The 144,179-nt window shown below is 47.2% G+C and overlaps 1 protein-coding gene across 3 annotated transcripts; it reads left to right on the top strand.

The window, feature by feature from the left end:
* Positions 1-24,343: 24,343 nt before the first annotated feature.
* On the top strand, positions 24,344-100,965 carry RNF152 (ring finger protein 152). 3 transcript variants are annotated; one of them, XM_055417471.2, is made up of 2 exons: positions 24,344-24,397; positions 92,962-100,965. In XM_055417471.2, exon 2 carries the CDS (start codon positions 93,103-93,105, stop codon positions 93,715-93,717), a length of 615 nt encoding a protein of 204 aa, XP_055273446.1. In that variant the 5' UTR covers positions 24,344-24,397; positions 92,962-93,102; the 3' UTR covers positions 93,718-100,965. The 3 variants fall into 3 exon arrangements, with proteins under 3 accessions (XP_055273446.1, XP_055273445.1, XP_055273447.1); XM_055417470.2 differs by lacking the exon at positions 24,344-24,397 and adding an exon at positions 24,451-24,802; XM_055417472.2 differs by lacking the exon at positions 24,344-24,397 and adding an exon at positions 24,451-24,806.
* Positions 100,966-144,179: the final 43,214 nt, after the last annotated feature.

The raw sequence follows: 144,179 nt of genomic DNA, 5'->3' as shown, positions 1-144,179 counted from the left end.
CTTGTGCCTAAGTTTGCATCCATAAAGTGCCCATCTCGTTTTCTGTTACTTCAAGGGGTCTGCAGATACTTGGCACCTACCAGCATCTGAGGCACTTTTAGAAAAACTGAAGGACAGTTGAGTCACAGCGGTGTGTTCATCTCGGTGCACACCACACGGACTCAATACTGTTTGCAAATTACACTCCGTTAGTTACTACACGATAATGGGCCAAGTATTTTTGATTCTGAGACATGAATTCTCTTGCTTCTATAAGGTGAATGGCTACCATATTCTTGGCTTCAGTTCAGTTCAGTTCAGTCGCTCAGTCGTGTCTGACTCTCCGTGACCCCATGAATCACAGCCCGCCAGGCCTCCCTGTCCATCACCAACTCCCGGAGTTCACTCAAACTCATGTCCACAGAGTCGGTGATGCCATCCAGCCATCTCATCATCTGTCGTCCCCTTCTCCTCCCGCCCCCAACCTTTCCCAGCATCAGAGTCTTTTCCAGTGAGTCAGCTCGTCGCATGAGGTGGCCAAAGTATTGGAGCTTCAGCCTCAGCATCAGTCCTTCCAATGAACACCCAGGATTGATCTCCTCCAGAATGGACTGGTTGGATCTCCTTGCAGTCCAAGGGACTTGGCTTACCTGATTAAGAATGTTTTTAGAGTAGAATAATGGGATTGTGGCCCTTTAACTGAAAAGTTCAGAGAAAATTCCCAGTCATGCTTTTAACAGAATCTTAAAATACAAAGCCAAGGCTGACCAGACCATCTCTCTGTGGATTTGTCCCCATAGGGGGCCGTGAGTGTGGATGCCTACCCACACTTGCCACAAAGACTCTCATGAGCTAAAGGAACTCTGTAAGTGTCTTGTTAAAAATGAAAGTAAAATGGTAAAAACTGTTCTTTTGAATGCTCTTTTTTAAGATGAATTATTTTCTGGCTGCACGGAGTTCACTGCTGTGCAGACTCTGTCTCGTTGCAGTGAGTGGGGGCTGCTTTTCCTTGTGGTCTGAGGGCTTCTCACCGCAGCGGCTTCTCCTTGCAGAGCAGGGCTCTAGGGTGCGCGGGCTTCAGAAGCTGTGGCCCGTGGGCTCCGTGGTTGTGGCTCACTGGCTCAGCTGCTTTGCGGCATGTGGGATCTTCCTGGACCAGGGTTTGAATCCACGTCCCCTGTATTGGCAGGTGGATTCTGAACCGCTGGACCGAGAAGGAACCCCTTTTCTGAGTGCTTTCTAATCTACACAGTACTAATCCAAGAGCGAAGGAAGTGATGATTGCATAAATACATATAACGATATTAATCCAGAAGGTCAGCACAGAGAAAATGTAACAGTAAGACAATTAAAACTGACCGGTTACAAAAATGGGTTAAGTGTTTCTTGATTGTAAAGAAAATTTTGTCAGTCTAGAGCAGGAGTTAGCAATCTATGGCCCAAGGACCAAATCTGCTTCTGACTTTTCTAAATAAAATTTTATCAAAACACAACCACGCTCACTTATTTGCATATTGTCTACGGCTGTTTTCTCAACCTTTGAGCTGGTATGATGGAGACCGTAGGGCCTGTAAAGCTTAAAGTGTTTGCTCTCTGATAGAAACTGTCTACCAGCCTCTGGTCTAGAGGTAACCACTGAAGAGCACACAGTTACTCTCTGTGGACATTAATAACATGAATATGTTTAGGGGAAAATTCTTTTCCTATTAAAAATTCACAATAAAAGTGATCTTAGTTTTGTAATAGAAGAACTTTAAAAGTTGAAACACACACATGTATGTATTTGGCAATGAAAGTCGTGAAGCGTCTCTGTGTGAATGAGGACTGCAGAGGGGCGGAAAGATCAGGTTTAAAGCTAAGGCTGTAATGACAATTGGCATCAGATACTAGCGTAACTGGAAAAGCCTCTACTGGCCTCTTTCTTTAAACCACAGTTAAGATAGAAAGCTCACCCTCACGCCCCCAGGGCGGGGGCTGTCTGAAACGCAGGACTAATCTATATCTGAGGGCTCCTTCCCCACCAGCCTTCCAAGCAGCCCCTCCCCAAACAGCGTGCTGTGCGAGCCTTTTCAGTGAACACCTGAGCTCAGTTGCTCCCACTGCCATTCCTGTGCCATCAGCCAACACCGCCTGATGACCCCACGTGTGTGCACATCCGGATGTGGGGGAACACCCACGTGTACCTACACATGCACGCGTGCACACACACACGCACACACACACACTGCTGTGGCTGCGTTAACCTCAGGGCTCTCACACACTCCATGAACTTTCATGCCTCCTATGTCTGCTTCTGTGATTTCCATGCCTTTGTACCTGTTGAAACCACTCATTTGCCCCCTAAAACGCAACTGTGAAGAACATGGAACCAGACTCACTTTGTCCTCTGTGGAGCATGCTTCAGAGATATCCTCTTCTGTTTCTGCCTCCCATTTCTGAGCTTTCATTTCCAAGCCTTCGGGTAAATGAGAAAAAATTCACAAGGTTCAGTTAGTGGTCACTGTCCTGGGTCTTCTGACCTACGATTCTAATACTTTAGAGGAAGAATCCTAAATTCATGCAGAGCTAGCGGAAATGGCAGCCCACTCCAGTGTTCTTGCCTGGAGAATCCCAGAGATGGTGGAGCCTGGTGGGCTACCGTCTATGGGGTCGCACAGAGTCGGACACGATTGAAGTGATTAAGCAGCAGCATCTACAAACCACAAGGAAGTTTCTTGACTCTTTTTCAGGCAAGAACTAAAGTCTTTTCAACTTCAACCACCACTTCCCTATAAACTCTATTAGAGCAAAGTCACTGTTTTATTGTTCATGTGGCCACTGAGGTTTATGAAGGCACGCAGTGTGTTTATTGTGAGAAAGAACAAGTGAACCAGGCTGTGTAGACATGGAGGAATGCCCGGTGGAGGGCGAACTAGTGTAGTCAGATTGTTATCTGGTGTTCTGGCGGCATGCGAGCCTCCACTGTGTCTGGCAGTTCCTCTTAGACAATTGTTTGCTGTGGCTGCATTCCCACGGTCCAGGGCATGACCGCCGTGCTGCCCACCTCTGGGGCATTCAGGGTATGGGCTGACCTGCCACATGCAGTTGGCCCCAGGTGGTCTTATGAACGGGGATTTAGAGGTACACGTTTCCAGGTCCAGATCTGATCCCCACCTTTCAGCATTTACCAGTTTATTGACCATGTTCAAATTCCTGAAAGTTCTCCAAACCTCCGTTTCTTCATCTTTGTTGGTTCTTGTTTAGTCTCTAAGTCATGTCTGACTCTCTTGCAACCCCATGGACCACAGCCCGCCAGGCTCCTCTGTCCCTGGGATTCTCCTGGCAAAAACATAGGAGCGGGTTGCCATTCCTCCTCCAGGGGATCTTCTGACCCAGGGATCGAATGTGCGCCTCTTGTGTCTCCTGCGTTAGCAGACGGGTTCTTTACCACTGGCCCCGCCTGGAAAGCCAGTCTGTCATTGACACCGTCTGTGAGCTGACGAGATTGGATAATGGACTTGCTCAGACCCCACCGCCTTTACATGTGACAGTGTCATGTAGCATCTCCAATTCCAGATTTGCTGACCCTGACTCAGGAGATGCTTCTGTAATCAGGGCCTGTGATAACTGAAGGGGCGTTGGCCAGGGCGAGCTCACTCGCTGAGCTCACCTCCTCAGTGCCTTGGGGGCAGCCTTCCCAGGGGAAATTTGCTATTGTCCCCTTCTTTCACTGCTAACCACTGATATTAATTTTTATTTCTATTTTTATAAAACCCAACTTCATTTTAGTAGGGTCTGCTATAGGGTCCAACTTTATATCAGTTTCTGTTGAAATTTCTGAACACTATTGAGAGCAAGCATAGGACTCACAGATTTGGAGGGGGAGGTGGTGGGATGGATAGAGAAGCCACTCAGGGGACTACCAATGTATTTGTATTTATCTCAAGTCTTTAGACACCCAGCTCTTCCGGAGGGACAACTGATGTCCATGTGGTTCCCTGGCTAAAAATAGAGATTCACATCTCACATGAAACTGTAGTAAGGAAAAAGGAATCCTTTAATCTAGCAAATATTCCATAAAGAAGACTATTTGCTTTGTTCTTATAAAGCAACTGAACACTTTATAGCCTGAAATAACACTTGGGGTGTCCCTAGAAATTTATTGTTAAATAACGTTTAAATCCCAATACTACTGGAGTCTCAAAAGTTGTGATTTTTAATATGAAAGATAGTATTACCTAGGAAATAACCACCCTAACCACATTCTTTGTAAGGATTATATTGACTACACCATGAAAGAATAGATTTTTCTGTATGCATGCATTAAACAACAGAAACTTGCTAAATAGATTGTGCAAATTTTGGAAAAAAGCAAATGTTTACTGCATAAATATTTCTAATTTCTACACTCTATATTATGTATGCTTGGAACTATATTTTGCTTTTTATTAAGTTTTGCAAGTAGGACTTAATAAAAATAGTCAAAATAGCAATGCAGAATTTTAATTGAGAATAATAAAGTACTCCAGAGCCCAATAATGAATATAAATCTCATACAACTATTTAATCTCTTGATTTATTAGGAAAGTGTCTGCAAAAGTAAAATTCAGCTCAGTTCCTATTAAGGTAACACTGATTATGAATTAGTGGCATCTGAATTAATGAAGTTTTATTTTGACTGAAACTTTTCTTTTAAAAAAATTTTTGAAAAGCAAGAAGAAGTGTAAGAAGTATAAGGACACAATATTAAATTATAATGGAAAGGTAAAAACATTTTTTTTGGCCTTCCCTGGTGGCCCAGGGGTTAAGACTCTGTGCTTCCAAAGTAGGGGGTGCAGGTTCAGTCCCTGGTTGAGGAGGATCCAATATCTGCATGGCATGGCCAGAAATTTAAAAAAAAATTTTTTTAATTGTGTTTTCATTATATGAAATTTTTCTGTAGGTGCTTCCATAATGTTACGAATAACTGAAAACGCCTAGTCAGAGGGTCCAAAATGCTCACTGCGAGGGTCTCACTATCGGGGCCATCGTTACATTATATTGGGTCATATTGTGTTCTCTTACATTGTTTGGGATTGCTGCTGGCTATGTTAATCCCAAGCCTGTGGTCCCTTCCACAGCAGTCTTCTTTCTTTTGATGATTGGGAGACAGAGCAGTGCAAAGTGAAGAACGTGAATGCTGGAGTCAGACAGAGCTGAGTGCAAATCACATCTCCACAGCACTCTAGCGTGCGGCCTTGGCCTTCCTTAACTTATCCAAGCCTCGATTTCCTCATCTGTAGAATGGGCCCTGCTTTGTAGGAGAGTTAACAGGGTTGAATGGGGTAGAGCAGGGCCAGTGCCCTTTGGTGTACCATACAAATGTCAGCCCGTGGCATGGACTAGCTTGAGGTCCTGTCCACTACCCCTACGGGGACCAACATTCACAGCTAGCTTATGGGAAATGTTTATGGAACAAAGTTGAAATGACCACTAAATGTGCTGCAGGGTTCCTGGAGGTAAGAAGGGAATGAGCCTCCCTGTATTTTACTGTGGGAGAGTTGGTTTGGATTAGAGGGTCTCGCAGAGCCTTCTAAGCTTAATGCTATAGTGCCTGGGTGGTATAAAAAGAAATAAATATCTGTTTTTTTGTCCAAGATTCCTGGACAGAGCTCCTAAAACTCTTGGAATTTCCTGAGTGTAGGAGTGATGGGATCACCTTTTTTGTTTTGGTTTGGCTGCACCGGTCTTGGTTGCAGCATGCAGAATCTTTGGTTTCACAGGTGGGATCTAGTTCCCTGACCAGGGATCCAGCCTGGGCCCCCTGCACTGGGAACGTGGAGTCTTAGCCACTGGACCACCAGGGAAGTCCTAGGAGCATCTTTGTTCATCCATGAGAAGCTTCTTTCAACCATTCGGTCTGAATTTTTGCAGATGAGATGACTTTTGGTGAGTTCCTAGGGGCGATGAGCTTCAGGATGAGGGGTGGTGGTGAGAAAGATCAAGTCCTTGTTTGAAGGCTGGCACTTTTGGGCCCACTCCTAAACCTCTGAGAAGGTTAGAGGGGCTTGGGTTCATCACCAATGGCCAGTGATTTAATCAATCATGTCTGTGTAACGAGACCTCCATAACAACCTCCGGATGAGGGACACACCTGTGGGCCAGGAGGGTAGTGTACTGCAATTGTGTGTCAGGAGTCTTCCGGATCTCGCCCCGTGTCCCTCACCGCGAGCAGGCTGTTCACTCGCGCCCTCTATAATGAGCTGTAGTGGTAAGTGCGGCATTTTCCCTGAGCTCTGTGAGCTGTTCTCACAAACGGCCAAAACTGAGAGCAGAGTGTGGGAACCCAGTATTTGCAGCCAAATCAGAAGTGCAAACAGCCTGGCGTCCCGCCCGCTTCAGAAGGGAAAGTGGCCTTGTGGGACTGACCCCTTCCACCTGTGGGGTCTCAACTGACTCTGGGCAGTTGCTGTCAGAATGGAATTGAATTGTTGGATGCCCAGTTGGTGCTGGAAAACCAGAGAATCGGACAGTCTATAAGGACCATTTCTCATAAGTTTTGCAGCCACATCCCCCTGTCCCCAGCACCACTGCATCTCTTGTTTCTAAACCACCCACTGGAAGCGGGGACAGAGTTTCTCAGGCTTCCAGGCAGTGACCTGGAGAGGTGTCCACGCAGCGACACTGATAAGGGGGCGTCTCTCTGCTCTGGATGCAGTTTTCACTCGGACAGTTCAGGGTGAGAGGTCAACGGTCAACAGCTGTGGCCCAAGAGTCAAGAAAACAAGCAAGTTAGTTACACGGCCAAGGACATCCTTGAACAAGTAAAGGGGAAACTGCCTGTAACATCTCTTGTGGGCACCATACTAAGTATGACAGTCTTGCAGCTATGCATATGTTCAAAATATTGACTGATCCAGACTGAAAAGATGCCCTCTCCTCCCCAGAATTTTCACATTCACTACAAATCCCGCTTCTGGAAGTGGTTGGGGTACAGCAAACACATAACTAAGTACATCCCACCTTCATGATTTTGTAGTACCACCAGGACGAATCTCATTCCACGGAGCTTCTGTGCCCTCAGGAATCCTGTGTCTGCCCTGTGGTTCATATTTTCAATTCTGACATGCTTCCCCACAGACCATTTTCTTCCAGGCTCTGGGCCTGCGAAGAGAAATTAATTCACTCGCCCCTTTGCTGTGCTGTCAGCTCAGCCCTGTTAGGTTGGATGCTAGAGGACATGTGTTATAACGCTTCACGAGAACTAAAAAATGTTTTCCAGCTTGTAAATTGCTTTTTGTTTATTTAATTTTGTCTTTCACGGACTATATGTTCAGCATATGCCTCTGACATTAACAATTCAAAAACCACTGACCTGTTATCACATTAGAACTCTCATTTTATCTCTAGTTTACCCATAATAGAATCCTCTTACATGAGTTGGGCAGAAGCCTTGTGAATAGATAATCTCATCTCTAAAATGCTAGGGCTTTAAGGAGTAAGTAGGGATTGTAAATTCAAATCGTGAGCCATTTTATTATTGTACACTCTGTCATTATCATACGATTACAAAGCATTTCAGATTTTATTAGTCTGATCAGTTTAGGGTTTTGTTTTTTCCTTTTGGTCAGATCGCTGACTCTTCCAAGAGGTGAAAATGAAAGCAGTTCACAGTGAGAGAAACTCCTTCCCAGTTCCTCACAGGTGTTGAGTGAGACCTGAGCATTTTATGTCTGAGATTCAAAATCAAGTCCATTTCCACCATCACTTAGGGGTTTGGAATATGTCACTCAAGCATCCCGTCCTTGCAAAAAAGTAGTTTAAGCTCAGGACATTTGAAGGCTTGGCTGAAATTTGCTTCTCCTGCTAAGCTTTGTCCTTATTAAGCATGGAGGTTAGTCCCTTGGCCTGTTTCTGAGTGGAAAACCGAAAGTGTTTTAGAACAACAGTTACACTGAGCATGTGCCAGGTTTTGATTATCCAGATAAGTCGTAATGTCAAGTTAATGACAGCTTGATCTAAATTTCAATATTCAGTGTTATTGAGAGCTACATTATGAGAAGAAAGGGGAAACAGGCCTAAAGCTGCAGCCGCCTATGCTCAGTCAGTCACCCTTGTGTGTGTCGTTGTCAGAATACCGGGTGGTTAAGCCAACTGCTCATCACAGCAGGGGACAGGATCGGCCACATCAGGACACGTGCGGTGATGCTTTAAGGCAACGTAGCCAGTTTGCTGACGGGGGTGATCTCAGTGGATTAACCAGGACATGGCATTATCCACAACTCCCTTCACGGCTCTCACAGCTCCATTCCCTGACATGATGGCACCACGGGCAAGTCTGGTGGCTATCAGTTACACGAGTCATCTCACTTGGGAAGCAGTGACTCATTTTCCAAAAGTTAAAATGTCTCCTTTCGTCTGACTCAAAACTTCAGTCTCCTGTTCAACCTGAAGCTTCTTCCTGCCCCACCTCTGGCCTCACCCTCTGCTCAGGGACAGTCACGAAGGGCTGGCTCTTTCCCTTCTTTGCCCTTTCCTGGCCCTCCCACCATCTTCTTCTTCTTGTTATTCTTTCTTAGTTAGTTGATTTTTGTTTGGCCGCCCAGGTGTCAGCTGGGGCTCAGGAGAGTTTTGGTCTTTGTGTGGCGTGTGGCTCTAGCTCCCTGACTAGGGATCGAGTCTGGGCCCCCCGCACTGGGAGCTCGGGACTCAGTCACTGGACCACCAGGGAAGTCCCCCCATCTTCTTCAAGACCCCCAGCCTCCATGCGGGGGTCTCTCAGTGGCCCCCACTTCCGGCCTGGAGTGGGAGGAAGACCTCCCTCCGCCAGTTGGTAAACTTTCTCTGATTTACCCTTTCCTTTTCCCGGTCTTCCTCACCTAAACTGCAGATGGATGAAGGGATTGCTCTGCAGTTGTTCTCAGCCTGATATGTCAACTAGGAAAGTCCCATTAAACATCTGTTCACGGGCGCATAGACAGCAGCAGCGGTACAGTCCAGGGCAGAAATTTCACTGCATGGGATCAGAGAGTTCTTCAAAGACCCGCATCATTCTTGGAAGTTCTTCAGTTTACTGGGAAAGAAAGAAATGACTGTAGAAGTAAGAGCTAAGAAGAACAGCCCACGCCGAGCTCTGAGGCTGTCCCTTTGCACTTACGGCCTAGGGGAGCTGAGGTCTTCTTGGACCATCTCCTTGGGCACAGAAGGTGAGACGGGTGTCCGCGTGGGCACGAGTGCTCCCACTTCTCTGAGAGAACCAGGGCCGTCTGTCACTCTCTGGCACTGCCTCTTTGGAAGCGGGTGGTCTGAGTAAGGCAGAGGGGAGTCCTGAGCTCTGTGCTCTCTTCAATTTGTTTCTGTTTTCATTTGACTGCTCTGTTGGGAACAGTAAATCAATGTGCGTGAATTTTGAAGAATGTAATCTAGAAAATTCAATTATTCAGTGCCTGGAAGGGTTTCAAAGATTAAAATGCTGTGTTAAAAAAAATGTGTAAGCGTTTATTATTGAAATTAAATGTTTGCTCCATACAATTAGATTGCAGTGTTGAAATGGTTTGTATAACTCCTCAGAACACATTTTTGTGTTATTTTTGTTTGGACTTTTCCTAACTCCCCCAGGCGGGGTTAGAAGCTGCTTTCCTCTGCTGCTCCCTTTCCTTTTTCTCCACTCTGCTGTTTTATCTACACTCACTTCAATTTGATTTGATTTAGTTTGAAATAACATTTGCTAAGTGTAAACTATATGCTAGTTACTGTGCGAGGCCCTGAGGAACAAAAAGCTGAGCTGCACCTTCCAGCAACCATCTAGAGTATATGTAAGTATACACAAGTGTGCGTGCGTGTGTGTGCATGTGCGTGTGTGTGTGCACACGTGCGTGTGCATGCGTGTGCATGCGCGTGCGCTCGTGAGTGTGTGTGGGCGTGCGTGTGCGTGCGTGTGTGTGCACCCATGTGCGTGAGCGTGTGTCCATGTGTACGTGCGTGTGTGCGTGTGCGTGTGTGCGTGTGCGTGCACGTGCGCGCACACGTGTGAGTGTGTGTGTGCGTGTGTGCATGTGCACGTGTGCGTGTGCATGCGTGGGCGTGCGCTTGTGTGTGTGGGCGTGTGTGTGCACACGTGCGTGTGCATGCGTGTGCATGCGCTCGTGAGTGTGTGTGGGCATGTATGTGCACCCATGTGCGTGAGCGTGTGTCCATGTGTACGTGCATGTGTGCGTGTGCGTGCACGTGCGCGCACACGTGTGAGTGTGTGTGTGCATGTGTGCATGTGCACGTGTGCGTGTGCATGCGTGGGCGTGCGCTTGTGTGTGTGGGCGTGTGTGTGCACACGTACGTGTGCATGCGTGTGCATGCGCTCGTGAGTGTGTGTGGGCATGTGTGTGCACCCATGTGCGTGCGTGTGTGTCCATGTGCGTGTGCATGTGTGCGTGTGCGTGCGCGCGCACGTGTGAGTGTGTGTGTGCGAGAGTGTTAATGTGAATGCAGTCAGGTCCATGAGAGAGAACAAGATTCGAAGGAGGCAGACAGAAGGGAATGCCCATCTGTGGTCCAGGTGCTGTGAGGTTCGAAGACGAATGACTTCAGATGCACTCCCGTCAGCCACGAGAGCCTTCAGTAAGTCTGTGCCCCTCTCCTTTTGGGGAGACTCAGGTCTTCGGGGCTGGGCGGAGACGACGCTCCTGTTGCAGCCCCCACAGAAGAGGCAGAGGACGGGAGCACACGTCTCCTCCCACGAGATTTGCCCTTGAACTCGGTGAATGCAGCTCTGCAATCAGAGACATTTCCAAGGTTTTCCAGGCTGTTTAGTTTTCCAACAAGTGTGCCAAGCGTGATGGCAATCTTCTTGGAGTCAAAAGTTTTCTTCCCTTGCTCATAACTCTGACTTGTTTATTGAGAGCTGATCTAGACTATTAAACAGTTGGTATTCAGGAAAATACCGGTAAGACACAACATTCATGGGAAAAAGTCAGTGCAAGTAGAAGAATTGGAAAGTGGAGATTTTGGCATAGCCCTTTGATTATCTGCGGAGATTTTAAAAAGGAAAGACATTAACTAAACTAAACAAGCCCAAACAAGTCACACAGTAAAGTTAAAATACAAAATGACAGGATTATATTCACAAAAAGCAGGGTAGGTGCCACGCACATTATAGATATTTATTATTGAAAGTTTGGATTCTGGAAAGGATGAAAAAAAATCTTCCTGTTTACTTCTTATCTAGAAGCATGTTTCATGGCCTATTAAAAGCTTCTCAGAAGCAAAACGATTTTTTAAACAATTTTTGTGAGGCAGCTAGTTTGATAGAATATAAGGTTAACTGAGTGTAAAAGACCAATAAAATAAATAAATGCTGAAAGATGGGGTAAAAGAAAGCGAAGGGAAGGATTACAAAACAAATGGAGTAATTTCTATTTTTCACATGCTCTGAAGCAAATCCCAGAGGACATAAATTTCCATTCCTTGCGAAAGAATCTATTAGTAAGATGATCTGGTCCTGGAACTTTCGGGCGGAAGTAGTTAATAGTTTTTTTCAGTTTATTTTATTTTTATTACTCTAGTCCATTATATTATCTCTGGTATCAGTTTTGGAAATATACATTTTTTCAGCAAATTGCCAGATTTTTAAATTTATTAGCATAGAGTTGAACATGGTAGGAGAATTGCGTATGCATGTATATGCTAATCTATTTAAATTTCCTTCCACATTAATTGTTGCTTACTTTATCATTTCTAAACTTGTGCTATTTCTATTTTTGCTTCATTTAATTTGTAAGGAACCCATTTTGCTTGTTTTTCTTCAGATATAAAGCTTTTGAATTTGTTGACCAATCGCTAATCTTTTTGAGATTTCTGCCTCTCTTATTTTCTTCCTTTTCTTCATTATAGATATTATATGATCTTTTTCTGCTTCCAAATTCAAATGGTTATATTTTCTCTTTCAACCTTTCTTGAATAACAGTAAGAGCTTTTAAAACTTTGGAGTTTGTTTTTGGGTAAAATTGTAGTGAAGTATTTTAAGTTTTAATTTGTGTGGTTCAAATTTCTGTCTCTTCTCAACAGCTGTGTTTTTATAGTAACAGAACAAGAGGTATATTTGTTGTCAGACAGTGGAGTGGTTTTCATTTAAACTTTTTTTCTTATTTGCATTAATGGTTGTAAGAGAAGATAACCTGTACAGTTTGTGCCAGCTGGCATTGATTGGCATTATCTTTCTCTTACTGCATGTGTAGCTGTCTGTGTGCAGGTGTACACACATCCGTGTGCAGGTGCACACACATCCATGCGCAGGCTCACGTATATGCACACATGTATGCGTGTGCCCTACAAATGCTCATGACTCACAGTGTGAAACAAATTCAGTGTTTAAGTCAACCTTAAGCAGATACATCAGTCAAATAAGTAATTCTGAGACTTCTTCGTTAGCTCTACAGTAGCTTCTTCCTTCTCTGTGGACAAACACACTGAAGTTCATACCAGCCTTGGCAACGTCTCTCAAAAATGCCACTCCTTCCAGGTGGTCCTAGCTGATAAATGTCTGGAAGTGTAGCTACGCCTCCTATCTCCAGCATCTCACTGCTGAGCCCCGCTTCACTTTCTTAAAATTCAGACCTTTATAAACTACACACGTTTACTGTATAGCACAGGGAACTATATTGGATATGTTGTAATGGAAGGACTGATGCTAAAGCTGAAACTCCAATACTTTGGCCACCTCATGCGACGAGTTGACTCACTGGAAAAGAGTCTGATGCTGGGAAAGGTTGGGGGCGGGAGGAGAAGGGGATGACAGAGAGTGAGATGGCTGGATGGCATCACTGACTCTGTGGACATGAGTTTGAGTGAACTCCGGGAGTTGGTGATGGACAGGGAGGCCTGGCGTGCTGTGGTTCATGGGGTCATGGAGAGTCGGACACGACTGAGCGACTGAACTGAACTGAACTGAATAAACTATAATGCAAAAGAATGAAAAAACAAAAAGTATAGATATATACATACATATGCATGAGCAAATCATTAGGATATACACTTGAAACTAGCACAATATTGTAAATCAACTATACTGTAATTAAAAAAAGAAAGTGCTTCCCTGGTCCAGTGGTTAAGACATCGAGCTTCCAAAGCAAGGGTCATGGCTTTGATCTCTGGTCAAAGAACTAAGATCCCACATTCCACCTGGTGTGACCAAAATATAGATATATATTTAAAAAGAAAGACAAAGAAAACAAGCCAGACCTTTAAACATTCACGGAGGACCCACTCTGAGGTGGGTGTAGCGGTGAGACCTGTGAGACCCGCGTCCTCTATGAGCTCGCAGTGAGTTTGAGTCCCATCGAGGTCACATCAAGGTCCTTTGACTTGGTTTGGTAGAAGCCAGCTTCATACCAAGGCTAGTTAGGAAGGCTGTACAACAAAGACAGAGGAACGGCTTCTCTGAGTAGAGGCGTGACTGTACCCTTCCCTTCTTTCAACTTTGCCAGGAGGGTCGGGGTGGGGAAGCCTGACAGCTTTGAGCAACTCTGGCCTCGAGGGCAGAAGCATGTGGGGCAGGACTCATCTCCACGAAGCTGGAAGGGGGACCATCCATGAAGCTGCCAAAAACGTTTGTGTCTGCAGCGGGGTGCAGTTGGTACCTAGGGAAGGAGAGATGGAAGTCTGGCTGATAATCTGATGGGTCTTCCACCCAGTGTGAAGGATGCCGTCCTTTTTGATATACTCTGGACCCCCAGCCTCGTGTGTGTCAGAGATAATATTGGGGCCCCCCAGCCTCTTGCGTGTCAGAGATAACCCCTCTCAGCCCCCACGGATACCTTGCAACCACATGAGAGGTCCTGGACCAGAACTGCCTGACTTAACCACTCTTGGACTCCTGACTCCCAGGAAGTATTGGGGATAATATATTTTTTTAAGCTGCTAAATCTGGGACTAATTTGTTACAGCAATTGACAACTATTGCAGTGCAATAGGCTTTTGCAAAGAGGCACAATGAGGGTTAAAGAAAGGAGCGATCATGTCCCCATGGGAGGGTGGTCAAAGCCTCCAATGAAGGGGCGGGTCATCGAGATGTGCCTTGCAGAGAACTGGGCATGGAGGAGAAGAGAAATAATGTTTCGGAGACAGAACAAGGAGCTGGAAGACTCAAGGTTGTATTCAGGAAATAGGAACGGGGTCAGTGATCTGCATCTTTGATGAGAGCCGGAACCTGGCGGGAGACGAGTCGGGAAGGGTGCTGGCCACAAAGAAAGCACCTGTGTGGTTCCTCTCTCTCACCCAAACCCCGAAGGACAGTCATTCTGCACGGCTTGGTCCTTGAACCTCTTCTCTTTCTTTATGGAGTTCCTTGGTGATCTCATTCACACTAGTTTCTAACTAGGTTGCTTTAAAATCTAACCAGACCAACCCTTAGTGAATCAATCGCACATCTTCAATTGCTTGCTGATTTTTTCCACCCAAATGAAATGTTTCCAGCATCTCAAATATCTTTGACCCTTAAATCTATCTTCCTCTCTCGCCATCCTCCTTAACTGACTCTGCGACTGCAGACATCCTCAGATCAAACCCCAAAGTGCTTTCCTAACCTTCTCTTCTGCTTCCTGTATACAGCCTATATGCCTCCAACTGCCAGCGAGCAAACGTTGGAGTTCCTGTAGCACGGTGGTATCAGCCTGTGGGGACATGCGAAGATGAACCAGAGATAGGTGAACCAAGAAGCTGGCTGAGAGTAATTTCACAGGATAATTAGTTTTAGTTAAATGTAATCTCTAAGGACACCTTTAATTTTCTCAACTCTCTGCTTCTGCCTTCTCCGATGCACCTGTGTACACAATGCAAATTGGGCCTTAAATAGTTCTTGAACAAACTTTGAGAGGTAAGTGAACATAAATGTCATTACTAAATGGTAAAATAAAAGGTGTCTATTTCCCAGCTGGCTTCAGGGACACGTGACCCGTGCCCCACACTCTGCAGAGTGCAGTTCTTGGTGTAATGCTCTGTTGTCACCAGTTCAAAATTCTTAATAATTCTGGGGCAGGGGCCCATGTTTCCGTTTACTGTTGAGCCCCACCGATGGCATAGGGGGTACTGATAGCGGGTGATGGTGTTTGATTTTTCATTTCTGTTATTTTCGTTCTACTGTTGAAAAAGGAATTTAAGGCGGCATAAAGGATGACTCAAATGGAGAAAGGTGAGTTAGGGAGTTAAGATGGAAACCGAGATAAACACTCGCCTGCTACAAGCTGCTCACGAACATAGTTTTAAGACTTTCTAGCAGCCACTGTGGGCAGGGAGGAGTGACAGGTTGGGAGAAGCATGGTGTTCAGGGTCAGCGGCTCAGGAAGAAGCACCGATACCCCGAGAGGAGACCAGAAGGCACCCCCTGGGGCTCAGCTGGTAAAGAATCCGCCTGCGATGCGGGAGACCTGGGTTCCATCCCTGGGTTGGGAAGATCCCCTGGAGAAGGGATAGGCTACCCCCTCCAGTATTCTTGGGCTTCCCTTGTGGATCAGCTGGTAAAGAATCCGCCTGCAATGCGGGATACCTGGGTTCCATCCCTGGGTTGGGAAGACCCCGTGGAGAAGGGAATGGCAACCCGCTCCAGTGTTCTTGCCTGGAGAATCCCATGGACAGAGGGGCCTGGTGGGCTGCAGTCTGTGGGGTCACAAAGAGTCGGACACACCTGAGCAACTCTCACACACAGGAGACCGTAGAGGACCTGGCCAGGGAACTTGATCCCACGTGCCGCCACTGAGAGGTCACAGGCCACAGCGAAAGGTCCTGCTGCTGCAGCTGAAGGTCCTGAATGCTGCCACGAAGATCAAAGTCCCGCAGCTAAGACCCCGTGCAACCAAACATGTCTTTTTTTTTTAAAATAGATTTGGAAATGACCCTAAATCCCACTCTGACTGAACTGGAATAACTGGATTGTAACAGATTTGTAAAGAAACAACATAGAGAAAATCCCCTGACAGGGGCTGTAGGGAGCATGAGACTCTGCAAGGAACAAAAGAAACTCCCGTTGGGTCATTGTTGAACATTTATTAAGCGCTGACTGTGTGCACAGCTTGGGCTCTCCGCTCCTCACAGTGCTGTGGGATATATGTATGATGGGGCGGACGAGGTGAACAAACAGCAGTTCCAGGATTGAGGGACCTATTGCTGTTGTGCGTGTTAAGTAGCCTCACTTGTGTCAGTGACCCTACGGACTGTAGCCGGCCAGGCTCCTCTGTACTGGAGTGGGTTGCGTGCCCTCCTCCAGGGGATCTTCCCAACCCAGGGATCAAACCTGCCTTTCTTATGTCTCCTGCACTGGCAGGCAAGTTCTTGACCTCTAGCGCCACCTGGGAAGCCTGGGTCTTAAGAGTTGTTGCTGTTCAGCCGCAGAGTCGTATCCAACTCTTGGTGATCCCACGGACTGCAGCGCGCCAGGCCTCCCTGTCCCTCCACTGGAGGAGGCAATGGAAACCATCCCAGGTATAATTGCTGTGAAAATCTCATGAACTATCGTCAGAGTGCATGCTGTCAAATCCAAGTTCACGTGCCTGACCCAGAGGCCAAACAAGCCAAAACCTCGGAGTTTGGAGCAGAAAAGGTTTACTGCAGAGTCAAGCAAGGAGAACGGATGGTTCATGCTCAAAACCCCAACTCCCTGATGGGCTGGGGGCGAGAAGTTCTTATAGGCAAAACTTGGGGTGAGGGCTGCAGGGTGTCTGACTTTCTTCTGATGGGTTGGTGGTGAGGTTACCGGCCGGCACTCCAGGCACTTGGTGCTCGGCATGAGGTAACCAGCCTCCTCTGGGTGGGCCCTGAGTTCCTGCAGGCGGCTCAAGGCTGTTGTTCTGTATGCACCTTCTGGAGGAACTGGGACCTGCCTCACTGCTGCTCTATTGTTTCTTGATCGTTCCCCCTTTGTTTCTGCATTCCCTCACTTCCTGAATCAGCCTTTTGGAACTCTGGAAGGTGTAGGAGTGTGAAGGAAGCAAGCCTATTTTCTATAAACAGGAAACGGGAATGTGGAAAAGATTAGTACCTGGAGGGCTTCACAGGGTTTCGTGCACAGAAGGTAAAAATGAGTCTAGTTGGAGAAATCTGAATGAGCTTTAAAGGGACAAGGGGTCACGGTGAGAAGCAGCAACGTAAACACCCTTCAGTTCAGTTCAGTTCAGTTCAGTAGCTCAGTCGTGTCCGACTCTTTGCGACCCCATGGACTGCAGCATGCCAGGTCTCCCTGTCCATCACCAACTCCCGGAGCTTGCTCAAACTTATGTCCATCTAGTCAGTGATGCCATCCAACCATCTCATCTTCCGTCATCCCCTTCTCCTCCTGCCTTCAATCTTTCCCAGCATCAGGGTCTTTTCCAATGAGTCAGTTCTTTCCATCACGGGGGCCAAAGTATTGGAGTTTCAACTTCAGCATTAGTCCTTCCAATCAACACCCAGGAGTGATTTACTTTAGGATGGACTGGTTGGATCTCCTTGCAGTCCAAGGGACTCTCAAGAGTCTTCTCCAACACCACAGTTCAAAAGCATCAATTCTTCAGCGCTCAGCATTCTTTATAGTCCAACTTTCACATCCATACATGACCACTGGAAAAACCATAGCTTTGACTAGATGGACCTTTGTTGGCAAAGTAATGTCTCTGCTTTTTAATATGCTGTGTAGGTTGGTCATAACTTTTCTTCCAAGGAGCAAGCGTCTTTTAATTTCATGGCTGTAGTCACCACCTGCAGTGATTTTGGAGCCCCCCAAAATAAAGTCTGTCACCGTTTCCTTTGTTTCCCCATCTATTTGCCATGAAAGTATGGGACCGGATGCCATGATCTTAGTTTTCTGAATGTTGAGTTTTAAGCCAGCTTTTTCAGTCTCACTTTCATCAAGAGGCTCTTTAGTGCTTCATTTTCTGCCATAAGGATGGTGTCGTCTGCATATCTGGGGTTATTGATATTTCTCCCAGCAATCTTGATTCCAGCTTGTGCTTCACCCAGCCTGGGCATCTCGCATGATGTACTCTGCATATAAGTTAAATAATCAGGGTGACAATATACAGCCTTGACGTACTTTAAAACAGGTGATTATGTGACCTTGTCAAACTGCTGTGGACACTGTGAGGCGGGGGTGTGGTGTGGTGGGGGTGGTGTCAGAATGTTGCCCAAATCTTGGCTCTCTGTGCACCAATGCCAAGCAGGAATATAGAGAAAGAGTGGCTTTATTACTTTGCCAGGCAAGGGGGAAACACAGTTAGCTAGCACCTCAAGAACTTTGCCCCCTCCCTGGTGAGTAGAAAGAGGTTATATACTCAGGCAGGGGTATGTGATGAAGATCAAGACAGCACCAGTCTCCATTTCTTCTTCTGTAAAGTTTCAAAAGGGTGGGGCTGCTGACAAGCTTCCCAGGTGGCGCTAGTGGTAAAGAACCTGCCTGGCAATGGAGGCGACATAAGAGACGTGGATTTGACCCCTGGGTCGGAAAGATCGCATTGGTGGAGGGCAGGGCAACCCACTCCAGATTTCTTGCCTGGAGAATCCTATGGACAGAGGAGCCTGGAGGCCTAGTCCATAGCGTCGCGGAGAGTCAGACACGACTTGGCGACTGAACAGCAAAGGGCTGCTTTGCCGCAGCCACCCTTCCAGCACACTCCACCCATGGGGAGAGAGGGAGGTAACGGCGGAGGAAGTGCACGAACGCACTGAAGAACGTCCTGTTTGACATCACCCCGCGCTGACCTCTAAAGGTCTGACCTTGGGAGACGTCAGAGGGGCCATCGCGCCTCCTGGCCACCAGAGGGTGCTCCGACTTGGTCCTCCGGCTCCAGCAGCAGAGGAGCACGTGCGGGACCTGTGAGCTGGAACGGCCGGGGCAGGAGGGGCCGAGGCCGGCTCGGTGGGAAGCGGAGGGTGCGCCGGGCCGGCCCGGGGGACGCGGCGAGGACAGAGGAGCGGGCCTGGGCGTCGGGGCCGGCTCGGGGCCCACAGGGCCAGGCCCTGGATCCGGACCTGGGCCCGGGGAATCGGCGGTGGGCCTGCGCTGCTCCCTTCTGTGTCACGGCTGCACCTTCGCAGTAACTGCAGCTGCAGCGGCAGGGTTCGCGGCCACACGAGAGGGGAGCCAGACGCCAGGAACCTCACAGCGAAGGCGGGAAAGACCGGGAAGGAGATGGGACCGGCCCGGGCGGCGGAGCGGAGGGCGTGCGTGGAGGGGGCGAGCGCAGGCCGGTGACGGGGTTGGGCTGGGGTGGGGCGAGAGAGGCTGCGGCGCCCTGCCCGCGCCCTGCCCGCGCCCTGCCCGCGCCCTGCCCGCGCCCTGCCCGCGCCCTGCCCGCGCCCTGCCCGCGCCCTGCCCGCGCCCTGCCTTCGCTGGCGGATCCACCGTGGCCGCTCCCACCCGCCAGGCAGCAAGGGGTGTCTCACGTCGATGGCACGAGGAACGGGGTCCAGTTTAGAATGACTTCCCTCCGCCATGCTCACAGCAGAGACATTGCTCACTTCCTGGAGGGAGTGAGGATCCTACTCGGCCCCAGCCTGTAAATAGGACTCTCCCGTAGCTCAAACGGTAAAGAATCTGCCTGCAATGCGGTAGACCCGGGTTCAGTCCCTGCGTCAGGAAGATCCCCTGGAGAAGGGAATGGCAGCCCACTCCAGTATTCTTGCCTGGAGAATCCCATGGACAGAGGAGCCTGGTGGGCTACAGTCCATGGGGTTGCAAAGGGTCGGATACGACTGAACAACTAACACACGTGTAAATATGACAAGAAAGCAGCAGATGCTGCAGGTGAGGAGGGGTCCAGAGGCCCGTGTTGTTATTGACAGCTGCCACTCAGCCACGACACACTGAAATGGCCATATTGTCTACAATCACCATCCAGATACATTGGCGGCTGCCTGTAGCTGTTGAATAATACCCCTGCTAATGGCCACGTAATTCTAGCCAGCAGTTTTGGAATGTGTATTGTACATATTACAGATGAGGTTAAGCAAAAAGATGGCATTGTTCAACCCATTGCCATTTTTAGAAAAGCAGTCTGGGTATGGTTCCTATGAAATCCTTTGGAGTTTTAAGAACACTTCAGTTATTTCGTTCCAGATGAGGCCTTGTAGTCCACAGATTATACCTGATTCTACATAAGTAAGAGATTAGGCACTGTTTCAGATACACAAGCTTTCTCAGAGAGCACCTTCCTGGTGTAATTAGTCTGTTGAGATTGCTTTATGTAGAGCCCCTAAATAAAAATCAATCCTGAAATGTGCACTATCTTTAACAATCATTAACGGTAAAGTATCTTAGACTATATGTACTTGAATACTGTTTTCTACACTTTTAAAAAGACTATGTATACTCTAGGTGGCAAGAACCACACAAGGGAAAAGTGAATTTGCAAATTTAGAAGGAGACGCTTCTGGGTATTTCTCCTTCCCTCTCAGTAGAACGCCTCACTCTGACACTTCTGGTTCCCAAACGTGTGGGCTTTTTCCTCCAAGACAAGTCATTCTCTGTGACATCAGCTGAGCATCCTATAGTTCAGCTCAGTTCTGACATACCTACCTGGAGATGATGTCAGATCCCCGAAGTGAGGGGATTCAGTCCTGGGGACTGCACCCCCTTCCAACTTCAGACACCAATTGCACGTCCAGATTGTTGCCTGTGCTTCCCACCCCGACCCCACGGCTACAAATCAGAGGGTCCTCCTCAGGTTTGATTCGTTTGCTAGAGCAACTCACAGAATTCAGGGACACCGTTCACTCACTGTTTACCAGTTTATCATAAAAGAACACAGAAAAGGAGACAGTTGGACATTCAAATGGAAGCCCTGTGGGAAGGGGGCGGAGCGTCCACCTCCCTTCCAGGCCTGCCCCCTCCACTGCTCACCAGCTTTGGAGATTGCAGGGAGGATTCACCACACAGGCATGATCCATCAGTAACGGCATTTCCAGCCTCTCTCCCAAAGTTCTTTGGGGACAAGGAGGAGGGCTGAAAATTCCAAGCTTCTGACTGTGTCTTGGTCTTTCTGGTGATCAGTCCGCACCCAGGAGCCCACCCAGGGTCACTTCATCAGAACAAAAGACACTTCTATCACCAGGATGTCAGGAACCAGCGCCGAAGACCAAATGTTAGACCACAAGATGCTCCCAGTGTTCGTATCACTTGGGAGCTCTGTGCCAGGAACTAAGGGCAGAGACCAATATATAATTTTCCATGGTATTTCATCCAAGTCAACTTGGTTTAAACAGTGATTAGGAAGGAAGATGATGTGTTTGGTTCGACATGCTTCTTGGGGTTATTTACAGCACATGAAAGCTGTCTGAACGTGGCTCCTACTCCAGCGTTTTAAAACAACGTTAGGTATAATTTATGCACCATAAAATCCACTTGTTTTAAGTGAACAGCTATCACCATAGTTCAGTTTCAAGATGTGATTTTAATATGTAAAACTCAGACACGTTAAACAAAAACCTCACCCTCACTATCGGGCTGGATTGGGATCTTTAGGGGCCATCAGCACCTGGGAGGGTCTGCTCGTTTCCCTGTGCTATTTCATCTCTGCTTCCCTCTTAGAGTGTCAGGCACTCAGGGAACAAGCTGAAATATAATCTCTGTCCTCGAAGATCAGGAAGACAGTCATGAAAAGGGATAAAAAAAGATTATCGCATTGTTTGTGGAAGTATCTTCCTGATAGAAAGGCTGTCTGGGAATCACGGGGCCACATTTATCTCAGCCCCACCCCATGTTCTAGGAGATTTAAGGGTTCAGCTCAATAAACATTTATTGGATATCTGTGCTTGATGCTGTGGGTACAAAGATGAATAACTCACCCCTGCCTGGATTTTAGCAGCGGTAATTCAGCCTCAGGTGACTAAGCATCAGTGTTATTGGTCTGACTGACCTTGTAACCCAGGCACTGTATTTCAACCTCCGCCCAGGGCAGTGCGGTGGCAGGCTGGGGGGCAGGTTACAGCCCCCTTCCTGCACCCTGTCTGATAACAGGAAATCTTTGCTCAGATCCCTCCTCAAAAGCATCTTTTCAGGGGGCCCTCGCAGCCACCGAACTAAAATTTCAGCTTTCACCCAAAGCAAAATCTCCATGCCCCTCTTCTGGCTTGATTTGCCCCTTTCTGCTTTTCACTCCCCAATACATAATTTCTTGTACTCCTTTATTATCTTGTGTGTTCTCGGCTTCCTCCATCAGAATGTAAGTTCTGTGAGGGTGGGGGTTTGGGTCTGTCCTTCTCTGTCCTGACGCGAGGGCTGGGCTCTGGGGACAAAGGCCAGCCACCAGGAACATCTGTTGAGTGAACTCGGGAACATCTGATCCTTACCTGACTCCCCAGAGCCAGGGCCTCATCCTGATAACCGTGGATCTTCAGGGCCTGGGATCTTGAAGACCCTGATGGCATCTCACTCCCACATGTGGACAATGCCTCTGTCTGGGGTGTGATGCCTTCCTGAAGCTTCGACCACACTGCCTGCCAGCTCTGGCTCTGAACCCCGCCTGCTCCGAGCTGCAAGCGTCTCGCAAGCAAGAGCTGCTCCTGCAAGTGTCTCACTGAAGAATCCTCTCCGACATGTAGTTGCCTGTATCACCCCTGCCCTGGCTCTGGCCCCCAACTAAGCTTAAGAACAGCCTATCCCAGTCTGCCCATGGTTAATTAAGCCTCCCTGTGTGACAGCTCTACAAGGTTGGACAGAAGGCAGAACACCCACGATGGGGCGTGAATCCAAAGACCAGTTGGCGGGAATGAGTGAGGGCGGCAGAGTTTTCTGTTCAATGGGCTGAGTGCTTGAATCCTCCCAAAGGACCGTTTGCAAAGCAGCTGAAAAGAAAGATTTTAAACATTTTGGAAGAATTACCCACCCCTGAAAGTAGCTTCTTTTAATGTCGCTTTTGTATAACGATAATATTTCTAGGCTAAATTTTTCTAGTAAAGTCTTGCTGTATTGTCACTCACCATCCTATTTGAAGCTGCTGGTTAACATCAGAGCTTTCAATATACTCATTAGCTTCTCATTAAAGCGACAAAAATGAGGACAAAAGATTTGTTTTCAGGCTCCTAAAGTTGAGCCTGGAAATAAAGACTCCTGAAGCTTTCTATGGCGAGGATATACGTCTGCTCTTAAAACAGACACACCGCTTTCACTCCTGCCAGGTGTGCAACAGAGGATATAACTTCAGGGAACAGAAAGACGTGGGTCAGCCAGGAGAACGTTTTAATTGGGGGTGTGCATTGGAAGGACTGATGCTAAAGCTGAAACTCCAATACTTTGGCCACCTCATGCGACGAGTTGACTCCTGGCAAAGACTCTGATGCTGGGAAGGATTGGGGGCGGGAGGAGAAGGGGACGACAGAGAATGAGATGGCTGGATGGTATCACCGACTCGATGGACATGAGTTTGAGTGAACTCCGGGAGTTGGTGATGGACAGGGAGGCCCGGCGTGCTGTGATTCATGGGGTTGCAAAGAGTCGGACACGACTGAGCGACTGAACTGAACTGAACTGATAGCGGCCTGACACCCATGAAGCTTTATGCTTCTCAGTGACCGATTTTTGCATGTGCTGAGTGACCCCACATTTGGAAACACTATTAACAGGTTTTATTTAAGGGGCAAGACAAGAAGGGTCTCTTGAGGGCATTGTGAATTTTAGTAGGTCACACAGGGTGCTTCACAGGCTGTCCATTTCATCATCTTGGCAGAAGCACTTCAATGAGATGTGGGAGAGGTCCTTGCCCCCTGGACAAGACAGTAGGACATAAAGACATCTCCATTCCAGCAGCCGGCAAATCCCAGGAAGCCTGCTTCGCTGGACGACTAGGGAGCACTCAGCTGAAGCCTGGTGAGGGAGATCTAGGAAAGCTGGCAGGCTTCACTTTACCAGGGTCATGGAATAGACTTAGGAATTTCCAGTCTGTGTAGACGTCTCTCCCAGCGACCTTCCTCCGTTCTCCTATTCTGAAATCAACATCAGAGGCACGCCTCGGTTTTCTTAGTGGAACAAGACATGCAAAGCTTGTCCCTAAGGTAGGAGTTAGGTTTCGAGGTGGAGAAATAAGGTGGACCCCCAGGTCCCAGGTCCCGCTGGTTCCCACGGCCCTAGGACGCGCCCCTCCCTCCTACCCCCGCCCCGTCCCCCCACCCCGCTCCGAATCCTGGGGACCCAGGTGGCGGGTGTCATTCCGGCTTCTGTGGCTGCATCCTCTCCTCCACCAAAGCAAGAGCCCGCCCTGCCTGGGCTACAGGAGCCCGCGGGGGCGTCCAGAAAGGACTAGCACCGACGCGGATCCGGACGCGCAGTTTCTGGAAACGTGAAGGTCTCCCGCCCCGCGCGGTCCGGGCCCGCGCCGCGGACCGGCCCCCGCCGCCTCGCCCCGCCCCGGCCCGCCCCCGCCGGCGGAGCCCGCCTCCTTCACACCTGACTCGGGCCAGCCCGGGTCCCGCGCGCGCAGAGAGGGGACCACGACGCGTCCCCGCCGAGGTTGGGCCCCTGGGGTGCGGCCGGGGAGGGCGCGCAGCTCTTCAGCCCGGGGGTGGTCGGCGATTCCGGACAGACGGACGGACGGTGCGGACCGCGGGGGGTGGGGCCGCCAGGGAGGGGTGGCGCCGCGGGGAGCGAGCCGGCCTCCCGGTGCCGGAGCCCGGGCGGGGACGCCACCCGCTCCGGCTCGGAGCCGAGCGCTGGCGGCGGCGTCCGGCCCGGAGCGCGGAGGGCGGCCGGGCAGGTGGGGCGCCTCCCGAGGGGCCGCGCCGGGAGCCGGGGCTGCGGGCACCGCCGCACCCGGGGCGCGCGTCCGGCAGAGCGGGGGGCGGGCACGCGGGGACCCCGGCGATGCTGCCGCCGCCGCCGCCTCTGAGGGAGCGCCCGAGCCCGCCGCGGAGAGAGGTCGGTGAGTTTCGGTTTGTTCCTCCGCTCGGTCCCTCCGGGGTCGCGGGCGGCGAGGGGAGCGCCAGGGGATGTCTGCGCCCTCGCAGCGGCCGCCCCCGAGCTGGGCCAGCAGGAGCGGGGAGGCGCCGCCGGGGACGCGGCCGGGGGCGCCTTCTGGACCCTGGAGCGGGGGGCAGAGTCGCGGGGCGCGGGGGAGGTGGCCCCCGGAGTGCGCTTCTCCGAGCGCGGGCGGAGTCGGGCCGGCGGCCGGGGCGGGGAGCGGCGAGCCCGGCGGCTCCGGCGAGTCCTCGGATGCCCTCTGGAGCCCTGGTCCCGGGAGCTGCTCTCGGGCCCGCGCCGCGCGCCCCTGGGGTGCACGTGCGTGCGCGCGCGCCCCGGCTGCGCCCCGACCCCGCGCCCCCCGGGGATGCGCCCCTGGGGCGCCTTTGTCGAGCGCCTTGCCCGCCGCCTGAAGTTGTCCCTGCGAATCCGGCCCCTCCCGGGAGGAGAGGCGGCGGGGGAAGGCCAGACGTTAGGGGTCTTTTGTGCCGACCCCGCGCCCGGAGCGCTCGCTCCGGGAAGGGCAGCGGCAGGACAAAGGCGGCCGGACCGGCTGGGCGCTGCTCGGGAGGCGGCCCTCCCGCCGAGGGTGGGCGTGGGGCGGGGAGCGCCGCCCGGGGTGGAGAGGGGAGAGACCCAGAGCGGTGGGACAGTGCCCCGGGAGGCGGCGGACCCGGCGCGGGGAGGGATGCTCGCGGCCGCGGCGCCGGAGAGCCGGCCTGGGCGGGGGGCGGCGCGCCCCGCGCCCCCGCGTAACCGGGTTACCTAGGGCTTTCGCTCGTGCTCCACGGTGCTGTTCTGCGCCTTCTCTGTTTTTCTTTCCTAGGGGTTACCGTTGTTAGTTGAGGCTATGCCCCCGGAGGATGACTTAGGGGCGGGGGAGACTGCGGAGGGCCGGGGGTCGGTGGTCACTGATACCGTAAAGACAACGAGAGGCGCTTCGCCCCTCGGCGGCCCAGCCCGCCGCACCCCCGCCTCGCGCACCGGCCCGGCGCCCGCTCCGCCGCGCTGCCCGGGAGGACGCTTGCGTTTCTTGGCTGCGCGCGTCTAACCCTTGCTGCGTGTGTTTCACTGCAGGCCGAACAAAGCTCGGGCTCAGTTGTGCTTCCTGCTTGTCAGCCTCTTGCCTCCCAAACGCGTGCCATTTCCACTTGATGTCGTCACGCAGAAGGGGGTGAAAGGGCCTCGGGGACAGATGCAGGTAAACCCCGATAATCCGGGTAGGCGCCTGGGTATCCCCAGGTCGTTTGGGTCAGCGGTGTCTGCAAGGGGCGGCTCGGATGGTTTCCGCGTCACACCATCCATTCCTGTCTGTGTGGAGGAGAGGGCACCGCTGAAACTCCTGGTCCAGAGAAAGAAATTGCAAATGACTTTAAACCTTCCTTTTGAAGAAGTCGTTGTGGGCAAGCTGCCTTTGGAGCTGCATAAATCCCACCGGTTCCCTTTAGGGCAGTTTTGATGTAATCTGCAGTTGCATGGGAATGTGGGGTTTGAATATGTCTGCTTTCCTATCGGTAGAAATACATTTTGGCCTCAGTCTGTAAGCGGAATATCAGGTGTTGAAAAGGCAGCATTGTACGGCCGATTGTAAATTTGACCAGTGCCCTGTTGGGGCTTTGGTCACGTGTAGCAGCCTTCTTAGGGAAGCTCTCTCTCCCCGTTTGTTCGTTGTGATAATACTTGCAACAGCAGGAGGGATGTGCCAGCAGTGAAGTTGCTGGGAGGTGGGTGGGAGGGCTGTTGGGAGAGCAGAAAGAGAAGGAAACACGGAGCTTCAGCAAAGTTTCCATTTATGTAGCCATGAACCATTAGGCCCTCAGTCTGCTTTTATCTTTAGGTTCTCAGTTCTTTTCCAAAAACTGTGGCCTGTTCTTTTCTTTCCAAGGATAGTTCTATTTTGATGGCAACCTAACCAGACCTGGGGTTATCTTGATAAGGCTCTGTGAAAGCCTCACCTTCAGATGGCTCGGGACACCTTGATGTGGGTATTGTGTCCTGGAGGCCAGAGTCCGGGCGTCCTCCGGGAGAAGCAGGGAAGAACAGATAGGAGTGGATCAAGATTTCTTCTGTAGGCGAAAGGGCTGGTGAGGCCTGGAGGCCTATGTGCACTCTCACACTGCCCCGCGTGACACCTGTGGCACATTCTCCCTTTACCTTTCCCCCCCAAAATCCCTTAAAAACATAGAATTTAAAAACGTCAAAGATCTGTCGTTGCCCTCTAGGGTAATTTTGTTTGGAAAGGTGACTTCATTTTTTTCTTCTACTCGGAGCATTCGGGTGTCTCTGGGAAAAGCAGAAGAGTTTCCACCCTGTCCCAGCTGAAACAGAGACCTGCGCTTTGGAAAGATCAGCGGTGTAGTGGGGCTAGGGTAGACGTATTTTGACCAGTGATTTTGATGTCAGATATAATGCAGGGTGTGTGCCCAAGAGGGAAAGCCACGTGATGGGATAATAAGGAGTGTAATAATTCAGTAGAAACAAAGGGTGTGGCTTTTTTTAATAGAAAAAATAAATACCTCACAACATAAAATTCCACATGGGAAAAACAGCTGCCTGCACATGTAAACGCGCGTCCAAGAACAGAGAGCCATGGCTCAGGGTTAGCTTTCACGGTGGTTTTCAACTGAGTCTGGTAATAATTCCTAACCAAGCGTTACACTGACGTTTAACTTGTCCTTTTAAGTGCAGGCTCCCCACTCCCAGATGTGGGCAGTGGTGCATTTTAGTTCTTAGGTTGGAGGAGCCCTAGAGGTTACGAGACTGACTTTGGCCTGCAGAGCTGAGTTCTTCCTACAGTGTTCATTTACTTCATTTGGGAGATGTTTATTGAGTACCTGATGGGTACTGGGCTCGGTGACAGCTGTCAAGGGCCGGCCTGGGGTGGGGTGTGGAGACACAAAAGCGAACCACCTCCAGGGAGCTTCCGGGGTGACGGAGAGCTGTAGACCTGACTCTCAGGTCAGGGGATGCTAGCGAGGGGGGAGCAGAGTGGGGTCCTGGGCTTCTGAGGAGGCGACTCGTGTGGTCATCCAGCCTCTACCTGAGTGTTTCTTCATGAGGGTGCTCACTGCTTCACCCGTGACTGGGCCTGTGGTCGGAAGGGGGACCTTTTCTTTGTAGTGGTCCAGCTCCTCAGCTGAATTTTGTGCGAATGGTTGAGTTTCCCCCTTGGTGATGGCCATTCTGTTTTCAATCCTTGCTCTCTCAGAGACTGCTAGTTGCCAGTCTGCGCTGTTGGCATCCTTTACATTTCAAGGTGTTATTTGGGCCCTGCTGCAGTTGAATTTTGAAGTAAGTTCTGCTTTTCTGTCTTAGAAAATGGGGGGAGGGAGACCTTGGCAGGTCTCGGTGTTTTTAAGCAGTGAGGTATCCGCAAGATCGGTTGGGTCATTTGGCCGTGACAAGCGCCTTCCGGACCTCAGCGGCGAAGGCAGCTTCTTCCCGCCCCACGCTGCGTGTCCAGCTCGGGCAGCGGCTGGGCCTGCTTTTGGTAGTCCCTTGAGGGCCCAGCTTCGTGGGGCGTGGTCCTGACGGGGGCCTGGATGAAAGTCCCTGCGACAGGCCGGGGAGCCCTGGAGATCTCTCTCTGACCCGGAGGAGACTTGACGCTGCTCCAGCGGACTCGTCCTGTGACTCTGTTTAACCGCAACCTGCTGCTCCTTGCGCTGAACGGGGGAAACTGGGTCTAGGTGAGCAGCACCAACGCCCTTCCAGGAGTGGCCTCGTGTGTTCCTGCAGGCTCTAGGCTAGTGCATTGAGAGTTACATGAGTGTGGATTAAATGAACAAATGGCATGGCTCTCAAAGAATCTGGTCCTACCCAAACCTGTTTTTGCTAATACGTTGATGTTCTGTTTGCTAGTAGGATTGCACATTGGCCATCAAATACCAAAGTGACAATTGTTTCCTCTTTTTGCCCGTTGTGAGTCGTGGTTTATTCTGGAGTGATGGGCCAGGAGGTGTTCCCAAGGCCGGTTCCGGGAGGGTTCTGTGCTGAGCGTTACGTAACAGGGAGGTGTAGCTCCCAGACTCCCTCGCCCTCGCCATCTGCCTCTTGTCTAAGCCTTCCTGAGCTTGTTTGGAGCAGCTGAGGGTTGAAAAAGAGCACGAGTGGGCCTGAATGAGTTCATCGGTTAGAATGTTTAGGGTTTGATATGTCCCTTTAGCATAAGTATGGAACTGAGTAAGATAGTGCTGCTCTGGTCACTAATCACGTGGCTGAGGTTGTCTTCACAGATGGCTCTGTAGATGTGCTGCTGTCTGTGAGTTGCAAAGAGTCGGACGTGATTGAACAAAAGTGACTCTGCAGACAAGTGATATGGTAACCTGGCCGCTGGCCCCCGAGTCACAGTGACCGGAGGACCTCGGTGTTGACTAAAAGTCCAGAGGCTGCTCTCCAGTCCAGCTCCCTTGAGGGACAAAGAAGCGCACCCACTGGGGCTCAGAAGTGGAGATGAGCAGGTGAGAAACCCGTGCGAGATCCAAGTGCAGATTCACCCGAGACCCCCCAGGACCCAGCAAAGGGCGAGGCGCAGAATGAGCCAGGGGGCAGTGAAGCCCTGGGGACCAGTCTGGAAAGGTCTCTGGAAAGCTTTGAAATACACGTCTCGATCATGTTTGGCTTCTGAGTTCCTTACTGTTTTATTTTCACCATGAAGTCGGCCATCCAGGCCGAAGACGCTGGTGGAGGGCACGTGACTGCTGGCATGGTCGGTCTCTGTGTCGTGGAAGCTGGAAGGGAGGAGGTGCTGCTCTTCCGGACTCTTCTTCAGGGCTTTGGGAGCCGCACCGTGTATTCCAGGATGAAATAAGTACTTGTTATGTGGTTTAAGGTTTTCTTTTTCCGGTTGACTTACTGCCATTTTTAAGGACAGAGTCCTTCTCTGTCGATGGGACTTGCATTTCCTTTGGGTAGTTATTGAGGCCTGGGATTTCCTGGTGGAGCCTTGATGTGTCTGCTGCGGCCTTGGAGCACATTCTTTGTGGAGTTGTGTGTGTGTGTGTGTGTGTGTGTTGGGGGGGCAGTGCTGGGGGATGTCTGTGGTCTGCTGGGAGTGCAGGGGTTAGTGGAAAGGATGCCTTATTTTCCACTTAATTTATAAATCCCTGCATGGCTGAAGCTCATTGCAACATCCTGTGAGGTAAAGGTTATTCTAACATCACATGGGCTTCCTGGGGGAGCAGGCTTCAGGCAAGGAAGGGGATGATCAGATAGATGCAAATGGGCTACTGGTGGGAGCGAAGTCGTGATGAAATGGAATCTATGGACACTGTTCTGTGCTTGCCTTGTCTCTTGCTACGCCCCCGTCCCCATCTTATTCCTGCCTACCAAAGGAAATGTAACTTTCCCCCCTCACTTTCCATTAGTAAATCCAGATAACCACACATCATGTACTCCTCCTGAGGTTCTATAAGAACTGATGAGAGTTTGGTAAAAGCTTTGAGAGATACTGTGGAAATATATGCTGTGCAAATAGGGACCGTGGTTATTGACATTGGTGTTTTGCTTTTTAACAGATGAACTGGGCATCTTTAGTGACAATTCCCACATCTTCCTTGATTTCTCCCTCCTAGCTGAGAACTCTTACGCCTGGCTTTCCCACCCCCAACGTCCTGTCCAACTTCGACTTTCAAGCTCTGCCTGGCTTGAAAACACCACATTAGCTGGAATGGTTAGCCTACCAGGCCCCCAAAATGCTTTCCATAGCCTATTTCTTAATTCTGGAATATTCTATGGCCTGCAACGTCCTCTCCCGCACGATACCCCATCATTAAAGGTGACTCAGCTCTTAACTCTCCTAAAAAGCTTAACTTGGTCATTTTAGTTCATAGCGACCCTTGACTCCCGCAGTGTTCTTTGCCAAAATTGCCGCTCATTTCACTCAATATTCACTCATTCATTCTACAGAGGGCCCTTGTCACAGTTGCCCTGTATTATCACCTAAGATCGAAGTGTCTTTTTCTTTCCGTTTAATTGCAGAGAACAGAGACCCGCTCGAGCTAGTTTATATAACGGGAGATGTGTTGTAAAGATGTCCCAGGATGCCTTTTGTCACCAGACCACGTATCACAAGTCATTGCTCAGCTGGGGGAGAGGGCTAGAGGTACAGTTCTTTCCAAGGGGTCTGTGGGCTGGCAGGTGTGGAGACTGACGCAGTAGGGTCTCAGCTCTTTTATCATTTCTGTGAAGATGACAACTAGATGAAGTTTGACCCTAGTTTGTATTGCCCACCACGTTTGCAGAAAGTAAGGGCTCAATAAATACTAAATCATTGATAACAGAGAAATGATTTTGACTTATTGGGATAAAGGGATTATAGATGCTTTTGGCCTGTAGAATTAAAGGAAGTTAAGAGAGAAACTGATTTTTAAGAGCTTCCCAGCTTGCATTAATAATGAGTAAGTGTTGAATTGGACTCAGCTGCCAGCCTGCAGTGTGTGCATCCCAGTGGTCGGGAGGTGAAGATTCTCAGAGAGTCATCATTCGAACAAAATGAATCGTCATTGGTGGCCTGTTTTTCAACTTGGGTTGGCCTGTTTCTTCCAAAACAACAATAAAACAAACCAAAAAAACCTCTTCTTGGTGAAGCATTAGAACTTGACACCCTCCCAGACCAGTCCACAATCTCAAGGAGCAGACTGGGTTTGGGTTTGACGTGAGTGGGTGACCCTTGCCCACAGCTGGCTACTCACCTGTCTCCTAGCTCACTTGTGGCCGTAAGTGCCTTTGGGAGAGGCATCTGGCTTCCCTCACCTCTTTAGATTTTGGAATACTCATTCACATGATAGGAATGCTTGATCATTATGGATTATGTTATTGTGAAAGAGGAAATGTGTTCAGCTGCTTGGAGAAAATGGCCAGGAATACATTAGCATTAACATAGTGTTCTCCATTTGACGGATAATGAACGGAATGGAGATGAATGTCTCAAAACCCGAAGTGCTCAGTGTGATATTCTTATGCGGCGGCTGTGTTGCTCTGTGGGTTTGCAGATTGCTTCCTTTGAGGTGAAATGATATTAAAAGTAGTTGGCGATCACGAGGACAGATCTCTGTACTTTGTTTAGAGAATTTGCCCCTCTGTTGCATGAGCCATGAGGATAGCCATCATTTTAAGTGAGCAATAGCTGATTCAACCATGCAGTAGGGAGCCCTCGGTGACTGGGATGAGTGCCTGTCCATCTCCTCCTGCTCCATCACATTCCCCCTTTAGAAGCTTCAGGTCGGAGTCCATCTAGTCACCTATCAGTTCAGTTCAGTTCAGTCGCTCAGTAGTGACCGACTCTCCGCGACCCCATGAACCACAGCACGCCAGGCCTCCCTGTCCATCACCAACTCCCAGAGTTCACTCAAACTCATGTCCATCGAGTCGGTGATGCCATCCAGCCATCTCATTCTCTGTCGTTCCCTTCTCCTCCCGCCCCCAATCCCTCCTAGCATCAGACTCTTTTCCAGTGAGTCAACTCGTCGCATGAGATGGCCAAAGTATTGGAGTTTCAGCTTTAGCATCAGTCCTTCCAATGAACACCCAGGATTGATCTCCTTTAGAATGGACTGGTTGGATCTCCTTGCAGTCCAAGGGACTCTCAAGAGTCTTCTCCAGCACCACAGTTCAAAAGCATCAATTCTTCGGCGATCAACTTTCTTCACAGTCCAACTCTCACATCCATACGTGACCACTGGAAAAACCATAGCCTTGACTAGACGGACCTTGGTTGGCAAAGTAATGTCTCTGCTTTTTAATATACTATCTAGGTTGGTCATAACTTTCCTTCCAAGGAGCAAGTGTCTTTTAATTTCATGGCTGCAATCAGCATCCACAGTGATTTTGGAGCCCCCAAAAATAAAGTCTGACACTGTTTCCACTGTTTTCTTATCTATTTCCCATGAAGTGATGGGACCAGATGCTATTGTTTTCTGAATGTTGAGCTTCAAGCCAAACTTTTCACTCTCCTCTTTCACTTTCATCAAGAGGACTTTGAGTTCCTCTTCACTTTCTGCCATAAGGGTGGTGTCATCTGTGCATCTGAGGTTATTGATATTTCTCCCAGCAATCTTGATTCCAGCTTGTGCTTCTTCCAGCCCAGTGTTCCTCATGATGTACTCTTCATATAAGTTAAATAAGCAGGGTGACAATATACAGCCTTGACGTACTCCTTACTTGAACTTAATTCAGTTGAAGTGTTGAAAACATGGAGCTTTTGAAGCAAGATAGTTTGGGTTCAAATATGAACTCTATCATGATGACCTTGAGCCTTGGTTTTTTCACCTGGAAAACAGAGGTCAGTCAACCTCATTGAGTTACTGTGAGTATACGCGAGGTCATTCCTGTAAAGTGCTCAGCGTGTCGTCCTGCGCGTCAGAGCACTGCACAGCGGGCAGCTATTGTTAAGGTCTGTTCCATTCAGTATTTACCATCCCCCAGTCTTGGTGCTGGATTCCAGAAATCCTGGGATGAATAGTTACGGTATAAACTCAAGGAACTCTGAAGCTAGCCAGGGAAATACCCACATCCCTATAGCTACAGCATTTATGTGAGGATTTCTTGTGTGCGTCGTGTTATTGGAGTCCTGTTATTGGAAAGTCTTTGTAAAGCTTTGCTTAAATGGTGTGGTGTTTAAAATGACAGACCTTCTCAGGAGGATGCTGAGGAAACCACGAGGATCTGAGATAGCCCACAGGCTTTCCTTACAGGGCACCAGCTAAACGCCTTTCCCTGCTGGCCTCACTCAGACAGGCCTCCTGTAACATCCGAACCTGCCTGTGCTGGGGTGTGCTTTCTTGGGGTTAGGGAGACCCACCGACTCGGTTGTCCAGGATGAAGAGGGTACTGGGTGGAAGGACTTACATTTTAAAAACCAGAATAGGCCCAGGGAACCTGGGATCAGTTGGTCAGCCTACTTTGGGGTCCTGTGCTTGTTCCGTGGTTTTTGTTTGCATCCTGAAGCAGGCTTTGTAGGTCTTCCACGTCATCAGAGACACGGCCGTCGGAAGGGAATGGGCAGGAGAGAGCCGAGCAGGGGAATTTGGAGAAAGCCGCGTGGCTGCTCCTCCTTTATACAGGCAACTGCTCTTTGGATGGAATCTCTATTAGCATCTGTATTACTTTAAAGAAGACAGCGCTTTAACAAAGCCACGAAGGCGGACAGTGAAAACTGTAAAGTTAATGGAATCTTTAAAAAGTTCCCCTTGGACAGTGGTGATTGCTGTGCCTGGTAGGGCTGTTGCCCAGATCTTGGTACATAGTCGACATTCAATAAATACTTGTTGAAAGAATGCTGCAATCAATGTAATCTTCAGAAACAGCTTTGAGAGCTGGGTTCCAGTTCAGGCTGGATTTGAGGCTGGGCCCTAACTTGAGAATGTGCAAGCCGAGATCCGCTCTGGCTTCCTTATCGCGCTGATATCCCGAGTGCATTTGTTCTATCTAGGGGCTTAGGTGCGTCTCAATTTGTCTCCTTTTCTTCTTGGTGGAAATGCCGGACACTGGCAAATGAGTTGCCTTGTCTTTTGTTGCAGCAGGGATGCTTCTGGAATGTACCCGTCGTGTAAGCTGATGGTGGAGTGGGCTGTGATGGGGCGTTTGTGTCCACAGTGCTTTCCTCCCAGGGGCTGGGAGGGATTTCCTGCTGAGTCTGTTAATTCCAGGCGGGGGTTGGGAAGGGGACCAGACCTGGCTCCGTGATACTGGGTGGCCAGACACAAGTCCAGAGCTGGGCTTCCATTGGCCGGTGTTCCCTCTTTCAGAATCTTCATTACTAATTTGGAGGGTTGGTTGGTGGCCACCTGATCAGGCTCTTAGGTAAGCCGTAGATTTTTCTAGTCTTTAGCTGGGGCTTCAAGTGGTAATCCTTGTTTTCTGTTTCTTCTTGAGAAGTGTTAACTGTTTATCTGGGGGTGTTAGGACCTGCAACAAACTGCCAGAGACAGTAATTACTTTGCTGGTTGCCAGTTCTGTAAATCTCAAGCACAGAGCACCCAAGGGCAATTGTCAGACGTTTACATCACCTTCCCATCAGACTCCCGTTTCATCATTGTGTACACTGAGAACTCATATTCCCTCATGTTCCTGATAAGACAGATTTCTTCATGGTTTCTTACTTCACCTAAGAAGAAGGTAAGCAGTTTATCTATGGAAGGGGAATCTTTTGGGAAACAGGACTCATTTACTAAAATTGTGTTTATTTCTACACACAAAATGCTAAACATTAGTTCAGACAGTTAGTGTTTCTTTGCAAAATCTATAGTTTATTTTTTTTTCCCCAACAGTGGAGTCAGAACTCTCAAAAATTAATTGTTCATACACCTTAAGTTTATATCAGAATAATAAATAAGGTCTTTGAGAATTGCATCTCAGGCCAATCATACTTCCCTACAAGAAGTTCACTGATGTACAAGGAAAAATGTCTTTACTAAGAAGTTAAAAAGAACACTTCGGATTTGACTCCAGACTGATTATACCTTGTTTGTGAAATCTGTCCGTGCAGATGCCAAGCGCTGTCTTTAGTGTACTCCTTAGAATAGCCTCCTCTTGGGGTCAAGTCCAGTCTGCAGTGGAAATTGAAGAAGATGCTGTCCAGACAATTTAGAATTCCTTGAAAATTAGGAGGGTGGTGATAATCAATTTTGAAGTCTAAGCATGATTCAGGCTCGGTCTTCTGGTTGGCTCAGCTTCTGTTTTATTCCTTGTTCTTGACTGACTGCAAAAGGCGTCGCCACGTGCTTCTGTTTCCACTTTTCGTGAAGGTGGTCGGCATTGACTTCACCAGGACCCTGGATGCCTTCCCTCACTGTAGGAGGAAGCGGTTCTGAACGGGCTGACTTTCCTCTGGGTTCTGCAGTCTGCTTCCTTCTCTTTAGAGAGTCTGACTTGAAAAGAGCAAATATCTTCCTTTTATGAGGCTTTTTAGTGCTAGGTGACTAGTGTCATTCAGTATAATCTATGGTACAATTAGAAATCTGATAAACTTTGTTTTCCCAAAGCTGGTTGCAGAGAAAAATAAGAGTTAGAGAAACAGTTTGGGGAGAAGAATGTGAGTGAGAACAGTGCGGGTGAGTGAGTGTGCTGGACTGTGGCCTTCTTGGAATTTTAATTTTAGTTTTAAAAATAAGAGCCCCCGTTGTTTACATGGTGGTATTAGTTTGTAATTAATAGCATCTTGCCCAAACAAATTGAAGTTGCTATTAATAATCTACAAAACAACGTGAGAGTTCATCAGGTGCTTCTCTTCCCGAGCTCGGTTGGATTCTACAGTGGATTTTATGACAATTGAAAGACAGTTTCGGGGGGTGGAAGAAGAGATGGCTACGGTAGATATGTTTGTTATCTGTTTCAGGTGAAGTGCTAAGAGTTTTAAGCATATTATTTGGGAGGGAAGTTTCCTAAGATTCTGGAAACTTACATAACTTCTTCAAGGTCACACAGTAAATTTACGCCAGAGCCAGGATGTGACCCTGGGGAGACTGCTGGGGAGCTGGGAGCCACTTTCGCAACTGGGATTAAAGATGGGAAGAACCAATGCTTTTCTGTTTCAACACAGCAGGCTCAGTGCAGTGTGATTTAGGAGGAGGTCTGCCTTCTGCCCTGTCCTGTCCTTGGGAACAAGGATGGATGCATTTGGTCAGCCATCTGCCTGAGTCAGTTGCATGTTGGCTTGGAGGCAGCGTGGTTTGGAGGACTCCTCAACAGGTCCTGTTGGGAAATTTGCAGTGAGGTTTCCAGCTATTACCTGACTTTGCCCTGTGCTAACAAGCCCACTCCAGTATTCTTGCCTGGAGAATCTCCTGGACGGAGGAGCCTGGTGGGCTGCTGTCCATGGGGTCACACAGAGTCGGACACGACTGAAGTGACTTAGCAGCAGCAGCAACAAGTTCCTATGGAGTCTGACGGTGGGAAGTGTTTCTGTAAAGACCACTTGACTGACAGCCAATGTGTGTGGCTGGGAACTTGAGACTTTCATGAACACATTGCTAAGGCACATTGAACAAACAGGCATTTTTTACTCACCTTCCTCTCCTAGTTCTTATTTTCCCCCCAAACAAAAAGGGAATAAATCGTACCCTTTCATATTGGCATTCCTTTGTTTTCGCAGTTCCCTTTTTCCTGAAACCATTTTTTCCCCCACCCCTACCTGCCAAAAAAAACACAGCTTTCTGATGGAGAACCATGAGTACACGCTTTCTTCAAGACATCTTTCCTGTTCCATTTGCCCTATGGATTCTCCTCCAACTCTCTCAAGCAAAATTAAATTTTCCTTCCATTTTTCCCCTTCAATGTAGTTCAGTTCATCCCCATATCTGATAATTCTATGTATGCTTGCCTCCCCTGCTCCACTGTGAATTCTTTGACTGTAGGACTTTGTCTTGATTAGGAGCTTGGGTGAGGGAAGGGAGGAACCAAGAAGCAGTGGGTGAACAGACTATCGATACGTGGATTCGCTGGGTTTGGTGAGAGCGTGTGGTAGTGGGAAATGGTGGAGGATCCAAGCACTGATGTGTGTGGTTCTGGCGACTGGCTCAGTGCTTCCCAAAACCTCAGCGTCATTGCCGTTTGGGCCTGGTTAATTCTCTGTTGTGGGGAGACCGTCCTGTGCCCCGGGGGACGCATCCCTGGACTCTGCCCACTAGGTGCCTGTTGCCCAGTTGTGGCAACCAAGGACATCTCCAGACGGTGCCGTGTGCCCCTTGAGAGTCAGAATCGCCCCAGTTGACACCTGCTGTCCTGGGTTACTTTCTGCATCGAGGTGGGGCCACGTGACTGGTTCTCACCATGAGGACGTGTGTGGGAATGAGAGGCGTCAAGAGGCGGGGTGTTCCTGCCCATCGGCTCTCTTCCTGGCCTGCTGGCCAGCTGCAGGGGTGCCGGGGAGAACCGGGAAGCCCTGGGGTACAGGGGAGACACAGGGGGAAGGAGCCGGGGTCTTGAATGACCGTGTGGAGCAGAGCCTCGCGTGCCAGGCTGCATTGGGCTGCAGTGTGAAGACACTAAACCACACGGCGTTAGCCAGGGAGGCCTGGGGGCACGTGTTTTAGCAGTCAGTCTGCCTTCCCTGGGGAATTTCCCTGGTGGCTCAAGGATAGAACAGTCGGCCTCCAATGCAGGATCCGTGCTAGGAGCCGTGGGTTCAGTCCCTGGGTCAGGAAGATCTTCCAGAGAAGGAAATGGCAAACCACTCCAGTATCCTTACCTGGGAAAGCCCATGGCCAGAGGAGCCTGGTGGGCTGCAGTGTGTGGGGTGGAAAGAGTCGGACAGGCTTAGCGAGTAAACAGCCGTACCCACTGCCTCCCCAACCTTCCCTGACGCTCGGGATTATGCTGAGGCAGCCGTGCTAGTGTTCCAGGTAGTGAGTAAAAGCAGACATTCTAACCGTGGACAATGAGAGTTTGTTTGTTTGTTCTTGTGTAGGTAACATCAGTCTTACTGCTAAAATTCTTTTGCTTTCTAAAATTTATCAGAAGATAAGAGGGTGATAAGCGTGGATTTATTATTCCACCAGTCTAATAATTCTGACCTGTGAATAACAAGCAGCCCTGAGCTATAAATATTTTCAGTAAAAAGTAATAAAACATCAGCTGTCCCAGCAGTTCTCATTTCCCCAGGTAGCATTATGTGTCTGTAACACAAGTTCAAGTATTTGTGGCAATTTATGTTTACTGCATCTTCATATTTGGGGGGGCGTAAACGACAGATGTTGATACCCTACAGTCACAGCTGTTCCCCACACCGTTAGTAAGTAAATCGCTATATGGTGTGACGGACTTTGAAAATGGACTCATGCATGCTCCTGTGCCGCTGAATGCGGTGGAGCAGTGTTCTTTAAAAAGCTGGACCCAAAGGCTAGCTTAACAGACCAGAGTCAGCGCCTCGTGCTAGATTTCCTTTGAAGTCACTGAGTGTATTTGTGGTTGTGTCTGCGTCGAGCCGCTGTCCGGAATGTGTAAGGCAGACGGTTTCCTTTGGCACCCGTCTGGATGACAATGGCGGGGTTGTTCGCGGGAGACAACGGCTGCTTGTGGGCGAGCCCTTCGTTGGCTGAAACCTTTGTGTTGGAGTCAGTGGTCCCCCTGCCTGCCCTGTTTGCATAGTGTTCAGTCCACTGTACAAAGAGCCACCCCCAGTGAATGTCACCTTTCCTGTCAATCAAACACTCCCACTCAGCAGATAGAGCACATTTGGCTTGATGACTTTAAGATGATAAAGTCTCTCATTCTTCTAGAAGAAATCCTGCTAGGCACCTTAAGTACCAAATATTTTTGATTCTTCTGTTTTTCATCCCATGTAAACCATTTTCACAATAATAAGAATAAGAGTAGCTAATACAGTATTTCGGTCATCTGATGCCAATAGACGACTCATTGGAAAAGTTGCTGGTGCTGGGAAAGATTGAAGGCAGGAGAAGAGAGTCAAGATGATGAGATGGCTGGACGGCATCGCCGATGCAGTGGACAGGGACTTGGGCACTCCGGGAGATGGTGAGGGAGAGGGAGGCCTGGCGTGCTGCAGTCCATGGGGTTGCAAAGAGCTGGACATGACTGGGCGACTGGACAACAACGAACTGATACAGATGGCACTAATTCTGTGCTGGGCTCTCAAGTGTTTTGCATATAGTATGTGCATCATTATTACAGTAGTCTTAAGGGGAAGCTACTATTAATATCTCTAATTTAATTTCCAGCAGTTGGGGCACAGAAGGGCTGAGTGATTTACCCAAGGTCACGAGAGGAGGAAGTGCCAGAGCCGGGATTAGAACCCAGCCGCCAGTGGCTCCAGAGTTTATGCTAAAAGCCACTGCGGTATGCTGCTGCAGATTTTCATTCTGTTCAGATGACTCACTTTCTGAGATGTCCTGTATTTTTATGACTTCAACTAACATCTGTATATGATAATTAAAAAGAGTTATTGATGTTATTGCATTATTTTTTGCATGGGTTGAGCATCATTTCCTTGCTAAGCTGTCAGCTGATGGTCTCGTGTCTTCCATAACTCTTGGCACAAATGCTTCCTTGTAAGAAAGTGCTAATTTACTGCATTATTTTGATTATTTTCATATAGGAGGGGGGGCTTCCCTGATGGCTCCGACAGTAAAGAACCCACCTGCCAATGCAGGAGACATAAGAGACACAGGTTCAATCCCTGGGTGGGGAAGATCCCTGGAGAAGGAAGTGGCAGCCCACCCCAGTCTTCCTGCCTGGAGAACCCCATGGACAGAGGAGCCTGGCGGGCTGCAGTCCACGGGGCCGTGAGGAATCGGACACGGCTGAGGACACACATTCTGTTCCTCTATTCTGCTCCATCCTGTTACTCAAACTATACCTCTTCCTTTAGTTCCCTGCTCAGGTCCCTTCACTGAATCCCTGATTATTATTTAAATGTGTGTGCTCAGTCGTGTCTGACTCTTTGCAACCCCGTGGACAGTAGCTCTCCAGGCTCCTCGGTCCATGGGATTCTCCAGGCAAGAGCACTGGAGTGAGTTGCTGTTTCCTTCTCCAGGGGATCTTCCCGATCCAGAGATCGAACTCGTGTCTCTTGCCTCTCTTGTAGGCGGGTGGGTTCTTTACTGATTGCACCCCCTGGAAGCCTTGATAATGGCCTCTAAAAAAGACCTTTACTGCCTTCTGTGTCTGTCAGACCTTAGTGCAGGTCTTGGGCATGGCCAGTTGCGGTCCAAAGGTGGGTGTGGGCTCTCTGAGGGCTGGGCCCACCTTATTCTTCTTTGCATTCTGATGACCTAACTTATTATTTTTTTGACCAGTAAATATGAGTGTGAACTGTTATGCCTTTAACTAGTTCTCAGTCTCCTTAGGGATTGCAGAGCTCTAACTCTTTTTTGTATTTCCCATGCCCTTTTGGGTATCTTCATGGATACTGGTCGATTAAGGGCAGTGTCCTCAGAAAGTTTCCTCTTTGGGGACACTGCATCTTGACAGCTGAATCTTGTGTCTGCACTCAGAAGCGTAATATGTTAGTTACTGCCTTTGACTTTGTTTATACTTGTCTACTATTGGAAAGATGCAGTGACTATCTTCGGAGAAGGCAATGGCAAGCCATTCCAGTACTCTTGCCTAGAAAATCCCATGGACGGAGGAGCCTGGTAGGCTGCAGTCCGTGGGGTCGCTAAGGGTCAGACACGACTGAGCGACTTCACTTTCACTTTTCACTTTCATGTATTGGAGAAGGAAATGGCAACCCACTCCAGTGTTCTTGCTTGGAGAATCCCAGGGACAGGGGAGCCTGGTGGGCTTCCGTCTATGGGGTCACACAGAGTCGGACATGACTGAAGTGACTTAGCAGCAGCAGCAGCAGTGACTTTCTTGATAGAGTCTTCTCTTGATGTGCTGTTAGGTTGTGACTGCAGGGCACATTGCCACGAAATTTTTGTTCATCCCAGGGGTTTTCCCTTTGGGTTTAAGGTAAGATGTTGAGTTAGGTTTTCGGGGAACAAAATATACTCAGAGCCCAAGTGCGTGCAAATAGTAATAGAAGCATGAAATTCATTTTTATATTTCTAAAATTAACTTAATCAGACAAAATTCATTTAGTATGGTATGAAAAATGGTTGTGAATAAACAGAATGAAACTATGCTTATTAAGACAGATTAGGAAAATACTTTGGGGAGTAAAGCAGCTTTAATTTTCCTTTCCTGAGGTTTGTTTACTAATACAATCTTGGCTCCGCCAGCCTCAAAAAACTCCTAGCAGTTAGTACTGATTAACTAGAATCTGCTGGTCTGGGCTCTGGCCTATTTCATTTTCTCAGAAAACAAGCCCACTTTCTCTGGGTTACAGAGAAAGAACGTTTACTTCTTCAGAGAATGTTAAGTGGGCTGATGCTCGTAACTCACTTGTGAATAGTGAGAGTTTAGTATATTGGAAGAGAAAGAAGCAAGTGGGAGTGTCGGCCCCAGTGCTGTAAGAGGTAAAGCCTGACAGTCTTTAAGTATGGAGATTGCAAAATTTTGGGTAAAGTATTAAATATCTTTGAATTGGATTTTTACTTTTATAAGTGAAAAAATTGCTACTGTGTACTTCAGTTAAATTCAGTTGCTAAGTGGTGTCCGACTCTTTGCGACCCCATGGACTGCAGTACGCCGGGCCTTCTGTCCATCACCAACTCCTGGAGTTAATTCAAACTCGAGTCCATTGAGTCGGTGATGCCATCCAACCATCTCATTCTCTGTCATCCCCTTCTCCTCCCGCCTTCAGTCTTTCCCCAGCATCAGGGTCTTTTCCAGTTAGTCAGTTCTTCACATCAGGTGGCCAAAGTATTGGAGTTTCAGCTTCAGCATCACTCCTTCCAATGAATATTCAGGACTGATTTCCTCTAGGATGGACTGATTGGATCTCCTTGCAGTCCAAGGGACTCTCAAGAGTCTTCTCCAACACCACAGTTCAAAAGCATCAATTCTTCTGTGCTTAGCTTTCTTTGTAGTCCAACTCTCACATCCATACATGACTACTCGAAAAACCATAGCCTTGACTAGATGGACCTTTGTTGGCCAAGTAATGTCTTTGCTTTTTAATATGCTGTCTAGGTTGGTCATAACTTTTCTTCCAAGGAGCAAGTGTCTTTTAATTTCATGGCTGCAATCACCATCTGCAGTGCTTTTGGAGCCCAGAAAAAATAAAGTCAGCCACTGTTTCCACTGTTTCCCTATCTATTTGCCATGAAGTGATGGGACCAGATGCCATGATCTTAGTTTTCTGAATGTTGAATTTTAAGTCAACTTTTTCACTCTCCTCTTTCATTTTCATCAAGAGACTCTTGATGTTCTTCTTCACTTTCTGCCATAAGGGTGGTGTCATCTGCATATTTGAGGTTATTGATATTTCTCCTGGCAATCTTGATTCCAGCTTGTGCTTCATCCAGCCTGGCATTTCTCATGATGTACTCTGCATATACGTTAAATAAGCAGGGTGACAATATACAGCCTTGATGTACGCCTTTTCCTATTTGGAACCAGTCTGTTGTTCCATGTCCGGTTCTAACTGTTGCTTCTTGACCTGCATACAGGTTTCTCAAGAGGCAGGTCAGGTGGTCTGACTAGGTACTTGCAGTCACTACTGCAAGGGGATCCAAGCAGTCCATTCTAAAGGAGATCAATCTTGGATGTTCATTGGAAGGACTGATGCTAAAGCTGAAACTCCAATACTTTGGCCACCTCATGTGACGAGTTGACTCACTGGAAAAGACTCTGATGCTGGGAAGAATTGGGGGCGGGAGGAGATGGGGACGACAGAGAATGAGATGGCTGGATGGCATCACCAACTCGATGGACATGAGTTTGAGTGAACTCCGGGAGTTGGTGATGGACAGGGAGGCCTGGCGTGCTGTGATTCATGGGGTCGCAAAGAGTCGGACACGACTGAGCGACTGAACTGAACTGAACTGAACTGAAATCTAGTGTCTTATGAAACTCAAGTCACTCAATGTAATTCTTACAGTAATTTAGGAGCAGGTTTTGTCCCCATTTTTTGGATGACCAAACTGAGGCACAGAGAGATTTACCATCTTGCTCAAAGCTGTGCTATCAAGTGGCAGAATGGAAACTCAGTCAGCAGCAGCGGTGTGTCAGTCCATTTTAACACAATGATCTTGCAAAACTTCGCAGTATTGAAAAGTACCAATAAAAAGCAACTGCTGTCTGGACTTCCTGGGGTCCCGTGTTAAAGTTTCCTAAATTAAGACTTTGCGTTCCAAGGCTCAATCCCTGGTCAGGGAGGTAAAATCCCACATGCGGAAAAAAAAACCAAAACATGAAACAGAAACAATATTGTAACAAATTCAATAGAAACCTTAAAAATGGTCCACATTTTTAAAAAAAAACCTAAAAAAAAAAATAACTGCTTTCAGAAGGAAAATATACTGACAACAGCATCTTCAATGAACATAATATTGAATATGCTAAAAATCTGGTTTTAATTTCAGTTACCCTGTGCTCTGTTCAGGATAGAATTGTAATTATTTATCTTATTATGGCTATTTTGTTTCTATACCAGAAATTCATCCCAAGATTATAGTGCAGTGAGTAACTGCTGAATTATGTGACAGTTGAGGATACTGAGGTTATTTTGAGGGAAGTCCCCTCTGGTGGAATAGTCAATGCTTTTCCGACGTTGGACAAGGTAGAGAGAAAGGAAGCCTGATTATGGATTTGTAACATATGATGGAAATGAGTAGGTTTTCAGCAATGTTTTGGTGATTAAAAGTCAGACCTTTCAGAGTTCATTCAGAAACTTTAACCATATGTATCAAGGTCATTAGCAATATTTTTTGGCTCTGGTATTAAGTTTTTTTAAAATAAATGTTGTTCATCTCTAGCCTGCTGTTCTATGAATCCCCCTTCTGAATGTCGGGAGTAATGTACACCAACTGGCCCTCCTGACCACAAGACCCTTTTCTGGAAGCTCCCGCATGAAAACCTTTGCCTTTTGCCGCGAACACTTCACGGTGAAAGGGGCTTACGCCCTCCTGAGTGAGCGGTTTCCTTTTTATACTCAGGAGAATGTGGGTCTGCGTGGGGTGAGTTGATAGCCTGAGGTCTGGATTCAGAGCCGGCGTGGGGAGCCCTGATGGGACACTCCACCTGTGCGGCCCCGCCGCGCTGCAGGGATCCCCTGAGCCCGCTCCTCGGCCAGCCCTTCCTTCTGACGGCCGGCCGTCGGTGCACCCACCGCTGTGGGCCTCGCTTCACCATTAGAGAGGCGTTCCCTGTGGCGAGGCGAGATGGCATGGACCGGCCGCTCGTGGACTCGGAGCTGAGTCCCTGCTCTGCGCCTTGTGACCAGCCTGTGATCCTAGCAGATCACGCCGCGTTCTCGTTCGCGGGGTCGCCGCTGTGGGGGGTCCTACTGATAGCCCAGTGCAGGGCGCAGTAAGGTTCTGGGTGCCCTTTTCAGTGTTATGAACCTGTTAGCTCATCCATTCTCAGAATAAGGCCTAGGGAGGACTCGGAAGCAGGCAGAGAAGTTTAACGATGTGTTTGAGACCGACAATCAGTGTAAATTAGTTCTTTGTTCCTTTGGGTTTTATGTCCATGAAAGTGAAGTTCGCTCAGTCTTGTCCGACTCTTTGTGACCCCATGGACTATATAGTCCATGAATTCTCCAGGCCAGAAAACTGGAGTGGGTAGCCTTTCCCTTCTCCAAGGGATCTTCCTAACCCAGGGATCAAACCCAGGTCTCCTGCGTGGCAGGCAGATTCTTTACCAGCTGAGCCACAAAATCCTTTGCTAAAACGTGAGTGCCCTTGGGTAGGGTTACACATTCACCTCCGTAAGGGTGTAGTAGCTAACCCTGTGATTCAGGCTTCTACCAACCCCTCTGAGAAGCGGGTGCAGGGCTTGGGGGAGGAGGGCGGAGGGACCAGGCGGAGGGAAGGTGAGAAAGAGGATGCAGGGAGTGGTGTGATCGGGCTGGTACCGGCTCTGCTGAGACTTGAGGGAGGCTGGTGGAGGAGTAAGGGGAGCTTCAAAGCAAGGCAGATCCAGAAAGGATCCGGAAAGACGGGGGGCGCTCAGTTCCAGCTGGGCCTCTCTGCCTGGGGTGGAGCTGGTCCCTTACTTTGGCCTGACTTGTTTCTCTCTTGGATCTGAGTAAGTGAGGCCTGCAAACTTTCTGATGGGAAGATAGGACTTTGATCCTTTCCGTTTCTCGGTTAAACTTAAAAGAAGCCTTCTTCTTTCCACATCCTTAAAAGAAAGGAGAGACAAGTGATGTCCAGGCAGTGGCTCTGAGGAGACACACGGGTGTGACTTTGGGGGCATGGCAGGGGCATGAAGGGGCCATGCCAGTAGTGAAGAAGCAGGGGTGAGGGACAGCTGGGTGGGGAGAGCATGTTTTCGTCCTTGGGTAGAGGAGACCAGAGCAGGTGAGAGCACTTGGTGGAGACAGGCTCTGTGGGAGGTGAGCAGACGCGGAAAGGAAGATTTTTTAAACTGCCATTGCTCGTGTGTGTTTGCAAGAATAAATCCCACCCTCAGAGACTGTGATTGGTAAAGCTTGTTTGGAGTGCACAGGCCACGTCACAGCTGCAGTGAAATCTGGCCACTGAAGGCTTCCTGCTGTGCTGTCTACACCCCACCCCACCCCAGCTGTATAATCCTGAAAGCAGGGGACTCGTGTCAGCTGTGGGTCCAGTATGGTGATATTTCCGTATTTTCAGTTATTTCTTTCCAGGAGATGCTTGAGAGGAGTGGAAGGATGTGATAGAAAGGACAGATGGCAATGCTGGACTCGAACTGGTGAACGTGCCCACCTTTTCCCTCCTGAGTTGAACTGAGAAGGAACAAGCTCAGCGTGTAAGTCTGTATCACGGAACACAAATGCTTGCCATGAAGCCCGATTACACGACTCCTGCCGTGGCTTCCTGTCCAAAGGTGCCTCTGCTTATACACTTTCTCATTTTGCCTTTGTTTCATTGTTCCTTGTATTGTTAGCAGTTGAAAATTTGAGAGAAATTTCACGTTTCTGTGGTTTTCCGTCATTAGAATTTTGTGGTGATGGAAATGGTTAAGACTGGAGTTCCTTGAACTAGTCCTTCCTACAAAGAAATGGAGAACTTAGGGTATTCCTAGAACATACAAGCTTAACCAAGATGCTAGAATGTTCTAAAACCCTTTTCTGAGAACCTGACATGCTTATGAAAGGTCGTTTTTATGAACAGTGGATGCTTTTCAGTTTCTCTGTTTAATCATTAAAGTGGGAACCCTAAGAAACTCAAGAATAGGCAATTCTTTGTCTGCTTCTAAGTCCCCTGGGAAGAGTGCTGTGTGTCCTTGCCGTTTCCATGGAGCCGCCTGGAGCGCCTGGTTCTGACCGTCCTGCCCCGCATCCTTCCTCTGTGTAACCGCAAGGCAGAATACACTGCACGCGTCCCATCCATTTAGCGGACAACTTGGAAGGTGCTTCTAAAGCCCGTGCTTATCCTGGTGGCCTGTGGTGGCCTCTCTGGATGCCCAGGGCAGTAGGTGCCCTGCAGGGTCAGCTCAGGGTGTCTGGACTGGACTTCCCTCTGTCCTGAGGTCTCCAAGCTGACACTGAGCAGGCGTGGCTGCTCTTGAGACATTGAATAAACAGGGAAGAAAAGAGACAAATTGGGAAATATCTGGCAGGTGTTTCTCCCTGGGAGCAACACCCCCGAACGTAGCCCAGCTAGTTGCTGTGAACCGACGGGAACACTTCATTGACGGCCAACCTCCAGGGTCAGGAGCTTGCTCTGAAGGCCTGTGCGGGCTGCAGGCAAGGTGGAGGGAAAGGGAACCCAGCATCACACATGACTGTGTTACCAGGAGTCTCCTTGGAAGCTTTTATGAAAGAGACCCCGGGGCATCCAGAATGCCCCCCAGGGGCTCATTAAGTTCTAAGAAGGTGAGGGAAGATGATTTAATGTTGTGTTTGTTTTAGCTAGGGTATGAGCTGAAGGTTAAATTTACATGACAATAGAGTATTTTTGTGTGTTTTCACAGTACCTTGGAGAAATCACGTGCACTGGACATTTGCAACTGTTCTAAGGGGTTGAGGAACATTTAGGAACGTTGTCTTACAATTTAAGCGATCGCCCTGAGTTGCAATTGTTATTTTTGCTCTCTGTTGTCAGTGGCATCTGGATTTATTTGATGCCAAGTTCGTGGTCAGGAATGGATGCCTGAACGGTTGGGACTGGTGCTGTGGGGAGTCCAGGCTGCTTTGCGTCAACTCACCCCTGCAGAAGGGTCGACAGAAGAGCTGTAGGGGGTGGGTACCCTCCCTCCTTAAAATTAAAAACGACAACTACAAAGCCCCTGCGTCCAAGTATCTCTTAGCCCTCCCTTCTGCTGCCAGGAAGCAACAATAAAAGCCAGTTGGAGCTGGGGATTGTTTGTCATCTCTTTGCTTTTGTAACACATGGGTGACTCTTGATTTCCCCCTCTAAAGATTATCCCTTGTCGATTTAAAATCGGAAACAGGCTTGCTTCATAAACCCATTAGCTAGTGAGCAGACAGCTAGGTGTTCTGTCCATTGCGTGGTTGCCATGTTTGAATGCTTGATGGAAAAAAGAAAAGCTTCCCGACAGGCAGAGCTTTGAAAAAAATGCACAAAATCCCTTGCCCGTCTCCTCCGCCCCACTCTGAAGGATCCTGAGTCTGTTGTCTGCTTTGGTTTTGAACACTTCTGTCATGGCACATTGGTCAGTTCCAAAGGTTTAGGGACTGTCTCTGCAGTTGCGTGGGCCGGTCATGGAAGAGCCAGAGCCGTTGCCCTGGAGAAGCAGTTCGTGGATTCGAGGGGGAGACTCACGTGTGCCCCCAGAGTCAGTGAAAGGGAAAGTCCCTCAGTCGTGTCCGACTCTTTGTTACCCCATTGACTGTACAGCCCATGGAACTCTCCAGGCCAGAATACTGCAGTGGGGAGCCTTTCCCTTCTCCAGGGGATCTTCCCAACCAGGGATCAAATCCAGGCCTCCCGCACTGCAGGCGGATGCTTTACCAGCTGAGCACCAGGGAAGTCCAGTGTCAACAGTAAGTTGTGAATGGTTGACAGAGGGGATGAATGTAGCACTCCTGAAGCAGAGAGGGGGTGAAGGGAGAGGTACCCACGGGGTTCTTGGGAGCCCTCCTGGGAGGAGAGGCAGAGAACAACAGGAGCATGGTCTGGAGAAACCAGAGTGTGGGCAAGATGGAGAAGCTGGAAGTGGAACCAAGCTGCCCAAGTGTCTGCAGACCTCGGCGGGCGTGTGGGCCCTACTGCCTGGCCTTAACGAGTAAGTCGGATGTTCAAAGCTGTGGGTGGCGTGATCAGAGAGTCCACAGCGTGGGAAACTGGGCAGAGTGTGGTGTGATCCTGGCTCTGCCGTGTTCTTGCCCTGTGACTCGGGCGAGTGCATTGAGTGTCTTTGCTGACTTGCCTTGCCCTGCAATATGGGGACCCTCAGGGCGCCTTCCCTGGATTGTCCCCAGGGGTAAGGCAGTATCATATTAAAACCCTGGCGTGGAGGAGCGCTCCCGAGGGCTTCCTGGGGTCTGACTTGCCACTGAGGACCAGTATGCAGGGTGGGAAGAGCGAGGGGGAGATTGGAGATGGGGGATCCAGTTTTCGGGCTTTCAGGGTGGTCTGGACTGCGGTTCCCAGGGAGAAGTGCTCCGTGGGCCCTTGGTCTCTGGGTTCCTTTGGGGCCACGTGGTCAGGAGCATCCCTGCTTCTCCACCCTGGTCAAGGTGTAAACCCTGGTGCTGGCTGCAGGAGCAGACCTAGGTGATGTTCTAGGAGGCAGCATAACCTGGGCTCCAGGCAGCTTTGGAAACTTCATATTATCTTGTCTTTTGGACCACAGGGTTTGTTCTAGTTCCCAGGTGTTCCAGCAGGGAGAATATATCATTGACTCTCAGCTGGCCAGCCTTCCTTGCAAACTAAAAGAAAGGCCTCGTTTTCAGAGTTTTATGCAGGTTTCTTTCAGGAGGACGTGAACAGATAGCACCTAGATGTTTGCCTTAAATTTGAAATGAGTTGCCTTGGAAATTCATCGGACTGCACGTCCAGATGTGAATGTGGAGAAAACTCTTTTTTCCGGGCCACCGAAGTATTAGTCTGTCCTGAACTTCTCTGAGGCAATAGAGATGCTAAGAACTAGATTCTGCAACGAAATGGAGGCTGCTGGCAGGGGATTATTTAGGACTTGGGTTTAGACGGTTTGCAAAACAATTCGGCAAAGTCTATGAGGCAGTGGGGGAAAAGAGTATTGCTTTTTTGTGCTGCCAGCCAGGTTGTCACATGGATTAGTAATTTAGATAGGAACAGCCGTGAATCACCACTCAGCGCTTCACATTTAATTTTATCCTGGAAGCAATTTCCCTTTCAAATTCTCGAGCTGTAGTTATCATTAATGAATTAAACATTATGAAACCCAGAGAACTACTAATTCATTTTGAAATAAGTAGACATTTAAATCTGAAAAAGAAACCTTAAATTTCCTTCAATGGTGTTTAATATTTTCAAGCTGACAAGATGGGGAGTGAGGGCACTTCGCAGAGGAAATTTCTCGGGGTGGTGAGTGGCGACTCCTGAGGTGTCTGTGCCCGACATCTTGGCCACGGGTTTGGGGGCGGGAAAGGCGCGTTTTCCCGGTGACCAGTGATGGCTATTTTCCAGAGGGGGAAGATTATGATATATGGAAGAGGGAGCTGATTGGAGTCAGCTCTCCACCCAACTCTTCTCCCCAGTGCTTTGTGGCTTAGCCCTTTCAGCCCTGTCGTTTCCTGGGGTCCCTGATGGCCCACTCCGTCCCTGCCTTCTCTGCCTGTGTTCACTGATGCTTGGGGAAGAGGGTCCGGTCCGCTCAGCCATCACAGGTTGCTGGATACGAGTCTGTGGTCCCCCAGCCTCTCACTCTCTGAGGTCCGGCTTGCGCAGAGAGATGGTTATGGAAAGGTCCTCTGCTTGCACAGACGCTTCTGAAGACAGGGAAGCCCCGAATGAGACAGAAGGCCAGGGTTCCTACGTGTTTGGGGTTTCTCCTCAAAGACACTTGACCAGTCTGGTCAGAGAATCAGCGGGTCATGTCCACAGCAACGTTATTTGAAGGACTGAAAACGATAAAGGTTGACTTTTCAAGGCCAACAGATCTGATTCCCTTTGGAGCTTTTGTTTGACCCCATCTTTTTTTTTTAAGACAAAATTTAGAGCTTCCCCCCCCCACCACTCCCATGCCTTTTGCTTTGTTAACTGACCTTTGCAGGATGGTCATTGCATCTGTGATCTTGTGTGAGCCTCAGTTTCCCTGTTGTATGAAGATTACACCAGATCATGGCCGTGAAAGCACCCGTTGGTGTCCTTCTGTAAGCCTGTGAGCGGGGAAGGGACTGAGAGGGTCAGGAGGCAGGAGGTAGGGTTTTGTGTTAAGCAGGGAGGAATAAAACCTTCCATTTCTGTTGCTCCCACCCCTGCCCTGTTCCTTCCCCTCCTTGGGGCCTGAATTAGATGGTCTCGTTTCTCAGGGGAAGGAAGGCTCCTTCCAGGGATGCTGGGCCTTGTCTGTCTTCCTCCAGTTCAGCCAGGTGAGCGACCACACTTTGAAAGGTGTTCCTGGTCACAAACACGTACAACCAGGTATATCCCAATCAACCCATCGTACGTCAGAAATATCACAGTAAAAAGTGGTTTGAATACACCCAACCTGCTCAACACCGTAGCTCAGCCTTGCCCACCTTAGACATGCTCAGAACACTTCCACGAGCCCACTGTTGGGCAAAACCGTTTAACACAGGGCCATTCCCTTCTCCAGAGCATCTCCCTGACCCAGGGATGGAACCCGGGTCTCCTGCATGGCCGGCAGACTCTTTACCATATGAGCCACCAGGGGAGCCCCACACAAAACCTATTTTGTAATAAAGTTTTGACTGTCTCATATAATTTATTGAATGTTTCACTCTGTGAAAAACAGAATGGCCATCTGGGTACAGCGTGGTTGCTTACCCTGATGATCGCGTGGCTGACATGGAGCCGTGCTCAGTGCCCCTGCCTGGCTTCACGAGAGAGGACTGGGAATTGCTCGCTTGGGGAAAGAGCAAATCCAAAATCCAAAGTTTGGTTTCTCCCAAATGCGCCTTGCTTTCATTCTGCTGTAAAGTCAGAAAATGCTAAATCGAGCCATCTTCCGTTGGAGACCATCCGTTTTTCCTCCTTCCTCCTTGGTGCTGCTTCTCAGCCAAGAGGTTTTTGTGATCCCCCAGTTGTTCATTTCCCCTTTGCTTTCATTTCCTAGGGCTGTTGGAACGAAGTCACACACACTGGGTGGCCTCACACAGGAGAATCTTATTGTCTCGCATTTCTGGGGGCTGGGAGTCCACGCTGAAGGTGTGGGCAGGGCCCCGCTTCATCTGAAGCCTGTAGCGAGGGATCCCTCCTTGCCTCTTCCAGCGCCTGCTGTCGCCAGCAACCTTGGCTCACAGATCTCTTCTTCTGTCGGGACATCGCCTTCCCTCCTGTGTGTTTCTTCTCTTAAACACATCGGTGCTATTGGGTTAGGGGTCCCCCTAATGCAGTGTGACCTCAGCTGAGCTGATGACACAGGCGGCAGCCCTGTTCCCCAGTCCAGCTGCATTCTGAGCTCCTGGGCATTGGACATCTTTTTTGGAGACACAGTTCAACTCATACCATTGACCTCTCCTCCAGCAGACAGCCTGATGCTCACTCAGGCCACAGCTTCAAGTGCGTTTCAGAGGGTGGCATATGCACCCCCCCATCCCCCGCTCTCAGACAGGGACGCAGCTCAGCTTTCCAGAGCTGGGAGCTGTGATGGAGCGTCTCTAATGACTGCTTCGTGGAGCCCCAGGGAACACAGTCTCTGAGAGGCATGCAGTGCTTCTGGAGCAGCTTAGGGTTTGAATCAGCACCCAAACAGCCCTCCTGCTCTGTTGCCGATTTCACTTAAGTCAACTAAGCCTGAAACCCAGAGCTTAGATGGTACCAGTGGGAAGTGCAAAAGCCCTTCCAGTTTTATTTGGAACAGTTGGTTTTATCAGAAGTACTCAGGTGGGAATTTGAGCAAATGCGTCCCCTGTCCTGCTCTACGAGGTGGAATGAGCTCGAGACACTTTCTGAGCGGACACGCAGGTGACGCGGACGCCAGGGAGCCCAGCCCCCTCCAGTAATGGGCTCGTGGCCGGGGGGCATCAGAGCAGCCCGCGTGGCTTAGAAAGTGCCTCCCTGTTCTCTCACACTCAGTACTGACCCAGCATGGGTTTCCCCAGATGGGATTCGCGCAGTAAGAAGGAAGCCAGGCCAGCCTGTAGCTGGTCCTGCTGTTGCGCCAGTCTTGCCGACGGAATCGAAGCACATTTCTTATTAAAGTGGGATCCCAGGTTTCTCGTCTCCGTGTGAAAATAGTGCGATCTGCTGCATCACGGTGCCTGCAGGCAGTTAATAGATGGCCGTGTGCAGGCCCCTGGCCGGTAAACAGTGAGGATGATGAGGAGGACAGCCCTCACGAGCTCTGTCTCCACGAATCAATAGATGTTAGGCTCAGACAGAGGCACTTAAGTAAGAACAAGGCCGGAAGTGCAGAGCGTTGGTGGAGAAGAAGCTGCTGATCTTTTCTTGGGGTCAGGCCCGGCCTGGAAGGACTGCCTGGTGAGGGCCATGGCCGGAAGTCCACTTCTAGATAAACTGGAGGGCTGCAGGAGGTCTGGGACCAGGGGTGCGGGTGGTGGGAGTCGGGGGGAGGGGGCTGCAATAGGAGGCTGAGGGAGGCAGCATTGGAGACTGTTTCCAGAGCCGCCAGCATCTCAGGACGGGCTCCCTGTCCTGCGGTCCACGGTTGATGTTCAGTCGCTCAGTCATGTCTGACTCCGCGACCCCATGGACTGCGGCACGCCAGGCCTCGCTGTCCTTCACTGTCTCCCGGAGCTCACTCAATACTCGCGTCCCTCGAGTCGGTGAGGCCATCCAGCCGTCTCACCCTCTGTCGGCCCATCTCCTCCTTCCTTCCATCTCTCCCAGCATCAGGGTCTTTTCCAGTGAGTCGGCTCTTTGCATCAGGAGGCCACAGTGGTGGAGCTTCGGTCTCAGCATCAGTCCTTCCAATGAGTGTTTGGAGTTGATTTCCTTTAGGAGTCACATGGTTGTAGGGACAGCAGGCCCTGGTGGCTGGAGGGACAGAGAGGCAGCCAGGAATCCAGTGAGCTTCAGAGCCGAGGGCTAAGGAACCCAGAGAGGGTTCAGGTATAGGCAGCAGAGCCGGGACAGGAGGCCACAGCGGAGCCAGCACTCAGAGGGGCTGGGAGGGGGTGGTCCCGGGGGGCTGTACCAGCACCACCCCGGTGTCTGCACAAAGGGTGGGTCTGGTCCTGGAAACCGGGGTGGCTGGGTTGGGGGGGGGGATCCCGGCTGTGAGAGAGGAGGGTTGGGACAGACCATGTCTGGGACAGAGCATTTGCCTCCCCGGCTCCACGCTGGGTTCTAGCCCTGCTTCATTTATTTCAGTAGATTTAGTAACAGTGAAGATCCCAGAAATAAAGCCAGGCTCAGACCCATCACCTCAGCACAGACTAGAGCAGTTTTTTAAAAAACAAAAACTATTTTTAACTGGAGGATAACTGCTTTACAATATTGTGTTGGCTTCTGCCAAACATCAGCATGAGTCAGCCACAGGGGTACCCATGTCCCCGCCCCCTTGATCCTCCCGCCTTCCTCCCCATCCCGCCCTTCTAGGCTGTTACAGGGCCCTGGCTTGAGTTCCCCCGTCACACAGCGAGCTCCCAGTGGCTCTGCCTGACATACGGTGGTTTGTGCATTTCCCTGCTGCGCTCTCGTCCACCCCACCCTCCGCCTCCTCCCCCAGTCCTGCCCCGTGTCCAGAAGCCTGTTCTCTATCAGACTGGAGCAGTTTTTGCTGCTGCTGTGTTGTTTTACTTATTTGATCATTTATAATCACGGGGCAAATGCATTACTTTGGCAAACACTATTGAATGTGGATGTTTATACACTTCCATGACAAATTTACTTTTAAACGACTATTGATTAACAGGGCTGAGGCTGAGAGGTGTTTTTCGATATGGTATCACCCCAAAATAGAATGAACAAAGGCCCATAGTCATATTTTTGATTGCTGGCCAGGGCCTGGACGTGGAGAGAGGGATTATTTGCTACTTCTGTGGCTCTGTGTGATTAGAACATGACCACGAACCGTAGGCGTGGTCATTTATAAGAAGGAACAGTGGGTTAGGAGGCGGACTGCAGGAACTGCGAGGGACCTGCAGCTGCTTGGAGAGAAATCCCATTTACGTGGCAGTTGGAAATACACTTCATTTTGACTTGAAGTCAAGTCGCTTAGTCGTGTCCGACTCTTTGAGACCCCATGAACTGTAGCCCACCAGGCCCCTCCATCCATGGGATTTTCCAGGCAAGAATACTGGAGTGGGTTGCCATTTCCTTCTCCAGGGGATCTTCCTAACCCAGGGATCAAACCCAGGTCTCCTGCATTGCAGGCAGACTCCTTATTGGCTGAGCCATGAGGGAAGTCTTTTGCCCTTTTATTTCATTTTTCCTGGATTCAAATCAGAGTATTCTGAGACCCTAAAGTTCAAAGGCAAGGCCCAGGCAAAATAAATGACAGCGTTTGATATAAAAATTATTTAGGTTTCACCATGCAAATGAAATCAACGAGACACACTGGATGGTGTCCCGGAGGAGTTTTTGAAATAAGGAATTCGGTGATCTGGGTTCACTGTGACTCAACTTTGGGCTCACCTTTTTTCAATATCCTTAAGTCTCCTTTTTCTCTTTAGCAAAATAGAAGAATTTCCATTCCTAATACACCGTCTTCCCCTTCCAGTGTTGAGGGTTATCCAATGAGTTGTGCACAAAACAGTCTTTGAAAACTGAATTGTACAGCTGATGAGTCAGAATTACCAGCATGAAGGTAAAAAAGTCAGATTCCTTCTCTTTGACACCTGTTTCCCTGAGTCAGTTTTAATTATATTCACGCCAGAGTTTTGATCGAAAAATCCTGGTTTTTCATCGTTTTACTACTTAATTAATTTAAAATGCTATCCTGAGTAATAGCGGTGTCTCTAGATGAGGGTGGTTCAAAGACGGGGATTGTGCAGAAGGATGTTTGTAAATAATGCTTAGGTGACACACTATTGTGATAATTACGGCTTTTTGAAGATGAGTTTTATAGCAAGTCCTCAATTTTCCTGTCATTTTTTTTTTCCCCCTGAGCTTTCCCACTTAAGCTGGTGTATTTGTTCCATGGAGCTAGCAGCTCAGGGAACTAAGTCCTGAGAGAGCTCAACAGCTCTTTGAATCAGCTTTCTTTTTTCTGTGGCTGCTTTTCCGGGCTCTCGAGAGGACAGAGGTCGCCTTCCCTTTCTGCGGAAAGTTTAGCAAAGCGAGGCCCAGTCTCCTGTGCCAGTGAATCCCTGGATCAGGGTGACCTTGAAAGTTATGTTCAGTGGCCAGAAGGGCCCTAGTGACGATGTCCGTGTGGGATCTGAGTCCTGAGAATAACACCCCCCCGACCCGTTCCTTCCTAGTTGGTACTTGGGAGTTTCTGAGTGTAAGAGGCAGCAGGAATGAAGAGCCTCCTGCGGATAAACTCTCAGGACCTCCAGGCTTCCTAGCTTTCCCAGCAGAGGGACCTGATGTGGATTTCGCCGTGCTTGCTCACCAGCTTGCATCTGTTCTCCAGCTTTGAGTTGTTAGTCAGCTTCACTGTCTTCTTTTTACCCACCAACTCAGTCAGAATCTAATTTCAGATAGAAGTCAGCCAGTGAATTTTCTTAATGGATCTTTGGAAGCTTTTAGAGTTGGAATTGGAGGAACCCTTGGAGGTCATCTTAACCTCTTCACCGTACAGATGAGAGCTCTGAGATTCAGAGAAACTGAGTGATGCTGGGTCCAGTTCTACAGTGAGTCAGTGGTCAGAGCCAGGTTGAGGCCCCAGGGCTCTTTACCGACCTGGAAACATCGTGTGGTCATGTAAGGTGTGGGGTGAGGAGTCCCTGGGAGGTGTGTGTGCCTGTGTGCTCAGTTGTGTCCAACTCTTTGCGACCCCGTAGACTGCAGCTCACCAGGCTCCTCTGTCCATGGAATTTCCCAGGCAAGAATACTGCGGAGGGCTGCCATTTCCTTCTCTAGGGGATCTTCCTGACCCAGGGATCGAACCCGAGGTTCTCGCGTCTCCTTCATTGGCAGGTGGATTCTTTACCTCTGAGGTTTGAATTCTTCCACCTGACCTTTACAAGTCCTGTTTTGCTGCTGTGTTATAGTTTCGGGGACAGAGACAATGAGTTCTCTTAGGAAAATCCTGTAGCTTGCTGATACTATACCAGTTGCATTCTGATGCAGTGCAACATCGATTTTTTTTTTTCCTTCACCACGTTTTCACATTAGATTGAACACAGACACAGGCAAGGTATAAGCTTGGCAGTGAGATTTGCTTGGCTTGTTTCTTTTCTCCCATTGTTAAAGTGCCTATGGTTCAGCATCAGGCTCTCTCGTCCATGATGCGTGAGAGAGAGGAGGGGATGGGAGGTCCCAGGCTTCACGGTGTTAGAATATCCTGATGACCCAGCCGCAGTCACACCGCGCACCAGGGGACCAGCCGTGGGGCTCCAAATACCACCCCCTCAGCCCTCTCTGATGGCTTCCTGCGAGCTCAGCTGGTAAAGAATCCACCTGCAGTGCAGGAGACCCCGGTTTGATTCCTGGGTCAGGAAGATCCCCTGGAGAAGGGATAGGCTACCCTCTCCAGTATTCTGGCCTGGAGAATCCCATGGACTGTACAGTCCTTGGGGGTCACGAAGAGTCGGACATGACGGAGCGACTTTCACTTTCTGCCCTCTCTAGTTCTCTCACTTGAGAGAGAGAGAAAGGAACCATGGATGACCGCCAAGGGGACAGTTTTCTGTATTTTCTAAATAGATTGTTTCAAACATGGAGGATAGAAATGGAAATCCTTCGTCATAGATTTTACTTGAGACTGTTACTGGTGTGTCTTCTTGCTGTTGTTCAATTGCTCAGTCATGTCCGACTCTTTGCAACTCCGTGAGCGGTAGCTCATCAGGCTTCCCTGTCCTTCGCTATCTCCCGGAGCTTGCTCAAACTCACGTCCATTGAGTCTGACACTATCCAACCATCTCATCCTCTGTCGTCCCCTTCTCCTCCCGCCTTCAATCTTCCCCAGCATCAGGGTCTTTTCCAACGAGTCGGCTCTTCGCGTCAGGTGGCCAAAGTATTGGAGCTTCAGCTTTAGCAAGTTCGGATTGTTTTCCTCCTTTAAAACTGAAAGCTGGCTCCCTTGCCCATATACCTTCTGTTCTTCCTTTAAGTTTTCCTGAATTTATTGTACTCTTGCTTCCGTTTTATGTTTTGGTGGTTTGGTCAGGAGGCGTGTGGGATCTTCGTTCCCTGACCAGGGATCGGACCCGTGCCGTCTGCGCTGGAGGGCGAGGTCTTAAGCATTGGACCACCAGGGAGTCCCCCTCCCCCACAGGCCCCTGTGAGACCCACCTCTGCGATAGTTGCTACGGTGGAGTCTGTGTAATGAGTCGCTGCCTCCGTGCCCTGTTGGTTTTGCTGGACCGTAGGGAAGGGATCAGACTCAAGGCAGGCTTACCAGCGATGGTGCACAGAACTGGAAATTTCCACTTGGCATTTATAGCTGAGGATCTGTGATAATGACTGGGGCAGAGTTGAAACACTTCTTGTTAACGGGTGGCGAGAGCCTGGACAAGGAAATAATATCGCAAACGTTGCCTTATCTGGGGAGGCAGCAGGGGTGGCTGAAAGAAGTGGGGCTTGGAATTATGAGATCAGGTTTGAATTCAGCCCCATTCCAGACAGGGAACCCGGGTAAGGCGTGCAGCCTTGAGCCTCAGTTTCCATTGAAAGGTGACGATGGTGGGCAGAGGGGTGAGCTTCGTGGTGATGGCGGTGACACGGGCATGACTCTGACAGACTGAATGTGGGCCCCCAGAGACGTCCTTGTTCTAATCTCTGAAATCCATGAATGTTGCCTTACATTGTAAAAGGGACTCTGTGGAGGCAATTAAGGGTATGGAACCCTGCATTATCTGAGTAAGAGTCGGACACGACTGAGCGACTCAACAGCAAGTGTAATCACAGGGTCCTCATCAGGCTTCCCTGGGGGCTCAGTGGTAAAGAGCCTGCCTGCCAGTCCTGGAGATGTGGGTTCGGTTCCTGTGTCGGGAAGATCCCCTGGTAACCCACTCCAGTATTCTCACCAGGGAAATCCCATGGACAGAGGAGCCTGGCGGGCTACAGTTCATGGGGTCAAAAATAGTTGTATACGAGTTAGCGACTAACCAGCTTCCTTATAGGAGGGAGAGAGGGAGGCAGCTGAGGATCTGAGGAAGGGCTGTTTCTTATAATCATGAGCAGCCATCGAGAGACTCAGGGAACAGGGCAGAGGAAGGCTGTTGGCCCATTGCTGGTGCTCCCAGTGGCCCCCTGGAGTGGACGTGGCTCTCTGATTTGAGTGGCTGTGTGGTCAATCGTGTCAAAGCAGACAAGTGATTGGGCATCTCCATTTGCTAGGTGCTGTGCCAGCTGTTGGGGTCCCTGGTCCCTGCCCAGATGGAGATCCCTGAGTACCAGGAGACCTCACGGGTGAGGGGTAGGGTGAGGATGCCATGTGGGAGCTTCAGGAAGCTTGCACCAGGTCCCTGAGCTCAGAGAAGCACTTGGTTATTCTATGATTCATGAAATTGTTTATTTTATAACTTATCTTTTTAGGTGCCATTCACAAACAGATTTCCCTTACTGACACGAGTTCTATCTGTTTTTCATAGAAAGTGGTCTGAAACGAAGTCTTCTTTTCCCAAGATTTTCCTTGGTATGCATTTCTTGTGCTGTAATCAAGCCTATGGAGCTTGGTCCTGCTTTTCAGCAACTTGGGTTTCGTTAGCGATTAGAGCCACTAATCAAGTTTGGTGGGATCACAACAACCGAGTATGTTATTTTCAATTCTACTTTTCCAGAAGAGAATTATTCTAAGGACAGAAAAATTCTAGGGAATGCTCACGGAAAGCTTGTACTTTCAGCAGACCCACTTAGAGCTGCTTATGAAAATGATAAGGAGAATGATAATGATGGTAATGATTGCGATGATTACATTTGCTTTCGAGTGGTTCCTCCACGCCGGACAGTGTCCTGAGGGCTTTACATGCGGGCTCTCACGCTATCACCCAGTGGTCGTATGAGGTCGTGCTTTCTTAGTTTTCACTTTTTACAGAGAAGGGGCACTAAGGCACAGCAGGGCTGGATGTATTGTTTAAGTTCAAATGATGTTCAAGTTCAAATGGCTCGTCAGTGAAAGGTCTAGCAGTTTATTTCCAGATGAGTCTGACTCAGACTTGCTTTCCACACTGCTGTATTATTGCCTGGGGACAAAATCCAGTTAGGAGGTTGGCAACAAAGATCCTCTGAAGGAGACAGGAAGGATATATTAGCTAACTCACCTCAGTTTGTCCCTGGCAGGTTTGAATAAGGAAGCATCATATTTATCTTGGAGTTAGGGACACGGAGCTGCTGAGAAACTGTGGATTGCCTGAGGCCTCAAAGTAAATCATTGATGGAACTTAATCCAGAAGCCGGGCGCTCCTCCACCTCATTTGAGGGGGACTCAGTCTACCCAGCTGCACAGCCCACAGTGGTTCAGCCACATGGATGCCAGAGAGATCTGTTTTGCTTTGCTGCTGCTGCTGCTGCTGCTGCTAAGTCACTTCAGTCGTGTCCAACTCTGTGCGACCCCATAGACGGCAGCCTACCAGGCTCCCCTGTCACTGGGATTCTCCAGGCAAGAACACAGGAGTGGGTTGCCATTTCCTTCTCCAATGCATGAAAGTGAAAAGTGAAAGTGAAGTCTCTCAGTCGTGTCCGACTCATAGCGATCCCACAGACTGCAGCCTACCAGGCTCCTCCGTCCATGGGATTTTCTAGGCAAGAGTACTGGAGTGGGCTGCCATTGCTTTCTCCACAGTTTTGCTTTGGGTCATCTTAAGTCAGAGGTTTAAGAATTTTCAATTTGGATTCATTCCTAAAGCTTCCTTTTTTTTTCCCCGTTTTGGAAAACTGCATGGGCTTTGGCATCTGCTCGGAAGTCCCTTTGCGTGGCTGTTGGGAGGGGTGTGAATGGCCCTGGAACTCTGTGGGCATTTGCTCTAATAGCTCAGTGACTGGTCACTTACTCTGCATTTGAAATAACTTTGGAAGAGAGAGCAGGGCTCTTGGGACTATATCATGGGTCTAGGGGATTCTTCAGGGTCAACGTCAGGGTGGAAGGAATGAAGATTTTCTAAAAAGGAAACTCTCTGGCCATACCACACGGCAGTTCCTTCCCAGTGTTTGTGTGTTGGGTGCTAGAGACCATCTGCTTTGGCTAAGGGACCTGGTGCTTAGGTTATGAGCCAGTGAACAGCCCCCCAACCCTCCAAAGACAGGACTTCCCTCCAAAGACTTGGCTGCCAAGTCCCAGTGGGTGAGCAGCTCGCAGGGAGAGGAGGTGTGGAAAGCTCAAGCCCGCTTCCATGCTCGTCCCTGGACCAGACTCCAGGAGAGCCGTGGGCTCACAAGGGTGTGCTGGACCTTCCCCTTTCTTCCCTCCAGATCTTTCTCTGATCTTCCCAGATTCTGGGGCTGTGTCATCTGGGCTCCCTTGGCCTCTGGCTTGAGGTTGAGCCAGGCTACTGGCAGGAGACGAAAGGACAAGAGAGGTCTCAGATCGCGTCTCCTGGCCCCTCTGGCCCTGCCCGAGCCCGGTGTCCCTGCCTCTCTCTTGCCTGCTGCTGGGAGACGACATGACAAGCGTTTCCTGAGACTGCTGACAGCACGCTTCTTTCGCCCTTCAGCCCCGGAGGTGGCGGGGTCTCCCACGGAGGCTGATCGCTGGGGGTTTGGATAGACCCCTCCACCCTGCACAGCCCCTTCCTTAACTCTCTTCTCCTTAGGAAAACGCAGCCGTGCCCAGCTTCGGCCACACACGGACAGGTCCCTGTGTGTTAAACAGATCGTGCGTGTGGCTCACCGACTTCCAGCTTTCTTTGGGGGAAGATGATGGTCAAGGAGTGGAATTAACTTTTTTCTTTGCCTATATGCGACATAGAAGGTACGGGTCCTTCAAACGTGGTGTCGTTATTAGTGGCCAGAAAAATTGTGGCAGCAAGGATATTTCCTGCCAAGTGTTGAAAAGTCTCTAACTAGAGTGATGGGACAGAGAGAGACTGGGGACTAAGTCAGTGCGAACCTGTTTTTTCTGCCGTCTCCTAGGACTTTAGTTGGCTGATGTAGCAGAAGTCCGGAGGCAGTTTTTTAGTCAAGTGTCTAGGGTGTGCTCGGCATGGCCCTGGATGCTGGGGTACCAAGTAAGATGTACAGAGAACTCGTGTTCTGGGGGCTTAGACTCCATGCAAAACCGAATAAATCGCTTACATAAAGTGTTAGAAAGTGGTATGTGTCTGGGGAAAAATAAACAGAGAGGGGCAGAGGGGATGCTGGGAGCGTTGGAATCTGTGAACAGGCCGGCAGAGGAGGCTGTCTAAGAAGGCGACTGAGCACAGACCTGCCGGAGCCGAGGCAGGAAGACTCACGTGCATTTAGGGAAGTCTAGGCAGAGGGCAGGGCCTGCCGGGACGGAGGGAGCAGGGTGGGCAGGGGGGCTTCCCTGGCACACAGTGGGGTCAGACAGCACGGCGTCCTGCGGCCCCTTCAAGGGCTTGGGTTTTACTTCTCACACGAGTGGCCCTTGTGGGGCTTCTGGAAGGTGGTTATTGCAGCTTCCTCTGACAGTTTTATTTATTTTTGGCTGTGCTGGATCTTCTCTTCTCTGTTGCAGAGGGTGGATCTCTGCTCTTGTCGAGGAGCTCGGGCTCCGGAGCGTTCAGGCTTGCGTGGTTGCGGTGCGTGGCCTCGGTGGTTGCAGCTCCCGGACCCTGGAGCACAGGCTCAATACTTGTGGCGCACGGGCCTAGTTGCTCCAAGGCATGCGGGATCTTCCCTGACCAGGGACTGAACCTGTGTCTCCTGTGTCGGCAGGCAGACACTGAACCACCAGGACCCCTTGCTCTGACTTTTGTTGTCACGCCCTTTGGGCTTCGCTGGTGGGTCAGACGGTAAAGAATCCGCCTGCAACGCAGGAAACCCACGTTTGATCCCTGTGTGGGGAAGATCCCCTGGAGAAGGGCATGGAAACCCACTCCAGTCTTCTTGCCTGAAGAATCCTGTGGGCAGAGGAGCCTGGCGGGCTGTGGCCCATGGGGTTGCAAGTGGAACACGACTAAGCAGCTAACATGACCGAGTGGCTAACATTCCTCTGGACGCGGTCCTGGGAGCAGGCGGCAGGAGTGCGGAAGGGGACAGGACCAGACAGAGATGGTGAGACAGCGCGCCGGGTGAGAGGGTGGGAGCTGGGCCACGGTGGGGCCAGGGGAGCAGAGAGTAGGGTTAGGACCTTCTTAAACAGATGAAGCTGAGGAGGGTAGATGGAATACGAGGTATGTCCGAGAGAGGCGACTCAGAGGGTGCTGAGCGTTTTGGCTTGAGCTGCTGGGAGGATGGAGCTGCTCTGGGGACACAGAGCCAGTGGAGTCGGTAACTGAGATGGGCAGGATTGCGGGGAGAGCAGGTTTGTGGGTGAGTTGGGGGCGGGGGCAAGAATTCCATTCCGTGAGAGGTCTGTGAGAAACCCGTGGTGGACTCAGATGTGACTGTCGTCCGTGTTTGAGTGGCAGCTTTTTGTGTCAAGTTACGTCACCTTTGGTGGCTGGCTTTCTCTGAAGTATGTTTTAGGAAAAAGAAATGTTTACACCGTGGTGCAGTGATTTCGAGAGTAAGCCTCAAGGCAGAATATGCAATGCCTATATTTTCCATTGATGCAAAACCATCTTTGCGTAGTTAACAGATTCAGGACACTTGTGGGAATTTGTTCTGAGCCAAGAGACTTTTGGCACTTTTACCAGCCTGACTATAATGACACCAAACCTTTTTAGAGCAACGCTGTGTGCTATGCCATCAAGCAGAGGTTTTCAAGCCAGCCACAGAGCAGACCTTCTGCAAATGGAAAGCATTCTTTTAGCGAAGCCCGTTTGCTGCTGTGTTAAAGGATTTGCTGCCCTTTAAGGTGTGTTTTTCTCTTTAGTGTTATTCTGTCTTCCTTGTGCCCTCTCCCACGCACTTCTTTCTTTTTATTTATTTCTGAAAGTTCTGTATTCTTGTTGGCGATGTCACTGTTGCTCCTAAAGTGAAGTTAGACGGTGCGTCGGGGAGAAGCGTCAGTGTTTCTTGAGCAGCTGTTACAGGCTGCCCCCCAGGTACCTTCCTAACCTGTTTAATCCTCAGAGCAACATTTTGAGATAGGTGTAGGTGTTTTTGCTCATCAGACAAGGAATCTGAAATCAGTGAGGGTGAATGACTTGGAGGAGGCCTGAAACTGATTAGCTGCAAAAGTTGAGTTTCCGATTCTGAACAGTGAATTTCCAAGGTGCAGGGGCCCCAGCTCGGGCCCAGCTGAGTTCTCTCTTTGGACAGTTCAGTGCTCCTGGGTGTCGGTGTACCGCTTTCTCTGCCTTCCTATGGATGAGGTGACGTTACGGGTCCTCAGCGGGCTTCCATTCCAGCAAACGTTGCGTAAGGAATGACGTGGGAGGAGCGTGGAGAGCAGGGGAAGGCAGTGCTCCGAGAGTGTGCGTGTGTTTTGGGACCACCTTTCACCCCATTCAACCTCTCAGCCGAAGAGGTGTCCTGCCAAGGAGATGGTGAAAAGGCTCTTTGCAGTAGGAGCAGCACCAAGCAAGGCCTGAGCTTGGGCTGAGACTGGATTAAGTGAGATCGTGCGGGCGTAGGGGGTGGGAGACAGGGAGAAGGGGTAGGTGGAATTGGTTCACTCTTTGGTACTAACTGACCCTTGTACCTTTGGTTGTTTTAGTTCATGATGTTGTCGCCACTTTTCAAGATAATCTTTGGGGATTTTTTAAAAAGGTTTGGGAAAAAGCCAAGGATAAGAGCCAGCATTGTTGGACTGAGAATTGTAAAGTGTGCATTGGCTAAATTTTTTGAGCGGGCTTTCAAGACTAAGTGGGCTACCCTGGTGGCTCAGATGGTAAAGAATTGGCCCATAATTCAGGAGACCCCAGTTCAATTCCTGGATCAGGAAGATCCCCTGGAGAAGGGAATGGCTACCCACTCCCATGGGGTTGCAAAGAGTTGGACATGACTCAGCAACTCACACTTTCCACTTTTCAGGGGACTAAACAATGGTCAGGTTCACCATATACAAAGATTATTAGGAGATGATTTTAACTGGGAAGACTGTTAGCCCAGCTGCCTTTGCCTCTGCTGTAGGAAGCCAGTGTCTGGAAGAGTAGGGTGTGTGAGTGCTTAGAGAGTAGTCACCCAAACTGGGCAGTATCTGCAAGTACAGATAAATGTATCTACCCATGTAAGGTGAGCTGATAGAAAAACTGTCAGAACCTGCTGTAAGGGAAGAAAACTTTTGGACTATAAATGCTAAATTTCAGCACCTAATTAGATGAAAGGTTGATGTTTTCTAGCACAGACGCTCCCAGGTGGCTCCGCTGGTTTGAGTTGCGGCTTGAAGGGCACACTCTGTATACCCTGCTGGCATGGGGCTGACGTGTGGACTTGGTGAGATAGCTGGCACTCTGAGCCGACTTCATTGTTCACCGAGTTTTATCTCCCATCCCTAGCATTTCCCTTCCTCCACAGCACGGCCAGAGCTGTCACCCCTGTAAATGAACAAGAAAATCTTCTTAACCCAGCCTCTTTCCTGGCAAAAAAATCCTGCAGTGTCACCAGCATCGTTCTGACCTCAGATCCACTTCTGGCCCCTGGGAGGAATACAGGGAACAAGACGAGTGAAATAGGCCCTTTGTTACTCGCCCTGCGTAAATTGTTCATCACTAGGGTGAGTAGGTGAGTAAACGCCTTTTTGCAAGGCCGTTGTGAATATCTAAAGCGGTCATCAGCGCTTTAAAAACTAGGATAACATGCATTTTGCAAATTCCCTTTAGAGAATAAGTTTCACCGCATCTTACTGCTCCCCTTGGACGTAAAAGTTTTAAGCACATATGACCCACAGACCCATGCTTTCAATATTCCTTTAAAAAGTGGTATTGGAGTTCTTTATTCCTTTTTCTTCATCACCCTCCAGACTTACTGGGTAGATGCGAGATGAGTAATTTGGTAGACTGTGTGTGCTGGAACTGTAGAAAAGGAAGCTTCCCTTCCAGGTAAAACGTTCTGATGTGAACGTGGCAGACCCAAACATGCTTCTGACACCGAATAGCAAAGTGAGTATGCTTATCACACCAGGCTGTGCCGATGGAAGGCCTTTGCCATGTGGAGGGCGGCAATAGGGGATCATTTTTATTATTTCCAGTGTTCTGTTCCTGATAACTCTTTGAATTAGTTCGGATTTTATAAAAGACATTTGCTCATGAATTTGACTTTGGCTCTCATACAAAATGATAACCTGATCTGTGCTCTGTAGAGTCTTCCTGTGCCTTTTAGACACCTAGAATACCATCTAGGGCTTTTTATACCATAGCGATATTCCTAAGGGAAATTGATATCTAATTTGGTGAGGCTTGACTTGAGAAACCAACAGAAATGGCTAGAAATAACACTGGGAACCTAAGTCATTTCTAGCTGGAGCTGGTTTTTCTGTGGGAGTGCACATGAGTTCCAAAGAAGATAGTCTTACTAATCGCTCAGAAATGGTTATCCACGTTCCCCTGGTACAAGCCCACATGAGCAACTCTACCATCCTTTCTGTAGCCGGTCGGCCAGCACCTAGCCAGGTCTGAGCTTTAAAATGCAGGACACTTGGGAGGAAAACCCCCCTAACCCACCTCCGTTTTGAGGAGTCGGGTGGTTGTGCCTGATGGATGTTCAGGACACCCATTTGGGTTCGTCCAGAGCCTAGCAGGAAACTGTGACTCGGTGACGGTCGCCTGGGAAGGCGCTCCGTAGTCACACGTTTAACCTTTGGCCACGAAGGAAGGGTCGGCCAGAGAGGAGCCTCCTGTGGGCCCTAATTTTTATGAAAAGAAGTCTCCAGGGAAACACAGCCCTGTGGCTCTTGGCCTGAGTCTGACAGCTGCCAGGCTTATTAAAGAACTGACCACAGAGAACCAGCGGGCGGCTGGGAACACAAGAGACTGTGTTCTGCTTTTCCATCGTGCGCGAGGTCAGCTGTCAATTAATAGAACTTCGCTGCGAGTCAGAGAACTGAGCCACAAAAGGTCTTTCAGGAAATGTTCATAATGTGGGATTACTCTGATCCTTATTGTGTTGGTTGAAAAATGGAACAATGGCTTGTTCATAACCCATTGTTCAGCAGGAAGAAATGTAGAGATGGGAATTGCTAGGTAAGTAAATAGCAGAGTGAATGTGACAAAATTTGTGGTAAAAATAAATGTGAACCCTTAAAAAAAATAACTGCTGTTATTGTCCTTGTTCTGACTTTGAAGTAATACCTTCCAGTGTAGCCCTTGGGCCAAATCCAGCCTGGCTTCTGTTTCTATAAATAAAGTTTTATTAGAACACAGGCACTGTGTTGTATATGGCTGCTTATTGTATATGGCTGCTTCCTGCTACAGTGGCAGAGCTGAATAGTTGCAACAGACACAGTAAGATCCACAGTACCTAAAGAATTTACCATCTCTCCCTGTACAGAAAAAGTGTTCATTTCTATTCTAGAACATAGCCACTCAAAGCAGGCTTGGTGATTCATTGGCACATGAAAGTCTGAGAAGTAATGGCCTAGGGCATTCTTTATCTGGGGCTTCGGTGATCAGACTCTGTGAAGTTATAGACACAGTTCTGTTTGTGTGCTTATGTGTGTTTTTCTGCGTCTCTACCTTCTCAGACATGGAGGGATCTGGACCCTTCATCACTTTTTCAAAATCGTTTGTAACCCTCCAAAACTGAGAATCATTAGGCTGGAAAAGGGAGGCCTTGACTCGGAATTCATGGATTCATGTTTGCAGTGATAGAAAAAAGATCTTACTACTTCACATTAAGAAAAGTCAGGCCCAGCTGGTGCTTCTTTCTTTGTTTATTCTTCAGTAAAGAATGGAAGATTTGCAGCACAGCCCAGCTGTGGGCTATGACATTGTATAACTATTATTAATGGATAGGGGATTATTTCATGGATATTGGTTCCTTGAGCCCTAATAGCTATTGTCATATCACATTGTGGTTCGGAAGATATTTATTACCTGACTCTCCCACCTTGGAAAAATGAAAGCTCTAAGGGCCAAAATTATAGGCCTTCGTAGTGACTTTTTATGGATACCCACTAGAAATCACTGCTAGTTAGCCTGACAATGTTATTAAACATCCATCATGTAGAGAAACCTGTAGGAATTTCTATAAGGCAGAAGATGGAATCTAAAATGGACTGAGGCTGACTGCTGATCGCCTTTCCTATGAATGGCTGCTTCACGTGCTCTGTGCGTCTTCTTCACCCTTAATCAGGCTCCTGCAGTAGGTATTAGGGCCGGAAGACTTACAAGTCATCTCAAGGTTACCTGGACAGACACGTGCTTCCAGGGATGGAAGCTGTGCAGATCAGTAGGGGGAGGAGTAACAGTGATTTAGAAAACAGGTGTCAGAGGTAGAAAAAGGAAAGAAGCTCAGAACTATCTGAGGAGCACTGACCTTGGATCCAAAATATTACCGTCACAAACCAGAAAGATACTTTGCTTCACAATTGAAATTTCTTTTTTTTAATCCATTAGAGATTAATGTAGGTTAAGTGTTAGGCGGCACTCAGTCGTGTCTGACTCTTTGCTACCACAGGGACTGTAGCCTGCCAGGCTCCACTGTCCGTAAAGTTCTCCAGGCAAGAATACTAGAGTGGGTAGCCATTCCCTTCTTCAGGGGAATCCTCCTGACCCAGGGATCGAGCCTGGGTCTCCTGCATTGCAGGCAGATTCTTTACCTTCTGAGTCACGAGGGAAGCCCCTAATGTAGGTTTAAGGTAGATCATAATTAAGAATTTAAATACTTTTTGGTGCTGAAACCAAAAACGAGGGTTGAAGCAAACAGGTGGCTGAGATGCTGGATTCTGGAAGCTGGAATGGAGTTGTGTTCAGTGCAAGCCTGGCTCTCGGGCTGCCTGGGACCCAGAGACTCTGCAAGTTCGCCTGTGAAGTCAAGGAGTTAGAAGCAAACAGTGTATGCCTAGGAGCGAGACCAAGGCCGACTCATCAGGTGGAACCAGGCGGCTCCTGACCCAGGAGTGTGAGGCTCTGGAAGAGCAGGGGGAGCTGTGAGGGACAGGACCCCACTTTGTAGAGTAAGGCCCTCAGGGTTGTGGGTTACAGAGAAAAGACAGACCAGTTCAGGCTGCAGGATTCCAGGAGGCTTCACTGATTCTAAGGATTTTCTGCTTCATAGGAGCGAAGCTTTGAGCACTGAAGGAGAGCTCTGAGTTACATATATTTTCTAGGTGTGTCTACTTACAGGCCCCAGAGCAGAGACACCCAGTGGCCATGAGCACACCTATTAGCCAAGTCTTGGTTTCTAAACGCCATTCTGGGCCTGGGGGAGGGGAAATATAAGATGCCTAAGACACCTTTTTGTGCCAGGAAGTAAGGAAGTGCTCAAAGAGTGGTGGGGTCATTGCCAAAGGACAGAGCAGTCAGGTTGAAGAAGCTCCCAATAGCCAAACCTGGGTCATTTTCAGCATCAAAATAAATATAGCAGTGATGGATCACAATTCAATGAGTAACATAATGTCAGTGAATCCACACTAATATGAACAAAATAAATAAGGAAAATGAGACATTCTATTAAAGATAGATAATACTGATAAATGTAGAATAAAAGGTAGAATTAACAGTCATCATTGGTAATCATCATGTAATGGTTAATTCAGGAAATAAATGTTAAAGTAAAAACAAAATCAGCCAGTTAAAGCTTGATAAGGAACCCGATTTACATAGCTTCAGGCTATCTCTCCACAAAATAGTTGTTAAATACAGAAGAAGGAGGGATTAAAGAGTAACTTTACTTTGGAGAAACCTGGGAGACACAAGTGATCAGGTAACGATAATAAAATCACTTGCTAAGATAGAAGGAGAAAATGATAGTATTGCTTCTGTAATATCTCGCCTCTCCCCACCAAAAATATATAACCTGAATCTCTTCCTGAGAAAACATCAGACAAACTCCCAGGTGGGCCCTAGTGATAAAGAACCTGCCTGCCAATGATATAGGAGATATAGGAGACACGGGTTCGATCCCTAGGTCAGGAAGATTCCCCAGAGAAGGACATGGCAACCCACTCCAGTATTCTTGCCTGGAGAATCCCATGGACAGAGGAGCCTGGTGGGTTACAGTCCATGGGGTCTCAAAGAATTGGACATGACTTTTGTTTGTTTTGTGCTACAAAATATAATGGATGGTAATTTTCAGATTGTCAAGGTTATAAAGGAAAGGGAAGACTGAAGAAATCTTCCAGATGGAAGAAGAATAAAGAAACATGACAAGTAAATACAGCCTGTGACTCTGGGTCCTACCCTTTTGTATTATTGAGACAGTTGATGAAATGTGGGTATGGTCTGTGGTAGTGTATCAGTGTTAATTTCCTGATGTCAGTGGTCCTGCTGCAGTGAATTAGGACATACGTTGAGTACACGAGGGTAGTGGGACCTCTGGTCTGAAACTTGCAGGTGATTTAGGGGAGGGGGAAGTTATTTGGTATTCTGCAACAAGGTGGATAATCATTATGTTTATTGAAGTTGTAAGATGGCAAAGGTCAGCTTGGATCGCAGATGGATGAAAGGTTGAGGGTGGCAGCTTGTGTTGTCTTTATCACAAAGGCATATTCCAGTGGGGACGAGAACGAAGGAGTAAATGGGAGAAACTGTCGGTGGAGGATCTAGGAGCATCAACCTGTGAAAGGCTGTAACAAGGCAGGTGTGCTCCAGGAGGGAGTCGGTGGGAGGCGAGGAGTTGAGTCACGAGAAAAGGGTGGATTAAGACTGACGGGTCTGGATGCAGAGTGAAAGCAGGGGCCTCGGGTGGGGCTTTGAGCAGAGTCTGGGCACCAGTCCGCATGCTGTCCCTCACTGCGCCCTCCAGGGCCGTCCTCGGTGGTGGTGGCTCTTCCAGCCCGTCCTTGCCGTGGCTGTTACAGATGTCGGGACCCTCTCTGGCAGTGGGTAGATGCTCTGCAGCCAGGTTGGACAGAAGAAGTGGTTTGCCGGGCACTTCAGAAGGATTACAGCAGTTTATTCTGGAAAGAGAGGTTGATTTAAGCTCACACTGAGATATGTTTCATTTAATCTCAGTTCTCTGAGGTTGATTTCTGTTAACACTAATGAAAATCTGGCTGGCTCCAAGTACAGGCTGAAATGGGGGGATTTAAGTGTTACTCCTCTGCCTTTGGTTAGGGGGCTGATCTTTAGAGTCCTTTCGGTGATTGCCGCTCCGGTCCCTTGAACATGTCGAGGAAGCAAAAAGTCACACGAGGCTGAAATTGACGGTATAGGGTTGCTTGCATTTCGTGTTAACTTAATTCGCTGAAGATGTGGATGCCTAGCGTGTGCTTAAATGCTGGGGTTAACACATAAAGAACATGCACCCCCTGCTCTAGAGGCCCCAGAGTTTGGGGAAGAGCTGTGAGTGAACATGTAGTTTTAATGCTTCATGGGAAGGATCTTATGAGGGGCTGACAAAGAGCTGAGGGACTGAGGTGGAGATAGCCTCCGAGTTTGCAGAGGTTGTGAAGAGAAACCTTCACGGCTGGAGGACCAGCGTGTATGTTTCCTCAAAGGGAGGCACAGAGGCGCGAACCAGGAGTTGGAGGGCGTCCCGGAGCCTGGGGGTGGGGGGAGATGTGATTAACGGGGCTGGATGGAAGGACCCTGCGGGCCAGCCCTGAGGAGTCTCGAGGGAAAGAGTGCATTTGGGCACTGTGAGCTCGGAGCTACTCTAGACCCTTTGCCTGGCAAAATAGAAGCTTGATCAAGATGGGCACCAAGTTCAGTGGGTGAGTTTGCTCTGGATGCCGCAATGAGAAGCGCAGATTTGGGTGGCTTGAGATTTATTTTCTCACAGTTTGGGAGGCCAAAAGTCCAAGTCAGACTGTCCACAGGGTGGGTTGCTCCAGAGGATTCTCTCCTTGGCTTGTAGATGACCATCTTTCCCTGTGTTTTCAGGTGGTCTCCAAGGTACCTGCTCGTCCCTCGTCCCCCGATCTTATAAGGGCATCGTCACACTGGATTAGGGCCACCCTAGTGGGCTCATTTTACCTGAATCACCTCTTTGAAGACTCTCCAAACACAGCCACACTCTGAGGTGCTGAGGTGCATTCAAGACTTTAATGTTTGGATCTTGGTGGAGTTCAGTCAAGGAGTTTTATTTTTGTGGATCACCATGCTAATTTCTAAAGGGCGATTGGCAGCCTTTCTAGAAGTGTGAGAGACTTGCTGTAGCTATATCGAGGCTTTCTCTCACCTATAATCTTAGAAATAAAAGGACTAACTAAACAGGTGGAATGGGATGCGTTTAACGTTTCACCGTATTTGCAGCGTCATGACACTTCAACCCAGCATGTGTAAGGACATTCTCCTGCACAATCACAATCACCGCACTCAAGAGATTCTCCATTAATTTGGCAATGTCATTAAATATACAGTCCATGTTCAACAACATCTTATCACCATAGCATTCCCGCCACCTCAGTCCTGGATCACATCAAGGTTCAGGCGTTGTATTTAATGACCGCATCTTCTTAGTCTCTTGTAATCTGTTACAGAATGGTCTCCTTGCCCCCTCCCCACCCTTTTTTTGCCTTTCTATGGCATTGACAGTTCTGAGGAGCCCATACCAGCCCTACATATCTTGCACCCTCGTGGTGAAATTCAAGATGACATTTTGGTTCAGTTCAGTTCAGTCACTCGGTCGTGTCCAACTCTTTGTGGCCCCATGGACTGCAACACTCCAGGCCTCCTGTCCATCTAGACCCTGATGCGGGATTGAAGGCGGGAGGAGAGGGGGATGACAGAGGATGAGATGGTTGGATGGCATCACCAACTAAATGGACATGAGTTTGAGTAAACTCCGGGAGCTGGTGACATTTTGATATTAACAATATTCCATTGCGTCACCACTGAAGGACCGTGTGCCGAATTAGATCTTTGGTTAAAGGTGCTGGCTGCCCAATCTGCATTGTAAGGGTGACTTTTTACCGTTTAATGAGCAATCCGTGCGCTGATTCTTTGAGGCAAGTAAATATCCTGTCTTTCAACAACCTTTCACCCAGTGATTTTTAGTATCTGTTGATGGACTTTGCCTAAATCAGTCACTGTGCTGGAGATGGGAAAATGGTGTTCTTTAGGTTTAATCAATTGCTTTTTCATCTATAAAGTAGCACTCATAAAACAACAGTCTTCCTCCCTAACTCCTCTCGTTCCCTTCTCTTTCTGGTTTTTTTTTTTCCGTGTGAGTGTCACTGTGAAGTCACGGATCACTTTATAACTCAGTGTCTTGTAAAGTGTTGCTTTGTCTTAGGCGTCTTGGACTGCCGTAACAGAATACCATAGGCTGGGTGGCGTGAACCGCAAACGATTGCTTCTCTCACTCTGGACGCAGGGAAGGTCGCGGTCAAGGGCTGGGGGGGAAGGTCGCGGTCAAGGGCTGGGGGGGAAGGTCGCGGTCAAGGGCTGGGGGGAAGGTTGCGGTCAAGGGCTGGGCAGGCTCATTTCCTGGTGAGCGCTCTTCCCGGCTCCCTGACGTCTGCTTTCTCGCTGTCTTCACTCGGGGGAGAGAGCGCTCTAGCACCTTCCTCTTCTTAGAAAGGACTGATCCCATCATGAGGGCTCCACCCTTACAACCTCATCTCAACCTGATCACCCCCAACGGCCCCACCTTCAAGCACCATCCCCTTGGGTTTAGAGCTTCAGTTTCAGGGAGACACGAACATTCAGATGGTCGTTCTTTCCCTTGTTCAGATGTTGCCAGGTTTGCGGCAGTTTGAGCACCTTCAGGCTAACCCTTGTGGCTTCTGACACACCCCCGTCACTCTTACTGGATGGCACTGTGGGATGATCCCAGCTCACACTTTGTATTTTCTCTGCCCTGGACCTGAAATCAGCCATTTCCTAAGGATTTCAGGTTCTGTTTAGTGAGAAATAGTATTTAGAAACCAAGATCTAGGATTGAAGCATGCTTATTGTTACTGGACTGTCATTGTTTCCAGATTTTTACAGTGGACAAAACTTAGAAATACATATATACTATTTTAAATTGTGACTGTATGCCTATGGTTCCAATTTATATTCAGCACAACTGATTCCTTTTTACCTTCCCTGGTTTCAGTAATTTTTATATCCCCTTTTCCTACAGTGTGAAAATCTTCTTTCCTAACAACAGCAATATAATTGCTTATTTGTTTTAGCATGTAGTATGTACAAAATAGTTTCAGAATTACTACTACACTGGCACCAATACCAACAACAAACCAATTAAGTACAGTTCAAAATTGCTTGACAGGTGTCACCACCATTATTATTATTATTACTAGTAAAGAATGTACCCTATTAAGTGCCAAGTGTTTATGTTCAACAGTTACTGCATGTGGCTGTGCTGTCCCTCTGAGATCCCCCTTGTTTCTGTTTATATTTATTTTAGGGTTGACTTTCACCCCCATCTTCGATTTGATTATTTTGAGGGCTGTGTAAAATGTTTACGTGACCTAAGAGTCACAGCCGTACAAAAGATACACTGAGCAGCTGCAGCCCCGTGCAGTTTCTCTCCGTTGCCACCTGTCCCCTTACTGATGACCATATACATTGATGCATTTATTCTTTTGTTAATTCGTGTAGAAATAAGCAAGCAAATAAGCAATAAAAAGTATATTTTTACTCTCCTTCTTAATATTTCACCTTGCTTTCTTTTCACTTCATCCAAAGCAGTTCATAGCGTCTTTCCCCTTCTTCTGTATGGGCACATGGTCTCACTGGGGGACAGACACCAATCAGTTTCCATGAATGGGAATTTAGGTGACTTTTCCCCCAGCATATTGGCGCTGCAGATAATGATGAAATGAACATTTTAGAGGTATATTTTCAGAGTGAATATTTAAAAGTGGAAATACTGGGTTGAAGGTAAAGTCACAGGTAGCTTTATAGATAGTGACACACTCCCCTCCTACTGATTTGTTGTCTCAAGAGCAGTGTTAAAGAGCGCCTGTTTGGGGGTAGATGACTAGAGCCCTTTTCAGGAAGAACAAGGAACTGTCAGCCGCTGTCCGTCCTTAGTGGACGCACAGTCGCGCAGGGAGCTGTTGCAGATGCTTACCCCAGAACCACACACCCCAGAAGTTCATTTGCTCAGCCTCCCATGGACATTGTGAGGCAGAGATTTAAATTATCTTGTCGAAGTACAAGTTTAACGTCCAAGTTCAGTTACCAACACAGTAGGTCTGTTCTTCAGCAGACTCACCATTCTCACCATCTGGGAAGAGAAAATGCAAGCCTACTGTTGATGGGTGAATCTAACATGTTCGTGGTTTCTGAACTGCCTACACATACTGGTGACCATGTATCCTTAATTTTTCAAAAATGACCTGATTTCAATTAGGTTTCATTCATTCTACAAGCATTTATTGAGCACTCACTGAACGCCAGCAATTGCCTAGATACCAAGGAAAGAATATAAGATCAGGTCCTATCTTAGGGTATTCATTCCGGTTGGAGGAGAGGCAGGTAAAGGAGAGGCCATTGAACCCCTCAGCTGGCCAAATACGGGGTGTGTGTAGATTCCTGCCCTTGAGGAACTCCCTTTCCAGTGGGGCAGACACAAGTAAATAAAATATGATCATTATAAAAAGGGCTCCTTAGAGAACGCAGCAAGAGCATCTAACCCAGGTGGAAAGATGCGGTGAGGCTTCTTGGAGTTGGTGGTGGACGTTTGGGCTGAGTGTTGCCCTACTGAAAGAGGGAGGGACAGCACCCCAAGCTAGGAGAACAATGTGTGTGCAAAAGCTCAGCAGTGAGAGAGGAATTAGCTTTTAGAGAAACGCAAGTGCCTCTGAGTGGCTGGAGTGTGGGCTTCAAGCCAGGCACTACAGAAAGAAGATTGGATACGTACCCACAGGCCGCATCATCTGCTCCAGTGCCTGGCGCATAGTGGGTGTTAAATAAATCATTGGATGGCTGAGCGCACGAATGATGACTTGCTGATTTGTGGAACGGAGCAGTTTTGCATGAGTGTTTTGCTAACCACATTCAAGATAAAAGGAGTTGGTGTTCCCAGTGTATTTGATATTTTATCTTGTGGATAAAGTTGATTATTTTTTTAATGCAGATGGCAGTCAGATTTTGAAAGTAGCCATGATTGGAAAGGGTCACCTGGATGATGTATTGCCCCATTCTGGATTGATGGACAGAAAGAAAAATCTCTTCAAATTGTTTTCACAATGTTCCTGTCTCTTTATCTGCTTATTATAATCCAGCTTCGGGGATAGATGGCATTTTAAAAATGCATGGTCCTTTTGGCCCCAAGAGCCCATCAGCTAAAGAAAAACAAATGGGCTAGACTCACAGACAGCGCTTGTGTTCAGTGGTGTCAGCTGTGCAATGGCTTCCTCAGGAAATCGTGTTGTGTCCGAGTCTGGATCTGCAGTCTCATTGATATTCCACTAGACTGGACAATGAGCAGTTGCAACAGTTCAAGCGACCATTTGAAGGACAGGAGTTCTGGTGGAAGCTGGATTGAGTTTGCAGCTATAGCAGTGGGTCCCTGTGACTAACCTTACATTTGAATTTTCTTAAAGCTTTGCTCCCTCTTCCCTCCTTTTGACATAGGTTAAATTTGACCTTCTTTTAACTTACTCGGTGTTTTGAGAGCATTAGAGAATTATTTTCTGAAATAGACTGACTGTCTCAATAAACCAATGTAATCTGATTCCCATGACCTACATCAGCTAATGGCTAGTGAGACGTCCATTTTCATTTAAATCTGTATTTGTTGTTTTATTCCTATTATTATTATGTCTCTATGAAAAATGTCATAATATGCATAAAGCAAGGAAACAGCTATTTTCTCTGTTGGTAAACGTCATTGAGTTTAGTAGAAGAAGCATAGAACCAGGAACAGAAGGAAGCTGGATACCACTGTGTAACTGGCATAAAGATTTGAAATATGCTTAACCATTTCTTCTGCTTTGAAAGAATATCTTGAATTAAGCAGATATAGATTTACTGTGTTATTAAAGGTACTCATAAGAGCAGACTAACAAAAGCTCAGCAATGTGAAGCATAGAAAGTTACCACTTGGTGGTTGAAAACAAATGCTTGAAAACCAGGCAGGACCTAACATAGGTGGGCTCCATAGAGAGCTGGCTTCTAAAATCCTATCAGTTTTATTTTCTGGTCTGAAAGACTCCATTTTAATTTGCTTTCTACTTACTAAATGAATGCTTATTAAATCAGACTGTTTGAAACTCAAAGATAGAGTTTTGGTAATTTTAAAAATATTAGCTTCCTGTTCTTAGATACATTTTATGAATGTTCTAAGAAAGATAAGTTATAGAGAATTTTTTCTTAAATGAAACTGGAACTCTTATAGTAAGTTATTGGTAGATTAAATAGACTTGATGTAACAGGGTAGTGTCAGCCCATGACTATTTGGTAAATGTAATATTTTCCTTAGTGAATTGGGCTAGTTGTTTTCACCAAATAAAACTCATCAATTACTTTATTTAACTGAGCTGCTAGCTTTGGAAAATAAGTATTCTGTACTATAAAGGTTCATTGTTTTATGTTTTAAGTAGTTTTGATTAGGTAATATGTCTATACATGTGTGAAAAGTGAATGCATTAGTTGCTCAATCATGTCCAACTCTTTGTGACCCCATGAATGTAGCCCACCAGGCTCCTCTGTCCATGGGATTCTCCAGGCAGGAACACTGGAACGGGTTGCCGTGCTCTTCTCTAGGGATCTCCCCGACCCAAGGATCAAACCCAGGTCTCTCCTGCGTTGCAGGCAGACTTTTTACCATCTGAGCCAACAGGGAAGCTAGCTTTGGAAAATAAGTATTCTTTCCTGTAAAGATACTTAGTTTTATGTTTTAAGTAGTTTTAGTTAAGTATTATGTCTATACATATGTACTTAACACAAAAAAATCCACATATTGTGACTAACACTACCAACTTCCCTACTTACTCAAATGCAAAATACTCTAGGATGACTTTCAGTTCAGTTCAGTTCAGTTCAGTCGCTCAGTCGTGTCCGACTCTTTGCGACCCCATGAATCACAGCACTCCAGGCCTCCCTGTCCATCACCAACTCCTGGAGTTCACTCAAACTCACGTCCATCGAGTCGGTGATGCCATCCAGCCATCTCATTCTCTGTCGTCCCCTTCTCTTCCTGCCCCCAATCCTTCCCAGCATCCAAAAAAATATGATAAGGGTATTGCAAAAGGCATTGGTAGAAATTGTTTTTAAGTGTTGGCCATTACTGGTTAACTCAGATGTTGTGACTATCAGTTGTTTAAAAATCTGGCCTAAACATTTTACTTACCCTAGAATCGAATGTATTTGATGTGATGGAGAAAAATTGCAGTAATTCTGTAACAAAACCAGTTTGACTTAAGAATTGTCTGTCTCTGTTAGTTTCCACAAAATGGATTGGATCTTATGTGACCTATATATATATATAAATATCCTAACAGATGATGACACATATATATTGCAATACATATGTGCTATATTTAGAAAATGTATTTATATTCTTAAAAGGTTACATAATTTTCAAAAAGGTTTTAGAAGTAAATTGTTCCTTATTTGACGACGAGGCCTCTAAGCTTTAATATTTAACAAGAATTTTTGTTAATTTCAGAAGTCATTTACATGTCAAGTTTTAAAATAAAATGAATTATTGCTTTTATCTGACACAGAGATTGTATTTTACAGTGTTTTTTGCTTTGAAGGTACTTGGGGAGAGTAGGGGGTGAACACCATGTCCTAAATTGCTAATTTTTTTTCCTCACAGCCAGCTTAAATGCTTTGTGCACTATCTTGGGTATAAAGGTTTGGGTCATTCATAACCTCACATTTCAGTTTGCCCCTCCTTGGAAAGTTGAATTGTTTTAGTTGAGATCAAATGAGAATGAGTGAGAGTAGGTGTGCCCTTTAATGCTGTGTCATTTATAAAGAAGTGCCCACCATCTAAGGTTGCACCATCTAAAGACCTGTCTGTTTACAGAGGAGCAAGGAGCTCTGATGAATAAATAAGAAAGGGAGAGAGGCTGAATCCAGCATTTCCCTGTGTCTATTTTATAATCACAGCCTGGTGTTGAGTGAGAAAGGAATTTACAAGGCAAGGAATGGCTGTGGGCCCAGAGACAGTCCTTATTTGACAATGTGATGACCTAGTGATCATTTTGGCCCCGCATACCCCCTTACGGGCATTTGACTGTAGCTTTTCAAAGGTGAAAAGAATGGGAATACTGTTAAGGTTTAATCTCTATAAACTTAAACATTTGTGATTCACTGTTCTCCCTTGCCTCCATTTTTTCTAGAGGGCCTATTAATGAAAATACCTATTTCTTTGTTGTCTAATAATTGACTTGGTGAAATATAACTTCATATAAATAAAAGTATGTGGTAAAGCTAGTTTCCCAATAGTTGTCTGAGTGTCCCATGGAAGGCAGGACTCCAGTGCTTAGCCTCAAAATGTAGAGAGTACTGGCCGTCTCTGTGGCCCCAGCCCCAGCCAGCCCGCGGCATTTCGGCAGAGCCGCGCTCCTCAGAGGCGCTGCCTGCATCGGCGGTCTGAGCCAGACGCCGGGCCGCTTCCCCTCGTCCCTCCCTTGCTCTCCCGTGCCCTCCTCTCGCACTGTCAGTCAGTCTGTCCGTCCGTCCGTCCAGCCGCTCAGGCGCGTCCGGCTCTCCGCGACCCCACGAACCACAGCACGCCAGGCCTCCCTGTCCATCACCAGCTCCCGGCGTTCACTCAAACTCACATCCTTCGAGTCGGTGATGTGGTCCAGCCGTCTCATCCTCTGTCGTCCCCGCCTCCTCCCGCCCCCAGTCCCTCCCAGCAGCAGAGTCTCTTCCAGTGAGTCAGCTCTTCGCATGAGGTCACTGTACTGCTATCCTATCTCCAAGTCCTCTTCATTTCGCTCTTCCCTTTTCTTCCATCCCCACAGCTTTCATTCCAGCCTTGCCTATCCTTTTCTTTCAGCTGAACTGCCAATTCATCCCCACTGCTGGGAAGCTTAAAAAATAAATAAATAAAAACAGTTGAATATTACTCAGCCATAAAAAGGACAAATTCTGAAACTTGCTTTAATTTAACATGGATGGACCTTGAACACATGCTTAGTGAAATAGACCAGACCCAAAAGACAAGCATTACGTGATTCCCCTTACATGAGGTCCTACCTAGATAGGTAGTTCCTTGGAACAAAATGCAGAAGAGAGGCTCCAGGCGCTTGGGGAATAGGAAGGTAGGGAGTTCCTGTTTAATGGCTATAGGGTTTCTATTTGGGATAATGAATATGTTCTGGAAATAGATCATGGAGATGCATCACCTCTATCAATGTACTCGATATTGTGAATGTACTTCATGTTATATTCTTTAAAATAGCTCAACATAATAATAATAACGCAGTTATGGTTGGGAAACCTCTCTCCCTGAAGCTGAAGCTCCAATACTTTGGCCACCTGATGGGAAGAACTGACTCACTGGAAAAGACCCTGATGCTGGGAAAGATTGAAGGTGGGAGGAGAAGGGGACGACAGAGAATGAGATGGCTGGATGGCATCACCGACTCGATGGGCATGAGTTTGAGCAAGCTCCGGGAGTTGGTGGACAGGGAGGCCTGGCGCGCTGCCGTCCCTGGGGTCGCAGAGTCGGACACGACCGAGCGCCTGGACAACAACTCGCCTAGGAGGTCTTCACAAGCCGCCTCGCCTCCCAGAAAAAATCCAGGCTCTGCGTAGGGGGAAGGAGGGCCCCGGTCCCACTCCTTGGGATTCCGCCTCTCCCGAAAAGATGAGCTGGCGCTCCCAGCTGCTCGCGGGCCCCGGGCCTCCCTCGGCGCCCGCTCCGGGCGGGAGGCGGCAGCCCGCCCCGCGTGGCCCGCGGCCCCCGCCCGCCTGCTCCGGTCGCCCGGCCGCGCTCGCGCCTCCCGAGGGGCCGGGTGCTCGGTCGCTGGGACCAGCGCGGGCGGGAGACGAAGTGGCCTCGGCCCGGGGCCCAGCGGTTTCCCCCGTCCCGCTTTGGAACCGCGCGGCCCGGGCCGTGTCTTCGCCGCGGTCTCGCCAACCGCCTCTCTGCTGAGCTCGCAGCCGGGTGGGTGTTAGCTGGCGCGGCCGCGCCGTCTCTGGAGCGCCTCCCGGGGCGCGGCTCGGGCACTGAGGGCTCCCCGGGTGGGCGCAGCTCAGTCTGGGCTGGGCGCTGTCCCCGCACCCTCTTACAGGGCTCCCGGAGCTGCGTGCCTCACCACCCCCATCTGGCCCACGTGGGACTCTGCCTCTTCCCTACAGCTGTGCCCTCAGCTTGGAGTCAAGATGCTGTCTTTTCCTGCAGACGTCCCTCCTGGCTCCCCAGACGGACGGGGCTCCTTCTGCGAGTCTGCCCGATCCTTCCCCCCGCCCGCCGTCAGCCCAGGTCGCGCGGTCCCGCAGCGCTGAGCATGGCTTCTTTGCAAGGATGGGCCCCGTGGTTTGCCTTTTCCACCCTTCAAACCGAGAGCAGTGCCTCTTACTCAATACACGTTTGAATGCTTGCACTGATACTAGTGCTTGTCACCCTAGGGTTTTCTCTGTGAAGTTGAATATACACCTTATTTTCAGAAATCATGGTCCTGGGACAGTCTGAAAGTACCCTCAGAATATTGCTGCTTTCCCCTAACTCAAAACCTACAGGTAGGGCTTTAAATACACAAACAGATTCAAAGAAAGCAGAGCAGTGACTTTAGGGGCTGGGGGTCTGGGTCGGGGTAGGAAGGGCAGGCTGGGTGAGGCACAAGGGCCCCTTTGGGTGGTGGATATAGCCTGATTGGCACAGTGGTTTCACAGCTTCTCACTGGTCAGACCTCATTGAAATGTACTCTTAAAACATGTGCATTTTATCATTGATAAATTTTACCTCAAAGTGACTTAAAAATATCAGAAAGCAAGAGGAAAAATCTTTTGGATTTATCATGTGGTTTGGAAAGATGAATTAGGGATTGATAGCCTTTGGTTGCAGCACCGTTCAATATCTAGTTTAGGGGTTTGTACATTTTTCTTTTTTTCTTACCTTGCCTAAATGGAAAATCAACGCTCATTGAGTTACTGCAGCTGGAAGTAAGAAAAAGCAGAGTAATGAACAGACTGACAGCTGACTCCCTGTGGCGCTTAATTTTAGTACTGATGCCTTTAGGAATTCTTTGAAACTTCAGTTTGAGGCTTAATTCATGCGATGAATCATCGATATTGAGGGTCGGTAGGGAAACTGAAGCAATAAACACTCCCTGCTCAAAGAAAATAATCTCGCGAATGGCTTTTGAATAGACTTATTTAAAGTGATGGCCATAAAACCCACCAGGTTTTTAATGTGCCATCCTTTTTTCAAATGTTTAATATAGAATGTTCTCCAGGTAACTTGAAGCAACTCTTAAGAAATAAAGGAATTCAAAAAAGAAGGGATATATGTATACATATGGGGCTTCCCTGGTGGTTCAATGGTAAAGAATCTGCCTGCAATACGCAGGAACTGCAGATTCGATCCCTGGGTGGAGAAGATCCCCTGAAGGAGGGCATGGCAACCCACTCCAGTATTCTGGCCTGGAGAATCCCATGGACAGAGGAGCCTGGCGGGATACAGTCCATGGGGTCACAAAGAGTCGGACACGACTGAGGCGACGTAGCACGCACGTGTACATATAGCTGGTTCACGTTTCTGTGCAACAGAAGCTAACATTACATCGTTACATTACATCGTGAAGCAACCGTGTGTGTGCATGTGTCCGTCACTAAGTCGCGTCCAACTCTTAGCGACCTCATAGACTGCAGCCCACCAGGCTCCTCTGTTCACGGGATTGTCTGGGCAAGAATACTGGAGTGGGTTGCCTTTTCTTTCTCCAGGGGATCTTCCCCACCCAGCGATTGAATCTTTGTCTCCTGCATCTCCCACATTGCAGGCACATTCTTTACCACTAAGCTACCTGGAAAGCCTAGAAAGCAATTATACTCCAATAAAAATTAATTAAAAAAGAAATATATCTATTAAATAGGAGAGTCTTAACAATTAGGTGGTTTTTGAAAAATTGAGCCAAGACTTTCTTGCCCTGTATCTCCTCAGCCTTCAGAGGACTCAGATGAATGGCGCTCTCACTGTAAATCACACATGTTCTGTCTCACTTTGAGGGATGCCCGTGTATTTGGGAAATGTATCCAAAAGTTGAACCACCAGAAGATGCTTCTGTATAGGGCTGAGATTCACCTGGCCAAATCTAAATTTGTTGAGCTACTGCAGGACGATGCAGATGAAAAACAAGTATTGTATCCAAAGTTCAGACCATCAGGAGGCATTATCGTGGTGTCTATGTGAAGTTCCATCAGATGAAGGATTGTCTTTAATTTGGAATTCTAGAACCATCCCTTATTTGTTGAAGCAGTAGAACCATGTATTTCATTGTGAAGAAAGTTTGGAGCCCTCACTGAAAGTTCTCACTAATGGTCTTAGTAAATATTTGCTGTTGGTGGGATAGCAGATGTTGGCCGTTGTCAATGTTCTTTGCTCAGCTCTCTTTCCTCCTATTGTCTGGGAATAGTCATTTAAAAGGACAATGCTGTTGTAAAGCTGATACTCCCTTAATGTCGTCCTCAAATAATTATGAATATATTTTCCATTCTGTGGCTTGACAGAAAACTCAGGTGCGATAGCTCATGTTAGAGCGATAAGCTGATTTGAGGATGGGTGTCTCCGGAGTAATATACCGAATTTCAGGGATTAAGGGCAGACCTGATGAGAAACGACGTAGGCCTGAGGTCAGCAGATGACATCCTGTTGGCTGGATCCCATCTGTGGCCTGTTTCTGTAAGGGAGTCTTATTGGAATGCAGCCTCAGCTGCTCTTTGACGTTCGATCTGACTGTTTTGACACTTTGATGGCAGAGCTGAATATTTGCGAAAAAGCCTGCATGAACCCAAAAGCCTAAAAGACGCCTCATCTGGCCTATAGAGGAAGGTTGTGGGCCCTGAAGTAGATGATGTATCATGGGAAAACATTAAAAAACCAAATTGCCTCAAGGTTTCAGTTTGTGCTGGAATTTGTGGTTTGGTAAGCAACAGGCGTGGGGATGTGTGTGTGATTCGTTTTATGAAAATGCAGATATTTACATCGGCCATTGTCGGGGCCTTCAGAGGTTCTCTGTCCCCTGCCCGTGAAGAGCAGGGGCTGTGGGGACCCTTGGCAGAGAGAGGCCTCTGCTCTCCGGGGTGCTCGTCCCTCTGACAGCCTCTCAATCCTTAACGCACAGTCTTGGCCCTCAAACCATTCACCCCGAAGGTGACTTAATGTGACTTACCTTCCTTGGTACTGGGCTGTCTTTAGGTTTCGCCTTGCGATACCACCTTAAGCTCCGGCATCTCTTGAGACTTGTGAGCTCAGAGCCACCTTTGCTATCTGAGATACTGCTGACACGGGGCAGGTGGGATGCTTAATCAAACGAAGATTTTTTCTGTGTCCTTCCCTCTGACTCTTGCTCTCCAGTGTCTGGAGTCAGCTTAGGTTACTTGGGCTCCTATATCCTCTATGGCCCTAACCAGCAACGGTAGTTCTTTGCTTAGCGGTTCTGTCTAAGCCCTGTGCATGATCAACTGAATTTGTATGATCACTTGAAGAGGAGTCTCCCTTTTGTGCTATGTGGACCCTTCCCCTTGGCTTTGGTTCCCAGTGCCTTCACCTCTCCTCAGGATTCTCAGAGTTGAAGTAACTGATCTCTTCCCCTCTGCTCTACCTGTCTGTCTGATGGCATCTTTTATCATCGCCTCTCTCCAGGGAGCCTGGGGAGCCGCGGACAGCCCTTTATATCTCTCTCTGCCTTTGTGACCCTCTGCACCTTTCTTTCTTCACCATCCTTGGGTGATCAGAGCAAGTGAAGGTGCAGCTGTATGTCTGAGGCTAGTGTTAACCTTGGCTTCTGTATGAGCCAGACAGTTATGCAGGCATCTCCTCAAGGGACGGTTGGAACCTTACCCTCACCTAGTAGCAAGCTTGGATAATGGGGAGATCTTGTTTCAGCTAAGACGGTTATTGATTAGATATAAAATAGTTATTCCTTTGATTATTGCTGCAAATCAAAGTTGTGGCTGTTTTCTGTTAGGGTGTTAGCTCTCTTTTTACTCATTCATTAAATTCAAGGCATAAAGGAAGAAATTTCTTTTTAAAAAACATTTTATTTTATATTGGGAATATAGCTGATTAACAATGTTGTGACAGTTTCAGGTGGACAACAGAGTGACTCAGCCATCCATCTCATGTATCCATTCTCCCCCAGACCCCTCCTATCCAGGCTGCCACCAAACAGTGAGCAGAGCTCCCTATACCATACGGTAGGGAAGAAACTTCTAATGTTTCCTGTTTATTTTAGATACCCACTATAGATGGGCATTTTAGATGTTATTAGTTTAGATCCCTCATGTAAACATGTATGAGATCCCTGATGATTAATATGTATAGATGATCTGTCAGGTATGATGAGAATGACTATAGAACAGACAGCCTGACAGCTCTGTCATTTGCTGAAAACCTGACTGTGGTTAGCAGTTACTCAGGTCATGGAGCTATCTTCACCAGAAGGGACTCACCATCTAGTCCAGTGCCCTTGGAGGAGGGGACCCTCACTCACCGAGAAGTGACTTGCTTAAGGTGGCCCGTCTCCTTAAGGGCAGAGCTGGAGCTAAACACCTTCTCTCCTGATTCCTGATAGCAGTGATTGTCCGACAGACACTAAAGCAAACGAACCAACACAGCCCAGTGCTTATTATACTGAAGTCTGGCTTTAACTCCTAAAAATGTCTTGATTCCATATGCTTTGATTTTAAATATTTATCACCAAGTTGTGGATGGGTCCGATTTATCCCTCTTTTCCCTACCTTGACTTAAATGAAATGCTCCTGAGTAAATACATCTCTGGAGACTGTGGTTCCATTTCAGCTGCTTGGTTAGTTGCATTTTTGCAGCGGCGCTTTGGCACATGGAGGGCGTGGCAGCTTGGCTGTGGCCGTGCCCCTTGGGCTTGTGGTCACCCCATTAGGCAGTGCCAGCAAGGCTAGCCCCACGGTGTGTGGCGAGCCCCCAGGTGACCACTGCCTTCTGGTGGATCCGCTGCTCTGCCCGTTTAGCCAGTGACCTCTGTCCTACCCCGCCTGCCTCTGCTACCAGGGCCGATCTGCCTTCAGCACTGGCGCCGTCCTTTGCCCCGTACCCCCTGGTCACTCACGGCTTGTTTTTTTGCCACACCACATTGTTTGTGAGATCAGAGTTCCCTGACCAGGGATTGAACCCGTGCCCCCTGCAGTGGAAGTTCAGAGTCTTAACCACTGAACCACCAAGGACATCCCTGCTCAAGACTTTGAAGTAACCATTCTTACTCTCCAGGTTTTCTGTATCAGCAAATACTGCAAACCATGATGCTCATGGGAGAAAACAGGACAACTTTTTTTTGAAGTTTGGGCTGATAGAATTCTCATTTGAGATTTGTTAGAGCCCTGGAATCCACTGCCTTCTCCGTGAAAACAGACAGTTGTTATACCAATTGAACTATACACGCATTAGGCAGTTGTGTCCTGAAAGGGTTGCTGTCTGCTACCAGAGGACCAAACGTCAGCCACACACCTGTCGCCACCAAGCCATTCCCATTCTTGCCATTAATCAGAGTGTTTGCCAAGATCCAGTATAACTAAATGGTCTTGCCAGTCAAAATGCCAGATTAAATGGAATTGTAATTGTTTTCTCTAATCTCATTTCAAATATTTACATTTTCTTGAATAAGTAAATGACCTGTATCAAAAAGACATGCTACTTTAAGAGAGTAAGAAAAGCATATAGTGACTAGTTTAATCTCTGACTTCGAGATTGTTTTCAGCGCGACCGTTGAATTTAAGATCCTCACGTGGACCACAAATGGAACCATCAAGGTCAGTCAGATGTATCAGTTCACGTAATTGGTATCAGTTTACGTCACAGTGCTGGGGAGAGGCTTCATACTTGATGTCACGGTAGAAACCCAAGTCACAGTGTATGAAGAATCGTGAAAGTATAAGCAGGGTAAGACTACCTGAGTTGTAGTTGGCGGCTTCCATATCCTAGAGTTTCATATTTGAGGGTTTCGTATCTGAGGATACAGAGGGCCAGCATCCTTAGCCATTTTAAATAAGGAGCTTGAACATTCTTGGATTATTTTTTCTTCTTTCATTCTTGGATTTTGCTGTCCTAGAGGGGATTCTGAAACCAGTCCCCCACAGACACCGAGGGATGACCGGATATATTTTATCAGCTTTTTTATCCTTATGTGCCCGTACTTCTGAAAGCCACTGAACTATAAAAATTCAGTGTCGAAGACCTTTGCTTTTTACCAGCCACTAAATTCATGGGAGTACTTGATCACACCCACACTTTAATAAAGATGCTTAAAATTATATAGTTTTTACACAAGAAGAAATTTTCTTTTGTGGAAATATACTGGTATTGTAAAGTACCGAATGTCGATTGACCCTGAATGACAATGCCAGTATACACACCCACCCCTCTGGTTTGGCATTTTCCCTCCAAGTCACACCTTCCTCCATTTATACACATCTCAGCTTTTAAAGCTGTTTTAAAACCAAGGCATGAATTAGCATTGAGTTCAATGATGATTCAGGACCTTTCATTTGCATATTGCGCAATTGACATTATTTATGAAACTGTTTTTAAGTATTTTAAAATTAAGGTGTATATGTTTTTTTGTTGGCTGCTCTGTGCAACACACAGGGATCTAAGTTCCCTGACCAGGGATTGAACCTGTGCCCCCTGTAGTGGAAGCGCAGAGCCCCAACCACGGGACTGCCAGGGAAGTGCCAGAGCTACTGTTTTATGAAGATATGTTGACCATAAGTTGTATCTTATAAACCATATTAGTTTGAGAAGGCTGTCCCTTAGCTGCTATTCCTCTTTTTGTGGTCTGTCTGGATGGTTTCTTTTTTTAAAATCTTTACATTCTTTCAAAATAAACTGTAGTGACATTTAAAAATTGTTCCAATGTATTTCAGTTTGCACCTGCTCTTATGCATTCTACCAGAATACTTTCCTTTTGAATCTGAGTACTCACTTTGAGAGTCGCATCTTGCTCTTGTAAGGAAAGTGATGCACAGATAGGTTGCCAGTGTGTGCTTGTGTATCCTGCGCCCGACTGGGGATTTTGAGTTTCTTTTCTAGCGTACATGGACCTTAGTTTTTCTATAGTTGACTCACATCTTCTGGGTTTATGAAAGGAAGCAAGGAGATGAAAGGGAGAAAGAATGATTCATCATTAGCTTTGGTCCAGGGCCTCATAAATCTTTCTGCTCTTTACCTAACTAATCATCATCATTACTAATTATGAGACAGGAAATAAACTGGAATTCAGTACGGGCTGGCTTCACATAGAGCAAATCAGCGAATAAATCAAGAGGCTGTCCTATCATCAGAATGACTTGAAGAGCTGAGCAGAGAGGGGAGGAACTGTTTCTCCTCTGCTTTTGTGTTTGGCCTGTGTTTTAAGGCCTACTCTTGAATAAAGTTGGAAATTTTAACTTGGATATGTTGAAAATTGAGTTGTATAATCTAATTTTAAGAGCGCTTGACATCAATTAAGTGACTGTTACTTGGAACATAAGTTCATGAATACAGTGCATGTTGGTTTTGTTGAAAAACGGTGGTGTGGCAGGTCTTGGGGCAGGGCCAGTGGACGCCGCACCTTCCTCCTCCCCAGGCTGTGGCCGGTGGTGCGGCAGGTCTTGGGGCAGGGCCAGTGGACTCCGCACCTTCCTCCTCCCCAGGCTGTGGCTCACAGCCACCCTTCGGGGGGCAGGAGTGCCCTGGGCAGATCGCGCCCCACCTGGCAGAGTCCAAGTTGGAAGGAAGGAGGCATTGGCACCACGGCTCCCTTAGCCCTTCACTGCCTGGCCGTGTCTGAACTCGCCCTTTAGCTGCAAACCTTCAGCCACGTGTGTGTGTGTGTGTGTGTGTGTGTGTGTGTGTGTGTGTGTATATATATATATATCCTGATGGCTCAGACAGTAGAGAATCTGCCTGCAATGCAGGACACCCAGTTTCAATCCTTGGGTCAGGAAGATCCCCTGGAGAAGGGAATGGCAACCTATTCTAGGATTCTTGCCTGGAGGATCAATGGACAGAGGAGCCTGGCAGGCTACAGCCCATGGGGTCGCAGAGTCAGAATCGACTGAGCACTCACACACTCCTCATAGTCTCAGGCTGCCTGGAACGTTTTCGTCTGCGGGACGTGCTGGGAGGGGTCCCTGGCTTTCCTCCTACGCCACCCCTGTTCTTCCATTCAGCCAGGCTTAGCAATAAGTGCTCCCTAAGCGTCTGGCTTTAGCATCAGTCCTTAGGAGAAGGGGACAACAGAGAATGAGATGGCTGGATGGCATCACCGACTCGATGGACATGAGTTTGAGTGTACTCCGGGAGTTGATGATGGACAGGGAGGCCTGGCGTGCTGTGATTCATGGGGTCGCGGAGAGTCGGACACGACTGAGCGACTGAACTGAACTGAAGCGCCTGGCTGCGGTCTGCTGTGTCTGTCTCTGGTTGAGATCTCTTCTCTGGAGGTGCCATGTAGCTCTCTCAGGCCCGGTCCTGACTTTGCTCTACAATATCAGACCAGAGTAACTGGTTTCTTATACCGTCCCAGCACCTCCAACGGAGTCCAGCCAAACAGGGCTCACCATTCCTCTTTCTCTCGCGCCTGTTTCACCCTCCTCTCGGCCTTTGCCTCTTCCCCTTACAACCGCATTGTCAACGTGGCCAGATCCCACTTGACTCCTGTACGAGCTGTCGGCACTTTTGATCTCTTCATCCTCATCACCACTGTTGACTTCAGACATACACACGCGCACGCACACACATGCACACACACGCACACACATGCACACACACACACGCACACGCACACACATGCACACACACACACAGACTCCTTATCTCTGTCTAATATTACAGCAGTTTCCCAGCAAGTCTTTCCAGTCCATCCTGACCATGGTTCCCTGATGAATCCCAGGTCTTTGGCACTTGGGGCTGTCCACAGTTTGTGGTCTGGGGTCTGTGGCCCAGCTCTAGGTCCACTCACCTCTCCCCTCCCTGCGGGCTCTGCTCTCCCCAGCTGGGCCTGTGCGGGAGGGTGTGTGCAAGTTCTGTGTGAATTTTGTTTCTTTAAAAGGCATCCTGGGACGTCCTGGTGGATCTGTGATTAGGACTTCGCCTTCCAATGCAGAGGGTGGGGTTCGATCCTTGGTCAGGGAGCTAAGACCCACATGCCTCGCAGCCAAGAAGCCAAAACCAGAAGCAATAAAGGCTTTAAAAAAAAAAAAAGTAAAGGGTGTCTGTGTCAAAGACCTACACTTCTAACCTAAAACTGTGAAGTTCTTTCTTAGAGATGGCATCTGTAAGTTACTCTTGTGTTAGAAAAAAACCTAGCCAGTGTCACAGCTAGAGTATAAAAGGAACTCTGTAATTAATTGCTCACCCCTTTTCCCTTGCTCATGCTGATTTCTGAACTTGAAAGTAACCTGCCCCTGATTTTACCTGTCTAAATCCTCTTCATAATCCAGACTCTTAACTGAGCCTCTTTGATTGCTCCATCCAGCTCCCATAAGGCAAGCATTACTATATTTATAACTATTTAATTGCATAGCTGTTTAAGTGCCTCTAGTCTGGGAGTTTCTTATGGGTGGTGACAAGGTCTCTGTTACAAAGAACAAAAATAACGACCACAGTGCTTGACACATGGTAAATATTCAATGAGAATTTGAATGAGTACATGAATGGAAGAGAAAATACGTTCATGAGCTCATTCTTGCCTAACTTTAAATAGCTTAGGAGTGGTATTTGGGGCTGAGTCATCTTATTAATCTACCATGGCTAGTATTGTGCTTTTTGCATGATAGATACTCAGTAGATATTTTTTTTAAATTTCTTATTTCAGCTTTATTGAGGTATAATTGACAGACGGAGAAGGCAATGGCAAGCCACTCCAGTACTCTTGCCTAGAAAATCCCATGGATGGAGGAGCCTGGTAGGCTGCAGTCCGTGGGGTCGCTAAGGGTCGGACACGACTGAGCGACTTCACTTTCACTTTTCACTTTCACACATTGGAGAAGGAAATGGCAACCCACTCCAGTGTTCTTGTCTGGAGAATCCCAGGGACGGGGGAGCCTGGTGGGCTTCCGTCTATGGGGTCACACAGAGTCGGACACGACTGAAGTGACTTAGCAGCAGCAGCAGCAAGACATTTAAAACGGACACTTGAAAGTATGGAAATAAGTATGCATTGTGAAAGGACTCCCCACATCTCATTGATTAACATATCCATCATCTCACATCTTAATTTTTTTTTCTTTTGGTGAGAACATTTTAAGTTCTACACTTGGCAAATTTCAATTATTCCACAACTATTGCTTGAATTAGTGGATAAATGAGCAGTTGATTATAATATGTGCTTTCTGAATGCTATGTTACTATATTTTATTTTCAGTAATTTAAGTCTTCTTACTACAGCAAAACAAGTCCATCCTAAAGGAGATCAGTCCTGGGTGTTCATTGGAGGGACTGATGTTGAAAGTGAAACTCCAGTACTTTGGCCACCTGATGCAGAGGGCTGACTCATTTGAAAAGACCCTGATGCTGGGAAAGATTGAGGGCAGGAGGAGAAGGGGACGACAGAGGATGAGATGGTTGGATGGCATCGCCGACACAATGGACATGAGTTTGGATGAACTCCGGGAGTTGATGGACAGGGAGGCCTGGCGTGCTGCGGTTCATGGGGTTGCAAAGAGTCGGACACGACTGAGCGACTGAACTGAACTGAACCTCAGCAAAATCTTTTAAAATGTTTCTCTTTTGATTGTCAGCATTAATTTTTATCAGTGATTATTTCTGACTTTAAACTTTTCCTACATTTTAATTTTGATCTTAAATCGTAATCACCGCAGAGGGGTGTATTCATAGTTTCACAAAGGAAATCAGAAAGAAAAATAAGGTTCTCTCTTTAAGAAAAATGTGAAGGCGGTTATCTATATTATTAGCTCCCGCTTCTGGGTATAGGCGGGGCTCTAGGACTGGCAATTATCGCTACAACAATGGCGGACTAGTTTCTCCAGAGTCGTCATGGCTCCATTCAGCACACATGATTCAGATGTTTTCAATAGGAAAGGGTGCTGGCAGCCTTTATTAAAACATTTGATGGACCCTAAACTCCAGTTAAGCTGAACGAAGTTATCCTGCCTCCTGTCAGTACCAGAAGGCTGACATTCTTCCTCTTTTTGTTTGGTGAAGGCTGTTTGCCAGTTTTCTTTGACAGTAATACTTGATTATTACCAGTGAATTAATGGTATTTGCTTTTGGTCCTGTTGATGCAGCCCCAGATAATCATGAAATTAAAAGAACCGACAGAAACAGACTAGGGCCCTGTGCATTTTTGTGACCCTTACTGCCTGAAGACTCGTTGTTGTCATTTGGCAGTTGTTTGTTTTGTTTTTTGACTCTTTTTAAAGCCATTTGACAAAAATTACCTTGGTTCAGTAGATTTGGTGGGAGAGATAACTGATGCCTGCGTGTGCTTCTTTGGTGGCACCATTTTAATGACCTGTGAGAGAGGACTAGTCCTAACCCACATGCATCCAGTGAGCTGGTTATGTGATGTGCCTGGATTTGTAGACATGCCTGCATCTGGCAATGAGCACTTATGGGATGGTGAACAGAGTCAGGAAAAGAAGGTCAGAGGTGCAAAGGAAGGAAATTTAGGAAATGCTAGAAGCTTGTTGGAAATGAGAGAATTTCTGCAGCATGTTTAGAAGAACAGTTCAGAAGAACAATAAAACAGAAACAACAGGCTCCCTCTGTAGAACATTTGGGGGTCACTGCATATCCTGTGAGTACTCTTGCTTAGAAAATCCCATGGATGGAGGAGCCTGGTAGGCTGCAGTCAGTGGGGTCGCTAAGGGTCAGACACGACTGAGCGACTTCACTTTCACTTTTCGCTTTCACACATTGGAGAAGGAAATGGCAACCCACTCCAGTGTTCTTGCCTGGAGAATCCCAGGGAAGGGGGAGCCTGGTGGGCTTCCATCTATGGGGTCACACAGAGTCGGACACGACTGAAGTGACTTAGCAGCAGCAGCAGCAGCATACCCTGTAGAGATACTTGTTTCTTTAGAAATAAGAAAAGGATCCGAGGAGGGGACTCGCTCACTCACTGTCCACTGGACATCCCGGGACTCTTCTGGTCTCAGGACCGGGACACCTGGACTCATCTAACCTGACATCCAGACTTTCGAGCAGTAAGTAATTGCTGGAAGTAATTCACTTTGTGTGTGTTTTTGTCTCCTTCAGAAATGCGCACGCCTGAGTATGCTGGAAGCCCGTGAGCGCCCCGACCCCCGGCGACTGCAGCGAGCCCCTCCGGAGGAAGCGGGCTGAGCGCGGCCTCTGACTCGGACCGGCCCTGCCGCGCCCTCGGCGCCCGCGCTCGCCATGGAGACGCTGTCGCAGGACTCGCTGCTGGAGTGTCAGATCTGCTTCAACCACTACAGCCCCCGGCGGAGGCCCAAGCTGCTGGACTGCAAGCACACGTGCTGCTCGGTGTGCCTGCAGCAGATGCGGACGAGCCAGAAGGACGTGCGCTGCCCCTGGTGCCGGGGCACCACCCGGCTGCCCCCGGGCTTCTCGGTGTCGCAGCTGCCGGACGACCCCGAGGTGCTGGGGGTCATTGCTATCCCACACGCCTCGGAGCACACGCCGGTCTTCATCAGACTCCCAAGCAACGGGTGCTACATGCTGCCCCTGCCCGTCTCCAAGGAGCGCGCGCTGCTGCCCGGCGACGCGGGCTGCCGCCTGCTGCCCGGGGGCCAGCCCAAGGCGGTGGCCGTGGTGAGCGTCCCCGCGGCCGAGCAGCAGCCCCTGCAGCCCGCGGCCCCGGGCGAGGCGGCGGCCGAGGAGCCGGAGCGGCGGGGCGCGGCCAAGAGCTCCACCTGGTCCGGCGTGTGCACGGTCATCCTGGTGGCCTGCGTGCTGGTCTTCCTCCTCGGCATCGTGCTGCACAACATGTCGTGCATTTCTAAGCGCTTCACCGTGATATCCTGCGGCTGAAGGGGCGGCGGGCGAGGCTCCGTGGGCGCCCGCTCGGGGCTGAGCAGCTGTTGGTGGGGGGATCGCGGTGAGAAGGCGGGGGGCCCGCTGACCCCGGGGGGCCCGGCGCTGGCCCCCGGGCCCTGGGCCGCCCTTTGATTCCCCGCAGACAGACACGAGGGGCAGACCCGCGGTCCTGGCGGGAAAGCAGGCAGAGCGCTGTGATTCCTGGTGGCGACAGCAGGTTGCATGCATCCTCATAATCACCTATTAAATGGACTGTAATTTATCATTTCTCCGAATCATGTTACAAGATAGACCTATTCTACTTAGACCTTAAACTGTTGGAAGTGCATACAATGTGATCTTCTCTAAATGTGGTAGATTAAAACAAAGATGCTCTGCATACAAGTAGAATTAAACCTGAAAATCCATGTAAAAATTCAACTGCAACATGAAGTGCTGGTTTCTTTCCTTCTTTTGAGAAAATGAGACCCTGTCTCTATTTAGTTGCTATGACTTTTTATACTGTTTTGAATGGCACCCAAATTAAAATAAGTTAAGCGGACAGTTGTCTTTTCAGGAAAACATCTGAAGGAGTGTTTCCAATGTGCTGTGTTTTGTCACGTACCTTCGTTTTTCTTCCCTTGTAATTAGAGCTCACTGTGTTTATTAAACCGAAGGCCCGACAGGGGAGCAATAAACTGAGTAACGATGAGAAATGCCTAATCCCACAGGAAACCTACATGCCAATTTTTCTTGAGCCATCTCACAAAATAAGACTTTTAAATGTAAATATTGTGTATTTGTGTGTGTGTGTAATTTGATTTACCTCAGGTTTTGAATCTTTTCAGAAGAATCCCAGGAGTAACACTTTGTAGGCATGAGTGAGTCTGGAGTCTGGAACGGCGGCCACCTTGCAGCCACCTGGACCCCCCCCTCCCCGCCACCAGCGAGGTGTCACAGACATTCACTTCCATACTTGCTCCTCTTCTGTGTGTTCAAGTCCTGTATTCTGTAAGGCACAAATGGAGAATACAGAAGATTCTGTGTTTTCTCCCGGTTTGGATGTATTCTAACAGCCATGAATGTTGGTAATTGCTAACAAACCTGGACTGGCATTTTAAGACAGTCCATGATTATTTCTTGAAAGAGATTGCTCCGTGAGAGTTAAACCATTTCACATTCCAGTTTCTTCTTGTTGGTAGAAGTGAGACTTTCTTTGGTATTTCAAGACATGTTTTTGTTGAGAAAAATGGCTAGTTGAACTAGCAATTCACATTCCCAGTTTAAGTGGACCAGTTCGTCATAAATTCTCAAATGTTCTTAGATGTTTAATGGCCTACAGTTGCTCATGAAGAAAGATCTGCTGGTTTTAAAGGATACATTCTATGCCTGAATATGTGTGCATTCAGACATAGCTGTGAGCTGTACAGTTCTAGTTTCTTTTATGGAATTCATGAAGCAAGTGGTGCATGCCAAGTCCCCCTCCCGCCCCCATTCACAGATATGTCCATGTTCCACTGAATTCCTGAAAACAGGGGACAGAAAAATAAGCAACGACTGCCTCCAAAAAGTAAGGCTAGAAATAATCCTTAAGACTGAGATAATTTAATTTACCTACATGCTAACTTTTACCTTCAAGCAGCACAAAATATGCACATTAAAGTTATGGCATTAACTGAGATAAAATAACAATATAATGAATAGAATCCCAAGCTAATATTCATTGACCTGAGAATTTGATATAAAAATATGAACTCGGGTTTTTCAAATCTTTCAAATTTGTCATTAGCCCTTTAGGAAATGTATTTGAAATCTCAAACTAGAAATTAGGTTAAAATGCCATTTTATTGTGTAAGCTATTGGGCATTATACAACAAATAATCTAGGATTTGTTTGGTATTAATAATTTACGTATCATATTAGCTGAATACTATCCTCTATTACGTAACCTAATATACTGTTGGGTTAGTTTCAATTTCTCAAACTCTCCCAGGCTGCCGTGATGCATGTCTGACCTAATTTCTATTCCTCTTGGGAAAAAAACCAACAGAAATGTTACAATAAGGATTCTGCATTTCAAATGGACTTCACCCTTGCAATGTTAAGTCATGCCATATTCAAATTAATTTTGTGAATGATATCTACGTATGTTTATGTCCTATATGAAATGACTAGCCCTGGAGTGTAGTGTGATAGAATCCTACCTGGTCTGTAGGTTATATGTAGGCACTGACATGTGTGATGATACAGTGCCCTGTGTTTCTTAGCACAAACCCGTAGAGTACGAATGCCCACATACTTTTTACTTAAAAACAATCCCAATTGCAGTTTAGCAGTGCAAAATCAATCGGCTCTGTGATAGATTCTTGACATTACAATTTAAGGTACAATAGCAACCCAAATCAGAATTTTTGTGTGAGTCTTACTGATGTAAAGCCATCGTTTAAGTGGATTCTGCCTGCTAGTTATTTGTGTACCTGCTTATCAGCGTGCAATCCTGTGTGTGCCAAGTGTGAGTGTGTGCATGTATGTGATGTCTCAGCCTGCTGGATAGAATTTTATAGGCTTAGTGTTGTTTAGTGTTATTTGGCATCCACTGCTTTGGCCTCTGGCACTTACTCATGACCCTGAGAACACGTCTACCCCACGTGACACAAGCCCAGTGACACCATCAGCCAGAACTCACAGTTCACATCAGTGAAAAAACTCACAACGGAAAGCACAGGAAGTTGGATCTGAAAGCATCCTCTGGTGGCTTGACTTTCTAGATGACTCCACTCAGGCCCACAGAGATGCAAGGCAGTTTGCTCTGAAGCAAAAGCGGGACCAGGACTTGCATGGTGGTTTCCTCCTCCTCCTTTCTAGGCCTGTCGCCATCTCTGTCGGGCTACGATCTGCTTTCAGGGTGGACGAATACCCTTTACTAACTCAGCTATTATTTAAGGTCTTTGTTTTTGTAGATTTATATATTCGTTTTAGTTAGCATCTACCTCTCTGGGAAATGAAAGGAGGGTTGGTTTAGGGATGAGCATAGACAATTGAAGAGAACATGTGATCTGAATTTTTTGAGTTGCAAAACATTGGTTTCCCCCCTGCCTCCTGCTTTACCTGTAAAGGACAGTGAGTGTTGTGTAAATAATAAACTATAAGAAGCATGGATTTTTCTTTGTTAATGATCTTGACATAACCAAGAGAATGCTGAATATGCTAAGTAGAGTCACGTATGCTGTCAAAAAGCATTGTTTTTGGAAAATTTTGTACAGTGTCCTGGGGCATAGGTTGTGATGAAAAGGCAATAGGTTCTCAGTTCCAGTCATACTTTATGATCAGAAATCTATAAGATATTTCCTTTAAGAATATAGTTAAGTTTAATCTTGCACATGACTTGAGAGTGGTTCCCTTGATGGTTAAACCTTGTACTGGTGCAGCCCTTGGGATATTCACCATTGGCGCTGCTCAATAGAACATTCTGTGATGCTGGAAATGTTCTAGAAGTTATGCTGTCCAATACAGTAGCCACACTGGTTACTAAGCAACTGAACTGAAATTAGTCTGAATGAGGAACTGGATTTTGTATTTTAAGTTAATTGATGCCACTCACATGTGGCAAGTGGGTACCATTATTGGACAACGGAGTTCTGGAGGGGTGTGCAGTGGAATCGAGCATCAAGGTGTGAGTGGAGTAGACAGGTGTGGAAGACAATGTGTGGTTTAGTAACGTGCAGTTGGCTTAAATTTTTTTTTTCTTTTCTGGGCTTAAAAATAAATGATCTCAAGTATGACAGTAAAAATGCATTGATTGCCCTTCGGGGTTATTACTTAGATACTCTGGGCCAAGGGAAAACCAGTGAAGCTTAAAAGAGTGCTTGATAAAGCCCCTTTTCTGGGATCATTGCCTGCATGTGAATCTATTGTCCAAAAATAGTAAGCAGTTAGAGAGCAGCTGTAAAATGTTTGACCTGCATGACCTGTGCTGTGAAATTGTGTTTAGGGTCTTGTGGCCAAAAAGTAAATGTTACAGAGAAAAAGAAAAAAGCCTAATGAAATCCCTCTTCACTTCCAACATCTTACTCAAACTTCATCATTGCATTAATAAGGTGTGAAATATAAGAGCAAGCATGTTTTGCAGTGTTCATAGGCAGTGTTTTTGTTTGCCCTTGAAGTCTGCCAGCTCATCCTTGTATTTGAGGGAGGCATAGGTGGGCATCATTTTTCAGATGCCAGACTAAAATGTAGGTACTATTTTTAGAGTGAGGTTTGACATTGTTTTAGTCTTTTTTTTTTTTTCGTTATCACTGAAATAATTGAAGATTTGAATCCTTGCACAGTGACACTTTGTTTGACATTAGGAAAACGTTGCCCATGGAATGTAAAGACTTGAAGGTTATTAAAGTTATTAAAATTGCTTTTTAAGTGAGTAAAGGGAAGCAGAAAATTCAATTTGAGATATATTTTCATTGATCAGAATCTTCCAGATAGTATTTATTCCAGTCTAGATTTTTATTTAAAGAGCTCTCGTAGTTTTACTTGAAAACTTGCACTGTGTCTAAGTGGTTAGTCTGCTTTTCATTGTCCAAAATAATGTTAATCAAATGCATTTGTTTCAATTTAGCAGATTTTTTAAAATATAGAACTTGTCAATGAGCAGGACTCTTTAGTTTGTCCTTAAACATGATTATATTTTTTGCCCAATAATAGATTTTCTTTAGACTCATGAGGAAATTAGAGGTCCAAAGATTATTGGTATGAGAGGAGTAGGATGCCAGTGGTTTGAATTTCCATCTTCTCTTAGAAAAATGATGCTGCCAACTAGTCAGCATTTTGTTTCCACGCGAGAAGTGTCATCGGTCAGTTAATCTGTCATCCTTGACCCAGAAGGAGAAGCTGTCCCTTACCATTTTCATCATTCTCAGGTAAACATTACCCACAAAGCAGTCCTTACCAAAACAAGAACTTCAGAGAAGACTGAGGCAGCCAAGATAATTCAGTAAATGTTTGAAAGTGATAGTCTATTTCAAGAGAGAATGACCAGTTACTGAATTTTGTTAAACATGAGACATTTCTAAAAAAGTAAGTGGAAATTCAAGCCATTGACTTTGCTGACACAATTGATTCACTATATAAAGATATATATCTATACATACAGGTATAAATATATATATATATATAGGCACACAATTTAGCTGTAACTGAAGCTTAAAAAATTAAGTAAAATGTTTGTCATGATTTCCAGTGTGGGTTATATAATGTTGAATTTAGGTATTAATTTTTCAACAAATGCTATAGGCTGCATCTGTTTTGTCAAACCAGCTATCTTTGGGAGTGTCTATAAACTAAGCTCTCGAGACTTCATATATATGAAGAGGTGAGTTCTACCATATGCAGAACATTAGTGGGTGGAACAGTTAATTTCTGTCTTCCAAATGACTTATTTTTTGGCTCTGCTCAGGTGGTCGTGAGTAGAGCACCATTACTCTTGAACTCTTGCAATATGGCTCCATTTTTCTGCACGTTTCCTTGCACAGTTGGGCCAATGATATTTTTGTTGTTGTTTTTTTCAGGATTCACTGCCTGGGGTATCCCACGATCTATATCTCACTTATGATGTAGTGGTGCTTGAAAACACTCATCTCGTTAGCTGGACTTTATTATTCTAGTAAGGTTTTTGATACTATTCATATTATGATCTTTTTTAGAGACAATCAGTAATATTTGGGGCAAACGTACTGAGGGGTCTCTTGAAATCTGCAACAGCATGTATTTTTGTTTGTTTTTCTGAGGGATGTTCTCTTATAGTTGGCCTGGTTCTTCTAGAACACTGCTCTAAGCTCATCAAGGGATGCAGGGCTGGTAGCTCCTTGAAGGTCTTCTGTGATCTCCTTGGGCTGTGTTATTGGATTATTCTAATAAGAGTGTTCCAATGGGAAGCTCAGTTTTTAATTTGACATTTGCATTTTGAGACTCCAGGAGTAGACGTTTGGATATGATGGCAGTGAAGGAGCATGGGCTGAAAAAGGAGGAAATAGATGAGGCAGGTGCCCCTTAAGGGGAACAAGTTGAGGTATCTGTGTCGTCTCTCCTTAGAAAGTGGGAGGACACAAGAGCTGGTGTCTTACACTGTGCTGCAGAAAACTCCCGGTTGCATTTTCCTGGCTGAGAGACAAGCGGACCCCTAGGCAGGCCCTGTGTGGTGGAGGTGGGGATGTGACCTTGTCTGTAGCAAAAGAGAGGCAGGCACGCCCAGGAAGTGAGGAGACAGCGGCATAAAGGGAGGAAGCCCTAGTGAGACTATAGCCCCTGAACCAAGCAGAGGCCGAAGGTCAGGCATGGCAGAAACCAGCTGAAGAAGGAACGCACAAGAGTGGGAATTAACTCAGCCAAGCACAATGCGTCATTCCAGTGTGTGTCAACGGAAGACATGGGAAGGTGCTCAGCTGATGGGATGTCCGAGGAGGCCCTACTGGGTGTCGGTCGGCACACCATAGTTTCAGGACCTGCTCTCGGGCTGGCGGCTCAGTCATTACAGACAAACTCCAATGAGTCCTCTTACCTGCGGAACGCAGTGCCCACGCCTGTGGATGTAACCTGACCTGAGTAGGTTAATACTATTGGGAAGGCTCATCGAGAACATTTCGGTTTCCCTCCTGGTTGTGGTCATTTGTTTTATTTTTATTCCACCACTAGTTCCCGTCTCGCTCCACTGGCAGCTGCAGGAGGCTGGTTTCAGCCTGGGACGGTTACACGCTCCCAGCAGAAGCCACGCAGCTGCTGCACTTGAGGCCCTGCCCCTTGGACGGCTCCGCTGGTGGGTTTCCTGGCCTTCTTGATAACTAGTACTCCAGTCAAATGGCTAGATTAATGCTGCTCAGAGGCTGTTAACTCAAGTCCTTGACATGTTTCATTTACAATTCCATGGATTATTTATTTTAGAATCTTTTTTAAGGGGCCAAACAGCCCTACAGATAAATGAGCTGCTGGGCTGTCTAGAGAATATTGTCCAAATGTTGCCAAATACTGACTTCATAAGGGGGATATCAAGCTGCTGTTTATAAATCTGAATGTCTTAAAAGCATTCTTGCTTGCTCTCTCTGTTGTAGGTGGTGTCTTAGCAAGTCCTGAGTTTTTCCAATGAACCCAATTTTAATATCTGGTATTTTTGTATGCCAATCTGGTGTCTTGTCCTTTGTATATGTGGTAATGTTGATTTTATGACTACTGTTAAAACACATTTGCTATGATTAAAATTCATGAAATGATTTCAAATAGACTCATGTGTTGGTTTTCTTCCCCCCAACCTCACGAAGAGAAAAAAAAGCTGGCTGGAATTTTCATCATCAGAGACTCTAAGAATTTTAATAGACTTGGGTCATAAAGCAACAAGGAGCTCCTGAGCCAAGGATTTTAAGTGGAGGTGACCTTCAAGTGGCTCCTCTGAGAAGCTAAAGAATGCATTTTAATGAGTAAGTCCAAGTGTGTTTTTGTGCAGTTGGGGTTTTTGTGACTTTTGGTGGCCCTACCTTCCTCCTGTACCATTTAGAAATGATGCCGTTTGGACCATCTTTATGTACCTTGTGCAGAACAATTTCATGCAGGTCCCTGTGTAGTGAAAAGTACTATGACCTGGTCTCTTGGCTCTGTGTCTGGGAAAGTACTTTTTAACACATTTTCTCAGTGATTAGGACTCTGCACCTTCACTGTCGAAGGTTCAGGTTAAATCTTTGCTTGGGGAATTAGGATCCCACAGCCACCAAAAAACAAAACAAATAAAGCATTCTGTATTTGAATAACTCACTATCCTATCAGTGAACTGCAGTTCAGTTGAACAGGTGACCTAATTAAGGGGTTATCAATGATCGGGTATGCATGAATGCTAGTGTTGGTATGCCCTGACTCTCTGGGAAATTTAAAAAGTGATCCTTATTAAGTTTAAACTTGAGAGATTACTGTGCTTCAAAATCCATTTCTGGTACCAAAAGAGCAAGAGTTTTAGAGAGTCCAGATGTTTGAAAGTATAAAAGTTGAATTAGCATATTTTAGAATTTCTGGTGTGAATCTCCCTGATCTCAAACAGAGGGTGTGTGTGTGCACGTGCACACGTGTGCATGCGTGAGCATGCGTGCTGGGGCCAGCGAAGGATTCCTTATTGTTGTTAGAGCCACTTGCTCTTTTTTGAGCTTTTGTATCAGCTGGAGAGTTGACTCGAAGAGGGCATTGAAGGCGTATAAGTGCTCTTAGCTCCTCCAAGAGTTTGGCCAGGACTGGGTCCCACCTGGAGTCTAATCTAGACTTCTCTGCAGACTTGATGGGGTCCAGGGCAAGGCAAAGGGGATCGCGGGGGAGCCCTGTGTGCGCCTCATCTGGGGATAGCCCACGCCCTCAGCCTCTTCTGATGACAGTGTTTGGCCGGCCCGGGTGGCCTGCCTGTGGGGCAGGACTGCAAGGACAGGGCGGGCCTGCGTCAGCTCCGAGACCCTTGCCGTCCTCCCCCTCCCGCTGTGACTCGGGGGGACCGAGTGTGAGACGCCCAAGGTCCCAGGGGCACGGCGGGAGCGGGGCCGGGCCGGTGTCCACTGCGGCCAGCTCCCCTTCAGTCCTCACGTACGTCACCCCTGCAGCTATCAGCAACATCTCCAGAAACGAGGGCCTGTCCATTTGCCTCCGCATTGCTTTTCTCAATGCTTTTGTTTCCAGGGATGATTCTTGCAGGAGGAGACCGTGTCCAGCGTCCGCGGTGGAGCTCATGGGCGCAGGGTGGCGGGTGGGGAAGGGGCTGACCGGAACCAGACGAGCCGCTGCTTTTCTTTCTGTAAGTTTGAAAACGTCTGCGCAGTTGCACTGACGCAGACAGTGACGCAGCTGTAGTCGGACTTGGCCGCTCTCACCCCCAGACGCACCGCTCCCTGCGCTCCCATTCTCTTCACGCTGTTATACTTGACAGGTGATTGTTGTTATTATTGTTTTAAAAATTTCCTTTTTATTTTATTTCTGCCTGTGCTGGGCTTTGCTGCTGTGGGGGTTCTTCTCTGGTTGCATTGGGCAGGCCTCGTCTGCAGGTGCGGGCGCGGGTCCTCCCGGCGGTGGGCCGCCTGCGGGGCACAGGGCTCCAGGCTTGGGCTCCGGGCGCTTCGGCTCTTGGGCTCTCGGGAACATGCTTGGCAGTTGTGGCGCGAGGCCTCAGTTGCTCTGCAGCACCTGGGATCCTCCTGGATCCGGGGTTGAGCCCGTGTCTCCTGCATTGGCAGGCGGGTTCTTAACCCTGGAGCGATGGGGAAGCCTTGTTATTTTATTGTTATTTGCTGGAGTAACTGGGTGTACAGATGCACAAGTGTGCAAGCATGCCTGTGTATGTGTGTGCACACACGCACATATATGAACAGTTCATAGACTCTTGGTATAGATTTTTTCTTAGGGTTGAAAAAGTGAAGATGCTTAGAGAAAAGCACTCAGGTTTGGCAGCAAAGAAAGGCTAGCGTGGGGAGAGTCAGGAGAGAAGTGAGGAGAGGGAGCCTCCCGTACAACCGCCCTTCCTTCTCTCAGAGCTCCCACTGACGGGTCCTGGAGCTCTGGGGCTGCTGCAAACAAACAGGATGGGAACGGGCCCCAGTCCTCTTGAACCTCACAGCCTAGTAGGAAGACAGGTATTAACAACAGTGTTTACGTCCAAAGCAAAGGTATGGGCTGAAGAAGGAAGGTGGGTGGGCTGACCTGGTGGGTTCGGGTAGGTGGTGTAGTCAGAAAAGGCAGATCTGAAGGATAAATCGGGGTCAGTGAGGAGCGTATGTGGAAACACTTTCAGGAAGGGACAATAGGAGACAAAGGAGGTAGGAGGGCTTTCATGGAGACAGAGTTGGCTCTTCTTGCTAGGCCCCCTGCCGCGGGAGCACTGCCTTGTGCCCGCTGGACTGTGATTGATGGTATTTCAGGATGACTCCCCGGTCCCCAAGAACATCCTCAAAGGAGCGCTGGACAAAAGCGCAGGCGTGTGGTCCATCCCGCTGGCAGGCATTTTCACTTGCCATCACCATGCGGACATGTCACCCCTTGTGCTCACGTGACACACGGTTATTTTCTGCTGCCTTCACCACGTGCAGGAGAAGACATGGGGTCTTGTGCCCCAACACTGTTATTTGTTTCAGAATCAAACGGATTCAGAGTCCGGTACTGCTGGCAGCCTAAGGGAAGAACTGATAAAAGCATTCCCCAAGTTATATTTTGAGAGATTAGCAGCTGTTGTATGAGAAATGTTCCATGATTTGAATAGATGAGGAAAATACCAGGTTAAATAGGTTTATTTTTAAAAAAATTGTAGAGCTTTTCAGATACTTAACATATGTATTAGTTCTCTAGAGAAAAAGAACCAATAGGATGTGTGTGTGTGTGTTCTGTCTCTCTTGATATAGACCCTTGAACAACACAGGGTTGGGGGCTGACCCTCTACTCGACTGAAAATCTGTCCGTAACGCTAGAGTCAGCTCTCCGTATCCTCAGTTTCCCCATCTGTGGGCTTAGCCAACCCTGGGTCACCAGGTCATGCAGGACCCTGCTGCTGCTGCTGCTGCTAAGTCGCTGCAGTCATGTCTGACTCTGTGCGACCCCTTAGATGGCAGCCCACCAGGCTCCCCCGTCCCTGGGACTCTCCAGGCAAGAACACTGGAGTGGGTTGCCATTTCCTTCTCCAATATAGTACCCTAGTAAACATGAACTGAAAAATCTGTGTATAAGTCGAGCAAACATGCTGTTCAACATGTAAGTGTATGTGTGTCTACGTGAGATCTCGCTCTCTATTCACACACACACACACACACACAGAAACAGTGTATTGTATACACATATATGACTGCTGCAGCCTGTGGGGTCACAAAGAATCGGACACGACTGAGCGACAGAACTGAGCTGAACGCATATCAATTATCCATCCAGACCTACATGTGTGTACACAGATCTATAAGTCTGTATGCACCATCTAGAGAGAGGTTTACTTTAAGGAACTGCAGAGGCTGTGGCAGGTCCCTAATGCTCGGAACAGGCTGCAGACCCAGAGAAGAGCTGATGGTGCAGACTGAGTCCAGAGGCAGCCTGCTTCCTGAGGGGTAGTCAGTCTTTTTTCTCTTAAAATCATCAACGGACTGAACGCCCCTCAGCTCCACCCACACTTCAGAGAGCAGTCTGCGTTACTGTCATCAATTTACTGATTTCAATGTTAGTCTCCTACAAAAAAATACTTTCACAGTAACATCAAAACCGATGTTGGATCAAATATCTGGATACTGTGACCTACCCCAGCTAACTCATAAAATTAACCATCACGAGATGCTCAAGGGCCTATCTGTAAATGGGGAACGCAGTGCACATCACTTAGCCCCAACTTAGCTGAGTGAAAAAACCCATTATTTGCAGAAAACCTATCAACATCTGTTAGAACGCAGTTTGGGGAATTCTGACCTTGAAAATGATTCACAAGTTTGATTTACTCCACATCATCAAAATCTGGTTTTAAAAATGCATTAAGTGCTTATTTGTTCCGTTCTGTCGCTCAGTCGTGTCCGACTCTTTGCGACCCTGTGGACTGTAGCCTACCAGGCTTCTCCGTCCATGGGATTCTCCAGGCAAGAATACTGGAGTGGGTTACCATTTCCTTCTCCAGGGGATCTTCCCTACCCAGGGATCGAACCCGGGTCTCCCTCATTGGAGGCAGACGCTTTAACCTCTGAGCCACCAGGGAAGCCCAAGTGCTTATTATTATGTAATTATTATGAGATGGCTGGATGGCATCACCGACTCGATGGACATGAGTTTGAGTGAACTCCGGGATTTGGTGATGGACAGGGAGGCCTGGCGTGCTGTGATTCATGGGGTCGCAAAGAGTCGGACATGACTGAGCGACTGAACTGAACTGAACTGAAGGCTTTCCAGGTGGCTCAGTGGTAAAGAAATCACCTGACAAGCAGGAGACACAGGTTCAATCCGTAGGTTGTGAAAATCCCCTGAAGGAGAAAATGGCAACCCACTCCAGTATTCTTGCCTGAAAAAATTCCATGGACAGAGGAGCCTGGCAGGCTACAGTCCATGGGGTTGCAAGAGTTGGTTGGACACAACTGAGCACACATTATGTAGTAAAATTAAAACAGTAACTCATGTTTGCTTTTTAAATTTTAGAACAATTACTTTACATACAAATGTAAAATAAGCCAGAACTTGTATTAGATTTACCTAGATAGTATATTGTGAGTAATCTGCATGCTAAAATTCCATGTACTGCCCACATTACCAATGCGATGTTCTCACATTAGCAAATCTCAGGGAGGAGTACGTATACATCTGCTGTAATAATAAGGGTATGGATGATTCATACTCGAACCAGTGCTTAGAGACCACAGAGAGTTTGGAAAATTATAGCCTAAAAATTCATACATATTCATTACTACGTACTGTGGGGTTAAAAACAACCCACAACAAACTAAATTGATAATGATGAGCAAAATGAACAACAATTTGCTATTAAGAAGCAAGAAGAACAGCAATTAAAAAACATGATCATTCAAGGCAGTGCTGATAATGAACACCCATCCTTCCCCCAGATTGCAGGAATTCAGCTATTTGTATATGCACGTGTGCAGCAGAAGCCTTGAGATGTTAATAAAGCACAGAATTAGTAAAACACTGAATTGGAGTCATGCATAAACTCTTTCAACTCGCAAAGCACTAATTTCAGTTTAAAAATACTGATATTATCGAAACATAGATAGGCAGTTATTAATGAGTTGCTCTCATTCAGGCATTTAAGGAAAAGTTTTGGGGTTGGAGGAGGCCACCCATGGGGAAGACCTCATGGCCCCACAGTGGGCAGAGGGCCATATTTTGAGAGCCACTGTGTAGAGAATTAAGCAAACAAAGGAATTTACAAACATATACAAAACATTTAAATTAAAAAATTTTTTCGATTTCATAGAATATTATTTTAATAGAAATATAAACTTCACAGAATGAAATCAATAGTTTTAATACAGTAGTCTCATTATTAGCGAAACAGTACGTTCGAGACCCCCAGTGAAAGCCTGAACCCATGGTGGTACTGAACCGTACGTAGACTGTGTACTTTCTGGCACATACACATCTGTGATAACATCTAATTCATAAATTCGGCACAGTAAGAGATTAACAACAGCAACTAATAATAATAGAACAACTCTATTATTATTCAGTTCAGTCGTTCAGTCGTGACAGACTCTCCGCGACCCCATGAATCACAGCACGCCAGGCCTCCCTGTCCATCACCAACTCCCGGAGTACACTCAAACTCATGTCCACAGAGTCGGTGATGCCATCCAGCCATCTCATTCTTGGCCGTCCCCTTCTCCTCCCGCCCCCAACCTTTCCCAGCATCAGAGTCTTTTCCAGTGAGTCAGCTCGTTGCATGAGGTGGCCAAAGTATTGGAGTTTCAGCTTTAGCATCAGTCCTTCCAATGAACACCCAGGATTGATCTCCTTTAGAATGGACTGGTTGGATCTCCTTGCAGTCCAAGGGACTCTCAAGAGTCTTCTCCAACACCACAGTTCAAAAGCATCAATTCTTCGGCGATCAGCTTTCTTCACAGTCCAACTCTCACATCCATACATGACCACGGGAAAAACCATAGCCTTGACTAGACGGACCTTGGTTGGCAAAGTAATGCCTCTGCTTTTTAATATGCTATCTAGGTTGGTCATAACTTTCCTTCCAAGGAGTAAGCGTCTTTTAATTTCATGGCTGCAATCAGCATCTGCAGTGATTTTGGAGCCCCCAAAAATAAAGTCTGACACTGTTTCCACTGTTTTTCCATCTATTTGCCATGAAGTGATGGGGCCAGATGCCATGATCTTTGTTTTCTGAATGTTGAGCTTCAAGCCAACCTTTTCACTCCCCTCTTTCACTTTCATCAAGAGGCTCTTTAGTTCCTCTTCACTTTCTGCCATAAGGGTAGTGTCATCTGCATATCTGAGGTTATTGATATTTCTCCCAGCAATCTTGATTCCAGCTTGTGCTTCTTCCAGCCCAGCGTTCCTCATGATGTACTCTGCATATAAGTTAAATAAGCAAGGTGACAATATACAACCTTGACGTATTCCTTTTCCTATTTGGAACCAGTCTGTTGTTCCATGTACAGTTCTGACTGTTGCTTCCTGACCTGCATACAGGTTTCTCAAGAGGCAGGTCAGGTGGTCTGGGATTCCCATATCTTTCAGAATTTTCCACAGTTTTGAACAGTATCAAAGGGCAAAATGAACAGAAATTATTATTGTACAGGATAGCAATAAGATAGAACAATTACAACTACGTACTGTAAGAAATGTTATGTGAATGTGGTCTCTCCTCTCTCTCTCTCTCTCAAAATACCTTTTTGCACAAAGTTAGTGCCTTTTCCAACTTCACTAAACATTTGTCAAGCACTGTGGCCATAACTTTTGCAGTTTGAGTGAGATACAACGGGAAGACTATCACAAATTTTTTTCCTTCTTCACGATTTCATGGATAGGAGATTTATTCTTCCTGTAGATCTCAGCGACTTCAGCATACCTTTGCTTGTGAAGTTGAAGATTTTCACCTTTTCACTTAAAGCACTTTACGGCTTGTCTTTGGCATATCTGAATTGCCAGCATCACGACTCTTGGCCTTTGGGGTCATTGTTAAGTAAAATAAGAGTTACCTGATCACAAGCAATTTGATACTGCAAGAGTCGATCCAATAACTGAGACGGCTCCTAGGTGGCTAGAAGGCGTGTACACCGGGCAAAGGGCTTCAGGCCCTGGTGCCACTGACCCAGGAGATCCTGCTGAGCCAGCCTGGGGTCTGTCCCTGGTGGGCTGGGGAGCCCTCCATGCTGTGCACTCGCCAAGCATCCAGTGCCTGGTGGAACGATCGGTGCTCCACGAGGATGCGTTGCATGGAGGAGGGTGTGTCACCTGTCTGCTGAGATGACTCAGTAACCCCAGGCTCCATGCACCCTCACTTTTGGGACACCCGGGGTGGGTGGGGCTCTCTTCTTTGCAGGGCTCATCACCTTCTGCACTTAGAGTCTTGCTGTTGCTCTGGGGGAATCGTTTGCTTTCTCCTTCCTGCCCATCAAACCCATTTTAATGAGTTGTTCCTATTCAGCTGTCTTCCTGCAATAAAGTCATTTCCTCTTCCTCGAAATGTTCCTGCTCAAGGCTGACTGGCTTGGCAGCTTCGCTTGCTAATCAGAATTCACTGATGTCAAGTCTACACCAGCCCTCTCACTTTGACCACCTACAGATGTGTGTGTTCCTCATAGTCCATTTACCGGAATACATGGCCACACTGCATTCTGTTGCATTACATTCTGGCACGCGGTGTGTATTGAGGAGGAGGGTGCATGGTCTGGGTGAGGATGAGACAAGTGAGCCATCTAGGGTGGACTGCTTAAGGAGATGCTCACTCTCGGAGAGGCTTCCCTTCCTTCACTGTAGTCGCAGCTCTGGGAGGAGGAGAGGGTGTGCGTGTGTGTGTGTGTGTGTGTGTGTGTGTGTGTAAGTCCTGTGACTGGATTGGCGGTAACATCCAAATATGACGTCACTAGTTTTCCCTACTGTTGCCAACGTGGTCTTCCAAACATGGTTTGTGCTCAGTCAAGACTGCATATGCTGAAGTAGAAAATAATCCCCATTACAAGGTCACACTTTATCCTCCTGGTTGAAAGATCTAAAAGAGAAAAATGCAGTTTAGGCCAACTTAAATATATAAACTTTTAAAGGCCTAGATGTCAAATATTTACTTTATTTATTTATTTTTTTAGGCCACACCACACAGCTTACGGGATCTTAGTTCCCTGATCATGGACTGAACCTGGGCCCCCGGCAGTGAAAGCGTGGAGTCCTAACCACTGGACCACCAGAAAATTCCCTAAATGTTTACTTTGAAAGTAATTGACCTTAACTGTACAATACATTTGAAGTCTTTGTTGATTTTTCTCTTTTGCCTCTTAAAAAAGTTCTCTCGGGTGACCGCTTAAGAGTCTAAAACTAGCAGTTTCCTCATGATCATGAGGGTGATAAAGACGATTTATAGTGCTGTTGTGAGAATTAAAACAGTTAATACAAACAGCGGACTTAGAACAGTGCCTGGCATACTGTGGGGTCTCAGCCAAGCGTGATTATATGCCTGGGTGTGTGTGTCCCTAGCTCATGTCTAACCCAAGTAGAAACTCGCAGTCCGAAGCATATTAGGAAAGACAATAGGATGTGAAAATTTGGGCTACTTCCTCCTTTCTGAAGGGTGACTTTCTGAGGGGTAACAACCTTATCTTCTTTTTGGGTGCATGCCGTAATTGTCAAGTAACTGTCACTGTCGCTTTTAAAAAGACCTGCAATGCAAATCTCAATGGAAGGCTCTAGAAATATAAGCTGGGTTGAGGCTACGGAAAAAGGCAGTTGGGAGACAAGGCCTCAAAAATAATCATGACTATCTTTCTGTGAAAACATGACCCGCTTTATTTCTTGAACATTTTCATGCCTTTTGAGTCAGATTTTTTTTTTTCTGCTCTTCTTGCTTTTTCTGAAACAAAAACCTGTCTCTCGTTTCATGACAGTCTCCACTTAAGACTGAGTGATTTTAGGTGTGTCTAATGCGACTGGATTTATTTGAGACGCTCAAGCACTAATTTATTTATTCCATTTACTTCGACAGCACGCCCATTACCCTGGGATCCTGAGCACATATAAATGATCTGCTTGGGGTTGGCAAACAAGAGCTGGTGATGGATGGAGTGCGAGCAAACAGTCTAAAAGCATTCGTCAAAAGGGCTCTTCCATCCCAGAAATGCTTGGTTAAGCAGGTTAGTCCTGCAGTTTGCTTGAATCCTGACATTTTAGGTTCGCGTCACTTGCTTTTTATCTGACATACACCAGGAGGAATCCCTGGGTGAGGGGGGCATCAGAGACGGGCCCTCTCAGGGCCAGGGCGGGGACCCAGAGGTGACACTGCCCCTGACCACTCGACAAAGCCCTGGGCTCTGTCTACGTTTTATGATTCACCAAGGGAAAGGCTCTGGGAGGTGGATGAATCCGTGTGCCTTGGAAGGTCTCTAGTAGGTCAACCTGCTTCGAGGAGGAAAAACAGAAAGATGCTGGTCTCCACGAAGAGGGAATCAAAGGAACAAACCAGAGAGGATCCCAGCTTAAAGATCCGCCGGAGGTTCCCACTCAGGAGAAGACGCTGACCTCACACCCAGCGAAGAGGAACCAGGATGCCTCCCCTGGTCCTCCTTTCAAGTCCCTCCTCGCCTCAGGAGGCAGCTCGCTGTCCTCGTCACTGGCTGTCGGCCTTGGAGCAGGTCACGTCCTCTCGCCGCACCTCCGTTTTCCTTTTTGCAAAGTGAGGAAGTTGACCTGCAGTGAAGCGTCTTCCCAGAGTGAACCCCTGGGAGGCAGCAGGGCAGGACCAGCGTTAGAATGGCCAAGGCAATCAGCCAGCGCATGCTTTGTCAGCTCAAAGTTCTGCTCGAGGAAACGAACTCCAGGTTTACTCTCCTCATGATTTCTAAGCTGCTTTCCAGTCTTTCGCTGCTTTTTCTCCAGCCAGGCTTTCCCCACTGATGCAGTTGGGTGTAGGTTCCAGATTTCAGCAGTCTCTCCTGTGAAGGTTCAGGAAACAAATTGCCAACATAAGGAGATCCAACCAGTCCATCCTAAAGGAAATCAACCCTGAATATTCATTGGAAGGACTGATGCTGAAGCTGAAGCTCCAATACTCTGGCCACCTGATGTGAAGAGCTGACTGATTTGAAAAGACCCTGATGCTGGGAGAGACTGAAGGCAGGAGGAGAAGGGGACGACAGAGGATGAGATGGTTGGATGGCATCAGTGACTCAAGGGACGTGAGTTTGAACAAACTCTGGGAGATAGTGAAGGACAGGGAAGCCTGGTGTGCTGCCGTCCCTGGGGTCACAGAGACTTGGATACGACTTAGCAGCTGAACAACAACAGCCTTTAAGACTGTTTGCTCTGCCAGCTTACGGGGGTGAGGGCAGGGGTTCACTGTGTCTCAAGGCCGTTTATCCCAACAGACCGTGTGGTGTGTTCTCAGCTCCCAACCTTCAGTGTGAAGGCAAAGGATGCGACCACGGTCTGCCTCACAGGGACACGCCTGGGCTCTTTCTCTGCCTCTGGGAGCCCTGGATCGCTCAGTCCCTGCTTAGGAAAGAGTCAGTGTTTACTAACAAGGACTTATTCAAGGACATTATTTCGATTCTTTAAAAATTACTTGGAATATATATATATATTTAACGTGCATATTGTATATGACCAGCCCTAGTCAATTTTCAAGAAAATGAAATGACTAAAAGTCTTCAGAATAAATGGGTACCGCAGCATTCATGTATGCTTGTGTATAACACCGGATATTACCACACGCACACATTATTACTATGGCTTTTCAGACGAGGATTCTAAGGAACAGAAAGGTCAAATAACGTTCCTGGAGCCATACAAGTAGTTAATGGTGGTGCGGGTGTGCTAAGTTACTTCAGTCGTGTCTGACTCTCTGCGACCCCGTGGACTGTAGCCTGCCAGGCTCCTCTGTCCATGGGATTCTCCAGGCAAGAATACTGGAGTAGGTAACTGTGCCCTTCTCCAGGGGATCTTCCCAACACAGGGATTGAAGCCAGGTCTCCCACACTGCAGGCGGATTCTTTACCATCTGAGCCATGAGGGATATATTTACCACTAAATTAGGGAACGGGGTGAAGGAAACACAGGGAAAGGAGCAAAATTAAAAGTAGACTGGATACTTGCTACAGCATAGGTGGACTTTGAAACCATTATGCCAAGTGTTACAGGGCAGACACAGAAGTGGGGATGTGCCTGATTCCACTCACCCAAGGGATCCCAAGCAGCTAGTTCATAGAGACGGGAGTTGAACAGAGATTCCCAGGGATGGGGAGGGAGGAATCGGGAGCCACTGTTTCATGGGTACTGGTTTCTCTTTAGGATGACAAGAAAGTTCTGGAAATGGAGGCTGCTGGCTGCCCAGCCCTGTGAATGCATTTAACGCCCCTGGACAGAACACCGTACAGTGGTTCCAGGGGTAAATATGGTGCATGTTTTACCATAATTGAAAAAGGAAATAAAATGTAAATAGGGAGGAATGCCGTAACAGTTTCATAACCCTGGAGAACAGCTTTCTCCTAAGGCAGCTGGAGAGGCCTCAGGCGTGATTGAGGGCTCTGCCATTTGCTCTCAGCAAACAGAGTTTCATTAATCACAGCCCACCCCCTTCCACAGCTCTGACCAGCCTGGTGGCTGCTCGGGGCAATTACTGTTGACAGAGCAAAATTAATGGGGGGGATGCATATCTTAAAATCCTCTCAAGACTAAGGAATTAGGCAAAGTAAATGCATGACATCTAGGATCAGTTTAACCAGGGTTAAATACATTCTGCATGGAGTGAAACTAGAGCCACTTGAAACGCAGAGGCTCAGGTGACAGGAGAATAATGGACTTCCCTCCAGTTGTCAGCCTCACTGACTGGTCAGAGCTCAGGACAGCCATCCCGCTCAGCCAGAAATAGCTGTTGTTGTTGCTGTATGTTTTTTGGCCGCCTTGTGTGGTATGTGGGAATCTTAGTTCCCTGACTAGGGATTGAACGAATGCATGGCCCCTGCATTGGAAGCACGGCGTCTTAACAACTGAGCCACCAGGGAAGTCCCCAGAAACTGTTCTGTTTGACCGGCAACTCTGTTGTCTTGTCAGTAGTTAAAATTCTGGTTATTTCTTCCAAACATCTGGGTTTCTAACTTTTCTTGAATAATCTGAAGGGCCTCTAACCTGGTCCTTGCACACCTACACGGCAGATGGGCGTGTGGAATTCATATTTCTCTCCCGTACTAGCGTCACTCAGCTCACGTTCTCTGCTCTGCCCCATGGACATGTAAATTCCTCTGTCACATGCAAGTCTTAGCTTTCCTTTCTCTCACCTAGGGAAGGCTGCAGGGACCATGATTTGGAATAAAAATTTTTGTGAGTACCAGTACATGGCAGGTGCTGAGGGAAGTAGAACTTGGTGTGATGAGTATATAGTTTGCACTCCCCAGAGACTTTACAGCAGATGAAAGAAATGGAGAATATACAGACTATAATCAAGGTTAACTGTGATTTTTATAAAATAGGAGTTAATGTTACAGACTATCAACCACATGCCAGGCTTTGTGCTAAACACTTTTTATAATTTAATTTATTCAACACTCACAATCACAGGCTTCCTTGGATCTCAAAATAGACAAACGTGGAGGTGTGCCTCAGAGAAGGTAAGCAGTTTGCCCAAGCCAACACAGCTAGGAAGCAGTGGAGCTGGGCTCAAACCCAGTTCTCTACCTCCAAGGCTGTGCTCTTAACCATGGTGCCCCATTGACTTCTCTGAATGTAATAACATCACAACAGAGTTGTAACCAAACGGTGAGTCTACTACTTAGGAGAAGGAGCGTCAAGGAGGGAGTGGCATCTGGCTGGGGCAGATGAATTACAGTTGACCTTTGAGAAGGTGGGGGTTTATCTGCGTATAGTTTATAGTCGGTCTTCCCCATCTGAGGTTCCTCCACACCCGTGGATTCAACCAGTGGCAGACTGTGTAGTGTTGCCAGTATCACTGACTCTTGAAAATATCCACATACAGGTGGACCCGTGCAGTTCAAACCTGTGTCTTTTAAGGGTCAACTGCACTAGGCCTCAAGGAGAGGGCATTTGAGAATGTTCAAGGAAAAACAGGTGTGGAGTCAAAAAGGCATAGGATTTGTTTGGGGGAGGACAAGAAATTTGTGTTTGGATAAAATTGCTGGATAGAAAGAATAGAAATAAACTTGGAAAGAAAATCTGAGGTCAGATCACAGGAGGTCTTAAATGCTAAGCAAAGGAGTTTGAATTTGTTGGGAAAAAAGCAATAAAACTTTAAAGCAGAGTAGAAAGAGGAAAGGCCATGTCTTAGAATAAACCAGCCAAGTGTGTGAAGCCCAGATGAGACTGGGGACCATCTGGTCAGGAAGATGGATCAGGAGCTCTGACCATGGCAGTGTCGGTGGAATGGAAAAGCATGAGGAGCAGTCATTTTAGGGGTAGAATGGATGGCATTTGTAATGAATATGGGAGGGCATGGGAGGGGATTGGGAGGAAAGAGTAACAGACAACTCAGCCTGGCGAAAAGTCTAGATAATTCTTTATTTTCTTACAATTTATACTTTGTTTCTTTTTCTAACACTTATCTTTGATCCCCAGACAGGAGTCAAAAAAGGAATTTTACTGCAGAGTCTTCTGGTGAAATTCAATGAATGCCAGTGGAACAAAGCTGCTCAAATTATGAGCTGTAAAGCTTCAAATCTCTTCTCCCAATGAAAATCTCATTAGCCTGCCATTTGAAAAGTGGTGCATTCAAATCTGACTTTGTTTGGTTTGTATGGTTTGAACCCTTTAAAGTGATCATTTTTTTTAGGAGTGTAGCAGGAAGCCTGAAATTTCAATTAGATAAGCCAGAGGTTTACCTGTTGGGGGAGAGAAGGTATTATCTTTCTGTTGCTAGGTGATGGGTCTCTAAAGCAATCGTTCAGTCTTAGAGAATCAGAGCTCTTTTAAAATTCCTTTTCTTTTGAAAACAAACATCAATTTCAAACCAACCCCAAAGGCCCTGCTCTTGTTCTGTAAGGAATAAAACAGCCTGTCATAAATCCACCAAGCCTTCTGCTCACCCCTTCCTCAAACTAGACAGCCCCGGTTTCCGTGAATGGCCAGCTTTCTGTAAACACAGGACGTGGACAGGAATAATGATGACCCAGATCAGTGACAGGAGTCACCCTCCCTGCTCTGTGTGCTTCACCGCGTCACGACTCTCTGCTGTGTGTGCCGCTTTCCTCCCTTCTGATGGGTGGTGTGATAATTTTGTGTGTCGACCTGGCTAAGCCACGGTGCCTGGTTGTTGGTCAAACACTGGTCCAGATATTGCTCTGAAGGTATGTTTTAGATGTGTGTATGTGTGCTCAGTCATGTCTGACTCTTTGCGACCCCATGGACCGTAGCCCGCCAGGCTCCTCTGTCCATGGGGTTTTCCAGGCAAGAATACTGGAGTGGGTTGCATTTCCTCCTTCAAGGGATCTTCCCAACCCAAGGATCCAAGCCTTGTCTCCAGTGTCTCCTGCATTAAGCGGATTCTTTACCTCTGCACCACCTGGGAATCCCTTTTTAGATGTGCTTAACATTTCAAACAGTAGACTTTCAGTAAAGTGGATTATTTTCCATAATTTGAGTGAGCCTCATCCAATCAGTTGAAAGCCTTAAGGGCGAAAACTGAGGTCGCCCTCAAAGAAGAAATCACCCTCAAGAATGCAACGCTGAAAGCTTGCTTGAGTTTCCAGGCTGCTGCCCTGAAGAGCCCTGACTTAAGACTCCAACATCGATTCACTGGAATCCAGCCTGCAACCTGTCCTACAGATTTCAGGCTTGCCAGCTCCCACAGCAGTGTGAGCCAGTTCCTTGCAATCTCTCTCTCTAAAATATCTGTATCTATATCCATACCCACATATCTATACATGTTGGTTCTGTTTCTCTGGAGAACCCTAGTACCCTAGTGGAGAAACTGAGGCTCACATGGCCTAACGTGTCCAAGGTTACACAGATGATAAGTATTAAGTGGAGAAGCGGGGAGGGAAAGGAAGTAAGATCTGCCCTCCTAACGAGTAGACTATACTCCTCCTGTCCAGGGATACAGAGTTACTTGTTAAAAAGAAAAAGTATTCAAACTCAGTAACAAAGTCCAGATGAAACAAAATCTTAAATGTATTTTTCAAATAAAGAGATGCAGGTGCTAGAGGAGATTCTTTGGGTTTTTACCTTCCTCGTTATACCTGCTCTTGGGCTTCCCTTATGGCTCAGATGGTAAAGAATCAGCCTCCAGTGCAGGAGACCTGGGTTCGATCCTTGGGTCTGGAAGATCCCCTGGAGAAGAAAATGACAACCCACTCCAATATTCTTGCCTGGAGAATCCCATGGATGGAGGAGCCTGGCAGGCTACAGACCGTGAGGTCACAAAGAGTCAGATACAACTTAGCAACTAACACACACACTTGCTCTCAGTTCTAGCCTGAGTCGGCCCAGGCGGTATACTGCTCTCTTTCCCGTACCTCTTTCTTGGTCCTGGTCTCCGTGTGTTCCAGGTCTGCAACCCTCTCCCTACAAGTGGTTCTGACAGCGATCCCCGCATACTTTTGGCTTAAGGGAGAGGATGATAGTATAGGTTTGAGTTCTGGGAGAGAGAGAGATTCACAACAGAATCACAGACATCATTCTCTTCTCTTTGGTTTCCATGGAGATTAGGGGTGTATATGAAATTTATGAGGCCACCTTAAAGTGACTTAAGATTGGAAAGCATAGTTCCCAGAGGTGGAATGTAGCACAGTCCAGGGGATGAAGGAAGTGTGTATCTCCAGGTGCCAGACCGCATGAAGGGTAGTGATGAAAGAAGGGACAACTTTCCCCGGACTCTGCTCACTGGGGACAGTGAACAGATTGAGTGTATCTGAGTGTATATGGATTCGGGGCCCAGGACCAAAGAAGGGAACTTCTCTTACAGCATTTTCTGGGCGATTCTCACCTAAAAACCTATATCCTGGTAATGGGATACTGGGGTGGTTGTTTGCACAAAGGGCCATAATAATTTCCTTCTCTGCCCTCTCACACTGACTCTGGGCCTGGCCGTGTGAGTTGCTTTGGTCAATGGGACACAAGCACAGACTCAAAAAGTAACTGAGCACTGGGACTTGTTCTTTGTTTTGTGGAACCCTGAGACCACCACATGAAGGTGTTCAGGTTAGCCTACTGGAGGATGGCTACTTAATTATCTTTCCAGCAAGACTACTTATGCTAAAATATTAAAGTAACTTGTTTTTAGAAGTAATATGTTAATTTTTCTTTGGTTCTGAAAATCATCAATCATTTTCAAAGAGTTCTAGAAAACCCACTGGATTATCTCTATTATATTATCTCTTTACATATTTTCTAATCTAACAAGGAAGAGTCCTCCAAGACCTGTAATAACTGATAAGGTCACTGGTTATGCAATCTGAAAGCACAAACCATGATGGTGAGCAGAGTCATCTTCATCTGAGTGAGTGCCAGTCCCATTCTCAAGCATGGGCTGTTACTTTTAGGAAAGGCATTGGGAAAACCTGAAGGAGTCTGGGCTGTGGTTTCATCAGAAATTATTTTTCAAAAGGCTGTTGAGTCCCAGTAGTGAGGGCAATGATAACACAACTGAATCCTTAGTCCTGCTTGCATATCTGAATCACTCTGGGCATTGGAAAGTATTCTATATGATATATGGGTATGCTTTGATATTGTTGGTGTTTTGACCACACTAATAGGTGTATATTAGGAGCTTCCCTGGTGGCGCAGATGGTAAAGAATCTGCCTGCAGTGCAGGAGACCCAGGTTCCATCACTGGGTTGGGAAGATCCCCTGGAGAAGGGAATGGTTACCCACTCCAGTATTCTTGCCTGAAAAATTCTGTGGACAGAGGAGCCTGGTGGGCCACAGTCCATGGGGTCCCAAAGAGTCAGACATGACTGAACCACTAACAAACACATATGGGGTCCCTGCTCAGTGTTTCTGTAAACCTAAACCTGCTTCAACAAATGAAGTCTATTGATTAGAAGAAAGAAAACACACATATAGACACACGCACAAATACTGGGGTACCAATGGCTGATCCACAGAGCAAATGAATCAAAATTTCTGAGGTTGGGCCTGGGTATCTGATATTTTAAAGTTCCGTAAAAGGCTTCTAATGTGCCACCAGCATTGTGAAGAATTGCCATAAAAGGACGGCAGCTTTTCTGACTAATGCAAACAGCCCCTTGATTGCAAATGGGTAAAGAAACTTGATTTTGCTTTAAAATGTCTGTGAGATCTTGAGTGGAAATGATATATAGAGGTGCTGCAGGTCCAGAATTGAGCTCATGTCTGGAAATAGCGAAGGACTACTAAGTAATGCATTGATCACTGTTGTGCTTATCTGCCGGTCGTCTAAAGAAAGCCTGGCTGCAATCAGCGATCTCCTTATTTTATTAGAGCTTCAGCTGCCTGTCGGTACAAGATAATGGGCTTGAATACAGCAGCTATGAGCACAATGAGTTCAAGGAGGCTCCCTCGCCCCCCAACTCGTGTACAGTCAGCTAGTCCGGGGGTTGGCTGAGGGTCCTAAACACCGTTAATAACCAAGCATCCTTCACAATAAACTGCAGACAGGATCCTAATTAATAAGCTCGATTCATCAGAAGCAGAATCCACCTACTGCGTGAGGGATGTGTATCCATCAAGCCGAGTGAAACGCGGAGCCTGCAGAACCTATTAACGCCATTGAACGTGTTTTATCGAAGGCTTTCAGAGCACTTTATAAACATTAACTCTCACTGCACTCTTGGGAAAGTTACTGATAACAAGCGGTCGATCGAGCCGGTAAGCTTAGCCTTCGATCCCTGCAGGAGATCTGGCTCGTCGGCAGCAGTGTGGGGCCCCCGGGGACCCTCCGGTTCCCCTCACAGTCCGGGGGGTGGGGGAGGGGACGGCGGGAGCCTGCGGAGGGTGCGGGGAGCACGGTGTAGACACTGGGTGCTTCTGGTTCAAGCTCAAGGCGCATGTCGGCTTTCAGGGTCTCCATTGCGAAATGAAGGCGAGGCGTCTTCTTGGTTTCAAATGGCTGCTTGAGATGGGTGATCTGTCTTTTTCAGGAGCTCTGCTTGCTCCCTCCAGCCTTGAACTGTGGTTCCCGACCCTCCCCACCCCACCCAAGCAAATCCAGTATGGAGGATAGAGTAAGGGTCAGCTAGATGAGAATTCAGTTTCTAGCTGTGTGACCTCAGGCTAATGACTCCGCTTCCCTGGGCTGGAGTCTGCGCGAGCCCCCAGACGGGGCTTACAGTAAGCCCCCACACAGCACAGAGGACGGGATGAGGGCCGAGCTGTGGAGCAGGGGATGCTCTCTAGGATGCTGTATGGTGCACGCGGTGCGAACTCGTGCCCTCTGCAGACAGTGGCGAGAAGGCGGCTCTCCCTACATGGGACTGTTCTACCATTTAGGATTTCCCTGAGGTGGAGGTGTGAGAATAGAGTAGGGAGATGGGTTAGGAGCCCACTGGAGTTCAGTCAAGGGGGCCTGAAGGCCTAGACCTAGGCCTGAGAGGCGGTGGACCTGAGCGCTGTTTGGATCTGACCAGCCCTTCCTGGAAAACTTCAGCTGACTACCTCCTTGCCTCTTAACAGGGCTTCGGGCCATTAGAACTGATGCCTTATCGTCTAACAACAGATGTTTTTCCTGGAGCTTCTAGAAATAACTTATCAGGCTTGCTGATATTAAATACACACTTTTACAACAAATACAGTTCGAATGCTTCAAAAGCAGCCTTTAGAGAGCATCCTCAGCCCCAGGATTACTACGTCCTCCCGAAACACGTATTACCAATGACTGGCAATTGACTTGAACTTTTTTCCAAACACACAGAAAAGAGCACCATTAAAATATTTCTTTTTGACACACGATTAAACTTATCAGTGACCTCCCAGCTGGGCAGAACATTATAAAGTTTCTTCTCGGGGGCACTGGCCTACCTGGGGATTTTCTAATTTCCCCAGATTGGTAACATGGACCTGATTCTGACTGGTGAGAAATGGGCGTGAGAGAGGGGGAGAAGTAGAATACGACGTGGACTTTCTGGTTGGAATACTTAATGGCCATTCTGACATTTCAACAAGCGGAACGTAGGAGAAGGAGCTGGTATCTGCATGATGGGGAGGGGCCAAAATGAGCTCACGGGTAAACATGTTGAACTTGAAATGCATCTGGGACTTCTAAGGGGAGCAGTTCAGAAGGCCAGGAGCTCCGGCTGCCAAGATCTGGCATGAGATCTCTGCTGCGTATGATGGAAAAGGCCAGAACGGTTGCAATCACTCAGGAAGCATGCAGCGTCGGAATAAAAGAGAACTCAGGCTGGAACTGGGGTGGAGCACCCAGCACTCATGCACACGGGGGAGCGGCTGCAAAGACCTTGAAGAGGAGTGGGGGGTGAGACCTCCGGTAGCAGATGAATGGGGGTCTGGTGTGAGCACAAGAGGGGCAGAAACAATCTAAAGGAAGAGGAGGAGTCGGGGGGAGAGACGGCTGCTCAGGGGTCCAGCCAGGTGAGAACTGAAATGCATTTTAGGAAAGGGATGGTTGCTGATTGAGCAGAGGGGATGCAAGTCTGAAGACAGTTTGGGGAGTGGAAAAACAGCTTCTATAAAGTGCACAAAGCTGTTTGAAGAATATTGACTGGAAAGTGGGGAGAGAGGTGGAGGGGAGAAAAGAAAAACAAAAAACGGGCTTGAACGTCCCAGAAAGAAAGAGCTAGAGGGATGACTGCAGTTAAAGCCTGAGAAGACGAGAGACAGTGGGATTCAGAGGCTCGGACTAAGGTCACGTCTTTTTCTTTCTTTTTGTTTTTTGCTTTAAAAAGATAGTGGTGAAATAAGCTTAATATAAAAGTTACCATTTTAACCATTTGAAAGTATACAGCTCAGTGGCAGTAAGTACATTCACATTGTTGGGCAACCACCACCACCATCCACGCCAGAACTCTCTTCATCTTGCAAAACTGAGACCCTTCTTATTAAACAATAACCCCCTCCTTATCCCTCTCCCCAGCCCCGAGAAACCACCATTCTATTTTCTGTCTCTATGAGTTAGACTATCCCAGGTACCTCATGTAAATGAAATCATACAATATTTATCCTTCTGAGACTGGGTTACTTCACTTTCCATAATGTCCTCAAGGTACATCTATACTGTAGTGTATGTCAGAATTCCCTTCTATTTTAAGGCTGAATAAAATTCCATTGTGTGTATCAGTTCAGTGCAGTTCAGTTCAGTCGCTCAGTCATGTCCGACTCTTTGAGACCCCATGGACTGCAGCACGCCAGGCCTCCCTGTCCATCACCAACTCCCGGAGTTCACTCAAACTCATGTCCATCGAGTCGGTGATGCCATCCAACCATCTCATCCTCTGTCGTCCCCTTCTCCTCCTGCCCCTAATCCCTCCTAACATCAGGGTCTTTTCCAATGAGTCAGCTCTTCCCATCAGGTGGCCAAAGTACTGGAGTTTCAGCTTCAACATCAATCCTTCCAATGAACACCCAGGCCTGATCTCCTTTAGGATTGACTGGTTGGACCTCCTTGCAGTTCAAGGGCCTCTCAAGTCTTCTCCAACACCACAGTTCAAAAGCATCAATTCTTCAGTGCTCAGCTTTCTTTATAGTCCAACTCTCACATCCATACATGACTACTGGAAAAACCATAGCTTTGACTAGATGGACCTTTGTTGACAAAGTAATGTCTCTGCTTTTTAATATGCTGTCTAGCTTGGTCATAACTTTTCTTCCAAGGATGGCTACAGTCACCATCTGCAGTGATTTTAGAGTCCCCAAAATAAAGTCTGCTGCTGTTTCCACTGTTTCTCCATCTATTTGCCATGAAGTGATGGGACTGGATGCCATGATCTTAGTTTTCTGAATGCTGAGCTTTAAGCCAACTTTCTCACTCTCCTCTTTCACTTTCATCAATAGGCTCTTTAGTTTCTCTTTGCTTTCTGCTATAAGGATAGTGTCATCTGTGTATCTGAGGTTATTGATATTTCTCCTGGCAATCTTGATTCCAGCTTGTGCTTCAGCCAGCCCAGCATTTCTTATGATGTACTCTGCATAGAAGTTAAATAAGCAGGGTGACAATATACAGCCTTGACATACTCCTTTTCCTATTTGGAACCAGTCTGTTGTTCCATGTCGTTTTAACTGTGTGTATATACCACATTATATTTATCCATCTATGTCTCAATGGACACTTGAGTTGTTTCTCGCTTTTGGCTATTGTGAATAATGCTTCTATGAACACAGATGTACTAATATATCTTCGAGTCCCTGCTTTCAGTTATTTTGCTCTGTAAGAAGGTATATAAGATGTAAGATGGCATCAACAACTCAATGGACATGAGTTTGGACAAACTCCAAGAGATGGTGAAGAACAGGGAAGCCTGGTGTGCTGCAGTCCATGGGGTTGCAAAGAGTCGGACACGACTTAGCAACTGAACAACAAGGTCACTTCATTTTTGGCAGGTGTCGCCTATATCCAGACTTCAGCTCAGCAGCTCTGTCACAAAATCTTCGTTATTTCAGTGAAAACAGTCAAGACCCTGCTGCTATTGACACTGCCTCTCAAATTGTAGCACAGAGGCCACATGTTCTAATCCCATTACTCATAAACTTGATGGTACATATTATATATAGACCATAATTCATTTTTAGAAATTGTTGTCATAAAGTGACTCTCATAAAGCAAGCTTTATTTTCCTACAGGAACCATGTTATAATTGGGGGTTCCATCTTTGATCCAGAATGTAATATCACATAAATAATGGCTAGGCAAAATATGTGCTATAAGCTCAAATATACAAAACTATTAACCTCTACAATTAATTAAAATAGCAATGCCTATAAATTGGTCATAAACGCACAGTGCACATTATACACAGGCTCTCGATGGGCTATAAAGTGCACAAATAGCACATAAAAATTATGAGTGGCCACGCCAGAGATGTGAGCTAAAATAGAAGCTGAAATCCACTCTAAATCATAAATTCACAACATTTCTATGTGTTCTTTTAGGTGATGGAAAGGAGCTTCTCTGAGGGATGTTTGTATTACAAAGCCCTCATGATAGCTTTGGAAAGTGCTATTTGCAATGGGACTCGGAGGAAAGACAGTGGACTGGGGTTCAGTCCACCTGAATCACACCCAGTTGCTTCCTATGAGCAAGGCAGTGTACAAAGGGCAGATTTAGTGCCAGCTGAGGTACTGGGACCTCAGCATCTTCAGCTATTGAACGAAATGTTGGGTGACAACCACCAACTCTAAACCTCCCTGACTCCATAACCTGAGGAGGCTTTATGAGGACGATACAGTTATCCAGCTTTCTTGAAAAGCCGTCTAAAGATGCTTAGACTAGTGGGGTTGGGAAACAGGAAGTGGAAAAAGATGTTTAGAGTAACATCTTTTATATTTTCCTGGGTAGGTGCACCTCTCAAGAAGCAAAGAGATTTACAGTCATTCCATCCATGTTCGGATGTCTGAAGCTATTTTAACAGTCCCTCTGTCTAGGGATAGATGTGGGATGAAGCTGAGCTATAGGACTTGACATCTTACCAAAAGTTTACTCAAAATGACAAGATGACAAGAGAGCACACTTGAACTCTCTTTCACCTGTTGCATTTTCTTAACTTAGAGTTTCACATGCAGCTGTTTGAGATCAAACCATCTAAAGGTCACTAGAAAATAATAAACTTGCTACAGACTAAATGTTTATGTCCCCCAAATTTATCTGCTGAAGCCCTAATTGCCAGTGCGACGGTATTAAGAGGTGAGGCCTTTGGGAGGTGATCAGGTCACGAGGGTGGAGCTCCCAGGAATGGGGTTAGTGCCATTACTGAAGAGGCCTAGGAGAGGTGATCTTTCTCTCCTTTCTGCAGTGGGAGGGAAGATGCAGCAAGAAGCAGCCACCTGCAAACCAGGAAGAAGCCCTCACCAGACATGGGAGCTGCTGAAGCCTTGATCTTGAACTTCCCAGCTTCCTGAACCATGAGAAATAAATTTCTGATTTTAAGCTATCAAGCCTACAGTATTCTGCTTAGCAGTCTCAAGTCACTAAGGCAAATTCCTGCAAATTATTTTGCTAGATACATGGTTGAACATTGTCAAGTTAATTCTACTTCATTAGAAACCTGCACAGATTAAAGTAGCCTTTCCATTTCTGGTGGGATGCTGGACTTGATAAATGAAAACCAAAATGAAATATCACTGCACATCTATTAGAATGGCTAAAATTAAAAAAGGGGCTAGGGAACTTCCCTGGTATTCCAGTGGCTAAGACTCCATGCTCCCAATGCAGGGTGCCTGGGTTCAATCCCTGGTCAGGGAACTAGATCCCACATGCCTCAACTAAGACTTGTGCAACCAAATAAGTTTTTTGTTTTTCTTTTTAAAGACTATATTGAAGTTGGGTAGCATGTGAGACAACTGGAATTGCTGGTGGGAATGTAAAATGGTACAAACATTTTGGAAAACAGTTTGGCAGTTCTTAAGTAGTTAAAGATATACCTAGTACCTGTCATTCCACTTCTAAATATGCACCCAAGAGAAATGAAAGCCTATGTTTACACTAAGACTTGTACTGATTGTCCATAGCATATTTATAACAGCCAAAAACCAGACATAATCCAATGTCCATCAACAATTGAGATAAACAAATTGTATCGTATTCATACTGTTGAATACCAAACAATAATACAATAGAATCAATTGTTATAAATGCAATAACATGAATCAATCTCAAAATAGTTAGGCTGAGTGAAAGAAGCTGGTTCCAAACAACTCTTTACTATACTATTCTACTTATATAAAATTCCAGAAAAAGGAAGTTAATCCATAGTTACAAAACGGATCAGTGGTTACCTGGAGATAGTGATGGAAGGAGACAGGTGTGGAGTGTGAAGGGGCATGGAGTGATGAAAATGTTCTGCATCTTGGTTGTGGGTGGGGGTTTCACAGGTTTTTACTTTTGTTAGACTCGCTGAATTGTACATTTTAAATATGTGTAATTTACTATACTTAAATTATACCCCAATAAAGTAGTAAGCAGAAAAAAATAGAACAAGCCAAAAAATTATTTTAAGACAAAAAAAGCTAAACTTAACTAAAGAAAGTTCTTAAAAAATTCATTTTGGTTAGGAGAGTGATTTATAGGAAAGGTATGAGGTGCATTAGCAAACAATAGGTTGGTGGTTAATATTGGATAAGTTAAACAGTCATTCACTGAATAAAGAAAAGAATCACATCATTTAATGTTGGGAATTGACAGTGGCACACAATTCAGGAGAGAGGTGGTAGGTACATGGTCATTTCAAGCTCCTTACATTATTCATTAAGAGTGTAAGGTGAGGGGGTAATCTAATCTTTAGATAAATTTAAGCCCCTAAGAATATAAATATAGAACTTCCAAACCAATAAAGAGAAAAATGGAATAATTAAAATCATAAGGAAGTAAATAGAGAAGAAATATTACAAAGGTGGGCAAAATAGCAGCAGTAAGATGTCGTATTAGTTTTCTAATGAGACAGTACCACAAACTTAGCGACTTAAAAGAGCTCTTATTTTTTATATGGAGCTCCCAGTCCAAAATGGACTTAAATCAAGCCATCAGCGGGCACTCCCGGTGGCTCAGCAGTAAAGAACCCACCTGCAGGAGACGCAGGAAATGCGAGTTTGATCCCTGGGTCAGGAAAATCCTCTGGAGGAGGAAATGGCAACCCACTCCTGTATTCTTGCCTGGGAAATCCCAGGGACAGGGGAGCCTGATGGGCTACAGCCCACGGGGTCGCAAAGAGTCGGGCACAACCGAGCGGCTGAGCCTGCGGGCCGGCACGCCGGGGCGGGGCTGTGCTCCTTGTGGAGGCGCCTGGGGGGATCTATTTCCTCTGCAGCTGCTAGAGGCTTCCCGCAGTCCCCGGGATCGCCCGTTCCTGCTGCTGCTAAGTCACTTCAGTCGTGGCCGACTCTGTGCGACCTCATAGACCGCAGCCCACCAGGCTCTCCCATCCCTGGGGTTCTCCAGGCAAGAACACTGGAGTGAGTTGCCATTTCCTAGTGTCCCGTAATTCCGTAGCACACGGCTGGGTGAGTGGAGGCAGCTGTCACCGTGTGGGGACACGCTGCACCTGCTAGTCTTCCGTCTTGTAACAGCAAGAGTGAGCAAAGTGTTGAGCGAGCAGTCAACGAGGACTTGGGACCTGCAGTCTGCACGGCAGGGGCCGGGGCTGGGGAGGAGTCAGAGATCAACAGCATTAGCATCTTCTGAGAAGCTGGACTGCCCACTGGGAAAGGGGCCTCTGGGTTCTCGGAGACGCCGGGGTGGGGACACACAGACACCACGGAGGCAGAAGGGCTCTTTCTCTGGTGCATCCTGTGTGCCTGGGTCCTTGAAGGAAAGTGAGGTGGAAGTCACTCAGTCATGTCTGACTCTTTGCGACCCTATGGACTGTAACCCTCCAGGCTCCTCTGTCCATGGAACTCTCCAGGCAAGAATACTGGGGTGGGTTGCCATTTCCTACTCCAGGGGATCTTCCCAACCCAGGGATGAACCTGGATCTCCTGCACTGCAGGAGGATGATTTACTGAATTACTTGGCACTCATCACATTGACGGAGGATAAGAGAGAGAAGGCACAAGCACAGCACTGAAAACATGAAAGGGAACATAACTGTAGGTCCTTCAAAGACTAAAAATGTAAGAAGATACAGTGAAAAATTTAATTCTACTGTATTTGAAAACCTAAGATAGACATGTTCCTGCTGCTGCTGCTGCTGAATCGCTTCAGTCATGTCCAACTCTGTGCGACCCCATAGACGGCAGCCCACCAGGCTCCTCCGTCCCTGGGATTCTTCAGGCAAGAACACTGGAGTGGGTTGCCATCTCCTTCTCCAATGCAGGACGTGAAAAGAGAAAGTGAAGTCGCTCAGTTGTGCCCGACTCTTAGCGACCCCATGGACTGCAGCCTACCAGCCTCTTCCGTCCATGGAGTTTTCCAGGCAAGAGTACTGGAGTGGGGTGCCATTGCCTTCTCCAAGACATGTTCCTAGGAAAATGTAATTGACTTGAAATACAATGCAAGTCTGAAAGATTTTGTAACATGTAGTTTCTCCCTATAGCACATGTCAGCCTGCTCTTGCTGAGGGGACACTGGACAGCATGTCAGCATTATGCTTTGGGGACCATTTTAAGCGGTGGAATCACTAACAAAGATCACAAAAATGTGAAAAGTGTAACACTGAATAGATCATGACAAAAAGAATGCTTGTTTATGGTATGAGGGCTGCAACAAGGAGGCCAGAGGTCACCTGGCTTGCCCTTGCTCTGGACCTGCAGGTAGGTGACTCAGAGTTTTCTCCACTCTGCCCCTGTGCGTGTCTGCAAAGGACTGCAAAAGCACTGTATTGATTTTGGCCTTACAGATAAGTTTTACAAGCAAGTGAATTTGCAAATACGGATGTCATGAATAATGAGGCTTGATTCTATTCCCTTTAACAGAAGAAAGAAGATGATGTTGAGGATTCTAGTCAGATTTGGAGAAGACACGATTCTCTTTTTATGAAGATGATGTGATTCTTGTCAGATTTGGAGAAGATATGCAGATGATATGACTATGTACATAGAATCCCCCCAATCTTAGAAAGATTGCCTAATACAAAATGAGTGTACAAAAATTAAATTTGTATATGTCAGCTGTAAACATTCAGAGAATGTAATTTAATAAGAGATATCAATATTATAACACTGAAAATATATTATCAAGTACCCAGGAAGAAAACTCTTGAAGAGCAAGATCTTAATGAACAAAAGTTTTTAACTTTATTGAAACATGTCTACCGAGATGCCAGTAAATGAAGGATATATATACTGTATTGATGGATGGGGGTAAATTAGCAAAGGAGGCAGCTCTTTCCAAATTATTTGTGTGTGTATGTGTATGTGTACTCAGCCATGTCCGGCTCTCTGCAACCCCATGGACTGTAGCCCACCAGGCTCCCCTGTCCATGGGATTTCCCATGCAAGAGTACTGGAGTGGGTTGTCATTTCCTCCTCCAGGGGAGCTTCCTGACCCAGGGACAGAAACCGCATCTCTTGAGTCTCCTGTGGCAGGTGGATTCTTTACCACTGAGCCACCAGGGAAGCCCAGTGGGATTACACATAAAACATCAATGGATTTGGGTGTTTTTTTTTTTTTACTTGAGATGATTTGAAAATTTATATCAAAGAACAATAGACCAGGAACATCCAAGACACTCCTGAGGAAACAGCTGGGTGCCTTGCTTTGCCGGAAGCATATCACAGACTATTGCAGGGATTGGTACGCTTTGGAAAGACAAACTGACCAACAGAACTGAATCAAGTGCCCAGGGACAGACCCAGTTATATACAGAAACTTTAGGCATGCTGGTTAGCAGGTAAAGGATTGACTATCTTAAATGGTGCTAAGGCATTTGGTAATTCACTTGAAAAATAATGAAACTGAATCCCTACCTCACACTACATGACAGTTCATTCCAGGTGGCTTAAAATTTTACATATGAAAGACCAAACCATAAAACTTTAAAAGACAAACATTTTTATAGGAGAATATTTTTATGACCTTGATATAAGGACGGATTTCTTGAACAAGATAAAGATCAAATGTTGATGAGGGTATGAAACAGCTGGGACTTGGTGCTGGTTTAGTCGTTCAGTCGTGTCCAACTCTTGCAAGCCCATGGACTGCAGCCGCCAGGATCCTCTGTCCGTGGGATTCCCCAGGCAAGAATACTGGAGTGGGTTGCCATGCCCTCCTCCAGGGGATCTTCCCAACCCAGGGGTCAAATGTATGTCTCCTGTGTCTTCTGCACTGCAGGTGGGTTCTTTACCCTGCTGAGCCATTAGGGAAGTTATAGTGCTTATGGGTATGTAAATTCTTGTAACTACACAGAGGGTAACTGACATTTGGTAAAAAGGCCTTCCCTGGTAGCTGAGACAGTAAAGTGTCTGCCTACAATGAGATAGACCTGAGTTTGATCCCTGGGTCAGGAAGATTCCCTGGAAAAGGAAATGGCAACCCACTCCAGTATTCTTGCCTGGAAAAGCCCATGGATGGAGAATCCTAGTAGGCTATAGTCCATGGGCTCGCAAAGAGTCGAACACGACTGAGCGACTTCACTTTCTTTCTTAAAATGTGTATATCCAATAACCTAGTCATTCTACTCATAGGGGAACAGGAACTCATATGACATTATTTATAGTAGCCCTGTAATAGCTAGAAGCAATCGGCGTATCCAATGACAGTGGAATGGTTAAATTCATTGTGCTATATTCACATAATAGAATGCTGTAAAGCCATGAACACATTTGAATTACAGCTACACACAGTAATATGCGTGCGTGTGTGCTCAGTCCCTTTAGTCAGGTCTGACTCTTTGCGACCCTCTGGACTGTAACCCACCAGATTCCTCTGTCCATGAGATTCTTCAGGCAAGAACACTGCAGTGAGTTGCCATGCCCTTCTTCAGGGGATCTTCCCAACCCAGGGACTGAGCCCACGCCTTTTATGTCTCCTGCATCAGCCAGGAGGTTCTTTACCTCTATCTAGTGCTACCTGGGAAACCCACATAATAATATGGGTGACACATAATACTGAATGAAGAAAGCAAATCTCAGAATACCCTCAGTATGATCACATTTATATAAAATTTTAAAATACTAACTTAGGTCTATTGCATAGGAATACAGATAAGAATTTAAAAGCATAAACCCAAAAGCAAGCAAGAGAGTGATCTCCAAATTAAAAATAATCCTTCATCTGGAGGAGGGGATGAGATGGGTGGGGATTTAATGTGCTTCCCTGTAATGGTGACTTTCTTTTTCTTAAACTGATTTGTGAATTATTATGTTGTTATTATTTATACCTTATGCATAAAAATAGTTTGGTGTATATATAGGCATTTAATCTAGCAATTAAAAAAGAACAACAACAACAACAAAAACAGACACCAAACAACAAAAACAAAAGTTTCAAATAATCTCCAAAGCAGGCAATATAGTGACAGCCCTTGACTAAGATTGACCCACCACTTATATATTGCATTGTTGTTGGCATTTTACATAGATCATTTTATTACATTCTTTCCAGTATCTTTTGAGGATATGTCTGATTACCCTATTTTATAGAAAAGGAACACTGAAGCTTAGAAAGTTTAAGTGACTTGATGGAAAAAAGCAGTAAATGATAGAATGGGAATTCAATTCCAGCTATCTCATGTTCCCAAACTGGCAAAAACCTGTGTTCTGAAACTTTGTTCTTTGATATAAAATTCCAAATCAGCTCATCAAGTTAAAAACAAATCAGGTGAAGAAAGCTGAGACGCGTGTTTCCTCTAGGCCGGCTAGGACCCCGGGCCCCTTTCTAATCAGCAGAGAAGCCAGCCATAGATAGAGCAAGGCCCCGCAGCTGCTGCAAAGGGCAGAATTCCAAGAGGAGAAAGCAGCCTTAAGGGAAATGGAGGCCATTTTCAGTCGCATAAGATGCCTGCAGGGACTTCCTTGGCTTCCAGTGGTTCAGACTCCCCCTTCCAATGCCGGGGTGCGCACTTGATCCCTGATCAGGGAACCAAGGCCCCATATGCTGAGGGGTGTGGCTAAGATTTTTTTTTAATAAAAATAAATTAATTAGTTAAAAATAAACTAAAAGCAAAAAGATGTGTTCAGCCCCCAAAGGAGATAACCTGTGGGCAAAACAAACAGAGCAGAGCTCAATCTTCAAGGGAGGAAGTGGAGACACAAAAAAACAAGCAAACAAAAGAAACGGGTTGTGTGGAGCTTCCAAGGTGAGTAATGCTGCTACCCCAGAGCCAGTCCGGGGCCAGACCCAGCTGATGCTGCAGGCAGATGGACGACAGATCTGCCTGCTGTCCTGAGGGGCTGCTTGCTCTGCACAGGGAAGGCAGTTAGTGCGGGCGCCCCTAGCCTACCCCTTCTTTTCAGACCCGGCCAATTAACGTGACTCATTTAGGAGAAAAGCTCTTCTCAGAACTTAATCTTTCAACCGTGAGCTGGGATCAAAATAATTTAGCAGAGGTGATTTAGGGCCTAAGAACTGGGCAAGAAGCAGAGATTTCTGCTGTGGTGTGTTTACTACAAACATTGCAAATGATTTTCCCATTGGGCAGGCCTTACTCTGTACGGAATGTTGTCAGAAGTCTGTATTTTCCATTTTCTTTTCCCTGTGTGGCTCATTTTACTTTCAATAGCAGCCTCTTCTGAACTTGCTTTGTACGGAGGAGGGGAGGTGTGACATTTCCCCAAATCATGGCCTTGACACACTTAGGTTTTGAAATGAGACTTGCGAAATATTCAGCGTCAAATCTTCCAGTCGCCTGCATTATCAGGGTGGTAAAAATTCCAGGTTCCATGGTGAGCTGAATTCCTGGGCTCTCATTGCTACTGTCTCCTGAAATTTCCTTCAAAATAAAACAGCCACTTCATTCCCTAGATCCGAGGTGGCAGTTTGGAGGTATTCTTAGTTTTTCAGCCTCTAGGTCTCACTCTCTGAGATCTGCTGACTTCCCCAAATCCATTTAAAACTCGACTCCCCCACCATCACCCCCCACCCACCAAAAAACAGCATTTCTTCACTTTACTTCACACCATATAACTGAACTTTCTGGATGAGAAGTTGCACCTCAGACATTTAGCCATGGTTTTCACAGTCAATAAAGGGATAAATCAAGGAGCTCCCTGCCAACTGTGGTTTCTGAGAAGAAGAAACGTTTTTCCTCAGTCATCTGACTCCAGTTCCCATTCTTCCCTTTTAGGCGGAGATGAACTTGGTACATGGATACCGTTTCCTTTTTTTTCCCATTAGAATTTGAAAATGAATATTTATAGTTAGTCAACCCAAAATAAGTTTTTCTAGCAGGTATTTCCATACTTAGAGAAATTAGAGAGTTAGAATCCAATGAACTTATGAGGATTTCTCATGCCCAGCTCATTTTTGTTTAAATTGTGATAAAATACACCTAACAAAATTTACTGTTTCTCAGCCACTTGAAGAGTGAATAATGTGGCATTAAATATACTGACAACATTTTCAGCTATCACCAGTGACTCGTTCTAGAAATGCTTTATCATCCCGCACGGAGGCTCTGGCTCAGTCAGCAGAGACCCTCCGTCGCCTGACCCACCTCAGTCCGTGGTGGCCGCCACGCTGTCTTCTGTGCTATGAGCCTGACCACCCCGGGTGTGTCACATGAGTGTGATCATGGGGTCTGCAGTCCTTCTGTGCCTGGCTTATTTCACTTAGCATGTTTTCAAGGTTCATCCACACTGTAACAGGCATCAGAGCTCCATTCCTTTTTATGGATAAATAATATTCCATTGTACACGTGTCTATTCATCTGTTGATGGACACATTATTTACAAAAGCCAAAGACCGCCCCCCACCCCCCGTTTTTTTTGACTCTTGTATGTTATGAATGCTGCTGCACTGGTACCAGAGTCTGCGTTTAATTCTTAGGGTTAGAACTGCTGGATCCTATGGTGATTCTATGTTTAAACTTTTGAGGAATCAGCCTCTTAGTTTTCTTCCTAATTTATTTTTAACTGAAGGATAATTTGAACTGTGGTGCTGGAGAAGACTCTTGAGAGTCCCTTGGACTGCAAGGAGATCCAACCAGTCTATTCTAAAGGAGATCAATCCTGGGTGTTCATTGGAAGGACTGATGCTAAAGCTGAAACTCCAATACTTTGGCCACCTCATGTGAAGAGTTGACTCACTGGAAAAGACTCTGATGCTGGGAGGGATTGGGGACGGGAGGAGACAGGGACGACAGAGAATGAGATGGCTGGGTGGCATTACCGACTCGATGGACATAAGTTTGAGTGAACTCCGGGAGTTGGTGATGGACAGGGAGGCCTGGCGTGCTGTGATTCATGGGGTCGCAAAGAGTCAGACACGACTGAGCGACGGAACTGAACTGAACTGAATTATAATATTGTATTGGTGTCTGCCATACATCAGTGCTCTTATTTGTTTAAGGTAAGGGAACTAAGGATCAAAAAGGATCAATTATTTTTCAAGATCACTCTTACTAAGAATGTTTGATGACCATACATTTTAAAAAACATACTTCTTCCTACCTTGAAATGTTTCTTATGAACTTCTAGAGGGCAGGAAGCTTAATTTGTTTGAATTTCCAGTGTTTAGCAGTGTCTGGTGCATGATTAACTTGCAGAAAATATATTAGGTTTTTACACATCAACATTTTGAAATGGGGCTCTTTCAAAGACTCAGAGCCAAATGAGATGGGAGTACCCTCACGTTCTTAAGTGCAGCGTTAGGCCACTAATAGAGGACTCGAAAACGAGCTTTCTATGAGCTTATCTTGTGACTTAAGCCCTGAAAAAGGTTGAGCTTGAAGAAGTCGAGAGAATTTCCCTGAATGTGGTGGTTAACACACTGCAGCATTTTCCCTTCACCAAGGGCGCTGTTGGGAGAAGACTGGACTTCCGCTGATGGCAAGGCAGGGTTACCCTGTAGACCAAATATGAATAAAGGTCACTCAGAGACGACATCCTGCCAAGAACGCAGGGATGCAACAGCTGATAGGAATGTCTTAAGCAGACGGCCAAAGGAGAGACCTTACCCTTTCAGTCAAGAGAGCTACAATGGACATTTCCAGTAGGTGCCCCATGAGACGGTCAACAAAGCAATCCCCACAATCACAGAACGTGTTGGCGGGTCCTGATAGTCGCAGCCAAGTGATTCAGTGCTCCTTTATCTCCCCAAGAGCTGGCCCCCGAATCCCGTTTTCAAACGCAATCCTGAAGGATTCCGAAATCTAGGCTTCCCAGCTAGAGAGAGGGACAGAAAGAGGGAGACGAGAATGGAATTCGCCTCGCCACCCCACCCCACACAGACACCCAGGTGGAAACAAAGCGCGGCTGCGTTGGTGGGAACTTCCTGTGAAGTCTGTCGTTTCATTTGTTAAACTGAAGAGGGAATTTTAGTTCCTGAATGGAGATTGCCCTTGGTTCTGAAAGTGACTGGGTAACTTTTTCTTATCAGAGTGTCTGACAAACACAAGATCTGCCCAGGGTTCATCCAGAAGGCGTGGGCAGCAAGCACTCAGACGGTGAGCAGGAAAAATACACGTGTTTTCTGCGTCCCTACTGTTGAGTTTCTCTTTCTCAAGGCTAAATTTAAAGTGAGTTAAAATAGAGTTTTGTTTTGAGAAAATCATCCATCATAAGCTTATCCAGGCTAACAAAAATGTTAAATGTATTTGCTTCTGATTATAACTTAATTGACGGGATGTGGTAACACTGCATATTTTATCGCAGTAAGAATACTTTTCATTCTAACATTCAGTATCTATTTTAGTACTAGTATTTCACATGCCTTGTGGGAAATTATTTCTCTTTCATTTAAGAAAGTTTGGTAAGACTGTTACTCAAGAAGTCTAGTCTTCCCCTAGCCAAAAGATGGAATAGTGATGCAAGTTGCCCTGGACTGTTTATATATACATTTAAAAACTTTTTGGTCCTATGGCATGCAGGATCTTAGTTCCCTGACCAGAGACTGAACTGGTAGAGTCTTAACCACTGGACTGCCAGGGAAGTCCCTACTCTAGAATTTAAATTTCAAGCAGAATGAAAAAAAAAATACAATTAATAGGGGTAGCAGGCCCTCCCCAGTGGCTCAGCCGTAAAGAATCTGCCTGCACTGTAGGAGACGAGCAGGAGAGGCTGGTTGGATCCCTGGATGGGAAAGGTCCCCTGGAGGAGGAGATGGCAACTCTCTCCAGTATTCTTGCCAGGAAAATCCCATGGACAGAGGAGCCCGGCAGGCTGTGGTCCATGGGGTTGCAAAAAGTTGGACACAATTGAAGTGACTGAACACACACACACAATAGAGGTGGCACTCTGGGAAGATTGTAAATAACCATCTAAACTCTCTGACCCATCCTCTTGCCTAGATCCAGATTTTTAGACTTAGTTCTCTAGTATCTGAGCCACTACATATCCTGCCAATAGACTGCCATAATCACAGATTCTATAACTTAGAACCAAAAGAACCTAATTTGTACTTGTTGGAGGTTAGTCATGTTTGACTCTTTACGATCCCATGGACTGTAGCCCGCCAGACTCCTCTGTCCATGGGGATTCTCCAGGCAAGAATACTGGAATGGATTGCCATTTCCTTCTCCAGGGGATCTTCTGACCCAGGGGTTGAACCTGGGTCTCCTGCACTGCAGGAGGATTCTTTACCATTTGAGCCACCAGGAAAGCCCACTTATTGGAGGTTGATAAATATTTATTTATGCGGATACCAGGGTTCGATCCCTGGATCGGGAAAATTCCCTGGAGGAGGGCATGGCAACCCCACTCCAGTATTCTTGCCTGGAGAATCCCCATGGACAGAGGAGCCTGGCGGGCTACATGTCAGTGATTAATACATACAAAAAACAAACTAAGTTTTGGTTTAATATTTGCGGTTTGTTTTTCAAAATGGAAGCTGAATGGGTGTGAACACTATAGACGCCTTCAAAGACCTGAAGGCAGAGCCCTGCTGCTTCGCCGTGGAGACTCACAGTCAAGGGACTGAGAGTGGATGCTGACTGAGGACGGCGGGTGGACGTGCCTTAAGCTCGGAGGAGGGCCTCCCTGTTGTGCAGGTTAGCGAGAATCAGGAATGACGCCTGTATGCGTTGGGCGGGACAGAATACGTCAAAGGCCTGTAGTCACTGCCTTTTCCAGTTCAGTTCAGTCGCTCAGTCCTGTCTGACTCTGCGACCCCATGGACTGTAGCACGCCAGGCTTTTTAACCTGCACTTAAAATGGTTCTGCCAGGCTAAGCACAACCAGAACAGAAGCTGTAATTATCCCTGAAATAACAGATCCAGCCATGTTTTAAAATTAATAATAAGTTTGGATAGCAGCAGACTAGTCATCTAGGTTTGAGGAGATGCGTGCACTCAGTTCTGCAGAAAGAAAATGGCAGACGTGGGGTCCCATGATACCATCTGCTGATTCTACTCCCTGACTTGCCCAGCGCAGGGGAAAGAACGCATGAAAGGAACCAACAAATGACATCATGATTACCGGATTTCTTGCTTCCACAAGGTTTCCCTTTGGAAACCCAAGAGTTGAAAACTTCGTGGTGGAAACCACTGAAGAATGTGTGTCTGATAAATATTGGTTTGTTGGGGGGATGCCATGGAGGACTAATAAAAGGAAACATCTCAGCGCTTTGAGACAAACTGGCCGGTTTCCACAAATTCTCTGAGCACGGCCACGTGACCAGCGCTGGACTTGACACTCGGAGGTCTGAGGGTGAGTGTGACATTGACTGTGCCCTTCAGAAGCTTGGCTCCCTTGGTGGCTCGGGTGGTAAGGAATCAGCTCGCGATGACCGAGACCAGGGTTCACTCCCCGGATTGGGAAGATCCCCTGGAAAAGGGAAAGGCAGCTGTCTCCAGTGCTCTTACCTGGAGAATCCCACAGACAGAGGAGCCTCATGGGCTGCAGTCCAAGGGGTGGCAAAGAGTCGGACACGACTGAGCGACTAACACTTTCACTGTCAGAAACTTATAGAAGGCAGTTGAGATCACTGTAGATCCCATTAATTCTTTTGGACAAATTGCTTACTGTCTATACTGTCTATGAGTAGAGATACATATTGTCAGCCTATATTATAATGAATGGAATAAGCTGATTGTGATGATATGGCATAAAGCTGATATACCATTTTAATAGGCATTCAAGAGGAAGAAAAACAAATGTTTGTGGGCCAGCGGCTTGAGGAGCCTCATTTCATTGAATTCTCCCTGCGACTTTGAAAGTACACATTAATGGCTCCACTTTACAGAGATAGAAACTGAGGCAAAATTAGGGAACTTGCCTACAGACACACAACCAGCAAGACGCCGGCTGGCTGAGGAATCTTGCCAGGGTCCGGGCGTTTCTCCCTGTACCACGCTGCTCCTCCTGGTTCCGACTAAAGGATTCTCCCGTGAACCCCTCAGAGCCTTGCTGTACTTTCCCAGTGCTTCCAACAGACCACTGTGATTATTTAAATAAGTGATGAGCCTGTGTATTAGAGAAGCTTCTCGTGCACAGTTCTTTTATTTGTCTATACCAGAGGAGACCGGCCAGATTTTGATCTGAATTATTGCAGGAGAGACGGGGCTGTTGCATGCCCATGAGTCTTCTGCTCTGATGAATCACCACTCTGTGACCCTAAAAAGTCACAGTTGACAATAATCACTTATTGTCATTGAGGAAGGAAAAAACGGATACTCGCTGAGTGAGAACGGTGGCTCTGTCTGGGCATTTAGATGATATATACTCCACTGCAATGATCCCCATTTTTTAGCACTTCTGGGCCACCCTTCTTCCCACTCATTCCAAGCGTGTTACAGAATCTGACAGCTGTCAGCCCTGGAGCAGTGGGAAGTTGCTGTAATGCAGCATAGATCCTTTAGTTTTGTTGTGTTTTTTTGATCGAGTGTCTGAGTGCCACAAATATGATCATGACTCCCTTGGACGCTTAGCCTTTGCAAACCCCCAGGTAGTTTTTGTTATTACCCTAATTTCCAGGTGAGGAAATGAAGTCCAAGGAGATGAATACTCTTCTCCACCTTTTCATGGCTAACACATGGCAGAGCTGGGACTCCAGGGCACCCTCTGGGGATTCACTTTGTTCTGCCTGAGCGTAGGCAAAAGAAACATCCAGGTCTTGAAGTCCTGGGGGAGCCGGTTATCAATGGGCAAGACCTGAAAAGGATGCTTGTTGTGGACCCCAAATTTATATGTTGGAATCCTAACCCCTAATGTGATAGTTTTTAGGGGGTGGGGCCCTTGGAAGGTGGTCAGATCAGGAGGGTGAACTCCTCATGAGTGGGGTTAGCGGCCTAGTAAAGGAGACCCCGGGTGACCCTCTCCCTCTGACACAGAGAGAGGCGACCGTCTACGAGTCAGGAAGCGGGCCTTGCCGCACACACAGTGCGCTGGCTCTTTGATTTGGGGTTTCTCAGGCTCCAAAACTGTGACAAACGTTTAAGACACCAGCCCGAAAGGACTAACCCTGTGTTGGGGTTAGTGATAGATGCTGGTTTAATGTAAATGCATCTCCCTGTCATTCACTGCCTGGTCCCAAGCAGGCTGCCGAGCCCCTCCTGAGGGCCCGGACCTGATGGCGCGTCCCTGCTGCCCCCGCAGCCCCTCCCAGCTGCTCTCCCCACCTGTCCGATGGCCTCTGCAGCCTCAGAAGAGGCGCTCCCATGGAGAGCTCCTTCTGGCGATTTCTTAAACACTCCCTTCGTTCTCCCTGCGTCTACTACATATTAGGTCCTCAAGAAACTCATGGCCAAGGGGAGTGACAGGCATCTAGACAATTCATTGTAACGTCGTGCCGCATGAAGGGAGATGTAGCCACAGATTTAGTACATTATTAAGAACCACTGGGGCTTCCCTGGGGGCTCAGTGGTGAAGAATCTGCCTGCTTTTGGAGACATGGGGTCAATCCCTGATCCAGGAAGACCCCGCATGCCAGGGAACAACTGCGTCCGTGCGCCAAGGCTATTAAACCTCTATTCTGGAGCCCATGTGCCCCGGAGCCCGCGCTCAGCAACAAGAAAAGCCACCGCAGGAGGAGCCTGACACCACAGCTAGAGAAGAGCCCGCACGGCCACAGAGGCTCAGCACAGCCCGAGTAAACGAAGGAATAAAATCATGCGGAGAGAAAGGAGCCCCGGACACTGGTGGAATCTCTAGTGATTGTGGGAGACGATCCTCAAACTCGTTATCTTCAACATCCTCGGTTGCATCCTGGTTAGTCAGAAAAAAACTCTTTTTCTGAACTTTCGCCATCACAGTTCACTTACTGCTTTCTCTTTCCAACAGTGAGTCATCTCGATATGGCATCTCATGTTCCGGAAGAGCCTCTGGTGGCGTGAGACTGAATTATCCTTTCCTGGTGCTGCGAGGGCCTTGCAGGGTTGTCTCTTTTGGTGTTTTAGAATGATGCTGCATAAAATAATGCTTGAGCTTTGTTTATAGCCTGTGCCTAACATTTTGATGTAATCCCCAGTGCATTAAGCAGTATAACAAGCATCTTTGGATTCCTGGACATTTTCACTGATAGAATTTGGGAAATGCTTGTAATGTATCAGTGTCAGATAGTCAGAACACAGGCTGAGGTGGTGGGAAGTCAGCCACAAGCACATCTTCTGCAGTGCTCTAAGCTGTGGGGTCTTGCTTTTATTAGAAGCACAGTACTTCTGGGACTTCCCTGGTGGTCCAGTGGCTAGGACTCCACACTCCGAATGCAGGGGGCCCAGGTTGCATCCCTGTTCAGGGAACTTCCGCATGCCAAAACCAAGACTTCACATGCTGCAACTAAAGATCAGCTAAGACCTGGTGTAGCCAAATAAATATTTTTTTTTTAAAAATTCACATCGGTTCTAATAAATAGATGTTAATAAGGGAATTTAGTGGCTATTGCTCAAATGATCTCTATGCCCTACTTTATCTGAATATTGAGGCTGTTTTTTAGAAAATCTAGAACCTGCAATTATATTTAGCAAGTAAATTTCACAGCCAGGCTATGAATGGTAGGAATCAGAAGAGAATATCAGTTAATGTTTCTCCTTTTCAGAAGAGGGAAGAAGAAACAAGAATATGGCCTACCAGCAGAGATGTGATTAGGTTACATATAGACAACAGATTTTTGCCATTCTTTATCCCTGATTTCTGGAAACAGCCAATCTCTGAGTACCAGAAGGCCCAGGGCCCAGGATATCTGACCATGGAAACAGCTTGTGCTTCAGTTTCTAGGGCTGTCATACAGCTGCTATAGATGGCATGCTTTTTTTTTTTTTTGCACTCTTTCTTATCAGAAGGATTCGTGAGTAATGATGTACTTCTTTGAAAGTTCTTAAAGCTCTGCAGGAGAAGGATCACATTTAAATGAATTACCACAAATGGTACAGAGCCTTCCATTTTCTGGGTCACTTCTCCATGACACAGACTCTTTTAAGACTATGTGAATTTGTGCATCGCATGAAGGTGATATTAGGATATTTCAATAAGTTGCGGAATGCGTTCGTTCATCGTCCGTGAACATCTCTTGAACACCCATTACATGCCGGGCACTGCATTAGCCGCAGGGGTGATGAAGAGCTCTAAAGTGATCCCTGAGGTCAGATGTGGCCCCTGTGGTAGAGTGTTTGGTATAGAATGCTGCATTTGTCTTCACAACGATGTGGGGAATAAATATAATTATTGGCTCTGTTTTACTGATGAGGAAATTGAGGCTCAAGGAGCTCAAATGCTCTGCCCAAGGACCTATACGTGAAACCTGCCCCCAAGACCCTCGCTGTCTGGGATTCATGCCATCGTATCCCCTTCTCTTGAATGTCAACTGGACCTATGACTTGCTTTTTAACCTTTAATATTTATTTATTTCATTGTGCCTGGGTCTCAGTTGTGGCATGAGGGATCTTTAGTTGCAATGTGCGACTCTTGAGTTGTGACATGTGAGATCTAGTTCCATAATCAGAGATTGAACCCAGACCTCCTGCATTGGGAGGGCATAGTCTCAGCCACTGTACCACCAGGGAAGTTGTATTCACACTTTATATGAACTTCAGTTGTGTGTTAGTTGCTCTGGCTAATCTGGTAGTGGCTCAGATGGGAAAGAATCCGCCTGCAATGCAGGAGACCTGGCTCCGATCCCTGGGTTGGGAAGATCCCCTGGAGAAGGGAATGGCAACCCACTCCAGTATTCTTGCCTGGATAATTCCATGGACAGAGGAGCCTCAGCCACTGGACCACCAGGGAAGTTGTATCTGAACTTTGTGTGAACTTTAGATACTAGATTTTAATCAAACGAGACCAACCAAAGTCAATATATAGACCCTTGGCATGAGAGGACTTAATTTTCTTGGCTTTGAATGTTTGCCACACTATTCTTGGGCACCATTAGCAAAAGGCACGGAAGAGCCATGACTTAGGGATTTAAGTTGTTGACACAGGATCTACTGACTCGCTCCCAGATGAGGCAAGGGTATGGGGCTAGCCCCTTATGTTCAGCGTGTCTTACCAAGGAGCCACATCTCAGTGGGGCTCTATGCTTTCACTTACATATTTTGCAGGGAAAGTGCTACAGTAGCCTGCCCATTATCAATAGTATTTATGAATACTGGAACTCATGAAAATATCTTAGGCATTGTCCATCATGAATGGCAATATAATAAAACTTACTGACTTGGAAATGAACAGCTTCAGCTTGGGAATTTGGAGTTGGAATTTGATCTCCTCGAGGTTCACATCTTCTCAGACATTTGACTCACCAGAGCCTTTTCTACTGGCCTCTCAGATGGCAACCCACTCCAGTATTCTTGCTTGGAGAATTCTATGGACAGAGGGGTCTGGTGGGCCACAGTCCATGGGGACGCAAAGAGTCGGACACGACTGAGCGACTATCACTCACTTCAGGAAAGGGGCATAGAGCTGTGGCTTGGGTTGCTTTTTATTTGAACTTGAGCCGCCATGCTATTTGTGCGAAACCTTCAGAGAGACTCCTCTTGGACCCTGAAGGCCTCCACAGCCCCCAGTGTCACTTCTTCCTTACTCTGCATGGTCAGTTGGAGCAGCGGCCACTGAGGCTCCTGTAACAGAATTCCACAGATGGGCTAGATATAGACAACAGAAGTTTATTTCTTAGCTCTGGAAGCTCTAAGTGCGAGATCACGGTGCGACAGTTCACTGGTGACAAGCTTCTTCCTGGTTCATAGCCGGCAACTTCTCCCTGCGTCTGTCAGGAATCACTTTTATGAAAGGGCACTCCTTCCATTCAGGAGAGATCTACCCTCTCTTCAGGATTCCCGAAGGCCTGCTCCCTAACTCCCTCATCTTCGGGGGTTAGGTGTCAACATACGAATTTTGGAGGACACAAATATTCAGACCATAGCAGGTGGTACTGCAGGGAATAGACAGTTCTAGGCAGCCTTGTGGAATTTTTGTACTTTCTGTCTGCTGTGACAGTAGAATGAGCAGGTCTTTCTCAGATAGATCCACTCCATCTGTGTCTGCTGCACAGGAGTCTAACGAGGTTACAATCTCTGACCCTAGAGGCTTCATTAAACCTTTCATTTCCATAAAGTACCCCATTTGGAAGAATTTTGATGGGAATGAAATGCTCCAAATAATGGATTTAAAAATCCTTTTTTTATTTGGAATAGGTATTAGTGAAATGAAATTCTCTGTGGCAGTTCAAGGCTATTTTAGAAGAGTAGAAAAAAAAAAGGAAAAGGAAAATGGGGATTATAGCAACTCAACCCCAGAATCACAAAGCAGAGTACAGGATAGTGGATGCGGAGCAGAGAAGCAATAGTTTAAAAACCAACACAATCACTATTTTCAAAAAACTATTCCAATGAGTGGAATCCATGGTCTTTGTGATACGAAGACACCGTATGCTATACTGCAAGGAGTTGTTTTGGAAAAAAATTTAAAATCTTACTTTTTACCATTAGTCACCTATGACTTTAACCATTAAGATTCTCTGGAAATATCCCTCCTGACCACGTGCAAATTTTCTTATCATCATTGAGTTTTATTTAACCCAAATGTGTACATGTGACTTTGGCTTGGTTGCAAATAAAGGTAACACTTAGATTTATTTGTGCTTCCCTGGTGGCTCAGACGGTAAAGAATCTGCCTGCAGTGCAGGAGAACGGGGTTCAGTCCCTGGGTTGGAAAGATCTCCTGAAGAAGGGAATGGCAACCCACTCCAGTATTGTTTCCTGGAGAGTTCCATGGACACAGAAGCCTGGTGGGCTATGGTTCATGATGCTGCAAAGAGTCAGACATGACTAACAGACATGAGCAACTAACACTTTCACACTTTTTAGATTTATATACCTTAAAACTACCAGTTTTACCATTCATTCCTACTACATATAAGAATTTGAAAATCTTCTTCAGAGGTCAAGGGCAAATATGTGTCATATCCTGGAAACAAATTGCAGGCTGAAGAACTTCTGTGCCGTTTCTTCTTTGTCCAAGAGAAGGAAGAGTGGAGTTGACGTAGCCATGAAGAAACCGAGGAGAAACAAACCAAAACACATCTTTAGTTTTGTATGGGACCGGCCTCATCCTGAGCCCATTATAGAGATTCGATGCTGGGCCCGAGCATTATCAAATATTCTTTAAGAGCAAGAAAAATGCTGCTCCTGCAAATGTGAATGTCTTATTACTAATCAAAGCTTTGCCGCAATCCTGCAGAAATGCATAATGAGATTTCCCAGCTGTCAATCACTGTGATTCTGACAGCTCTAGTAAGATTCTGGCTTAACGTGTACTTCTCAGTAACTTGGGCCCTGGAGCAGGTGTTGCCCTCTCGAAAAGACAGCTCTCAGACTGTCAACCTGTTTCTTCCCATTTGGAAAGGAGGAGGCAACCCTCCTTGGTCCAAGTCTGAGTGGGGTCACATAAGAACTGGGGCAGATAAGGTGCTTGATTTTTTTCTTCTCTACCATCACTCATTGTTCAAAGGGATGACAATTTCCCACTGCAACTGGTCTTCCAGAGGGACAGTTCTGTAGAAGATTGTCTAATCAGGAAAGGCAGAGCGTTTGAACTCAGAAGTTTTACTCTAATTCCAATAGAAAGATTTCCAGTAATAGAAATTAGTTAAGGGTCTGTTCTTGGTAACAGAATGTGTTTACTGCCACCTCTTTTGAGATAATGAAATGCCATTTAAATTACCCTCTCCCCCTGGTAAA

This window comes from Moschus berezovskii, chromosome 28 (genome assembly GCF_049115385.1).
Source record: "Moschus berezovskii isolate FMDL1 chromosome 28, NW_MosBer_1.0, whole genome shotgun sequence".
Lineage (NCBI taxonomy): Eukaryota > Metazoa > Chordata > Mammalia > Artiodactyla > Moschidae > Moschus > Moschus berezovskii.
Note: the sequence above shows the minus strand (reverse complement) of the source record. Positions and strands in the feature narration are given on the sequence as shown.

What these genes read in the sequence shown, in the direction of transcription:
- RNF152 (XM_055417471.2), top strand. Translation starts at nt 93,103, where the DNA reads ATGGAGACGCTGTCGCAGGACTCGCTGCTGGAGTGTCAGATCTGCTTC.